At 52.0% G+C, this 105000-nt stretch overlaps 3 protein-coding genes across 5 annotated transcripts in view; 1 reads left to right on the top strand and 2 right to left on the bottom strand.

Moving 5' to 3' along the window:
- Positions 1-14002, bottom strand: part of cirop (ciliated left-right organizer metallopeptidase) — a 24925-nt gene extending 10923 nt beyond the window's left edge. For 2 of the 3 annotated variants that reach the window (XM_088915572.1, XM_088915574.1), the window contains exons 1-8: positions 13612-14002; positions 10478-11206; positions 9886-9979; positions 8927-8978; positions 8653-8802; positions 4831-4956; positions 3291-3381; positions 1375-1520 (exon numbers count right to left, since the gene is read on the bottom strand). In XM_088915572.1, the coding sequence (XP_088771698.1) occupies positions 1375-1520; positions 3291-3381; positions 4831-4956; positions 8653-8802; positions 8927-8978; positions 9886-9979; positions 10478-11030 (1212 nt within the window). In that variant the 5' untranslated portion in view covers positions 11031-11206; positions 13612-14002. The remainder of the gene's footprint in view (positions 1-1374; positions 1521-3290; positions 3382-4830; positions 4957-8652; positions 8803-8926; positions 8979-9885; positions 9980-10477; positions 11207-13611) is intronic. The other variant, XM_088915573.1, reaches the window with a different exon arrangement.
- Positions 14003-22034: 8032 nt separating this feature from the next.
- Positions 22035-40450, bottom strand: lrp10 (low density lipoprotein receptor-related protein 10). Its single transcript, XM_088915571.1, has 10 exons — positions 40326-40450; positions 38910-39126; positions 34421-34459; positions 33343-33472; positions 32659-32849; positions 29566-30047; positions 27680-28113; positions 26466-26660; positions 25387-25516; positions 22035-24200 (listed from the first exon to the last, which is right to left on the bottom strand). The coding sequence occupies exons 2-10, from the start codon at positions 38959-38961 to the stop codon at positions 23526-23528; spliced, it is 2328 nt and encodes a 775-aa protein (XP_088771697.1). The 5' UTR covers positions 38962-39126; positions 40326-40450; the 3' UTR covers positions 22035-23525.
- Positions 40451-46078: 5628 nt separating this feature from the next.
- On the top strand, positions 46079-80195 carry mmp14a (matrix metallopeptidase 14a (membrane-inserted)). Its single transcript, XM_088915570.1, has 10 exons — positions 46079-46688; positions 60411-60559; positions 61544-61666; positions 62275-62582; positions 63505-63666; positions 64419-64600; positions 65220-65358; positions 65686-65836; positions 73838-73953; positions 77440-80195. The coding sequence occupies exons 1-10, from the start codon at positions 46575-46577 to the stop codon at positions 77781-77783; spliced, it is 1788 nt and encodes a 595-aa protein (XP_088771696.1). The 5' UTR covers positions 46079-46574; the 3' UTR covers positions 77784-80195.
- The last annotated feature ends 24805 nt before the right edge of the window (positions 80196-105000 follow it).

Here is a 105000-nt window from a genome sequence, read left to right as displayed (position 1 = left end):
AGTATCTGGTTCTCCTGAGGCGCCCCTAGCTCAGGGCTGTCGGAGTGCAGGTGAGACTGCAGGGCAGCGATCACAGTGTGTGTGCAGTGTGTGTTCAGGGTGTGTTCAGTGCTCAGGGTGTGTTCAGGGCTCAGTACCTGGTTCTCCAGAGGCGCTCCCAGCTCAGGGCTGTCGGAGTGCAGGTGAGACTGCAGGGCAGCGATCACAGTGTGTCTGCAGTGTGTGTTCAGGGTGTGTTCAGTGCTCAGGGTGTGTTCAGGGCTCAGTACCTGGTTCTCCAGAGGCGCTCCCAGCTCAGGGCTGTCGGAGTGCAGGTGAGCCTGCAGGGCAGCGATCACAGTGTGTGTGCAGTGTGTGTTCAGGGTGTGTTCAGTGCTCAGGGTGTGTTCAGGGCTCAGTACCTGGTTCTCCAGAGGCGCTCCCAGCTCAGGGCTGTCGGAGTGCAGGTGAGCCTGCAGGGCAGCGATCACAGTGTGTGTGCAGTGTGTGTTTAGGGTGTGTTCAGGGCTCAGTACCTGGTTCTCCAGAGGCGCTCCCAGCTCAGGGCTGTCGGAGTGCAGGTGAGCCTGCAGGGCAGCTATCACAGTGTGTGTTCAGAGTGTGTTCAGGGCTCAGTACCTGGTTCTCCAGAGGCGCTCCCAGCTCAGGGCTGTCGGAGTGCAGGTGAGACTGCAGGGCAGCGATCACAGTGTGTGTGCAGTGTGTGTTCAGGGTGTGTTCAGTGCTCAGGGTGTGTTCAGGGCTCAGTACCTGGTTCTCCAGAGGCGCTCCCAGCTCAGGGCTGTCGGAGTGCAGGTGAGACTGCAGGGCAGCGATCACAGTGTGTGTGCAGTGTGTGTTCAGGGTGTGTTCAGTGCTCAGGGTGTGTTCAGGGCTCAGTACCTGGTTCTCCAGAGGCGCTCCCAGCTCAGGGCTGTCGGAGTGCAGGTGAGACTGCAGGGCAGCGATCACAGTGTGTCTGCAGTGTGTGTTCAGGGTGTGTTCAGTGCTCAGGGTGTGTTCAGGGCTCAGTACCTGGTTCTCCAGAGGCGCTCCCAGCTCAGGGCTGTCGGAGTGCAGGTGAGCCTGCAGGGCAGCGATCACAGTGTGTGTGCAGTGTGTGTTTAGGGTGTGTTCAGGGCTCAGTACCTGGTTCTCCAGAGGCGCTCCCAGCTCAGGGCTGTCGGAGTGCAGGTGAGACTGCAGGGCAGCGATCACAGTGTGTGTGCAGTGTGTGTTCAGGGTGTGTTCAGTGCTCAGGGTGTGTTCAGGGCTCAGTACCTGGTTCTCCAGAGGCGCTCCCAGCTCAGGGCTGTCGGAGTGCAGGTGAGCCTGCAGGGCAGCGATCACAGTGTGTCTGCAGTGTGTGTTTAGGGTGTGTTCAGGGCTCAGTACCTGGTTCTCCAGAGGCGCTCCCAGCTCAGGGCTGTCGGAGTGCAGGTGAGCCTGCAGGGCGGCGATCACAGTTGGGGTGTAGATCCTCACCTGTCCTGTCTCATCAGTGTTCGTCACCTGACCCCGCACAGAGCACCCACCACCCACTACACAACACAACACAGCACAGCACATCAATAACCAGCTACACAATTCTACACTCACTGCAGAGTATCACACCACACCTCAACACACAATCCCTACACAGCATGGCACAATCTGCACACAACAGTCTATGACTGTGGACTCACTGTGTGAGGAGTGGGAGTGGGAGCAGTCTGTGACTGTGAACTCACTGTGTGAGGAGTGGGAGCAGTCTGTGACTGTGGACTCACTCTGTGAGGAGTGGGAGTGGGAGCAGTCTGTGACTGTGGACTCTCTGTGTGAGGAGTGGGAGTGGGAGCAGTCTGTGACTGTGGACTCTCTGTGTGAGGAGTGGGAGTGGGAGCAGTCTGTGACTGTGGACTCTCTGTGTGAGGAGTGGGAGTGGGAGCAGTCTGTGACTGTGGACTCTCTGTGTGAGGAGTGGGAGCAGTCTGTGACTGTGGACTCTCTGTGTGAGGAGTGGGAGTGGGAGCAGTCTGTGACTGTGGACTCACTGTGTGAGGAGTGGGAGCAGTCTGTGACTGTGGACTCACTCTGTGAGGAGTGGGAGTGGGAGCAGTCTGTGACTGTGGACTCTCTGTGTGAGGAGTGGGAGTGGGAGCAGTCTGTGACTGTGGACTCACTGTGTGAGGAGTGGGAGTGGGAGCAGTCTGTGACTGTGGACTCACTGTGTGAGGAGTGGGAGCAGTCTGTGACTGTGAACTCACTGTGTGAGGAGTGGGAGCAGTCTGTGACTGTGGACTCACTCTGTGAGGAGTGGGAGTGGGAGCAGTCTGTGACTGTGGACTCTCTGTGTGAGGAGTGGGAGTGGGAGCAGTCTGTGACTGTGGACTCTCTGTGTGAGGAGTGGGAGTGGGAGCAGTCTGTGACTGTGGACTCTCTGTGTGAGGAGTGGGAGCAGTCTGTGACTGTGGACTCTCTGTGTGAGGAGTGGGAGTGGGAGCAGTCTGTGACTGTGGACTCTCTGTGTGAGGAGTGGGAGCAGTCTGTGACTGTGGACTCACTCTGTGAGGAGTGGGAGTGGGAGCAGTCTGTGACTGTGGACTCTCTGTGTGAGGAGTGGGAGCAGTCTGTGACTGTGGACTCTCTGTGTGAGGAGTGGGAGTGGGAGCAGTCTGTGACTGTGGACTCTCTGTGTGAGGAGTGGGAGCAGTCTGTGACTGTGGACTCTCTGTGTGAGGAGTGGGAGTGGGAGCAGTCTGTGACTGTGGACTCTCTGTGTGAGGAGTGGGAGCAGTCTGTGACTGTGGACTCACTCTGTGAGGAGTGGGAGTGGGAGCAGTCTGTGACTGTGGACTCTCTGTGTGAGGAGTGGGAGCAGTCTGTGACTGTGGACTCTCTGTGTGAGGAGTGGGAGTGGGAGCAGTCTGTGACTGTGGACTCTCTGTGTGAGGAGTGGGAGCAGTCTGTGACTGTGGACTCTCTGTGTGAGGAGTGGGAGTGGGAGCAGTCTGTGACTGTGGACTCTCTGTGTGAGGAGTGGGAGCAGTCTGTGACTGTGGACTCACTCTGTGAGGAGTGGGAGTGGGAGCAGTCTGTGACTGTGGACTCACTCTGTGAGGAGTGGGAGTGGGAGCAGTCTGTGACTGTGGACTCTCTGTGTGAGGAGTGGGAGTGGGAGCAGTCTGTGACTGTGGACTCTCTGTGTGAGGAGTGGGAGTGGGAGCAGTCTGTGACTGTGGACTCACTGTGTGAGGAGTGGGAGTGGGAGCAGTCTGTGACTGTGGACTCTCTGTGTGAGGAGTGGGAGCAGTCTGTGACTGTGGACTCACTGTGTGAGGAGTGGGAGTGGGAGCAGTCTCTCCAGGTGTGGAACAGCTCCTTGGAGAAGCCCAGGGTGTGGAGCAGCTCATGAATCACAGTCTGCAAGAGATCAACACCTCGCTCAGGACACTGACGTCTCCCTCCCACAGGACATGGAACCCTCCATCAGGACACTGACCCCTCCCTCCCTCAGGACACTGACCCCTCCCTCCCCCTCTCCCTCAGGACACTGACGTCTCCCTCCCACAGGACATGGAACCCTCCATCAGGACACTGACCCCTCCCTCCCTCAGGACACTGACCCCTCCCTCCCCCTCTCCCTCAGGACACTGACGTCTCCCTCCACAGGACATGGAACCCTCCATCAGGACACTGACCCCTCCCTCCCTCAGGACACTGACCCCTCCCTCCCTCAGGACACTGACCCCTTCCTCCCCCTCTCCCTCCGGACACTGACGTCTCCCTCCCTCAGGACACTGACCCATCACACAGGAAACTAACCCCTCCCTCCCTCAGGACACTGGCTCCTCCCTCCCTCAGGACACTGACCCCTCCCTCCCCCTCTCCCTCAGGACACTGACGTCTCCCTCCCTCAGGACACTGACCCCTCCCTCAGGACACTGACGTCTCCCTCCCACAGGACATGGAACCCTCCATCAGGACACTGACCCCTCTCTCCCTCAGGACACTGACCCCTCCCTCCCTCTCTCCCTCAGGACACTGACGTCTCCCTCCCTCAGGACACTGACCCATCACACAGGAAACTAACCCCTCCCTCCCTCAGGACACTGACCCCTCCCTCCCTCTCTCCCTCAGGATACTGAACCCTCCCTCCCTCAGGACACTGACCCCTCCCACAGGACACTGGCCCCTCCCTCCCTCAGGACACTGACGTCTCCCTCCCTCAGGACACTGACCCATCACACAGGAAACTAACCCCTCCCTCCCTCAGGACACTGACCCCTCCCTCCCTCTCTCCCTCAGGATACTGAACCCTCCCTCCCTCAGGACACTGACCCCTCCCTCCCTCTCTCCCTCAGGATACTGAACCCTCCCTCCCTCAGGACACTGACCCCTCCCTCCCTCTCTCCCTCAGGACACTGAACCCTCCCTCCCTCAGGACACTGACCCCTCCCACAGGACACTGGCCCCTCTCTCCCTCAGGACACTGACGTCTCCCTCCCTCAGGACACTGACCCATCACACAAGAAACTAACCCCTCCCTCCCTCAGGACACTGACCCCTCCCACAGGACACTGACCCCTCCCTCCCCCTCTCCCTCAGGACACTGACCCCTCCCTCCCCCTGTCCCTCAGGATACTGAACCCTCCCTCCCTCAGGACACTGACCCCTACCTCCCTCTCTCCCTCAGGATACTGAACCCTCCCTCCCTCAGGACACTGGCCCCTCCCACAGGACACTGGCCCCTCCCTCCCTCAGGACATGGAACCCTCCATCAGGACACTGACCCCTCCCACAGGACACTGGCCCCCTCCCACAGGACACTGACCCCTCCCTCCTTCAGGACACTGACCCCTGTCTCTATACCTGTACAGTCCTGCGGTGACTGAAATCAGGTGCCGTCAGTCGATCCCGACAGATCACCACCACACCTGCCACAGGCCTGCCCCAGGAATCAGTCTGGCAATGAACCGCATAGGCCAGCACACTGGACTGAGAGAGAGGGGTTAATACACTCCAGTCCATTAACATTGCACTGAGAGAGAGGGGTTAATACACTCCACACTCTATTAATTTCTCTTTCCTTCTCTAAATTTAATTTACCTATGATTCACAGTGTTTGTCTGTCGGTGTTTGTCTTAATTATAGTGCATTTTGTGTGTATTCAAAGATGAGGTAGTGTCTGTGTTTCTTTCCGGGCTCACAGTGATGATGTCAGTTTGTCAGTAAGTTTGCTTTAAGTTAATCCATTAAAAACATTCATATAGGTTTTATGAAACAATCACAGAGAATCCCTCAGTAATAAACACACACAACAGGACAGGAGACACAGTGAGAGAGAGGAGATCACAGAGAAGCCCTCCATAATAAACACACACAACAGGATAGGAGACACAGTGAGAGAGAGGAGATCAAAGAGAATCCCTCAGTAATAAACACACACAACAGGACAGGAGACACAGTGAGAGAGAGGAGATCACAGAGCAGCCCTCAGTAATAAACACACACAACAGGACAGGAGACACAGTGAGAGAGAGGAGATCACAGAGAAGCCTTCAGTAATAAACACACACACAACAGGACAGGAGACACAGTGAGAGAGAGGAGATCACAGAGAAGCCCTCAGTAATACACACACACAACAGGACAGGAGACAGTGAGAGAGAGGAGATCACAGAGAAGCCCTCAGTAATAAACACACACAACAGGACAGGAGACACAGTGAGAGAGAGAGAGGAGATCACAGAGAAGCCTTCAGTAATAAACACAACAGGACAGGAATCACAGTGAGAGAGAGGAGATCACAGAGAAGCCCTCAGTAATAAACACACACAACAGGACAGGAGACACAGTGAGAGAGAGGAGATCACAGAGAAGCCCTCAGTAATAAACAAACAACAGGACAGGAGACACAGTGAGAGAGAGGAGATCACAGAGAAGCCCTCAGTAATATACACACACAACAGGACAGGAGACACAGTGAGAGAGAGAGAGGAGATCACAGAGAAGCCCTCAGTAATAAACACACACAACAGGACAGGAGACACAGTGAGAGAGAGAGAGGAGATCACAGAGAATCCCTCAGTAATAAACACACACAACAGGACAGGAGACACAGTGAGAGAGAGAGAGGAGATCACAGAGAATCCCTCAGTAATAAACACACACAACAGGACAGGAGACACAGTGAGAGAGAGGAGAGATAATGGGAACAGAGCAGATGATTACATAACTATTATCTTCTTTCATTTGGTAATGTCTATTTCTGTTTTTCTGCTTTAATTTCTAATTTGAAACATAAACTTCCCGTTTTGTTTCCAGTGCGTCATGCACATTTCTGGGTTGAAATTATACAGAATATAATAAAGAACAACTTCATACAAAGAGAGAGAGGGGTTAATACTGACACACTGACTGACTGGACACTCCAGTACATTAACACTGCACTGAGAGAGAGGGGTTAATACTGACACACTGACTGACTGGACACTCCAGTACATTGACACTGCACTGAGAGAGAGGGGTTCATACAGACACACTGACTGACTGGACACTCCAGTACATTAACACTGCACTGAGAGAGAGGGGTTAATACAGACACACTGACTGGACACTCCAGTACATTAACACTGCACTGAGAGAGAGGGGTTCATACAGACACTCTGACTGACTGGACACTCCAGTACATTAACACTGCACTGAGAGAGAGAGGTTCATACAGACACACTGACTGACTGGACACTCCAGTACATTAACACTGCACTGAGAGAGAGGGGTTCATACAGACACTCTGACTGGACACTCCAGTACGTTAACACTGCACTGAGAGAGAGGGGTTCATACAGACACACTGACTGACTGGACACTCCAGTACATTAACACTGCACTGAGAGAGAGGGGTTCATACAGACACACTGACTGACTGGACACTCCAGTACATTAACACTGCACTGAGAGAGAGGGGTTCATACAGACACACTGACTGGACACTCCAGTACATTAACACTGCACTGAGAGAGAGGGGTTCATACAGACACACTGACTGACTGGACACTCCAGTACATTAACACTGCACTGAGAGAGAGGGGTTCATACAGACACACTGACTGGACACTCCAGTACATTAACACTGCACTGAGAGAGAGGGGTTCATACAGACACACTGACTGGACACTCCAGTACATTAACACTGCACTGAGAGAGAGGGGTTCATACAGACACACTGACTGACTGGACACTCCAGTACATTAACACTGCACTGAGAGAGAGGGGTTCATACAGACACACTGACTGACTGGACACTCCAGTACATTAACACTGCACTGAGAGAGAGGGGTTCATACAGACACACTGACTGACTGGACACTCCAGTACATTAACACTACACTGAGAGAGAGGGGTTCATACAGACACACTGACTGGACACTCCAGTACATTAACACTGCACTGAGAGAGAGGGGCTAATACAGACACACTGACTGGACACTCCAGTACATTAACACTGCACTGAGAGAGAGGGGTTAATACAGACACACTGACTGACTGGACACTCCAGTACATTAACACTGCACTGAGAGAGAGGGGTTCATACAGACACACTGACTGACTGGACACTCCAGTACATTAACACTGCACTGAGAGAGAGGGGTTCATACAGACACACTGACTGACTGGACACTCCAGTACATTAACACTGCACTGAGAGAGAGGGGTTCATACAGACACACTGACTGGACACTCCAGTACATTAACACTGCACTGAGAGAGAGGGGTTCATACAGACACACTGACTGACTGGACACTCCAGTACATTAACACTGCACTGAGAGAGAGGGGTTCATACAGACACACTGACTGACTGGACACTCCAGTACATTAACACTGCACTGAGAGAGAGGGGTTCATACAGACACACTGACTGGACACTCCAGTACATTAACACTGCACTGAGAGAGAGGGGTTCATACAGACACACTGACTGACTGGACACTCCAGTACATTAACACTGCACTGAGAGAGAGGGGTTCATACAGACACACTGACTGGACACTCCAGTACATTAACACTGCACTGAGAGAGAAGGGTTCATACAGACACACTGACTGACTGGACACTCCAGTACATTAACACTGCACTGAGAGAGAGGGGTTAATACAGACACACTGACTGGACACTCCAGTACATTAACACTGCACTCAGAGAGAGGGGTTCATACAGACACACTGACTGACTGGACACTCCAGTACATTAACACTGCACTGAGAGAGAGGGGTTCATACAGACACACTGACTGGACACTCCAGTACATTAACACTGCACTGAGAGAGAGGGGTTCATACAGACACACTGACTGACTGGACACTCCAGTACATTAACACTGCACTGAGAGAGAGGGGTTCATACAGACACACTGACTGGACACTCCAGTACATTAACACTGCACTGAGAGAGAGGGGTTCATACAGACACACTGACTGACTGGACACTCCAGTACATTAACACTGCACTGAGAGAGAGGGGTTCATACAGACACACTGACTGGACACTCCAGTACATTAACACTGCACTGAGAGAGAGGGGTTCATACAGACACACTGACTGTTTTCCTACTCACAAACTCAGTAAAAAGGGTCACAGATCTTATACCAAACAAGGGAGACAGACAGTGATGACAGGACTGGCTCTGACCTCAGCCCTGCACTTGTCTGTGTTGTGAGTGTGCAGGTACAGCAGGAAGTCTGTGTCAGGAAGTCCCGCCCCTTCCGGCCGCAGCTGTATGTGAGCTGGGGAGTCTGGGTCGGGGTAGACCACACAGCCCGCCAGGTGAGCGTCAGGGATCTGCCAATCATCAGCGATCAATACTTCATCACCGCTTGGAGCAGCAGGGAGAGGAGGAGAACTCAACACACGTCAGGCAGGTGAGCAAGAGAGATCTGACAGAGTAACTGTAAATAAAACTCACAGTGATGTCGAGACAGGTCTCCAAACTGTAGTTCTCATTTTCTTTACCACACCTAAAACAAACAGAGACAGAGGGGTTAATACAGACACACTGACTGGACACTCCAGTACATTAACACTGCACTGAGAGAGAGGGGTTCATACAGACACACTGACTGGACACTCCAGTACATTAACACTGCACTGAGAGAGAGGGGTTCATACAGACACACTGACTGACTGGACACTCCAGTACATTAACACTGCACTGAGAGAGAGGGGTTCATACAGACACACTGACTGACTGGACACTCCAGTACATTAACACTGCACTGAGAGAGAGGGGTTCATACAGACACACTGACTGGACACTCCAGTACATTAACACTGCACTGAGAGAGAGGGGTTCATACAGACACACTGACTGACTGGACACTCCAGTACATTAACACTGCACTGAGAGAGAGGGGTTCATACAGACACACTGACTGACTGGACACTCCAGTACATTAACACTGCACTGAGAGAGAGGGGTTAATAAAGACACACTGACTGACTGGACACTCCAGTACATTAACACTGCACTGAGAGAGAGGGGTTAATACAGACACACTGACTGACTGGACACTCCAGTACATTAACACTGCACTGAGAGAGAGGGGTTAATAAAGACACACTGACTGACTGGACACTCCAGTACATTAACACTGCACTGAGAGAGAGGGGTTCATACAGACACACTGACTGTCTGGACACTCCAGTACATTAACACTGCACTGAGAGAGAGGGGTTCATACAGACACACTGACTGACTGGACACTCCAGTACATTAACACTGCACTGAGAGAGAGGGGTTCATACAGACACACTGACTGACTGGACACTCCAGTACATTAACACTGCACTGAGAGAGAGGGGTTCATACAGACACACTGACTGACTGGACAGGAGTATTCTTCATTGTATGTCAGACAGCCTGACCTGTTGTAGTTGGCAGTGCTGGAGTTCCTCCAGATGAACTTGCAGTACTTGTTGACGTCTCTAACAAGAAGCAGTCGGTCTGGAACTCTGTTCACTGAAGACAGACAGACAGGTCATCAGACACAGAGTGACTGACCAACACCTCCGTTGGACACACCGATGGACAGAGACCCACTGACTGACCGACACCTCCCTCAGACACACCGATGGACAGAGACACTGACTGACAAACACCTCCCTTGGACACACCGATGGATAGAGACACTGACTGACCAACACCTCCCTCGGACACACTGATGGACAGAGACCCACTGACTGACCAACACCTCCTTCACCTGACAGATGAACATAAAGTTAATGTACATGACAGGAGGACAGGAGGACAGGCAGGAGGACAGGTGGACAGGCAGGAGGACAGGTGGACAGGCAGACAGACAGGCAGGAGGACTGGAATGAGGACAGGAGGACTGGCATGAGGACAGACAGACAGGCAGTCAGACAATTTGACAGGCAGGTGGGCAGACAAGCGGACAGGGAGGCAGATAGACAGGCAGGCAGGAGGACAGGCAGGCGGGCTCCAGCACTCTCTCACCCGATAGCGCCCCAGAGACGGTCCTGATGGCCTCAGCCACAGCCGGCTCCAGCCTCTGTCCCTCCAGCGCGGACAGGGCAGGGCTCTCCCGGGGGGTCCAGGTCCGGATCCTGATGGGCAGGACAGGGGGCGCGTCCGAGTGCCCCAGGGGTGAGGCCTGAGGGGGCGGGGCCCGAGGCTGGAGGGGGAGGACTGAGCGCCTGGAGCTCCTCCTGTGGGGCGGGGCTGGGTCGGAAGTGGGAGGGGCCTCCCGCAGGTGGCTTTGGGCAGGCCATGCCTTGGCATGGATGGGCGGGGACTGGCCACAACAGGGCGTGTCTACGACGCCGAGGGGCGTGGTCTGTGCTGTCCGGTTCCCTCCAGCTGTACCCGGGTGGCCCTGGGAAGGCGGAGCTTCGCGGGTGAGGGGCGGAGCCACCACCCTGACCGTCGCCTGGACTTCGTCAAAGAGGCACCTGGCCCGGCTGGCGGGGACCCATAGGAACAGCGGCCATAGCAACAGCCACGGCAACCGTAAGGAGGCTGGCGTGCCGAGGGCGGGACCAGAGGTCATCTCCCTGGCGACAGCATGCCCAAGGTCAGGGGTCTCCAGCCCTGCTCCTGGACCGCCGCAGTCCAGCAGGTTTCCCAGCGAAGCACAGAACCCTGGATTCCCAGAGACCTGGATCGCCTGTGGGCTGGGGCTCCCTGAACTCAAGTACTGACCTGCCCAGCTGATCGATTCCTCATCTGTAAAAAACACAAATACAGGTGACGCAGGGGGACGAGCAGCACTACAGTTGTATGCTGCATAAGTTTAGTCACCCCTGGAACCCCTGTACCTCTGGGGTACTGCAAGTTTGACTGAATTGCTCAGTGAAAAGGGATGAACACAGCCTCTGCAGGGTACAAGCTTAAACACGGCTGCACATTTGAATGCACGATTACTATTTATTTGCTTAATTGAAGAGTGTGAAAAACTGAAACAGTGAGTGTGGCATGTGCAGAGGGACCCTGTCAGTCAGTACTCCAGCAGCTGTATCACTCTGCAGCTCCCAGCTGGCAGCCCCACTGCAGCTCAGCAGGCGTGAGCCTGGTCTGTACCTGGAGGGGAGACTCCTGGGAAAGCTGAGGCTGCTGCTGGAAGAGGTGTGAGTGGGGCCAGCAGGGGGCGCTCACCCTGCGGGCTGTGTGGGTCCTAATGCCCCAGGACAGTGACGGGGACACTAGACTGTAAACAGACACTGTCCAAAACCACTATATAAGTGTAAATAATTATTATTATTATTATAATTACTCGGCCAGATCAGAGTCTTTCTGTTCTTGCTTGAGGCGTCCTTGCAGAGCTCTTCCAGCTCAGAAATATTCTGAGGTCCTCGCGCGTGCACAGATTTTCCAGAAGACTCAAGTCTGGGGACTGTGGAAGAAATGCCAAAACCTAGGCCTGGTGCACAGAGACCTTCCCTCTCTGTGGGGTGGTACTGGAGCGCTGGCTCTGGGGCTCAGGAGCTGTGCCTGTGGCTGGGAGGTTGCCGGTTCGAATCCCGCGGCCGGCAGAGGAATCCTACTCCGCTGGGCCCCTGAGCGAGGCCCTCAACCCCAGCTGCTCCAGGGGTGCTGTATTAAATGTCTGACCCTGCGCTCTGACCCCCAGCTTCTCTCCCTGTCTGTGTGTCTCCTGGAGAGCAAGCTGGGGTCTGAGAAAAGACACAGTCCTCATGCAGGAGACTGTACAGGGACAGAAAAGAGATCTGATCTTGATTGTGTGGGGACAGGAAAGAGATCTGATCTTGATCGTACAGGCCCAGTAAAGAGATCTGATCTTGATTGTACAGGGACAGGAAAGAGATCTGATCTTGATTGTACAGGGACAGGAAAGAGATCTGATCTTGATTGTACAGGGACAGTAAAGATATCTGATCTTGATCGTACTGGGCCAGTAAAGAGATCTGATCTTGATCGTACAGGCCCAGTAAAGAGATCTGATCTTGATTGTACAGGGCCAGTAAAGAGATCTGATCTTGATCGTACAGGGGCAGTAGAGAGATCTGATCTTGATCGTACTGGGCCAGTAGAGAGATCTGATCTTGATCGTACAGGCCCAGTAAAGAGATCTGATCTTGATTGTACAGGGACAGGAAAGAGATCTGATCTTGATCGTACAGGGCCAGTAAAGAGATCTGATCTTGATCGTACGGGGACAGGAAAGAGATCTGATCTTAATTGTGTGGGGACAGTAAAGAGATCTGATCTTGATTGTCTGGGGACAGGAAAGAGATCTGATCTTGATCGTACTGGGCCAGTAAAGAGATCTGATCTTGATCGTACAGGGACAGGAAAGAGATCTGATCTTGATTGTACAGGGACAGGAAAGAGATCTGATCTTGATCGTACAGGGACAGTAAAGAGATCTGATCTTGATTGTACAGGGCCAGTAAAGAGATCTGATCTTGATTGTACAGGGACAGTAAAGAGATCTGATCTTGATTGTACAGGCCCAGTAAAGAGATCTGATCTTGATTGTACAGGGACAGGAAAGAGATCTGATCTTGATTGTACAGGGACAGGAAAGAGATCTGATCTTGATTGTACAGGGACAGTAAAGAGATCTGATCTTGATTGTACAGGGACAGTAAAGAGATCTGATCTTGATCGTACAGGGACAGCAAAGAGATCTGATCTTGATCGTACTGGGCCAGTAAAGAGATCTGATCTCCTGATTCACCTGCAGTGAGAGCACCCTCAGAGCTGCTCGGGGGGCAGCAATATTAACAATAGTGTCGGCCCCCCATCGTGCACAAGAACCCGCCGTGTGAGGTCAGGGGTCAGGGGTCAGGCCATAGACCACAGCAACACCAGAGGACCCTGGGGTGACCAGTCCAGCCAGCACTGAGCTCAGGCTGGGACCTCCAGCTCACCACAGCTGACCCACGGGGAGCCCACAGCCATGTGTGGAGCTGGGCATCACCCCAGTCTCCTTACCGGTGCCGAGAGACACGGGCCACGCGTGTGCGTGGGGGTAGGGGGGGCGCTGCTCACCCCACAAGCAGCAGTCCAGTCCCGCGGCTGTCTGACCGTGACCGGACACTGCGCGAACCTCAGACGGTGCGTGTGCGTGTGGAGGGGAACGGGAGCTGTGGGCGAGCCGGACTCACCTTTCGGTTTCCAGTTTGTCCTTTTTTTCGGTTCGGGTTCGGTTACGGAAAGAACCGTCCTCTCACTCCCAGGCGCCGGCTCGGACCGCCGCCCGTCTGGCCGCTGCTCCTCGCTCGGGCCGCCGGCAGGAAGCGGAAGACGCGGCTCGCGGGGATCCACAGCTCCGCGGCGGCCAGCGCGTTCCGTCACGCCCGCGACAGGGGGGCGTGTCTGCGGGCGAGTGTCCAACCCTCACCTGGTGCCGGAACTACTGTATCTGCACCCGTCTCTCTCTGGGGTATTTAACTGTCAGACTCCCTCAGTGTGTCTCTCTCTCTCTCTGGGGTATTTAACTCTCAGACTCCCTCAGTGTGTCTCTCTCTGGGGTATTTAACTCTCAGACTCCCTCAGTGTGTCTCTCTCTCTGGGGTATTTAACTCTCAGACTCCCTCAGTGTGTCTCTCTCTGGGGTATTTAACTGTCAGACTCCCTCAGTGTGTCTCTCTCTCTGGGGTATTTAACTGTCAGACTCCCTCAGTGTGTCTCTCTCTCTGGGGTATTTAACTGTCAGACTCCCTCAGTGTGTCTCTCTCTCTGGGGTATTTAACTGTCAGACTCCCTCAGTGTGTCTCTCTCTCTCTGGGGTATTTAACTGTCAGACTCCCTCAGTGTGTCTCTCTCTCTCTGGGGTATTTAACTGTCAGACTCCCTCAGTGTGTCTCTCTCTCTGGGGTATTTAACTGTCAGACTCCCTCAGTGTGTCTCTCTCTCTCTGGGGTATTTAACTGTCAGACTCCCTCAGTGTGTCTCTCTCTCTCTGGGGTATTTAACTGTCAGACTCCCTCAGTGTGTCTCTCTCTCTCTGGGGTATTTAACTGTCAGACTCCCTCAGTGTGTCTCTCTCTCTGGGGTATTTAACTCTCAGACTCCCTCAGTGTGTCTCTCTCTCTGGGGTATTTAACTGTCAGACTCCCTCAGTGTGTCTCTCTCTCTCTGGGGTATTTAACTGTCAGACTCCCTCAGTGTGTCTCTCTCTCTCTCTGGGGTATTTAACTGTCAGACTCCCTCAGTGTGTCTCTCTCTCTGGGGTATTTAACTGTCAGACTCCCTCAGTGTGTCTCTCTCTCTCTGGGGTATTTAACTGTCAGACTCCCTCAGTGTGTCTCTCTCTCTCTGGGGTATTTAACTGTCAGACTCCCTCAGTGTGTCTCTCTCTCTGGGGTATTTAACTGTCAGACTCCCTCAGTGTGTCTCTCTCTCTGGGGTATTTAACTGTCAGACTCCCTCAGTGTGTCTCTCTCTCTGGGGTATTTAACTGTCAGACTCCCTCAGTGTGTCTCTCTCTCTCTGGGGTATTTAACTGTCAGACTCCCTCAGTGTGTCTCTCTCTCTCTGGGGTATTTAACTGTCAGACTCCCTCAGTGTGTCTCTCTCTCTCTCTGGGGTATTTAACTGTCAGACTCCCTCAGTGTGTCTCTCTCTCTCTCTCTGGGGTATTTAACTGTCAGACTCCCTCAGTGTGTCTCTCTCTCTGGGGTATTTAACTGTCAGACTCCCTCAGTGTGTCTCTCTCTGGGGTATTTAACTGTCAGACTCCCTCAGTGTGTCTCTCTCTCTCTGGGGTATTTAACTGTCAGACTCCCTCAGTGTGTCTCTCTCTGGGGTATTTAACTGTCAGACTCCCTCAGTGTGTCTCTCTCTGGGGTATTTAACTCTCAGACTCCCTCAGTGTGTCTCTCTCTCTGGGGTATTTAACTCTCAGACTCCCTCAGTGTGTCTCTCTCTCTCTCTGGGGTATTTAACTCTCAGACTCCCTCAGTGTGTCTCTCTCTGGGGTATTTAACTGTCAGACTCCCTCAGTGTCTCTCTCTCTGGGGTATTTAACTCTCAGACTCCCTCAGTGTGTGTCTCTCTCTCTGGGGTATTTAACTGTCAGACTCCCTCAGTGTGTCTCTCTCTCTCTGGGGTATTTAACTGTCAGACTCCCTCAGTGTGTCTCTCTCTGGGGTATTTAACTGTCAGCCTCCCTCAGTGTGTCTCTCTCTCTGGGGTATTTAACTCTCAGACTCCCTCAGTGTGTCTCTCTCTCTCTCTGGGGTATTTAACTGTCAGACTCCCTCAGTGTGTCTCTCTCTCTGGGGTATTTAACTCTCAGACTCCCTCAGTGTGTCTCTCTCTCTCTGGGGTATTTAACTCTCAGACTCCCTCAGTGTGTCTCTCTCTGGGGTATTTAACTGTCAGACTCCCTCAGTGTGTCTCTCTCTGGGGTATTTAACTCTCAGACTCCCTCAGTGTGTCTCTCTCTGGGGTATTTAACTGTCAGACTCCCTCAGTGTGTCTCTCTCTGGGGTATTTAACTGTCAGACTCCCTCAGTGTGTCTCTCTCTCTCTGGGGTATTTAACTGTCAGACTCCCTCAGTGTGTCTCTCTCTGGAGTATTTAACTCTCAGACTCCCTCAGTGTGTCTCTCTCTGGGGTATTTAACTGTCAGACTCCCTCAGTGTGTCTCTCTCTCTCTGGGGTATTTAACTCTCAGACTCCCTCAGTGTGTCTCTCTCTCTCTCTGGGGTATTTAACTGTCAGACTCCCTCAGTGTGTCTCTCTCTCTCTCTGGGGTATTTAACTGTCAGACTCCCTCAGTGTGTCTCTCTCTCTGGGGTATTTAACTGTCAGACTCCCTCAGTGTGTCTCTCTCTCTCTCTGGGGTATTTAACTGTCAGACTCCCTCAGTGTGTCTCTCTCTCTGGGGTATTTAACTGTCAGACTCCCTCAGTGTGTCTCTCTCTCTGGGGTATTTAACTCTCAGACTCCCTCAGTGTGTCTCTCTCTCTCTCTGGGGTATTTAACTCTCAGACTCCCTCAGTGTGTCTCTCTCTGGGGTATTTAACTGTCAGACTCCCTCAGTGTGTCTCTCTCTCTCTGGGGTATTTAACTCTCAGACTCCCTCAGTGTGTCTCTCTCTCTCTGGGGTATTTAACTGTCAGACTCCCTCAGTGTGTCTCTCTCTGGGGTATTTAACTGTCAGACTCCCTCAGTGTGTCTCTCTCTGGGGTATTTAACTGTCAGACTCCCTCAGTGTGTCTCTCTCTCTCTGGGGTATTTAACTGTCAGACTCCCTCAGTGTGTCTCTCTCTCTGGGGTATTTAACTGTCAGACTCCCTCAGTGTGTCTCTCTCTCTGGGGTATTTAACTGTCAGACTCCCTCAGTGTGTCTCTCTCTCTGGGGTATTTAACACTCAGACTCCCTCAGTGTGTCTCTCTCTGGGGTATTTAACTGTCAGACTCCCTCAGTGTGTCTCTCTCTGGGGTATTTAACTGTCAGACTCCCTCAGTGTGTCTCTCTCTCTCTGGGGTATTTAACTGTCAGACTCCCTCAGTGTGTGTCTCTCTCTCTGGGGTATTTAACTCTCAGACTCCCTCAGTGTGTCTCTCTCTCTGGGGTATTTAACTGTCAGACTCCCTCAGTGTGTGTCTCTCTCTGGGGTATTTAACTGTCAGACTCCCTCAGTGTGTGTCTCTCTCTCTGGGGTATTTAACTGTCAGACTCCCTCAGTGTGTGTCTCTCTCTCTGGGGTATTTAACTGTCAGACTCCCTCAGTGTGTCTCTCTCTCTGGGGTATTTAACTGTCAGACTCCCTCAGTGTGTCTCTCTCTCTGGGGTATTTAACTGTCAGACTCCCTCAGTGTGTCTCTCTCTCTCTGGGGTATTTAACTGTCAGACTCCCTCAGTGTGTCTCTCTCTCTCTGGGGTATTTAACTCTCAGACTCCCTCAGTGTGTCTCTCTCTCTGGGGTATTTAACTGTCAGACTCCCTCAGTGTGTCTCTCTCTCTCTCTGGGGTATTTAACTGTCAGACTCCCTCAGTGTGTCTCTCTCTCTCTGGGGTATTTAACTGTCAGACTCCCTCAGTGTGTCTCTCTCTCTCTCTGGGGTATTTAACTGTCAGACTCCCTCAGTGTGTCTCTCTCTCTCTGGGGTATTTAACTCTCAGACTCCCTCAGTGTCTCTCTCTCTGGGGAGAGATCAGATCAGATCTCTATATTGGAGTAGGATTCCTCTGCCGGCCGCCTGGATTTGAACCGGCAACCTCCCAGCCACAGGCACAGATCCTGAGCCCCAGAGCCACCACTCCGCCCTGTAAAACACAAATAATTAATAATAATAATAATAATAATAATAATAATAATAACTGCTTACACTTATATAGTGCTTTTCTGGACACTCCACTCAAAGTCCTTTACAGGTAATGGGGATCCCCTCCACCCCCACCCCCCCAGTGTGCAGCCCCACCTGGATGATGTGACGGCAGCCATAGTGCGCCAGAACGCTCCCCACACACCAGCTCTCAGTGGGGAGGAGAGCAGAGTGATGAGGCCAGTTCAGAGAGGGGGGGTATCAGGAGGCCATGACTGGTAAGGGCCAATAGGAAATGTGGCCAGGACGCCGGGGTCACACCCCTACTCTTTTCGAGAAACACCCTGGGGTTTTTAATGACCACAGAGAGTCAGGACCTCGGTTTTACGTCTCATCCGAAGGACGGCACCTGTTTACAGTCTAGTGTCCCCGTCTCTATACTGGGGCATTAGGCCCCACATGGACCGCAGGGTGAGCGCCCCCTGCTGGCCAAACCAACACCTCTTCCAGCAGCAGCCTTAGTTTTCCCCAGGAGTCTCCCCTCCAGGTACTGGCCAGTGTGTCACGCCTGCTGAGCTCCAGTGGGGCTGCCAGCTGGGAGAGTGTCAGGGTGATGTGGCTGCTGCCCAAGTAGACGTCAGCTCCCCGCCCGTTCCATCATATCCAGCAGGTGGATTTCCCGGTGGACGCACGGACGCACAGCAGCCCGCGGCTGGCCTGGCGGTAAACCCGCGCCCCGCCTGTCTGGCTCGCTCGGTGAGAGGGCTGGGGCTGCGGGACAGACGCCCCGCGCTGGGCGTCTGGCTCGGCATTCGGCTGACCCCCGCATCCGGTCTGCAGTGCCAGCGGCGTGGGAAACCCAGCTTCGCAAGGACACGCTGTCCCGGGGGGGGGGGAGAAGGCATCGAAAATCTCGCCGCTGTGCCCGAAAAGATCCGGACGCTCCGAGGGCACGCGCAGCCGGAAGATTCGTGGAGACCTTGGGTGAGAAACTCCGTCCTAAAGCGCTGCCGCAGGGGAGGCTCACGAGGCTCAAACGTGCGAGGGCTCTTCGCACGGGTTTGCACGAGGATGTTCAGTCCCAGCTGAGCCGGACGCCTGCAGCCGCAGGAGCTCTGGGACGGAGGGCTTTCAGACGGGCTGTAGCGTGCCCGGCCGGTACGGCTGGCCCACGGTCCCAGGTCCTGTAGCGAGGCTTCTGCTTGACTGTGGACGTGAACGATGGTGACTGCCTTACCGTGAAGAGCGCGACACGCACGGGGCTCCGGGCTCCCACGCACGGGGGCCCCACGGCTTCTCTCCTCCCGCTTGGGCTCGGGTGTGGGGTTGTGGGTACGAGACACCGAGGCAGCTGCTCGGGGGTCCCTCCTTGTGAGAGAGCCCAGCGCACGCCGCTCCTCCACGGTGTGAAGGGTGCCGAGGCAGTGAGAGCAGTCTGCGTGAGCTTCCCTGTCACGCCACCTGCCACGGCGGTCACGCAGCATGCCAAGCCACGATATCTGCTCAACATTCATGTCATGTTATTTATATTATATATATATGATGTTATAGGGGGTGGTACGGTGGCTCTGGGGCTCAGGAGCTGTGCCTGTGGCTGGGAGGTTGCCGGTTCGAATCCCGCGGCCGGCAGAGGAATCCTACTCCGCTGGGCCCCTGAGCGAGGCCCTCAACCCCAGCTGCTCCAGGGGTGCTGTATAAATGGCCGACCCTGCGCTCTGACCCCCAGCTTCTCTCCCTGTCTGTGTGTCTCCTGGAGAGCAAGCTGGGGTCTGTGAAGAGACACAGTCCTCATGCAGGAGACTGTACAGGGACAGTGAAGTGATCGTACACGAGTTCAGGCGGGGAGCTGCGGAGGAACGGGTACAGGCTTCTTCCCTGCTGAAAAGACGAGAGAGAGAGAAAACACAACGTCTGTCCCCTGCTCCCTGCTCCCGCCCCTCTCCTCTCCCAGCTCGTGCTCTCCCGCTACAGTACCTCTGCTGGCTGCCCTGTCTTCCTCGCACCCAAAGAAGGCTCCACGGTCTGAAACGTTGTGTTTTCTCTCTTGCCGTTTCAGCAGGGAATACTCCCGTCACTTGCTCCTGTATTATGTCAGATATTCATGACTCGTTTGCGTTGACAACAGTCCCTTGACGGCCCCCTCCGGTACAGGTGGGAGACCGCAGGTCTAGCTGTCGGGCAGTGTTCATTCACACCTCTCTCTCACCAGGACCCAAGCTGCTGTAGTGGTGTGTTGAGCGAAACCGATGTCCCCAGGAAGGCTGGCAGGGGGGTGCAGGGGGGGCCCTGGGCTCGAGTCCGGCCCAGGGGTGCTGTCTGTGTGGAGTCTGCATGTTCTCCCCATGTTTGTGTGTGGGTTTCTGCAGGGGGGCTCCCACAGTCCAAAGACATGCTGGGAGATTCATTGGCTTCTGGCAATGTGTGTGTGTGTGTCTCTGTCAGAGCAGGTACTGACCAGTGGACCAGTACTGACCCTGTCCACTCCTGACCAGGCGACCAGTACCGAGCAGGTCCAGCACTCAACAGGCTCAGTACTGACCCCGTCCACTACTGACTAGACTCAGTACTGACCCCGTCCTCTACTGATCAGTGGACCAGTACTGTCCCCGTCCACTACTGACCAGTATTTAGTACTGACCAGGTCCAGCACTTCTGAGTCTGAGAAGTCAGACAAGATCCGATACCGTTCCTCTCCCTCGCCTGGGGAAGCACAGTCGAGTCTCCCCAAAGCGTCCCATCGCCCTGGAGACCGTCACACCTCTCTGCTTCCTGGGAATGATCTCCGATCCACCAACGGCACGGGACCAGTGACGCTCTCCTCCTCCCTTCTCGTCTCCCAGGGAGCTGCAGTTATCCTCCCCCTTACTGATCCGCACGGTCAGTTTTCCCAGAGTCCAGAGGGAGTCAGAAAATACCAGCAGATCAACGCCCAGTGAAGCGCAGATCTACACACTGACGTGAGCTGATCTACAGTGAAGCGCTGATCTACACACTGACGTGAGCAGATCTACAGTTATTGCGCAGATCTACAGTGATGTGCAGATCTACATGCAGTGATGCTCAGATCTACAGTTATTGCACAGATCTACACGCAGTGATGCACAGATCTACACGCAGTGATGAGATCTACAGTGATGTGCAGATCTACACGCAGTGATGAGATCTGCAGTGATGAGCAGATCTACACGCAGTGATGTGCAGATCTACACACAGTGATGCTCAGATCTACAGTGATGTGCAGATCTACACACAGTAATGCTTAGATCTACAGTGATGTGCAGATCTACACGCAGTGATGCTCAGATCTAGTGATGTGCAGATCTACACAGTGATGTGCAGATCTACACGCAGTGATGAGATCTACAGTGATGCTTAGATCTACACGCAGTGATGCTTAGATCTACACAGTGATGCTTAGATCTACAGTGATGCTCAGATCTAGTGATGTGCAGATCTGCACAGTGATGTGCAGATCTGCACAGTGATGCTTAGATCTACAGTGATGTGCAGATCTACACACAGTGATGTGCATATCTACACGCAGTGATGCGCAGATCTACAGTGATGTGCAGAGCTACATGCAGTGATGCACAGATCTACAGTGATGTGCAGATCTACACACAGTGATGTGCATATCTACACGCAGTGATGCGCAGATCTACAGTGATGTGCAGATCTACACGTTGTGATGTGCAGAGCTACATGCAGTGATGCGCAGATCTACAGTGATGTGCAGATCTACATGCAGTGATGCGCAGATCTACACGCAGTGATGCGCAGATCTACATGCAGTGATGTGCAGATCTACAGTGATGTGCAGATCTACACACAGTGATGTGCAGATCTACACACAGTGATGTGCATATCTACACGCAGTGATGCGCAGATCTACAGTGATGTGCAGATCTACACGTTGTGATGTGCAGAGCTACATGCGGTGATGCGCAGAGCTACACGCAGTGATGTGCAGATCTACACGCAGTGATGCACAGATCTACAGTGATGTGCAGATCTACACGTGCTGATGTGCAGATCTACATGCAGTGATGTGCAGATCTAGTGACATGCAGATCCACACACAGTGATGCGCAGATCTACACGTGCTGATGCGCAGATCTACATGCAGTGATGCGCAGATCTACGCAGACATGCGCACATTCACACAGACATGATGCACAGATCTACACAGAGTGATGCACAGATCTACACACATCCTGGGTTGGAACAGAAACCAGGAGAGTCCAAGTCCTCCCAGAACTGGGTCGGAGACACCCCCCGGGACAGAGAGAGACTGCAGCCCACACCGTGGTGCTGAAAGTGCAAATTCTTTAATCAGTTAATGCCTTACACACACCTTACAACTTTAATATATACAGTAGCAATGAGACGATTCAGTTCAGTTCATCGATTGAAAAATCTTTAAAAAATATCTGATCTAAAGGCTACGGGATCCGCCCCCCGCTGGTTCCTACGATACATTCAGTACGAGAAGAAAGACAGGTTGTCTGAGACATCAGAAGCACAGAGGCACGCCTGCCTGGAAGAGGAGGAGGAGGAAGAAGAGGCTCAGGCTTCAGGACACCGTTCTCCTCCCACCCCCACCCACCCCCGCTGAAGAGGAGTTGGTACCGGCCCCGGGCCCAGAAGGAAACTGGACTGGTCCACTGAACGGATTCCGTGGGGGGGTTGTGGTCCGGTGAACCAGCAGACAGCCAACCCAGCAGTGCCGCTGGCAGTCAGGTTTCCAAGGTAACGTGGTGGACCGCCACTATTCTCGTTATTTTTTCATTTGAAAATTCTTGCTGATTTCGCAAGGCAGAGCTCGAACCCGCGACCCTCCGGTTCACAGCCCAGAGCCCCCGACCTCCACCCCACAACTGCGTCACCCCCACACATGCACAAACAGGCACACGCATACCCATATACACGTGTGCAGAAACCCACACATAAACAAACTCATATATGCACACATGCTCACATACATAGTGTGCAAGCTCTCATGCACAAACACACATTCACACACACAGTCAAACACATGCACACACACACGCACACACTCACAAACACATGCACACACACGCAAACACACTCAGAGTCAAACACATGCACACACGCACACACACTCACAAACACATGCACATGCACACACACATGCACACTCACAGTCAAACACATGCACACACACAGTCAAACACATGCACACACACGCACAAATATGCACACACACGCACAAACACATGCACATACACACGCACAAACACTCACAGTCAAACACACGCACACACATGCACACACACTCAGTCAAACACACGCACAAACACACACACTCAGTCAAACACACTCACAAACACATGCACACACAGTCAAACACACGCACACACAAACACACGCACACACAAACACACGCACACAGTCAAACACACGCACACAGTCAAACACACGCACACACACACAGTCAAACACACGCACGCACACACACACACAGTCAAACACATGCACACACACGTAGTCAAACACACGCAGTCAAACACACGCACACACACTCACAGTCAAACACATGCACAAATACGCACACACACTCCCAGTCAAACACATGCACAAATACGCACACACACTCCCAGTCAAACACATGCACACACTCACAGTCAAACACACTCACACACACACTCGCACCTGTACACACTCACGGAAACACACACGCGCCCCGAGAAAGGAAATGAGACCCCGCTGTCCGAAGCGAGCTACAGAAGACGCTGGAGCCCCAGGAACCCCGCTGTGCTCTGTGGGGGGGGAAGCCGGATCAAGTCAGCAGAGGGACGTCGTCCCGGAGGGACTCGGGCTCCGCCTGCGGGCCGCTGGGCACCGACCGCGATCTCACGGGCTCGTCGGAGAGGGGCAGCAGCAGCACCTCATCCTCGGGGCTGGGGGCGGGCGTGGGGCTGGGGAGGGGGTGGTGCGGGGAGGAGGAATGAGGGAGGGGCCGGAACAGGGAGACGGAGAGCCCCAGGGAGCGCAGCAGGGCGGACAGGCTGCTGCCGGCGCGCGGCGGGTCGGGGTCCGGGCCGGCGGAGGAGGCCAGGGGAGGGGCGGGAGGGGGCGGGGCGGGGGGCGGGGCCACCACCTGCGACCGCAGCCCCAGCTTCAGGGGCAGGGCGTCGGACGAGGACAGACTTCCACCTTCACCGGCCAACAGGGAGTCGGGGCTGACCGACAGCCCGCCTCCGTCGCCGAGGTGACCGGCGCCCGACTGGCTGGGCTCTGTGGCGACGGGGGAGGACTCGGCCGGTTGCTGGGAGGCGCCGGAGTTCTGCCCCGCCCTGGGGGCGGGTCTGGGGAGCAGACCCCACCTCCTGAGGCGTCGAATGCTCCTCCTGATAAATCGAGGGCGGCGATGTCGCCGGTGACGTCCTGAAGGGCCAGAACCAGGGTCTTGTCTGAGAAGCTGCAGGAGCCCCCGGAGCGTGAGAGCAGAGGACTGGGAAAGAGAGAGAGAGGTTCATACAGACACACTGACTGACTGGACACTCCAGTACATTAACACTGCACTGAGAGAGAGGGGTTCATACAGACACACTGACTGACTGGACACTCCAGTACATTAACACTGCACTGAGAGAGAGGGGTTCATACAGACACACTGACTGGACACTCCAGTACATTAACACTGCACTGAGAGAGAGGGGTTCATACAGACACACTGACTGACTGGACACTCCAGTACATTAACACTGCACTGAGAGAGAGGGGTTCATACAGACACACTGACTGGACACTCCAGTACATTAACACTGCACTGAGAGAGAGGGGTTCATACAGACACACTGACTGACTGGACACTCCAGTACATTAACACTGCACTGAGAGAGAGGGGTTCATACAGACACACTGACTGACTGGACACTCCAGTACATTAACACTGCACTGAGAGAGAGGGGTTCATACAGACACACTGACTGACTGGACACTCCAGTACATTAACACTGCACTGAGAGAGAGGGGTTCATACAGACACACTGACTGACTGGACACTCCAGTACATTAACACTGCACTGAGAGAGAGGGGTTCATACAGACACACTGACTGACTGGACACTCCAGGACATTAACACTGCACTGAGAGAGAGGGGTTCATACAGACACACTGACTGACTGGACACTCCAGTACATTAACACTGCACTGAGAGAGAGGGGTTCATACAGACACACTGACTGACTGGACACTCCAGTACATTAACACTGCACTGAGAGAGAGGGGTTCATACAGACACACTGACTGGACACTCCAGTACATTAACACTGCACTGAGAGAGAGGGGTTCATACAGACACACTGACTGACTGGACACTCCAGTACATTAACACTGCACTGAGAGAGAGGGGTTCATACAGACACACTGACTGACTGGACACTCCAGTACATTAACACTGCACTGAGAGAGAGGGGTTCATACAGACACACTGACTGGACACTCCAGTACATTAACAGTGCACTGAGAGAGAGGGGTTCATACAGACACACTGACTGACTGGACACTCCAGTACATTAACACTGCACTGAGAGAGAGGGGTTCATACAGACACACTGACTGGACACTCCAGTACATTAACACTGCACATAGATGAGAAGGATGTTATTAGGGTAACTAAGTTAGCTGGACTCACCTCGTTAGGGTTCTCTGTGGGGAAGTCCTCCACAGGTGGGATGACTCCCTGTGCAATCAGCTGACCATATGAGGGCGGAGCCTGCTGCTGGATGAGTTCCGCCTCCTGCCGTGTAATTGGTGCAAACAGACTGGAGGAGGGGCCAACAGATACAAAATAAGTACTCTGTATTCCCTGAGAACCGGGAACAAGAGGCTCATCTTTACACAGACAGTGGTGGGGGTGTAGAACAAGCTGCCCAGCCCTGTTGGCAAAACCGATGCCCTGGATTATCCCAAAACACAGCTTGATGAGATGTTTGGATCAATTAGCTACTAAGAGCTGGATGTGTCAGGTGCAGGTGTATTGTCTATAGGGGGTCAGTGTATTGAGACCGGTGTGGGTGTATTGTCTACAGGGGGTCAGCGTATTGAGACTGGTGCAGGTGTATTGTCTACAGAGGGTCAGGGTATTGAGACTGGTGTGGGTGTATTGTCTACAGGGGGTCAGCGTATTGAGACTGGTGTGGGTGTATTGTCTACAGGGGGTCAGTGTATTGAGACTGGTGTGGGTGTATTGTCTATAGGGGGTCAGTGTATTGAGGCCGGTTGTGGGTGTATTGTCTACAGGGGGTCAGTGTATTGAGACTGGTGTTGGTGTATTGTCTACAGAGGGTCAGGGTATTGAGGCCGGTTGTGGGTGAATTGTCTACAGAGGGTCAGTGTATTGAGGCCGAGTGTGGGTGTATTGTCTACAGAGGGTCAGTGTATTGAGGCCGAGTGTGGGTGTATTGTCTATAGGGGGTCAGTGTATTGAGACTGGTGTGGGTGTAATGTCTACAGGGGGTCAGGGTATTGAGGCCAGTGTAGGTGTATTGTCTACGGGGGATCACGGTATTGAGACCGGTGTGGGTGTATCATCTACAGGGGGTCAGGATATTGAGACCGGTGTGGGTGCATTGTCTACAGGGGGTCAGCGTATTGAGACTGGTGTGGGTGTATTGTCTACAGGGGGTCAGTGTATTGAGACTGCTGTGGGTGTATTGTCTATAGGGGGTCAGTGCATTCCCTTGAAGCGGTGAAGAGCCAGCAGGGGCGCACCTGTACTCCCGGGAGCGCAGCGAGTACAGCTTGCAGGTGCAGCCCATGGCGATGACCAGCAGGAGGCCGCAGACCAGGCTGCCCACGGCGGCCGCAGTGATGACCTTGCGGGGGGGGTTGAACGTGCAGTTCATCTCGTCTGTCCCGTCCTTGCAGTCCACCTGCCCGTCACACAGCCAGGTCTCGAACACACACCTGAGCACAGATCACACACGGTGAGAACAGGAATACTGGCCATAGGGGGTCAGTGTATTGAGACTGGTGGGGGTGTATTGTCTACAGGGGGTCAGGATATTGAGACCGGTGTGGGTGCATTGTCTACAGGGGGTCAGCGTATTGAGACTGGTGTGGGTGCATTGTCTCCAGGGGGTCAGCGTATTGAGACTGGTGGGGGTGTATTGTCTCCAGGGGGTCAGCGTATTGAGACTGGTGGGGGTGTATTGTCTCCAGGGGGTCAGCGTATTGAGACTGGTGTGGGTGCACTGTCTCCAGGGGGTCAGCGTATTGAGACTGGTGGGGGTGTATTGTCTCCAGGGGGTCAGCGTATTGAGACTGGTGGGGGTGTATTGTCTACAGGGGGTCAGTGTATTGAGACTGGTGTGGGTGCACTGTCTCCAGGGGGTCAGCGTATTGAGACTGGTGGGGGTGTATTGTCTCCAGGGGGTCAGCGTATTGAGAGTGGTGTGGGTGCACTGTCTCCAGGGGGTCAGCGTATTGAGACTGGTGTGGGTGCACTGTCTCCAGGGGGTCAGCGTATTGAGACTGGTGGGGGTGTATTGTCTCCAGGGGGTCAGCGTATTGAGAGTGGTGTGGGTGCACTGTCTCCAGGGGGTCAGCGTATTGAGAGTGGTGTGGGTGCACTGTCTCCAGGGGGTCAGCGTATTGAGACTGGTGGGGGTGCACTGTCTCCAGGGGGTCAGCGTATTGAGACTGGTGGGGGTGTATTGTCTCCAGGGGGTCAGCGTATTGAGAGTGGTGTGGGTGCACTGTCTCCAGGGGGTCAGCGTATTGAGACTGGTGGGGGTGTATTGTCTCCAGGGGGTCAGCGTATTGAGAGTGGTGTGGGTGCACTGTCTCCAGGGGGTCAGCGTATTGAGAGTGGTGTGGGTGCACTGTCTCCAGGGGGTCAGCGTATTGAGACTGGTGTGGGTGCACTGTCTCCAGGGGGTCAGCGTATTGAGACTGGTGGGGGTGCACTGTCTCCAGGGGGTCACCTGTCGGAGTCGCAGTGGAAGGTGCCCGGCTGGCACGCCGCGCAGTCCCTCTCGTCCGCGCCGTCAGGGCAGTACAGCTGGTAGTTGCACCTCTCCGCCGCCGAGAAACACACCCTGTGCAGCGTCCGGGACACTGGGCCACCCCCTCCCCCCCCCGTCCCGCAGGCGAACTGCCCCGGGGGGCAGCCCCAGCAGCCCTCCTCGTCGCGGCCGGTGTCGGGGCAGTCCCACCGCCCGTCGCAGCGCTGCTCGGGGGTGAAGCAGCCGCCCCTTGCGCCCCCACACACCCCCTCCCACGGCAGGCAGTAGCCGGAGATGCGGTAGGTGGCGTTAAAGCCCGCCCCCTCCGAGTCCTGGGCCACCTGATAGGTCAGCGAGAGGAGGCCAGTCCGGGACTCCACGGAAACCAGCTTGTGATTGGCCTCTGAGCTGACCTGTCACAGAGAGAGGAGGAGAGGGGAGATGAACATCATGAACATGATCTCAGGGTCAGTGATGAACATGATCTCAGGGTCAGTGATGAAGACCATGATCATGATCTCAGGGTCAGTGATGAACATGATCTCAGGGTCAGTGATGAACATGATCTCAGGGTCAGTGATGAAGACCATGGACATGATCTCAGGGTCAGTGATGAACATGATCTCAGGGTCAGTGATGAAGACCATGATCATGATCTCAGGGTCAGTGATGAACATGATCTCAGGGTCAGTGATGAACATGATCTCAGGGTCAGTGATGATCATGATCTCAGGGTCAGTGATGAACATGATCTCAGGGTCAGTGATGAAGACCATGATCATGATCTCAGGGTCAGTGATGAACATGATCTCAGGGTCAGTGATGAAGACCATGATCATGATCTCAGGGTCAGTGATGAACATGATCTCAGGGTCAGTGATGAAGACCATGGACATGATCTCAGGGTCAGTGATGAAGACCATGGACATGATCTCAGGGTCAGTGATGAACATGATCTCAGGGTCAGTGATGAAGACCATGGACATGATCTCAGGGTCAGTAATGATCATGATCTCAGGGTCAGTGATGAAGACCATGGACATGATCTCAGGGTTAGTGATGAACATGATCTCAGGGTCAGTGATGAACATGATCTCAGGGTCAGTGATGAAGACCATGATCATGATCTCAGGGTCAGTGATGAACATGATCTCAGGGTCAGTGATGAAGACCATAATCATGATCTCAGGGTCAGTGATGAACATGATCTCAGGGTCAGTGATGAAGACCATGATCATGATCTCAGGGTCAGTGATGAACATGATCTTAAGGTCAGTGATGAACATGATCTCAGGGTCAGTGATGAACATGATCTCAGGGTCAGTGATGAAGACCATGATCATGATCTCAGGGTCAGTGATGAACATGATCTCAGGGTCAGTGATGAAGACCATGGACATGATCTCAGGGTCAGTGATGAAGACCATGGACATGATCTCAGGGTCAGTGATGAACATGATCTCAGGGTCAGTGATGAAGACCATGGACATGATCTCAGGGTCAGTAATGATCATGATCTCAGGGTCAGTGATGAAGACCATGGACATGATCTCAGGGTCAGTGATGAACATGATCTCAGGGTCAGTGATGAAGACCATGGACATGATCTCAGGGTCAGTAATGATCATGATCTCAGGGTCAGTGATGAAGACCATGGACATGATCTCAGGGTCAGTGATGAACATGATCTCAGGGTCAGTGATGAAGACCATGATCATGATCTCAGGGTCAGTGATGAACATGATCTTACGGTCAGTGATGAACATGATCTCAGGGTCAGTGATGAACATGATCTTACGGTCAGTGATGAAGACCACAAGCTTCTTCTCAATCAGACACCCAATCAATAACCTGCCCTGACTTACCGTCCTCAGCAGGCTGCCGTGTCCACCCGCCTGGTCCGTGATGACGATGGTGTCTCCGGGGCCCAGCTCCAGCAGTCTCAGCTCCACCAGGACGGGCCGGGGGTCCCCGGGGTCCACCGTCCAGATACAGACGCCGGAGGAGGGGGCGCGCTGCGGGGAGGAGAACCAGCCGTAGAAGCCCTGCAGGAGGCCCCCACAGGCACCCCAGCGCATCCCATACCCCCTGTCCCGGGCCGGAGCCCTGTTGTCCCCACGGCCCGACTGCCGCGCTCTGTCCGTCCAGCTGGCGAGGGTCTCCTGGTCCCCGTGGCCTCCTCCTCCTGCCCCATCCAGCTCCAGCTCGCTCCCGCTGTCGAGGCAGCCTGCCTCGTCCGAGGCGTCCCCCTTTCCCGGACACTCGCCCTGGCCGTTGCAGCGCCAGGTGGAGGGCAGGCAGCTCCCGTCGAGGCACTCAAACTCCCCCGGGGCGCAGGGGGGCGGACCTGAGACAGAGAGAGGGGACAGTTCACTTGGGGATCTCCCGTAAGCCAACACAGACGCAGCCGAAGCAGATCGCACGAGAGACCACAGATCGCACAAGAGACCACAGATCTCTCGCAAGCCGATGCAGACCGCACGAGAGACCACAGATCTCACAAGAGACCACAGACCTTCCGCGAGCCGACGCAGACCGCACAAGAGACCACAGATCTCACAAGAGACCACAGATCTCTCGCAAGCCGATGCAGACTGCACAAGAGACCACAGATCTCCAGTGAGATGACACAGACCGCACGAGAGACCACAGATCGCACGAGAGACCACAGATCTCTTGCAAGCAGATGCAGACCGCACGAGAGACCACAGATCGCACAAGAGACCACAGATCTCCCGCGAGCCGACGCAGACCACACGAGAGACCACAGATCTCCTGTGAGCTGACACAGATTGCACAAGAGACCACAGATCGCACGAGAGACCTGTGCCGACTAGTCTCTGTAGTCTCTTGTGCACTAGCCGACGCTGATTGCACAAGAGACTACAGATCTCCAGTGAGATGACACAGACCGCACGAGAGACCACAGATCGCACAAGAGACCACAGATCTCCCGCGAGCCGACGCAGACCACACGAGAGACCACAGATCTCCTGTGAGCTGACACAGATTGCACAAGAGACCACAGATCTCTCGCAAGCCGATGCAGACCGCACGAGAGACCACAGATCGCACAAGAGACCACAGATCTCCTGCAAGCCGATGCAGACCGCACAAGAGACCACAGATCTCACAAGAGAACACAGATCTCTCGCAAGCCGATGCAGACCGCACAAGAGACCACAGATCTCACAAGAGAACACAGATCTCTCGCAAGCCGATGCAGACCGCACAAGAGACCACAGATCTCCTGTGAGCTGACACAGATTGCACAAGAGACCACAGATCTCCCGCGAGCCGACGCAGACCGCACGAGAGACCACAGATCTCACAAGAGAACACAGATCTCTCGCAAGCCGATGCAGACCGCACAAGAGACCACAGATCACACAAGAGACCACAGATCTCCCGCGAGCCGACGCAGACCGCACAAGAGACCACAGATCTCCTGTGAGCTGACACAGATTGCACAAGAGACCACAGATCTCTCGCAAGCCGATGCAGACCGCACGAGAGACCACAGATCTCACAAGAGAACACAGATCTCTCGCAAGCCGATGCAGACCGCACAAGAGACCACAGATCTCACAAGAGACCACAGATCTCTCGCAAGCCGATGCAGACCGCACAAGAGACCACAGATCACACAAGAGACCACAGATCTCACAAGAGACCACAGATCTCCCGCGAGCCGACGCAGACCGCACAAGAGACCACAGATCTCCTGTGAGCTGACACAGATTGCACAAGAGACCACAGATCTCTCGCAAGCCGATGCAGACCGCACAAGAGACCACAGATCTCCTGTGAGCTGACACAGATTGCACAAGAGACCACAGATCTCTCGCAAGCCGATGCAGACCGCACGAGAGACCACAGATCTCACAAGAGAACACAGATCTCTCGCAAGCCGATGCAGACCGCACAAGAGACCACAGATCTCACAAGAGACCACAGATCTCTCGCAAGCCGATGCAGACTGCACAAGAGACCACAGATCTCCTGTGAGCTGACACAGATTGCACAAGAGACCACAGATCTCTCGCAAGCCGATGCAGACCGCACAAGAGACCACAGATCTCCTGTGAGCTGACACAGATTGCACAAGAGACCACAGATCTCCCGTGAGCCGACGCAGACCGCACGAGAGACCACAGACCATACGAGAGACGACAAAGATAATATACAAGCGGAGCTAAGGAGAACTGAACTGAGCTGAGCTGACGGGAGCTGAACTGGCGGGATCTGAGATGAGCTGATGGGAGCTGACTGGAGACCAGTTGAGGGGAGCTGAACTGGTGGGATCTGAGCTGAGCTGATGGGAGCTGACTGGAGACCAGTTGAGGGGAGCTGAACTGGTGGGATCTGAGCTGAGCTGATGGGAGCTGACTGGAGACCAGTTGAGGGGAGCTGAACTGGTGGGATCTGAGCTGAGCTGAAGAGAGCTGATGGGATGGGAGCTGACTGGAGACCAGTTGAGAGGAGCTGAGATGAGCGAAGCTGAGTTGACCTGACTCCATTTAAGCCCTTAATTACCTAATAGAACTCATTAATTGCTTAACTGGACAGCAGGAAGCCATTCCTTGTTCTTGAAAAGCTCGCGATTGAGAGAGACCTACAAAACCTGGCGGACACCACCCCCGGTGGACCGGAGCCGTGCTCCACCGACACAGGCAGAAACAACACAGCGTGGGCACAGAGACTGAGAGGCTCATGGGACACTGCATTCATAAGCAGGAATTAACGTTCCTCGGATTCAGGTGGCTGTACGAACAACAGGATTCAGAAAAGTGCGTGTAGCAGAATCGCAGATGTTCGGCTAAATGCAAGAAATGAAACACAGACACTCAGAAACACTGCAAGGAGCCCCAAGAACTTCATGATTAAGTTTTATGAATATTTCTCTGTTACCCATTCCATTTAAAAACAAACTAGTGAATTAGAAATGTATGCGGTACCTTTGATGTAGGAGAGGCGAAATCCGGAGGGTGGATTCCGATGGGGGACAAAGTGGTACGTCACATTAATATTTCCCCCATGCAGGTGAAGAGGCCGTGGCAATTTGTTTCCACATAGAAGCGGGGAAGACTCTGTCTCCGAGCTCACAGACACCCACTCCTTCTCACACTGCACCGAGAACTGAGAGAAACTGAGAGAGACAGAGGTCAATACATGAACATGAACACTGACTGGACACTCCAGTACATTAACACTGCACTGAGAGAGAGGGGTTCATACAGACACACTGACTGGACACTCCAGCACATTAACACTGCACTGAGAGAGAGGGGTTCATACAGACACACTGACTGACTGGACACTCCAGTACATTAACACTGCACTGAGAGAGAGGGGTTCATACAGACACACTGACTGGACACTCCAGTACATTAACACTGCACTGAGAGAGAGGGGTTCATACAGACACACTGACTGGACACTCCAGTACATTAACACTGCACTGAGAGAGAGGGGTTCATACAGACACACTGACTGACTGGACACTCCAGTACATTAACACTGCACTGAGAGAGAGGGGTTCATACAGACACACTGACTGACTGGACACTCCAGTACATGAACGCTGCACTGAGAGAGAGGGACACTGGACACTGCAGTATTGAGTGGGGCCGGTCACTCACCTGATAGTGACACGCTCTCCGGCAGACGCAGAGATGACCCAGCTGCAGTTGAGCTCCCAGGGCAGCCAGAGGGGGCTGGAGATCTGTCCCTGCCTGTCCGAGAGCACGCTGGAGTACCTGCTGCACAGACCTGCAGACAGACGGGCGCACCCAGACATCAACACACCTGGAGTCCCACTCCTAACACCTAGCCACCTAGAGAGACAGGCACCATGCAGAAAAGAGAGAGAGAGACAGGCAGCACGCAGAGAGACAGAGAGACAGGCAGCACACAGACAGAGAGAGAGAAACAGGCAGCACGCAGAGAGACAGAGAGACAGGCAGCACGCACAGAGAGACAGAGAGACAGGCAGCACGCAGACAGAGAGAGAGACAGAGAGACAGGCAGCACGCACAGAGAGACAGGCAGCACACAGAGAGACAGAGAGACAGGCAGCACGCAGACAGAGAGAGAGACAGAGAGACAGGCAGCACGCACAGAGAGACAAGCAGCACACAGAGAGACAGAGAGACAGGCAGCACGCAGACAGAGAGAGAGAGAGAGACAGGCAGCACGCAGACAGAGAGAGAGAGACACCCAGAGTTCCCACACCTGCCAGAGTCACAACGGGTCCCAATCCTACTGGGAGAGGGAGGAGGGAACTCAGTGGATCTGGCAGCCCAGTATGTGATCTCCTGTCACAGCCTGAGGAACAGTGAGTCTGTCTCCCAATAATGCTCCAGCCGCCTACAGTATATGTCAATATTTTATATGTCTTTGTTGTAAATGTCTGTAACATGTCTGTAGATTTTATTTTACTTCTATTTTTTTGTTTTGTTCCATGTTAATTTTATTATTTTTATTTGCTTTGGCAACACTGATTGTACCCATCGGTCATGCGAATAAAGCACCTTGAATTGAACTGAATTGAATTGAGAGACAGGCAGCACGCAGACAGAGAGAGAGAGAGAGACAGGCAGCACGCAGACAGAGAGAGAGAGAGACAGGCAGCACGCAGAGAGGTGCATGGTAAGACGGAAGGAGACAGCCATGCAGACACAGACAAGCAGACAGGAGGCGCTCTGCTCCTCCTCTTACCGAAGTCCGAGGTCAGCTCTGAGCCCCCCCAGCTGTGAGCTGCAAGAGAGAGAGGGCAGAGGGAGTGAGGCTGGAGTCAGCTGCCCTTCTCTACAGAGTCCCCTTCCTCCTTCCTGCTGCTCTGCTGGGGACTTCTCAACACGGGCAGGACTACAGAAGCTGATTAGCACCACACAGAGAAAACCTACTGTTTACGTTTCAACGAGAAACGTTTTGAGATAACACTGCATGAAAATGCAATAATTCATTTGTGTACAATACTGCCTACTATAATATTATCTATCTATTAATATATATGCAATAATATTGACCCATACCAACTGGCTTTGACTGGTTTCGGTCTGTCCTGAGCTCAGCACACACAGGGACACAGCGCTGGGACAGTCCTGCGGGACAGACACGCTGCTGGGCTCTCCCAGCTCTTCTATCAGTACAGACACATGTGACCCAGGACAGTCCTGTGTGCTGTCAGTCTGTCCTGAGCTCAGCACACACAGGGACACAGCGCTGGGACTGTCCTGCGGGACAGACACGCTGCTGGGCTCTCCCAGCTCTTCTATCAGTACAGACACATGTGACCCAGGACAGTCCTGTGTGCTGTCAGTCTGTCCTGAGCTCAGCACACACAGGGACACAGCGCTGGGACAGTCCTGCAGGACAGACACGCTGCTGGGCTCTCCCAGCTCTTCTATCAGTACAGACACATGTGACCCAGGACAGTCCTGTGTGCTATCAGTCTGTCCTGAGCTCAGCACACACAGGGACAAAGCGCTGGGACTGTCCTGCAGAACAGACACGCTGCTGGGCTCTCCCAGCTCTTCTATCAGTACAGACACATGTGACCCAGGACAGTCCTGTGTGCTGTCAGTCTGTCCTGAGCTCAGCACACACAGGGACACAGCGCTGGGACTGTCCTGCAGGACAGACACGCTGCTGGGCTCTCCCAGCTCTTCTATCAGTACAGACACATGTGATCCAGAACAGTCCTGTGTGCTGTCAGTCTGTCCTGAGCTCAGCACACACAGGGACACAGTGCTGGGACTGTCCTGCAGGACAGACACGCTGCTGGGCTCTCCCAGCTCTTCTATCAGTACAGACACATGTGATCCAGGACAGTCCTGTGTGCTGTCAGTCTGTCCTGAGCTCAGCACACACAGGGACACAGCGCTGGGACTGTCCTGCAGGACAGACACGCTGCTGGGCTCTCCCAGCTCTTCTATCAGTACAGACACATGTGATCCAGAACAGTCCTGTGTGCTGTCAGTCTGTCCTGAGCTCAGCACACACAGGGACACAGCGCTGGGACTGTCCTGCAGGACAGACACGCTGCTGGGCTCTTCCAGCTCTTCTATCAGTACAGACACATGTGATCCAGGACAGTCCTGTGTGCTGTCAGTCTGTCCTGAGCTCAGCACACACAGGGACACAGCGCTGGGACTGTCCTGCAGGACAGACACGCTGCTGGGCTCTTCCAGCTCTTCTATCAGTACAGACACATGTGATCCAGGACAGTCCTGTGTGCTATCAGTCTGTCCTGAGCTCAGCACACACAGGGACACAGCGCTGGGACTGTCCTGCAGGACAGACACGCTGCTGGGCTCTCCCAGCTCTTCTATCAGTACAGACACATGTGACCCAGGACAGTCCTGTGTGCTGTCAGTCTGTCCTGAGCTCAGCACACACAGGGACACAGCGCTGGGACTGTCCTGCAGGACAGACACGCTGCTGGGCTCTCCCAGCTCTTCTATCAGTACAGACACATGTGACCCAGGACAGTCCTGTGTGCTGTCAGTCTGTCCTGAGCTCAGCACACACAGGGACACAGCGCTGGGACTGTCCTGCAGGACAGACACGCTGCTGGGCTCTCCCAGCTCTTCTATCAGTACAGACACATGTGACCCAGGACAGTCCTGTGTGCTGTCAGTCTGTCCTGAGCTCAGCACACACAGGGACACAGCGCTGGGACTGTCCTGCAGGACAGACACGCTGCTGGGCTCTCCCAGCTCTTCTATCAGTACAGACACATGTGACCCAGGACAGTCCTGTGTGCTGTCAGTCTGTCCTGAGCTCAGCACACACAGGGACACAGCGCTGGGACTGTCCTGCAGGACAGACACGCTGCTGGGCTCTCCCAGCTCTTCTATCAGTACAGACACATGTGACCCAGGACAGTCCTGTGTGCTGTCAGTCTGTCCTGAGCTCAGCACACACAGGGACACAGCGCTGGGACTGTCCTGCAGGACAGACACGCTGCTGGGCTCTCCCAGCTCTTCTATCAGTACAGACACATGTGACCCAGGACAGTCCTGTGTGCTGTCAGTCTGTCCTGAGCTCAGCACACACAGGGACACAGCGCTGGGACTGTCCTGCAGGACAGACACGCTGCTGGGCTCTTCCAGCTCTTCTATCAGTACAGACACATGTGATCCAGGACAGTCCTGTGTGCTGTCAGTCTGTCCTGAGCTCAGCACACACAGGGACACAGCGCTGGGACTGTCCTGCAGGACAGACACGCTGCTGGGCTCTCCCAGCTCTTCTATCAGTACAGACACATGTGATCCAGAACAGTCCTGTGTGCTGTCAGTCTGTCCTGAGCTCAGCACACACAGGGACACAGTGCTGGGACTGTCCTGCAGGACAGACACGCTGCTGGGCTCTTCCAGCTCTTCTATCAGTACAGACACATGTGACCCAGGACAGTCCTGTGTGCTGTCAGTCTGTCCTGAGCTCAGCACACACAGGGACACAGCGCTGGGACTGTCCTGCAGGACAGACACGCTGCTGGGCTCTTCCAGCTCTTCTATCAGTACAGACACATGTGATCCAGGACAGTCCTGTGTGCTGTCAGTCTGTCCTGAGCTCAGCACACACAGGGACACAGCGCTGGGACTGTCCTGCAGGACAGACACGCTGCTGGGCTCTCCCAGCTCTTCTATCAGTACAGACACATGTGACCCAGGACAGTCCTGTGTGCTGTCAGTCTGTCCTGAGCTCAGCACACACAGGGACACAGCGCTGGGACTGTCCTGCAGGACAGACACGCTGCTGGGCTCTCCCAGCTCTTCTATCAGTACAGACACATGTGACCCAGGACAGTCCTGTGTGCTGTCAGTCTGTCCTGAGCTCAGCACACACAGGGACACAGCGCTGGGACTGTCCTGCAGGACAGACACGCTGCTGGGCTCTCCCAGCTCTTCTATCAGTACAGACACATGTGACCCAGGACAGTCCTGTGTGCTGTCAGTCTGTCCTGAGCTCAGCACACACAGGGACACAGTGCTGGGACTGTCCTGCAGGACAGACACGCTGCTGGGCTCTCCCAGCTCTTCTATCAGTACAGACACATGTGACCCAGGACAGTCCTGTGTGCTGTCAGTCTGTCCTGAGCTCAGCACACACAGGGACACAGTGCTGGGACTGTCCTGCAGGACAGACACGCTGCTGGGCTCTCCCAGCTCTTCTATCAGTACAGACACATGTGACCCAGGACAGTCCTGTGTGCTGTCAGTCTGTCCTGAGCTCAGCACACACAGGGACACAGCGCTGGGACTGTCCTGCAGGACAGACACGCTGCTGGGCTCTTCCAGCTCTTCTATCAGTACAGACACATGTGACCCAGGACAGTCCTGTGTGCTGTCAGTCTGTCCTGAGCTCAGCACACACAGGGACACAGCGCTGGGACTGTCCTGCAGGACAGACACGCTGCTGGGCTCTCCCAGCTCTTCTATCAGTACAGACACATGTGACCCAGGACAGTCCTGTGTGCTGTCAGTCTGTCCTGAGCTCAGCACACACAGGGACACAGCGCTGGGACTGTCCTGCAGGACAGACACGCTGCTGGGCTCTCCCAGCTCTTCTATCAGTACAGACACATGTGACCCAGGACAGTCCTGTGTGCTGTCAGTCTGTCCTGAGCTCAGCACACACAGGGACACAGCGCTGGGACTGTCCTGCAGGACAGACACGCTGCTGGGCTCTCCCAGCTCTTCTATCAGTACAGACACATGTGACCCAGGACAGTCCTGTGTGCTGTCAGTCTGTCCTGAGCTCAGCACACACAGGGACACAGTGCTGGGACTGTCCTGCAGGACAGACACGCTGCTGGGCTCTCCCAGCTCTTCTATCAGTACAGACACATGTGACCCAGGACAGTCCTGTGTGCTGTCAGTCTGTCCTGAGCTCAGCACACACAGGGACACAGTGCTGGGACTGTCCTGCAGGACAGACACGCTGCTGGGCTCTCCCAGCTCTTCTATCAGTACAGACACATGTGATCCAGGACAGTCCTGTGTGCTGTCAGTCTGTCCTGAGCTCAGCACACACAGGGACACAGCGCTGGGACTGTCCTGCAGGACAGACACGCTGCTGGGCTCTCCCAGCTCTTCTATCAGTACAGACACATGTGACCCAGGACAGTCCTGTGTGCTGTCAGTCTGTCCTGAGCTCAGCACACAGAAACTCTACTCTATAATCAGCCGTCTGGACTTACCCCCCCAGCAGAGGGCGCTCAGCAGCACAATCGCCCGACACGCGGCCTTCATGGGGGGGGGAGGGCGGAAGGCGAAGGATAAAAACCAGCAAAAAAAAAGCTGATTTGAGAAGAAAAAACTCAGTTTAAAAACTCATTTAAAAATAAAAAAAGCAAAAATAAACAATGAATATCGGAGGCCTGATGCTGGTGTCTTCATTGTCTCCTCTCCACAGACCTGAAACAACAGAACAGCAGTGCGGATATTAATAATAATACTGCTACTCCACTGTTACACAACCCCTTCTCACTCCTACTCCACAGTTACTCCACTGTTACACAACCCCTTCTCACTACTCCACACCGCTACTCCACTGTTACACAACCCCTTCTCACTACTCCACAGTTACTCCACTGTTACACAACCCCTTCTCACTACTCCACACCGCTACTCCACTGTTACACAACCCCTTCTCACTACTCCACAGTTACTCCACTGTTACACAACCCCTTCTCACTACTCCACACCGCTACTCCACTGTTACACAACCCCTTCTCACTACTCCACACCGCCACTCCACTGTTACACAACCCCTTCTCACTACTCCACACCGCTACTCCACTGTTACACAACCCCTTCTCACTACTCCACAGTTACTCCACTGTTACACAACCCCTTCTCACTACTCCACAGTTACTCCACTGTTACACAACCCCTTCTCACTACTCCACACCGCCACTCCACTGTTACACAACCCCTTCTCACTACTCCACACTGTTACACAACCCCTTCACACTACTCCACTGGGCCATTTCTCGGTGCTCCTATGATGGTTGTTGTTGTTGTTGTTATGATTCTAGCTAGCCTGCCCACGGAGCTCCTCCAGACTCATTCCGACACCAGCTGCCTCGCGCCGCTTCCTGCCTCTGCGCCGAGCTCTGACGTCACAGCCGCCTCTCGAAACTTTTCTCGGAAACAAAACTTCGCGACGACAACAACAGCAACAGCGCAGAGCCAGTCGGGGAGCACGGCTGCGAGCTCCACATCCCCCCCCCTCAGAACACCAGTTCCCCACCCCGGGGGTCGTCCTCAACAGAAATAAAAGTCTATTCTTATTTTTTTTTTCCCCCCCAAGTACGATTCTGGACGCAGAGACGTTTGAATCGCACGGCGTACACAAACCGCGCCGCTGTGTGAAACAAGCCCAGACTTTTCCAGAACGATTTGCCTCCCAACTCTCTTCTTCGCTCCTGTTGCGTGTTTTTCCACCCCTCGTCAGAAAATAGATGAAACCAGCCTCCCCCCCCACCCTCTCTCTCTCTCTCAGACAACTTTCGTTTTCGACACTTCTCTCGTCCCCGGGCTAGAAACGCGCACGACGCGCCCCGACGCGGCCCAGAGACCCCCCGCAGGCGTGAGCCCCGCTTCCAACCGACCTCCAGCGACCCCGAGGCGCTTGTCCACCCGGCCGCGTCCCCGGCTCCGTCTCCTCGCCTCGTCCCGCTGGGCGGCCGTGTTGACGCAGGGCTGGGAGTTGGGACTTCCGTGTTCAGCTGTGAGCGCAGGAGTGACGGAGGAGGGAGAGAGAGAGAGACCTGCCCCACTTCTCCGGCACTCCCTCCCTCTCGGTGCGTATCTGTCCCTGGACAGGTCTAACTGTGTCCCGGCTGTGGTCACTGAGCCTGTCCCCTCTGGACAGCCAGGTCTGTCTGTGTCCAGTGTCTGTGTCCAGGCTGTGGTCACTGAGCCTGTCCTCTCTGGACAGTCAGGTCTGTCTGTGTCCAGGCTGTGGTCACTGAGCCTGTCCTCTCTGGACAGTCAGGTCTGTCTGCGTCCAGGCTGTGGTCACTGAGTCTGTCCTCTCTGGACAGTCAGCTCTGCCTGTGTCCAGTGTCTGTGTCCAGGCCATGGTCGCTGAGCCTGTCCTGTCTGGACAGCCAGGTCTGTCTCTGTCCTGTGTCTGTGTCCAGGCTGTGGTCACTGAGCCTGTCCTCTCTGGACAGCCAGGTCTGTCTGTGTCTAGTTTCTGTGTCCAGGCTGTGGTCACTGAGCCTGTCCTCTCTGGACAGTCAGGTCTGTCTGTGTCCAGGCTGTGGTCACTGAGCCTGTCCTCTCTGGACAGTCAGCTCTGCCTGTGTCCAGTGTCTTTGTCCAGGCCATGGTCCCTGAGCCTGTCCTCTCTGGGCAGCCAGGTCTGCCTGGACATAGAAACTGGGCGACACAGGCAGACCTGGCTGTCCAGAGAGGACAGGCTGTGCTCCCACTGCCAGCGGGGAGAAATAGAGACAGAGGTGCACTTCCTACTGCACTGTGACAGATACTCTGGGATTAGAGAAACATTCTTCCCTAAACTCAGAAATCTAGTCCCAGAGTTCCCACACCTGCCAGAATCACAACAGGTCCCAATCCTACTGGGAGAGGGAAGAGGGAACTCAGTGGAACTGGCAGCCCAGTATGTGATCTCCTGTCACAGCCTGAGGAACAGTGAGTCTGTCTCCCAATAATAATAATAATACAGTGTGTGATCTCCTATCACAGCCTGAGGAACAGTGAGCCTGTCTCTCAATAATAATAATACAGTGTGTGATCTCCTGTCACAGCCTGAGGAACAGTGAGTCTGTCTCCCAATAATAATAATAATACAGTGTGTGATCTCCTATCACAGCCTGAGGAACAGTGAGCCTGTCTCTCAATAATAATAATACAGTGTGTGATCTCCTATCACAGCCTGGGGAACAGTGAGCCTGTCTCTCAATAATAATAATACAGTGTGTGATCTCCTGTCACAGCCTGAGGAACAGACAGTGAGCCTGTCTCTAAATAATAATAATACAGTGTGTGATCTCCTGTCACAGCCTGAGGAACAGACAGTGAGCCTGTCTCTCAATAATAATAATACAGTGTGTGATCTCCTGTCACAGCCTGAGGAACAGACAGTGAGCCTGTCTCTCAATAATAATAATACAGTGTGTGATCTCCTGTCACAGCCTGAGGAACAGTGAGCCTGTCTCTCAATAATAATAATACAGTGTGTGATCTCCTGTCACAGCCTGAGGAACAGACAGTGAGCCTGTCTCTCAATAATAATAATAGTGTGTGATCTCCTGTCCCAGCCTGAGGAACAGACAGTGAGCTTGTCTCTCAATAATAATAATACAGTGTGTGATCTCCTGTCACAGCCAGAGGAACAGACAGTGAGCCTGTCTCTCAATAATAATAATACAGTGTGTGATCTCCTGTCACAGCCTGAGGAACAGACAGTGAGCCTGTCTCTCAATAATAATAATAGTGTGTGATCTCCTGTCACAGCCTGAGGAACAGACAGTGAGCCTGTCTCTCAATAATAATAATACAGTGTGTGATCTCCTGTCACAGCCTGAGGAACAGACAGTGAGCCTGTCTCTCAATAATAATAATACAGTGTGTGATCTCCTGTCACAGCCTGAGGAACAGTGAGCCTGTCTCTCAATAATGCTCCATCTGTCTACAATATATGTCAATATTTTATAATATGTCTTTGTTGTAAATGTCTGTAGATTTTATTTTATTTTGTGTTTTGTTCCATGTTAATTTTATTATTTTTATGTGCTTTGGCAACGCTGATTGTACCCATCGGTCATGCGAATAAAGCACCTTGAACTGAGCTGAACTGAATTGCGTCTTCCTGTCTGCTAATTCAGAGCCCACTCCCTGGCTCGAGACCGGACAGCTCTCAGCCGGCGACCCCACCTTTTCGACAGCCGGAGCAAAAGTTCACAAAAGGCGCCGCCAAAATCGAAAACGGAAAGACCTGCTGTACGGTCTGCTCTACTTACACACGGCTTCGCGTCTGGGGGGAGGCGTGCGCACCCCCAAAATAACTACTGTTGGGGGACGTTCCTCGCGGAGACGGGCGCCACCAGACTGAACCTCCGTGTGATACCCAGCGGTAACAGCAGGGGGCGCCCGCGCTCTATTCCGGAGGCCCCCGCTCGGCACCCGCGTCTCGGGGACTCCAGTGAAGTCGTAATGACACTCGGCTTTCACGGGGAAGGAGCCAGAAAAGATTCCTACAGAGGGGAGTACAGTACAGCACAGTACAGAGCATAGCAGAGTATACCACAGTGTAGTAGAGTGTTGTTAATGCACAGTAGTAGAGAGAGAAATTAGGGATCAGAGAAACATTCTTCCCTAAATTTACAAAGGTCCCAATCCTACTGGGAGAGGGAGGAGGGAACTCAGTGGAACTGGCAGCCCAGTATGTGATCTCCTGTCACAGCCTGAGGAACAGTGAGTCTGTCTCCCAATAATAATAATACAGTGTGTGATCTCCTGTCCCAGCCTGAGGAACAGACAGTGAGCCTGTCTCTCAATAATAATAATACAGTGTGTGATCTCCTGTCACAGCCTGAGGAACAGACAGTGAGCCTGTCTCTCAATAATAATAATACAGTGTGTGATCTCCTGTCCCAGCCTGAGGAACAGTGAGCCTCTCTCAATAATAATAATACAGTGTGTGATCTCCTGTCACAGCCTGAGGAACAGACAGTGAGCCTGTCTCTCAATAATAATAATACAGTGTGTGATCTCCTGTCACAGCCTGAGGAACAGACAGTGAGCCTGTCTCTCAATAATAATAATACAGTGTGTGATCTCCTGTCACAGCCTGAGGAACAAACAGCGAGCCTGTCTCTCAATAATCATAATACTGTGTGTGATCTCCTGTCCCAGCCTGAGGAACTTTCACAGCCTGAGGAACAGTGAGCCTCTCTCAATAATAATAATACAGTGTGTGATCTCCTGTCACAGCCTGTGGAACAGACAGTGAGCTTGTCTCTCAATAATAATAATACAGTATGTGATCTCCTGTCACAGCCTGAGGAACAGACAGTGAGCCTGTCTCTCAATAGTAATAATACAGTGTGTGATCTCCTGTCACAGCCTAAGGAACAGACAGTGAGCCTGTCTCTCAATAATAATAATACAGTGTGTGATCTCCTGTCACAGCCTGAGGAACAGATAGCGAGCCTGTCTCTCAATAATAATAATACAGTGTGTGATCTCCTGTCACAGCCTGAGGAACAGACAGTGAGCCTGTCTATCAATAATAATAATACAGTGTGTGATCTCCTGTCCCAGCCTGAGGAACAGACAGTGAGCTTGTCTCTCAATAATAATAATACAGTATGTGATCTCCTGTCACAGCCTGAGGAACAGACAGTGAGCCTGTCTCTCAATAATGCACTTATTGCACTGAGAGAGAGGGGTTAATACAGACACACTGACTGACTGGACACTCCAGTACATTAACACTGCACTGAGAGAGAGGGGTTCATACAGACACACTGACTGACTGGACACTCCAGTACATTAACACTGCACTGAGAGAGAGGGGTTCATACAGACACACTGACTGGACACTCCAGTACATTAACACTGCACTGAGAGAGAGGGGTTCATACAGACACACTGACTGACTGGACACTCCAGTACATTAACACTGCACTGAGAGAGAGGGGTTCATACAGACACACTGACTGACTGGACACTCCAGTACATTAACACTGCACTGAGAGAGAGGGGTTCATACAGACACACTGACTGACTGGACACTCCAGTACATTAACACTGCACTGAGAGAGAGGGGTTCATACAGACACACTGACTGGACACTCCAGTACATTAACACTGCACTGAGAGAGAGGGGTTCATACAGACACACTGACTGACTGGACACTCCAGTACATTAACACTGCACTGAGAGAGAGGGGTTCATACAGACACACTGACTGACTGGACACTCCAGTACATTAACACTGCACTGAGAGAGAGGGGTTCATACAGACACACTGACTGACTGGACACTCCAGTACATTAACACTGCACTGAGAGAGAGGGGTTCATACAGACACACTGACTGACTGGACACTCCAGTACATTAACACTGCACTGAGAGAGAGGGGTTCATACTGACACACTGACTGACTGGACACTCCAGTACATTAACACTGCACTGAGAGAGAGGGGTTCATACAGACACACTGACTGGACACTCCAGTACATTAACACTGCACTGAGAGAGAGGGGTTCATACAGACACACTGACTGACTGGACACTCCAGTACATTAACACTGCACTGAGAGAGAGGGGTTCATACAGACACACTGACTGACTGGACACTCCAGTACATTAACACTGCACTGAGAGAGAGGGGTTCATACAGACACACTGACTGACTGGACACTCCAGTACATTAACACTGCACTGAGAGAGAGGGGTTCATACAGACACACTGACTGACTGGACACTCCAGTACATTAACACTGCACTGAGAGAGAGGGGTTCATACAGACACACTGACTGGACACTCCAGTACATTAACACTGCACTGAGAGAGAGGGGTTCATACAGACACACTGACTGACTGGACACTCCAGTACATTAACACTGCACTGAGAGAGAGGGGTTCATACAGACACACTGACTGACTGGACACTCCAGTACATTAACACTGCACTGAGAGAGAGGGGTTCATACAGACACACTGACTGACTGGACACTCCAGTACATTAACACTGCACTGAGAGAGAGGGGTTCATACAGACACACTGACTGACTGGACACTCCAGTACATTAACACTGCACTGAGAGAGAGGGGTTCATACTGACACACTGACTGACTGGACACTCCAGTACATTAACACTGCACTGAGAGAGAGGGGTTCATACAGACACACTGACTGGACACTCCAGTACATTAACACTGCACTGAGAGAGAGGGGTTCATACAGACACACTGACTGACTGGACACTCCAGTACATTAACACTGCACTGAGAGAGAGGGGTTCATACAGACACACTGACTGGACACTCCAGTACATTAACACTGCACTGAGAGAGAGGGGTTCATACAGGTTTTGAACTCATAAACTCCTGCCTACGAAGGCGGAGCGGAGCGCTGACCGCCAGGTGGCGCCGCAGTGCGCCCATCTCTCCGCGTGTCTCCAAGCGACAGGCTGCTGGTGTTCGCTGGCAGGAGTGGAGCTGGAGCACGGGGGGGAGAGAGAGGGAGAGAGGGAGAGGAGGTGAGAGAGGGAGAGGGAGAGAGGGAGAGGGAGAGGGAGAGGGAGAGGGAGGGTGGCACATCTGGACTGGGGGCTGGGCGAAACCAAACGGAAGTTTTTTTTTTACTTTTCCTAGAGGCATCAAGACTCAGCGGGGACAGAAACACCACGTCTGCAGGAGAGGGAGAGAGAGGGAGACAGGACCCCAGGACGCCAGCGAGGACCGAGAAACAAAGGAAAGAGAGTCGGGCCACATCCCAGCGGCGGAGCAAACGGACTGCCTTCCCGGAGGAAAGAAAACACTCGCAAAAAAACTTGTAGAACAACTTCTTTTCAGAAACACAGAAAGAAAAGTAAAAAAAAAAAAGCCCTCTCTTTCAGGAGCTACAGAAAAGTGGACAACTTTTGCCTCTCTCTCTCTCGCGTCCGCAGGCGAGCCCACGAGTGTCTCCCGCTTGCGTGACCGTGGCAGCTGACGCAGCCGGGTTCGAGAAACCCCGCTAGGTCTCCACTTTTGGGAGAGAAACAGAGCCCGACCGAGCTCCAGCCTCGTCGCCGAGGGCAGAGGAAGGAGGGGAGAGAGCCGGGACTCGCGGCGGACGAGGACACGCGAGGCGGGGATCCTGCGCGAGCGAGGGGGATGCCGCGGCTCGAGGCGGCGCTGACCCGGCTGCTGTGGCTCGCGGTGGCCGGCGGGCTGTGCGCGCTCCCGGGGGCGCAGGGAGCGGCCGGCGGGCACGGGCTCAAAGCGGAGGTCAGTCGCGCTGCTTCCTGTCTGTCGCCGCTCGGCTCGGCTCGACCGCGGAGGCGGTCAGACACGGGGGGACCGGGGTCGCATCGCACGGCGGGCGGCGGATGGGTCGGAACCAGACAGCATGTGTACGGAGAGGACTGATAGAGAGGGCCAGACTGACAGAGACAGATAGAGAGGGACAGGGACAGAGGGCCAGACTGACAGAGACAGATAGAGAGGGACAGAGGGCCAGACTGACAGAGACAGATAGAGAGGGACAGAGACAGAGGGCCAGACTGACAGAGACAGATAGAGAGGGACAGGGACAGAGGGCCAGACTGACAGAGACAGATAGAGAGGGACAGGGACAGAGGGACAGACTGACAGAGACAGATAGAGAGGGACAGGGACAGAGGGCCAGACTGACAGAGACAGATAGAGAGGGACAGAGGGCCAGACTGACAGAGACAGATAGAGAGGGACAGAGACAGAGGGCCAGACTGACAGAGACAGATAGAGAGGGACAGGGACAGAGGGCCAGACTGACAGAGACAGATAGAGAGGGACAGGGACAGAGGGCCAGACTGACAGAGACAGATAGAGAGGGACAGAGGGCCAGACTGACAGAGACAGATAGAGAGGGACAGAGACAGAGGGCCAGACTGACAGAGACAGATAGAGAGGGACAGAGACAGAGGGCCAGACTGACAGAGACAGATAGAGAGGGACAGGGACAGAGGGACAGACTGACAGAGACAGAGAGGGACAGAGGGCCAGACTGACAGAGACAGATAGAGAGGGACAGAGACAGAGGGCCAGGCTGACAGAGACAGATAGAGAGGGACAGAGACAGAGGGCCAGGCTGACAGAGACAGATAGAGAGGGACAGGGACAGAGGGACAGACTGACAGAGACAGATAGAGAGGGACAGAGACAGAGGGCCAGACTGACAGAGACAGATAGAGAGGGACAGAGGGCCAGACTGACAGAGACAGATAGAGAGGGACAGAGACAGAGGGACAGACTGATAGAGACAGATAGAGAGGGACAGAGACAGAGGGCCAGGCTGACAGAGACAGAGAGGGACAGAGGGCCAGACTGACAGAGACAGATAGAGAGGGACAGACTGACAGAGACAGATAGAGAGGGACAGAGACAGAGGGCCAGGCTGACAGAGACAGAGAGGGACAGAGGGACAGACTGACAGAGACAGATAGAGAGGGACAGAGACAGAGGGACAGGCTGATAGAGACAGATAGAGAGGGACAGAGACAGAGGGACAGACTGATAGAGACAGATAGAGAGGGACAGAGACAGAGGGCCAGGCTGACAGAGACAGAGAGGGACAGAGGGACAGACTGACAGAGACAGATAGAGAGGGACAGAGACAGAGGGCCAGGCTGACAGAGACAGATAGAGAGGGACAGAGACAGAGGGACAGACTGACAGAGGCAGATAGAGAGGGACAGAGACAGAGGGCCAGGCTGACAGAGACAGATAGAGAGGGACAGAGACAGAGGGACAGGCTGACAGAGACTGATAGAGAGGGACAGAGACAGAGGGACAGACTGACATAGACAGATAGAGAAGGACAGACTGACAGAGACAGATAGAGAGGGACAGAGACAGAGGGAGAGAGAGAGACAGAGTGACAGAGAGGGACAGACTTACAGAGACAGACTGACAGAGAGAGAGACCGAAACAGGGAGAGAGAGACAGAGGGACAGACAGTGAGGGGACAAAGTCAGACAGAGATACAGTGAGGGACAGGTTTTTCGCTGGAGGCTGTGTTGCTGTGAGCAGAGGCAGGAGCAGGAATGGTTGAAGCTGTGGAGAGAGGAGAAGGAGAAGAGACAGGAATGTGAGGACTGTGTTGTTGTGGTCAGGAGAGGGAGGGGTAGAGGGGCTGAGAGAGAGAGGGGGATCTCTGCACTGGTTCTGTTAGTGTCTCTCCAGCAGGAGACACACACACACACAGAGAGAGAGGGGGATCTCTGCACTGGTTCTGTTAGTGTCTCTCCAGCAGGAGACACACACACAAACACACACACACACATACACACACACAGAGAGAGAGAGGGGGATCTCTGCACTGGTTCTGTTAGTGTCTCTCCAGCAGGAGACACACACACACACACATACACACACACACACAGAGAGAGAGGGGGATCTCTGCACTGGTTCTGTTAGTGTCTCTCCAGCAGGAGACACACACACACACACACACAGAGAGAGAGAGGGGGGGATCTCTGCACTGGTTCTGTTAGTGTCTCTCCAGCAGGAGACACACACACACACACACACAGAGAGGGGGATCTCTCCACTGGTTCTGTTAGTGTCTCTCCAGCAGGAGACATAGAGTGAGGAAGAAGAGAGAGAGAAGGAGGGAGAGGGAGGGATAGAGAGGGAAGCAGGAAGACAAGGAGAGAGACGGAAAGCAGGTCATCACAAAGGCAGGAGATGCTCAATGGAGTTAAAGTGGACCTGGAAACACTTGTGTGGGGGGTGAGAAATGTGCTGATGTGCTTTTTTACAACAAATCTTGGTACAGTCATCTCCCTAGACACGCTGTCTGAGAGTCCAGTCCTCTCTGTACACACGCTGTCTGAGAGTCCAGTCCTCTCCGTACACACGCTGTCTGAGAGTCCAGTCCTCTCCGTACACAAGCTGTCTGAGAGTCCAGTCATCTCCGTTCACACGCTGTCTGAGAGTCCAGTCCTCTCCGTTCACACGCTGTCTGAGAGTCCAGTCGTCTCCGTACACACGCAGTGTGAGAGTCCAGTCCTCTCCGTACACACGCTGTCTGAGAGTCCAGTCATCTCCGTACACACGCTGTCTGAGAGTCCAGTCCTCTCCGTTCACACGCTGTCTGAGAGTCCAGTCGTCTCCGTAGACACGCAGTGTGAGAGTCCAGTCCTCTCCGTACACACGCTGTCTGAGAGTCCAGTCATCTCCGTACACACGCTGTCTGAGACTCCAGTCCTCTCCGTTCACACGCTGTCTGAGAGTCCAGTCGTCTCCGTAGACACGCTGTCTGAGAGTCCAGTCCTCTCCGTACACACGCTGTCTGAGAGTCCAGTCCTCTCCGTACACACGCTGTCTGAGAGTCCAGTCCTCAGTACACACGCTGTCTGAGAGTCCAGTCCTCTCCGTACACACGCTGTCTGAGAGTCCAGTCCTCTCCGTACACACGCTGTCTGAGAGTCCAGTCATCTCCGTACACACACTGTCTGAGAGTCCAGTCCTCTCCGTAGAAACACAGTCTGAGAGTCCAGTCATCTCCGTACACACGCTGTCTGAGAGTCCAGTCGTCTCCGTACACACGCTATCTGAGAGTCCAGTCCTCTCCGTAGACACGCAGTGAGAGAATCCAGTCCTCTCCGCAGACACGCGGTCTGAGAGTCTAGTCCTCTCCGTACACACACTTTTTGAGAGTCCAGTCCTCTCCGTTCACACGCGGTCTGAGAGTCCAGTCCTCTCCGTAGACACGCTGTCTGAGAGTCCAGTCATCTCCGTACACACGCTGTCTGAGAGTCCAGTCCTCTCCGTTCACACGCGGTCTGAGAGTCCAGTCCTCTCCGTAGACACGCTGTCTGAGAGTCCAGTCATCTCTGTACACACGCTATCTGAGAGTCCAGTCCTCTCCGTACACACGCTGTCTGAGAGTCCCGTCATCTCCGTAGACACGCTGTCTGAAAGTCCCGTTATCTCCGTACACACGCTATCTGAGAGTCCAGTCCTCTCCGTACACACGCTTTTTGAGAGTCCAGTCCTCTCCGTAGACACGCTGTCTGAGAGTCCAGTCCTCTCCGTAGACACGCTGTCTGAGAGTCCAGTCCTCTCCGTACACACGCTGTCTGAGAGTCCAGTCCACAGTACACACGCTGTCTGAGAGTCCAGTCATCTCCATACACACGCTGTCTGAGAGTCCAGTCATCTCTGTACACACGCTATCTGAGAGTCCAGTCCTCTCCGTACACACGCTGTCTGAGAGTCCAGTCCTCTCCGTACACACGCAGTGTGAGAGTCCAGTCCACTCCGTAAACACGCTTTTTGAGAGTCCAGTCCTCTCCGTTCACACGCGGTCTGAGAGTCCAGTCCTCTCCGTTCACACGTGGTCTGAGAGTCCAGTCCTCAGTACACACGCTGTCTGAGAGTCCAGTCATCTCCGTACACACGCTGTCTGAGAGTCCAGTCCTCTCCGTACATACCCGGTCTGAGAGTCCAGTCCTCTCCGTTCACACCCACTGTCAGAGTCCAGTCCAGTCCTCTCCGGACACCCACTGTCTGAGAGTCCAGTCCTCTCCATAGACACGCAGTGTGAGAGTCCAGTCCTCTCCGTAGACACGCTGTCTTGAGAGTCCCGTCCTCTCCGTAGACACGCTGTCTGAGAGTCCAGTCCTCTCCGTACACACGCAGTGAGAGTCCAGTCCTCTCCGTACACACGCTGTCTGAGAGTCCAGTCCTCTTCGTACACACGCTGTCTGAGAGTCCAGTCCTCTCCGTACACACGCTGTCTGAGAGTCCAGTCATCTCCGTACACACGCTGTCTGATAGTCCAGTCGTCTCCGTAAACACGCTGTCTGAGAGTCCAGTCCTCTTCGTACACACGCTGTCTGAGAGTCCAGTCCTCTCCGTACACACGCTGTCTGAGAGTCCAGTCATCTCCGTACACACGCTGTCTGATAGTCCAGTCGTCTCCGTAAACACGCTTTTTGAGAGCCCAGTCCTCTCCGTTCACACGCGGTCTGAGAGTCCAGTCCTCTCCGTACACACGCTGTCTGAGAGTCCAGTCCTCAGTACACACGCTGTCTGAGAGTCCAGTCATCTCCGTACACACGCTGTCTGAGAGTCCAGTCATCTCCGTACACACGCTGTCTGAGAGTCCAGTCCTCTCCGTACACACGCAGTGTGAGAGTCCAGTCCTCTCCGCAGACACGCTGTCTGAGAGTCCAGTCCTCTCCGCAGACACGCTGTCTGAGAGTCCAGTCCTCTCCGCAGACACGCTGTCTGAGAGTCCAGTCCTCTCCGTAGACACGCTGTCTGAGAGTCCAGTCCTCTCCGTACACACGCTGTCTGAGAGTCCAGTCCTCTCCGTTCACACGCTGTCTGAAAGTCCCGTCCTCTCCGTACACACGCTCTGTGAGAGTCCCGTCCTCTCCGTACACACGCTCTGTGAGAGTCCAGTCCTCTCCGTAGACACGCGGTCTGAGAGTCCAGTCCTCTCCATTCACACGCGGTCTGAGAGTCCAGTGCTCTCCGTACACAGTGAGAGAGAGGAGAGATCACAGAGAAGACCTCAGTAATAAACACACACAACAGGACAGGAGACACAGTGAGAGAGAAGAGATCGCAGAGAATCCCTCAGTAATAAACACACACAACAGGACAGGAGACACAGTGAGAGAGAAGAGATCGCAGAGAATCCCTCAGTAATAAACACACACAACAGGACAGGAGACACAGTGAGAGAGAGGAGATCACAGAGAAGCCCTCAGTAATACACACACACAACAGGACAGGAGACACAGTGAGAGAGAGGAGATCACAGAGAATCCCTCAGTAATACACACACACAACAGGACAGGAGACACAGTGATCTCTGTGTGCTCGAGGGGGAGACTGTGTTCCAGGAGGGAGTCATTTCAAGAGCTTGTTCAGACACGGATCCAGGAATGCCAGAGCGGTCCAGGTGGGGGGTCCGGTGGTGGCGGGACACGGGTCGGCTCTGGCCCGGGACACAGGACGGGCCGCGACACACAGGCTGGAGCGCAGCGGTTGTTGACCATGACGGGGTGTTTTTTCCGTTGGCACAGCGAGAGGAAGAACTTACTCAGTCTCTCTCTCTCTCTCCCCCTACCCCCCCCTCTCTCTCTCCATCCCCCTCTCCCTGATCTTCAATCCCTCTCTCTCTCTCTTCCCATTCCCCCTCTCTCTCCCTCCCTGATCTTCAGTCCCTCTCTCTCCGTCTCTCTCTTTCTTTCTCTATCCCCCTCTCTCTCCCTCCCTGATCTTTGATCCTTCTCTCTCTCTGATCTTCAATCCTTCTCTCTCTCCCCCTCCCTGATCTTCAATCCGTCTCTTCCTGATCTTCAATCCCTCTCTTCCTGATTTTCAATCCCTCTCTCTCCCTCTCTCTTCCTGTATATTTCTCTCTCTCTCTTCCTGACTTGTTGTGGTCTTACAGAAGGAATGTGAGAGAGAGGGAGAGGTTTATGACAAAGAAACAGAGACACAGAGACAACTGATCTGATCCCATTTCTAATCCAGGAACTGCTGCAGTACTGTGATTTTACCTTTACCAAGGATATCAGGGTGAAATCACAGTACAGTGCAGTAAAGCCATGTGAGATTGTGGTAAAATCACAGAAATCACAGTCAGTAGAGCAGCACAGTGTTGTACCTAGATTGTGATCCCAGTCCAGTCCAGACAAGTACAATGTCCTGGAGTGTCCAGTCAGTCAGTGTGTCTGTATGAACCCCTCTCTCTCAGTGCAGTGTTAATGTACTGGAGTGTCCAGTCAGTCAGTCAGTCAGTGTGTCTGTATGAACCCCTCTCTCTCTCAGTGCAGTGTTAATGTACTGGAGTGTCCAGTCAGTGTGTCTGTATGAACCCCTCTCTCTCAGTGCAGTGTTAATGTACTGGAGTGTCCAGTCAGTCAGTGTGTCTGTATGAACCCCTCTCTCTCAGTGCAGTGTTAATGTACTGGAGTGTCCAGTCAGTCAGTGTGTCTGTATGAACCCCTCTCTCTCAGTGCAGTGTTAATGTACTGGAGTGTCCAGTCAGTCAGTGTGTCTGTATGAACCCCTCTCTCTCAGTGCAGTGTTAATGTACTGGAGTGTCCAGTCAGTCAGTGTGTCTGTATGAACCCCTCTCTCTCAGTGCAGTGTTAACGTACTGGAGTGTCCAGTCAGTGTGTCTGTATGAACCCCTCTCTCTCAGTGCAGTGTTAATGTACTGGAGTGTCCAGTCAGTGTGTCTGTATGAACCCCTCTCTCTCAGTGCAGTGTTAATGTACTGGAGTGTCCAGTCAGTCAGTGTGTCTGTATGAACCCCTCTCTCTCAGTGCAGTGTTAATGTACTGGAGTGTCCAGTCAGTCAGTGTGTCTGTATGAACCCCTCTCTCTCAGTGCAGTGTTAATGTACTGGAGTGTCCAGTCAGTCAGTGTGTCTGTATGAACCCCTCTCTCTCAGTGCAGTGTTAATGTACTGGAGTGTCCAGTCAGTGTGTCTGTATGAACCCCTCTCTCTCAGTGCAGTGTTAATGTACTGGAGTGTCCAGTCAGTGTGTCTGTATGAACCCCTCTCTCTCAGTGCAGTGTTAATGTACTGGAGTGTCCAGTCAGTCAGTGTGTCTGTATGAACCCCTCTCTCTCAGTGCAGTGTTAATGTACTGGGGTGTCCAGTCAGTCAGTGTGTCTGTATTAACCCCTCTCTCTCTTTGTATGAAGTTGTTCTTTATTATATTCTGTATAATTTCAACCCAGAATAGACTCAGTGTGCATGACGCACTGGAAACAAAACGGGAAGTTTATGTTTCAAATTAGAAATTAAAGCAGAAAAACAGAAATAGACATTACCAAATGAAAGAAGATAATAGTTATGTAATCATCTGCTCTGTTCCCATTATCTCTCCTCTCTCTCACTGTGTCTCCTGTCCTGTTGTCTGTGTTTATTACTGAGGGATTCTCTGTGATCTCCTCTCTCTCTCTCACTGTGTCTCCTGTCCTGTTGTGTGTGTTTATTACTGAGGGCTTCTCTGTGATCTCCTCTCTCTCACTGTGTCTCCTGTCCTGTTGTGTGTGTTTATTACTGAGTGCTTCTCTGTGATCTCCTCTCTCTCTCTCACTGTGTCTCCTGTCCTGTTGTGTGTGTATATTACTGAGGGCTTCTCTGTGATCTCCTCTCTCTCACTGTGTCTCCTGTCCTGTTGTGTGTTTATTACTGAGGGCTTCTCTGTGATCTCCTCTCTCTCACTGTGTCTCCTGTCCTGTTGTGTGTGTTTATTACTGAGGGCTTCTCTGTGATTGTTTCATAAAACCTATATGAATGTTTTTAATGGATTAACTTAAAGCAAACTTACTGACAAACTGACATCATCACTGTGAGCCCGGAAAGAAACACAGACACTACCTCATCTTTGAATACCCACAAAATGCACTATAATTAAGACAAACACCGACAGACAAACACTGTGAATCATAGGTAAATTAAATTTAGAGAAGGAAAGAGAAATTAATAGACCCTCTGACTGACTGAACACTCCAGTACATTAACACTGCACTGAGAGAGAGGGGTTCATACAGACACACTGACTGACTGGACACTCCAGTACATTAACACTGCACTGAGAGAGAGGGGTTCATACAGACACACTGACTGGACACTCCAGTACATTAACACTGCACTGAGAGAGAGGGGTTCATACAGACACACTGACTGGACACTCCAGTACATTAACACTGCACTGAGAGAGAGGGGTTCATACAGACACACTGACTGACTGGACACTCCAGTACATTAACACTGCACTGAGAGAGAGGGGTTCATACAGACACACTGACTGACTGGACACTCCAGTACATTAACACTGCACTGAGAGAGAGGGGTTCATACAGACACACTGACTGGACACTCCAGTACATTAACACTGCACTGAGAGAGAGGGGTTCATACAGACACACTGACTGACTGGACACTCCAGTACATTAACACTGCACTGAGAGAGAGGGGTTCATACAGACACACTGACTGGACACTCCAGTACATGAACACTGCACTGAGAGAGAGGACAGACAGAAGGATAGAGAGCCTGTAGCAGGATGGGATTGTGAGCAGTGAGCAGTGAGAGGAGACAGTATATGAGTTTGAGGTTTGGACTGAATTATAAAGACATTCCCTGTAATTTCACAGCAAGTCTCTGTGGTTAAAGTTTGTCTGCCTTTTGAAGAGTCTCATCCCACACACACCCACTGTCTGTACACCTGGAGACCCCCACACACACCCACTGTCTGTACACCTGGAGACCCCCACACACACACACTGTCTGTACACCTGGAGACCCACACACACACACCCACTGTCTGTACACCTGGAGACCCCCACACACACCCACTGTCTGTACACCTGGAGACCCACACACACCCACTGTCTGTACACCTGGAGACCCCCACACACCCACTGTCTGTACACCTGGAGACCCACACACACCCACTGTCTGTACACCTGGAGACCCACACACACCCACTGTCTGTACACCTGGAGACCCCCACACACCCACTGTCTGTACACCTGGAGACCCACACACACCCACTGTCTGTACACCTGGAGACCCCCACACACACCCACTGTCTGTACACCTGGAGACCCCCACACACACCCACTGTCTGTACACCTGGAGACCCCCCAAACACACTGTCTGTACACCTGGAGACCCCCACACACACCCACTGTCTGTACACCTGGAGACCCCCCAAACACACTGTCTGTACACCTGGAGACCCCCACACACACCCACTGTCTGTACACCTGGAGACCCACACACACACCCACTGTCTGTACACCTGGAGACCCCCACACACACACTCTCTGTACACCTGGAGACCCCCACACACCCACTGTCTGTACACCTGGAGACCCACACACACACACACACTGTCTGTACACCTGGAGACCCCCCAAACACACTGTCTGTTCACCTGGAGACCCCCACACACACACTCTCTGTAAACCTGGAGACCCACACACACACCCACTCTCTGTACACCTGGAGACCCACACACACACTCTCTGTACACCTGGAGACCCCCACACACACCCACTGTCTGTACACCTGGAGACCCACACACACACACACACCCACTGTCTGTACACCTGGAGACCCCCACACCCACTGTCTGTACACCTGGAGACCCCCACACACACCCACTGTCTGTACACCTGGAGACCCCCCAAACACACTGTCTGTACACCTGGAGACCCCCACACACACCCACTGTCTGTACACCTGGAGACCCCCCAAACACACTGTCTGTACACCTGGAGACCCCCACACACACCCACTGTCTGTACACCTGGAGACCCACACACACACCCACTGTCTGTACACCTGGAGACCCCCAAACCCACACTGTCTGTACAGGTCAAAGGTCAAAGTGGACAGGTCAAAGGTCGCCCGTTCCACTGGCCTCTTCAGCAGGTCAGTAGTCAGGATGGGGTGTCAGTCCCACCCAGACCAGTGTCAAGAGGTTTATCTTTTTCATTTTCTGAACACATTTAGAAATCGTCGGCTTGCGAGTGGGCACTCCCACACCCCGCTCCCTGTGGGCGGGGCGCAGCCCGGAGAGAACGCGGGGTTTTAATTGGGATGTCTGGCGGTTTTCTCTCGGGGCTCGTCTGCCGCCCGCCCCGCCCCGCCCCGCCACGCGTCTCTGTTTCGCCAGGGTGGCGCGCGTGGTGAACTGAACGCTGCTGCTGCTGCAGATCACGCTGATCACCGATTCAACACCCTGCAGACGCTGCTTGACCCACTGTTGACCTCTAGCGACCAGCTTGACCTATTCGCCGGGCGCTATAAGCTCAGGGGCAGAGAAGGACATCTTGGGTACAGGACCCAGAGGGCAGAACTGGAGCTATTGGGGGAAATGCACTGAGGACAGGAGGCTTTACACAGAGGGTGTGTGTGTGTGAGTCTGTACAGGGGTGTGTGTGTGTGTGTGTGTGTATACAGTGTGTCCAGTAAGAGTCTGTACAGGTGTGTGTGTGTGTGTGTGTATACTGTGTGTCCAGTAAGAGTCTGTACAGGTGTGTGTGTGTATACAGTGTGTCCAGTGAGAGTCTGTACAGGTGTGTGTGTATATATATGTACAGTGTGTCCAGTAAGAGTCTGTACAGGGGTGTGTGTGTGTATACAGTGTGTCCAGTAAGAGTCTGTACAGGGGTGTGTGTGTGTGTATACTGTGTGTCCAGTAAGAGTCTGTACAGGTGTGTGTGTGTATACAGTCTGTCCAGTACGAGTCTGTACAGGTGTGTGTGTGTGTATACAGTGTGTCCAGTAAGAGTCTGTACAGGTGTGTGTGTGTGTATATACTGTGTGTCCAGTAAGAGTCTGTACAGGTGTGTGTGTGTATACAGTGTGTCCAGTAAGAGTCTGTACAGGTGTGTGTGAGTGTGTGTATATACAGTGTGTCCAGTAAGAGTCTGTACAGGGGTGTGTGTGTGTGTGTGTGTGTATACAGTGTGTCCAGTAAGAGTCTGTACAGGTGTGTGTGTGTGTGTGTGTGTATACTGTGTGTCCAGTAAGAGTCTGTACAGGTGTGTGTGTGTATACAGTGTGTCCAGTAAGAGTCTGTACAGGTGTGTGTGTATATATATGTACAGTGTGTCCAGTAAGAGTCTGTACAGGGGTGTGTGTGTGTATACAGTGTGTCCAGTAAGAGTCTGTACAGGGGTGTGTGTGTGTGTATACTGTGTGTCCAGTAAGAGTCTGTACAGGTGTGTGTGTGTATACAGTCTGTCCAGTACGAGTCTGTACAGGTGTGTGTGTGTGTATACAGTGTGTCCAGTAAGAGTCTGTACAGGTGTGTGTGTGTGTGTGTATGTATACTTTGTGTCCAGTAAGAGTCTGTACAGGTGTGTGTGTGTATACAGTGTGTCCAGTAAGAGTCTGTACAGGTGTGTGTGAGTGTGTGTGTGTATACAGTGTGTCCAGTAAGAGTCTGTACAGGTGTGTGTGTGTGTGTGTGTGTGTGTGTGTGTGTACTGTGTGTCCAGTAAGAGTCTGTACAGGTGTGTGTGTGTATACAGTGTGTCCAGTAAGAGTCTGTACAGGTGTGTGTGTATATATATGTACAGTGTGTCCAGTAAGAGTCTGTACAGGTGTGTGTGTGTGTATACAGTGTGTCCAGTAAGAGTCTGTACAGGTGTGTGTGTGTGTGTGTGTGTGTGTGTGTATATATGTACTGTGTGTCCAGTAAGAGTCTGTACAGGTGTGTGTGTGTGTGTATACTGTGTGTCCAGTAAGAGTAACACAAGTGACACATCAGTCCTGTATCTGTTCTTTTATTGTAAATATGAATATGTTGCACTGTTTCGCAGGTAGAGGCACTGTTATTATTCTAGGAATGAAACTCTTCTGAATAGTAAATGCTGGTTTTGGTCCAAAGTCACTTACCCAGTCTGTGTAAACAGACGCCCACACACACTGCTTGCACGGCTGTTAATGTTTCACTCACTGATTGGGTAGAGCCCTGTTTCTCTGGGAAACCTCTCCAGTCAAGGGTGACATGTTGTGTATGTCTGCTCATACTGTTTGTGTTAACCCCTCTCTCTCAGTGCAGTGTTAATGTACTGGAGTGTCCAGTCAGTGTGTCTGTATGAACCCCTCTCTCTCAGTGCAGTGTTAATGTACTGGAGTGTCCAGTCAGTGTGTCTGTATGAACCCCTCTCTCTCAGTGCAGTGTTAATGTACTGGAGTGTCCAGTCAGTGTGTCTGTATGAACCCCTCTCTCTCAGTGCAGTGTTAATGTACTGGAGTGTCCAGTCAGTGTGTCTGTATGAACCCCTCTCTCTCAGTGCAGTGTTAATGTACTGGAGTGTCCAGTCAGTGTGTCTGTATGAACCCCTCTCTCTCAGTGCAGTGTTAATGTACTGGAGTGTTCAGTCAGTCAGTGTGTCTGCATGAACCCCTCTCTCTCAGTGCAGTGTTAATGTACTGGAGTGTCCAGTCAGTGTGTCTGTATGAACCCCTCTCTCTCAGTGCAGTGTTAATGTACTGGAGTGTCCAGTCAGTCAGTGTGTCTGTATGAACCCCTCTCTCTCAGTGCAGTGTTAATGTACTGGAGTGTCCAGTCAGTGTGTCTGTATGAACCCCTCTCTCTCAGTGCAGTGTTAATGTACTGGAGTGTCCAGTCAGTGTGTCTGTATGAACCCCTCTCTCTCAGTGCAGTGTTAATGTACTGGAGTGTCCAGTCAGTCAGTGTGTCTGTATGAACCCCTCTCTCTCAGTGCAGTGTTAATGTACTGGAGTGTCCAGTCAGTGTGTCTGTATGAACCCCTCTCTCTCAGTGCAGTGTTAATGTACTGGGGTGTCCAGTCAGTGTGTCTGTATGAACCCCTCTCTCTCAGTGCAGTGTTAATGTACTGGAGTGTCCAGTCAGTCAGTGTGTCTGTATGAACCCCTCTCTCTCAGTGCTGTGTTAATGTACTGGAGTGTCCAGTCAGTCAGTGTGTCTGTATGAACCCCTCTCTCTCAGTGCAGTGTTAATGTACTGGAGTGTCCAGTCAGTCAGTGTGTCTGTATGAACCCCTCTCTCTCGGTGCAGTGTTCATGTACTGGAGTGTCCAGTCAGTGTGTCTGTATGAACCCCTCTCTCTCAGTGCAGTGTTCATGTACTGGAGTGTCCAGTCAGTCAGTGTGTCTGTATGAACCCCTCTCTCTCAGTGCAGTGTTAATGTACTGGAGTGTCCAGTCAGTGTGTCTGTATGAACCCCTCTCTCTCAGTGCAGTGTTAATGTACTGGAGTGTCCAGTCAGTCAGTGTGTCTGTATGAACCCCTCTCTCTCAGTGCAGTGTTAATGTACTGGAGTGTCCAGTCAGTGTGTCTGTATGAACCCCTCTCTCTCAGTGCAGTGTTCATGTACTGGAGTGTCCAGTCAGTCAGTGTGTCTGTATGAACCCCTCTCTCTCAGTGCAGTGTGTTTCTCTGTCAGTTGGTGAGGACCTGTCTCTCTCTCTGTGCCAGGCCTGGCTTCAGCAGTATGGGTATCTGCCCCCTGGTGACCTGCGCACGCACATGGTTCGCTCCCCCAAGTCCATGTCCGCCGCCATCTCCGCCATGCAGAGGTTCTACGGGCTGCCTGTCACCGGGGTCCTGGACGAGGCGACACTGAGGTCAGCACTCCAGTAATCCTGCCGCCTCCCTGGCCTGAGCCCCTGGGTGATCATCTGTGTGTCTGTCTGGACCGGAGGGGTGTGGCAGTGTGTCTGTGGGTGTGTGTCACTGTGTGTGTCTGCCAGTGTGTCAGTGTGTCTGTCAGTGTGTGTCACTGTGTGTGTCTGTCAGCTTGTCAGTGTGTCTGTCAGTGTGTGTCACGGTGTGTGTCACTGTGTGTGTCTGTCAGCTTGTCAGTGTGTCTGTCAGTGTGTGTCACTGTGTGTGTCTGCCAGTGTGCCAGTGTGTCTGTCAGTGTGTGTCACTGTGTGTGTCTGTCAGTGTGTCAGTGTGTCTGTCAGTGTGTGTCACTGTGTGTCTGTCAGCTTGTCAGTGTGTCTGTCAGTGTGTGTCACTGTGTGTGTCTGTCAGTGTGTCTGTCGGTGTGTGTCACTGTGTGTGTCTGTCAGTGTGTGTCACTGTGTGTGTCTGTCAGCTTGTCAGTGTGTCTGTCAGTGTGTGTCACTGTGTGTGTCTGTCAGTCTGTCAGTGTGTCAGTGTGTCAGTGTGTCTGTCAGTGTGTGTCACTGTGTGTGTCTGTCAGCTTGTCAGTGTGTCTGTCAGTGTGTGTCTGTCAGTGTGTCAGTGTGTCTGTCAGTGTGTGTCACTGTGTGTGTCTGTCAGTGTGCCAGTGTGTCTGTCAGTGTGTGTCACTGTGTGTCTGTCAGTGTGCCAGTGTGTCTGTCAGTGTGTGTCACTGTGTGTGTCTGTCAGTGTGCCAGTGTGTCTGTCAGTGTGTGTCACTGTGTGTGTCTGCCAGTGTGTCAGTGAGTCAGAGGGTGTGTTGCAGTGTCAGCGTGTGTGTCAGCTTGTCAGTGTGTCTAAGTGTACCCATGTCAGTGTGTGTATCAGCATATCAGTGTGTGTAAGTGTCGGTGTGTGTGTCAGCGCATCAGCGTGTGTGTCAGTGTCAGCGTCATTAAGGGGGTGTCTGTGGTTGCCAGGGCGATGGAGCGACCCCGCTGTGGCGTTCCTGACAAATTCGGCTCCGAGCTGAAAAGCAACCTGAGGAGGAAACGTTTTGCCATTCAGGGGCTGAAGTGGGAGAAGAACGAGATCACCTACTGGTGAGTATCCCTGGAGTAGCAGAGGAGTAACCGAGGAGTAACAATTGAGTTGTACAATAGTAACTGTGAAGTATTTAAGGAGTATCTGGAGAGTAGTAGAAGAGTAGTTACTGCTGAGTAGTTCAGGAGTAACTGTGCAGTACTAGAGGAGTAGCTGCTGTGGAGTAGTAGAGGAGTAACGGTGCAGTAGCAGAGTGGTAGTTGCTGCAGAGCAGTAGAAGAGTAACGGTGCAGTAGTTGCTGCGGAGTAGTAGAGGAGTAACGATGCAGTAGTAGAGCAGTAGTTGCTGTGGCGTAGTAGAGGAGTAACTGTGCAGCAGCAGAGCGGTAGTTGCGGTGGAGTAGCAGAGGAGTAACTGTGCAGCAGCAGAGCGGTAGTTGCGGTGGAGTAGCAGAGGAGTAACGGCGCAGCAGCAGAGCGGTAGTTGCGGTGGAGTAGCAGAGGAGTAACGCTGCAGCAGCAGAGCGGTAGTTGCGGTGGAGTAGCAGAGGAGTAACGCTGCAGCAGCAGAGCGGTAGTACCCGTCTGGAGCCTGCAGATGAGCCGGAGAGTCTCTGCCGGACGAGGCGCCGGCCAGCAGCCCCTGAGTGACGCCGCTGTCCCCCAGTATCCAGAACTACACCCCGAAGGTGGGCGAGTACGAGACGCAGGAGGCCATCCGCCAGGCCTTCAAGGTGTGGGAGAGCGTGACGCCCCTGCGCTTCCGGGAGATCCCCTACCACCTGGTCCGCGACAAGGTGGAGAAGTTCGCCGACATCATGCTCTTCTTCGCCGACGGCTTCCACGGCGACAGCACGCCCTTCGACGGCGAGGGCGGCTTCCTGGCCCACGCGTACTTCCCCGGGCCGGGCATAGGGGGCGACACCCACTTCGACTCCGCTGAGCCCTGGACCATCGGGAACAGAGACCTGCATGGTCAGACCCTGCACCTGTCTGTCTGTACTCCCCTGTCTGTCTGTCGGTACTCCCCTGTCTGTCTGTCTGTACTCCCCTGTCTGTCTGTGCTGACCTGTCTGTCTGTACTCCCCTGTCTGTCTGTGCTCACCTGTCTGTATCTGCTCACTTGTCTATCTGTACTCACCTGTCGGTCTGTACTCACCTGTCGATCTGTCGGTACTCCCCTGTCTGTCTGTGCTCACCTGTCTGTATCTGCCCCCCTGTCTGTCTGTATCTGGTCACTTGTCTATCTGTACTCACTTGTCTATCTGTACTCACCTGTCTGTCTGTACTCACCTGTCGGTCTGTATCTGCTCACCCGTCGGTCTGTCTGTACTCCCCTGTCTGTCGGTACTCCCCTGTCTGTCTGTGCTGACCTGTCTGTATCTGCTCACTTGTCTATCTGTACTCACTTGTCTATCTGTACTCACCTGTCGGTCTGTATCTGCTCACCCGTCGGTCTGTCTGTACTCCCCTGTCTGTCGGTACTCCCCTGTCTGTCTGTGCTGACCTGTCTGTATCTGCTCACTTGTCTATCTGTACTCACCTGTCAGTCTGTCTGTACTCACCTGTCGGTCTCTATCTGCTCACCTGTCGGTCTGTCTGTACTCACCTGTCGGTCTGTCTGTACTCACCTGTCGGTCTGTCTCTGCTCACCTGTCGGTCTGTCGGTACTCACCTGTCGGTCTGTATCTGCTCACCTGTCGGTCTGTCTGTACTCACCTGTCGGTCTGTCTCTGCTCACCTGTCGGTCTGTCGGTACTCACCTGTCGGTCTGTATCTGCTCACCTGTCGGTCTGTCTGTACTCACCTGTCGGTCTGTCTCTGCTCACCTGTCGGTCTGTCTGTACTCACCTGTCTGTTTTTCCTGACCTGTCTGTACGGACCTGACTGTCTCCAGGTAATGACGTGTTCCTGGTGGCCGTGCACGAGCTGGGTCATGCCCTGGGTCTGGAACACTCCAATGACCCGTCTGCCATCATGGCACCATTCTACCAGTGGATGGACACTGAGAACTTCGTCCTGCCAGATGACGATCGTGAAGGAATCCAGCAACTGTACGGTAAGAGAGTATGAACCCCTCTCTCTGTACTGGAGTGTCCAGTCAGTGTGTCTGTATGAACCCCTCTCTCTCAGTGCAGTGTTAATGTACTGGAGTGTCCAGTCAGTGTGTCTGTATGAACCCCTCTCTCTCAGTGCAGTGTTAATGTACTGGAGTGTCCAGTCAGTCAGTGTGTCTGTATGAACCCCTCTCTCTCAGTGCAGTGTTAATGTACTGGAGTGTCCAGTCAGTCAGTGTGTCTGTATGAACCCCTCTCTCTCAGTGCAGTGTTAATGTACTGGAGTGTCCAGTCAGTGTGTCTGTATGAACCCCTCTCTCTCAGTGCAGTGTTAATGTACTGGAGTGTCCAGTCAGTGTGTCTGTATGAACCCCTCTCTCTCAGTGCAGTGTTAATGTACTGGAGTGTCCAGTCAGTGTGTCTGTATTAACCCCTCTCTCTCATTAATGTACTAGAGTGTCCAGTCAGTGTGTCTGTATTAACCCCTCTCTCTCAGTGCAGTGTTAATGTACTGGAGTGTCCAGTCAGTGTGTCTGTATGAACCCCTCTCTCTCAGTGCAGTGTTAATGTACTGGAGTGTCCAGTCAGTCAGTGTGTCTGTATGAACCCCTCTCTCTCAGTGCAGTGTTAATGTACTGGAGTGTCCAGTCAGTCAGTGTGTCTGTATGAACCCCTCTCTCTCAGTGCAGTGTTAATGTACTGGAGTGTCCAGTCAGTCAGTGTGTCTGTATTAACCCCTCTCTCTCTGGTTCAGGCAGTTCCCATGGTCCACCCAGAATTCCAGTGACCCCCCCACCCCCCAGGGTCACGCCACGCCCCCCTAAGACCCCAGGAAGTCCTGGAAAGCCCCCAGCAGGTCCGCCATACGGCCCCAACATCTGTGAAGGTCACTTCGACACCATCGCCATCCTGCGAGGGGAGATGTTCGTCTTCAAGGTACAGCCTGACCCAGCCCCAGCAACGGACACACTGCAGTCCGAATAGGATCAGCACTGTCCTGAGCACGGCTCACACACAATCCCTTACAAGATTTCTTTCAACTCACAAGACCGTGAAGCTCAATTAATTTGTGGCATAAGTAAAGTTCAGTAAAATTACGATAATGTGGACGAAAGCACAGTGAGATCATGGTAAAAGTCACCCTGCCCCAAGGACAAGGCACAGTGTCTGTATGAACCCCTCTCTCTCAGTGCAGTGTTAATGTACTGGAGTGTCCAGTCAGTCAGTGTGTCTGTATGAACCCCTCTCTCTCAGTGCAGTGTTAATGTACTGGAGTGTCCAGTCAGTGTGTCTGTATGAACCCCTCTCTCTCAGTGCAGTGTTAATGTACTGGAGCGTCCAGTCAGTCAGTGTGTCTGTATGAACCCCTCTCTCTCAGTGCAGTGTTAATGTACTGGAGTGTCCAGTCAGTCAGTGTGTCTGTATGAACCCCTCTCTCTCAGTGCAGTGTTAATGTACTGGAGCGTCCAGTCAGTCAGTGTGTCTGTATGAACCCCTCTCTCTCAGTGCAGTGTTAATGTACTGTGTGTCTGTATGAACCCCTCTCTCTCTGCAGGAGAAGTGGTTCTGGCGTGTCCGTGATAACCGGGTGATGGAGGGATACCCCTTGCCAATTGGACACTTCTGGAGGGGGCTCCCTAGTTCCATTAACTCTGCCTATGAAAGAAAAGATGGGAAATTTGTCTTCTTCAAGGGTGAGTCCCTCCCTATTCTTTTTGTGTCTTCATAGTATTACATAGTATACATAGTATTCTTTTAGACTCTATAATTTCAATGTATTCAATGTAACTTCAATGTATATCTTTTTCAGCATTAACCCCTCTCTCTCAGTGCAGTGTTAATGTACTGGAGTGTCCAGTCAGTGTGTCTGTATGAACCCCTCTCTCTCAGTGCAGTGTTAATGTACTGGAGTGTCCAGTCAGTGTGTCTGTATGAACCCCTCTCTCTCAGTGCAGTGTTAATGTACTGGAGTGTCCAGTCAGTCAGTGTGTCTGTATGAACCCCTCTGTCCTTCTGTGCAGGAGACAGGCACTGGGTGTTTGGGGAGGCCAGTCTTCAGCCTGGGTATCCCAAGCCTCTAAAGGAGCTGGGCTCAGGCTTGCCCAAGGACCGCATCGATGCTGCTCTCTTCTGGATGCCCAATGGAAAGACATACTTCTTCAGGGGCAGCAAGTAAGTGTTATCTGTCTGTGTGATTGTCCAGCCCAGAGCCTGGGTCTGTCTGTCTCTCTGTGTGATTGCCCAGCCCAGAGCCTGGGTCTGTCTGTCTGTGTGATTGTCCAGCCCAGAGCCTGGGTCTGTCTGTCTGTGTGATTGTCCAGCCCAGAGCCTGGGTCTGTCTGTCTCTCTGTGTGATTGCCCAGCCCAGAGCCTGGGTCTGTCTGTCTGTGTGATTGTCCAGCCCAGAGCCTGGGTCTGTCTGTCTGTGTGATTGTCCAGCCCAGAGCCTGGGTCTGTCTGTCTCTCGGTGTGATTGCCCAGCCCAGAGCCTGGGTCTGTCTGTCTGTCTGTGTGATTGTCCAGCCCATAGCCTGGGTCTGTCTATCTCTCTGTGTGATTGTCCAGCCCAGAGCCTGGGTCTGTCTGTCTGTGTGATTGTCCAGCCCAGAGCCTGGGTCTGTCTGTCTCTCTGTGTGATTGCCCAGCCCAGAGCCTGGGTCTGTCTGTCTGTGTGATTGTCCAGCCCAGAGCCTGGGTCTGTCTGTCTCTCTGTATGATTGTCCAGCCCAGAGCCTGGGTCTGTCTGTCTCTCTGTATGATTGTCCAGCCCAGAGCCTGGGTCTGTCTATCTCTCTGTGTGATTGTCCAGCCCATAGCCTGGGTCTGTCTATCTCTCTGTGTGATTGTCCAGCCCAGAGCCTGGGTCTGTCTCTCTGTGTGATTGTCCAGCCCAGAGCCTGGGTCTGTCTGTCTCTCGGTGTGATTGTCCAGCCCAGAGCCTGGGTCTGTCTGTCTGTCTGTGTGATTGTCCAGCCCAGAGCCTGGGTCTGTCTCTCTGTGTGATTGTCCAGCCCAGAGCCTGGGTCTGTCTGTCTCTCGGTGTGATTGCCCAGCCCAGAGCCTGGGTCTGTCTGTCTGTATGATTGTCCAGCCCAGAGCCTTGGTCTGTCTGTCTCTCTGTATGATTGTCCAGCCCAGAGCCTGGGTCTGTCTATCTCTCTGTATGATTGTCCAGCCCAGAGCCTGGGTCTGTCTGTCTCTCGGTGTGATTGCCCAGCCCAGAGCCTGGGTCTGTCTGTCTGTATGATTGTCCAGCCCAGAGCCTTGGTCTGTCTGTCTCTCTGTATGATTGTCCAGCCCAGAGCCTGGGTCTGTCTGTCTCTCTGTATGATTGTCCAGCCCAGAGCCTGGGTCTGTCTGTCTGTGTGATTGTCCAGCCCAGAGCCTGGGTCTGTCTGTCTGTCTGTGTGATTGTCCAGCCCAGAGCCTGAGTCTGTCTGTCTCTCTGTATGATTGTCCAGCTCAGAGCCTGGGTCTGTCTGTCTCTCTGTATGATTGTCCAGCCCAGAGCCTGGGTCTGTCTATCTCTCTGTGTGATTGTCCAGCCCAGAGCCTGGGTCTGTCTCTCTGTGTGATTGTCCAGCCCAGAGCCTGGGTCTGTCTGTCTCTCGGTGTGATTGCCCAGCCCAGAGCCTGGGTCTGTCTGTCTGTGTGATTGTCCAGCCCAGAGCCTGGGTCTGTCTGTCTCTCTGTATGATTGTCCAGCCCAGAGCCTGGGTCTGTCTCTCTGTGTGATTGTCCAGCCCAGAGCCTGGGTCTGTCTGTCTCTCGGTGTGATTGCCCAGCCCAGAGCCTGGGTCTGTCTGTCTGTGTGATTGCCCAGCCCAGAGCCTGGGTCTGTCTGTCTGTCTGTGTGATTGTCCAGCCCAGAGCCTGGGTCTGTCTGTCTGTCTGTGTGATTGCCCAGCCCAGAGCCTGGGTCTGTCTGTCTCTCTGTATGATTGTCCAGCCCAGAGCCTGGGTCTGTCTGTCTCTCGGTGTGATTGCCCAGCCCAGAGCCTGGGTCTGTCTGTCTCTCTGTGTGATTGTCCAGCCCAGAGCCTGGGTCTGTCTGTCTCTCTGTGTGATTGTCCAGCCCAGAGCCTGGGTCTGTCTGTCTCTCGGTGTGATTGTCCAGCCCAGAGCCTGGGTCTGTCTGTCTCTCGGTGTGATTGCCCAGCCCAGAGCCTGGGTCTGTCTGTCTCTCGGTGTGATTGCCCAGCCCAGAGCCTGGGTCTGTCTGTCTCTCTGTGTGATTGCCCAGCCCAGAGCCTGGGTCTGTCTGTCTGTGTGATTGTCCAGCCCAGAGCCTGGGTCTGTCTGTCTCTCGGTGTGATTGCCCAGCCCAGAGCCTGGGTCTGTCTGTCTCTCGGTGTGATTGCCCAGCCCAGAGCCTGGGTCTGTCTGTCTGTGTGATTGCCCAGCCCAGAGCCTGGGTCTGTCTGTCTCTCTGTGTGATTGCCCAGCCCAGAGCCTGGGTCTGTCTGTCTGTGTGATTATCCAGCCCAGAGCCTGGGTCTGTCTGTCTGTGTGATTGCCCAGCCCAGAGCCTGGGTCTGTCTGTCTCTCTGTGTGATTGCCCAGCCCAGAGCCTGGGTCTGTCTGTCTGTGTGATTGCCCAGCCCAGAGCCTGGGTCTGTCTGTCTCTCTGTGTGATTGCCCAGCCCAGAGCCTGGGTCTGTCTGTCTGTGTGATTGCCCAGCCCAGAGCCTGGGTCTGTCTGTCTCTCTGTGTGATTGCCCAGCCCAGAGCCTGGGTCTGTCTCTCTGTGTGATTGCTCAGCCCAGAGCCTGGGTCTGTCTGTCTCTCTGTGTGATTGCCCAGCCCAGAGCCTGGGTCTGTCTCTCTGTGTGATTGCTCAGCCCAGAGCCTGGGTCTGTCTGTCTCTCTGTGTGATTACCCACAGCCCCAGAGTCTCTGTCAGGCTCTCCTCCTCTCTCCTTTCCTTCGACCTGCAAGGGCTGTAATTATAGTGGCACTGACGCCTCTCTGTCTGCGAGAGAGGGAGACAGGGAGGGAGACAATAACAGAGTATAATCATCACCTGGGGCTGTTTAGACGAGTCTCGAGTCCCCCACAGACTCAGGGACAGAGAAAGGGGCAGGGACAGTCTGCAGTAGAGGCTGGGGTGAGAGAGGAGCGACACTAAGACACAGTACAGTACTGAACCATATCCCAGCAAACAGGCACAGCAGTCAGTGTGTCTCTCCTGCTGTGTCTCTCAGTGTGTCTCTCCTGCTGTGTCTCAGTCAGTGAGTCTCTCAGTGAGTCTCTCAGTGTGTCTCTCCTGCGGTGTCTCAGTCAGTGAGTCTCTCAGTGAGTCTCTCAGTGAGTCTCTCAGTGTGTCTCTCCTGCTGTGTCCCAGTCAGTGAGTCTCTCAGTGAGTCTCTCAGTGAGTCTCTCAGTGTGTCTCTCCTGCTGTGTCTCAGTCAGTGAGTCTCTCAGTGTGTCTCTCCTGCTGTGTCTCAGTCAGTGAGTCTCTCAGTGAGTCTCTCGTGCTGTGTCTCAGTCAGTGAGTATCTCAGCGTGTCTCTCCTGCTGTGTCCCAGTCAGCGTGTCTCTCCTGCTGTGTCCCAGTCAGTGAGTCTCTCAGTGAGTCTCTCAGTGAGTCTCTCAATGTCTCTCCTGCTGTGTCTCAGTCAGTGAGTCTCTCAGTGAGTCTCTCCTGCTGTGTCTCAGTCAGTGAGTCTCTCAGTGAATCTCTCCTGCGGTGTCTCAGTCAGTGAGTCTCTCAGTGAGTCTTTCCTGCTGTGTCTCAGTCAGTGAGTCTCTCAGTGTGTCTCTCCTGCTGTGTCTCAGTCAGTGAGTCTCTCAGTGTGTCTCTCCTGCTGTGTCCCAGTCAGTGTGTCTCTCCTGTTGTGTCTCAGTCAGTGAGTCTCTCAGTGTGTCTCTCCTGCTGTGTCTCAGTCAGTGAGTCTCTCAGTGAATCTCTCCTGCTGTGTCTCAGTCAGTGAGTCTCTCAGTATGTCTCTCCTGCTGTGTCTCAGTCAGTGAGTCTCTCAGTGTGTCTCTCCTGCTGTGTCTCAGTCAGTGAGTCTCTCCTGCTGTGTCTCAGTCAGTGAGTCTCTCAGTGTGTCTCTCCTGCTGTGTCTTAGTCAGTGAGTCTCTCAGTGAGTCTCTCCTGCGGTGTCTCTCAGTGAGTCTCTCCTGCGGTGTATCAGTCAGTGAGTCTCTCAGTGAGTCTCTCCTGCGGTGTCTCTCAGTGAGTCTCTCCTGCTGTGTCCCAGTCAGTGAGTCTCTCAGTGAGTCTCTCAATGTTTCTCCTGCTGTGTCTCAGTCAGTGAGTCTCTCAGTGAGTCTCTCCTGCTGTGTCTCAGTCAGTGAGTCTCTCAGTGAATCTCTCCTGCGGTGTCTCAGTCAGTGAGTCTCTCAGTGAGTCTTTCCTGCTGTGTCTCAGTCAGTGAGTCTCTCAGTGTGTCTCTCCTGCTGTGTCCCAGTCAGTGTGTCTCTCCTGTTGTGTCTCAGTCAGTGAGTCTCTCAGTGTGTCTCTCCTGCTGTGTCTCAGTCAGTGAGTCTCTCAGTGAGTCTGTCCTGCTGTGTCCCAGTCAGTGAGTCTCTCGTGCTGTGTCTCAGTCAGTGAGTATCTCAGTGTGTCTCTCCTGCTGTGTCTCTCAGTGTGTCTCTCCTGCTGTGTCTCAGTCAGTGAGTCTCTCAGTGTGTCTCTCCTGCGGTGTCTCAGTCAGTGAGTCTCTCAGTGAGTCTCTCAGTGAGTCTCTCCTGCTGTGTCCCAGTCAGTGAGTCTCTCAGTGAGTCTCTCAGTGTGTCTCTCCTGCTGTGTCTCAGTCAGTGAGTCTCTCAGTGTGTCTCTCCTGCTGTGTCTCAGTCAGTGAGTCTCTCAGTGAGTCTCTCGTGCTGTGTCTCAGTCAGTGAGTATCTCAGCGTGTCTCTCCTGCTGTGTCCCAGTCAGCGTGTCTCTCCTGCTGTGTCCCAGTCAGTGAGTCTCTCAGTGAGTCTCTCAGTGAGTCTCTCAATGTCTCTCCTGCTGTGTCTCAGTCAGTGAGTCTCTCAGTGAATCTCTCCTGCTGTGTCTCAGTCAGTGAGTCTCTCAGTGTGTCTCTCCTGCTGTGTCTCAGTCAGTGAGTCTCTCAGTGTGTCTCTCCTGCTGTGTCCCAGTCAGTGTGTCTCTCCTGCTGTGTCTCAGTCAGTGAGTCTCTCAGTGTGTCTCTCCTGCTGTGTCTCAGTCAGTGAGTCTCTCAGTGAATCTCTCCTGCTGTGTCTCAGTCAGTGAGTCTCTCAGTATGTCTCTCCTGCTGTGTCTCAGTCAGTGAGTCTCTCAGTGTGTCTCTCCTGCTGTGTCTCAGTCAGTGAGTCTCTCCTGCTGTGTCTCAGTCAGTGAGTCTCTCAGTGTGTCTCTCCTGCTGTGTCTTAGTCAGTGAGTCTCTCAGTGAGTCTCTCCTGCGGTGTCTCTCAGTGAGTCTCTCCTGCGGTGTCTCTCAGTGAGTCTCTCCTGCGGTGTATCAGTCAGTGAGTCTCTCAGTGAGTCTCTCCTGCGGTGTCTCTCAGTGAGTCTCTCCTGCTGTGTCCCAGTCAGTGAGTCTCTCAGTGAGTCTCTCAATGTTTCTCCTGCTGTGTCTCAGTCAGTGAGTCTCTCAGTGAGTCTCTCCTGCTGTGTCTCAGTCAGTGAGTCTCTCAGTGAATCTCTCCTGCGGTGTCTCAGTCAGTGAGTCTCTCAGTGAGTCTTTCCTGCTGTGTCTCAGTCAGTGAGTCTCTCAGTGTGTCTCTCCTGCTGTGTCCCAGTCAGTGTGTCTCTCCTGTTGTGTCTCAGTCAGTGAGTCTCTCAGTGTGTCTCTCCTGCTGTGTCTCAGTCAGTGAGTCTCTCAGTGAGTCTGTCCTGCTGTGTCCCAGTCAGTGAGTCTCTCGTGCTGTGTCTCAGTCAGTGAGTATCTCAGTGTGTCTCTCCTGCTGTGTCTCTCAGTGTGTCTCTCCTGCTGTGTCTCAGTCAGTGAGTCTCTCAGTGTGTCTCTCCTGCGGTGTCTCAGTCAGTGAGTCTCTCAGTGAGTCTCTCAGTGAGTCTCTCCTGCTGTGTCCCAGTCAGTGAGTCTCTCAGTGAGTCTCTCAGTGTGTCTCTCCTGCTGTGTCTCAGTCAGTGAGTCTCTCAGTGTGTCTCTCCTGCTGTGTCTCAGTCAGTGAGTCTCTCAGTGAGTCTCTCGTGCTGTGTCTCAGTCAGTGAGTATCTCAGCGTGTCTCTCCTGCTGTGTCCCAGTCAGCGTGTCTCTCCTGCTGTGTCCCAGTCAGTGAGTCTCTCAGTGAGTCTCTCAGTGAGTCTCTCAATGTCTCTCCTGCTGTGTCTCAGTCAGTGAGTCTCTCAGTGAATCTCTCCTGCTGTGTCTCAGTCAGTGAGTCTCTCAGTGTGTCTCTCCTGCTGTGTCTCAGTCAGTGAGTCTCTCAGTGTGTCTCTCCTGCTGTGTCCCAGTCAGTGTGTCTCTCCTGCTGTGTCTCAGTCAGTGAGTCTCTCAGTGTGTCTCTCCTGCTGTGTCTCAGTCAGTGAGTCTCTCAGTATGTCTCTCCTGCTGTGTCTCAGTCAGTGAGTCTCTCAGTGTGTCTCTCCTGCTGTGTCTCAGTCAGTGAGTCTCTCCTGCTGTGTCTCAGTCAGTGAGTCTCTCAGTGTGTCTCTCCTGCTGTGTCTTAGTCAGTGAGTCTCTCAGTGAGTCTCTCCTGCGGTGTCTCTCAGTGAGTCTCTCCTGCGGTGTCTCTCAGTGAGTCTCTCCTGCGGTGTATCAGTCAGTGAGTCTCTCAGTGAGTCTCTCCTGCGGTGTCTCTCAGTGAGTCTCTCCTGCTGTGTCCCAGTCAGTGAGTCTCTCAGTGAGTCTCTCAATGTTTCTCCTGCTGTGTCTCAGTCAGTGAGTCTCTCAGTGAGTCTCTCCTGCTGTGTCTCAGTCAGTGAGTCTCTCAGTGAATCTCTCCTGCGGTGTCTCAGCCAGTGAGTCTCTCAGTGAGTCTTTCCTGCTGTGTCTCAGTCAGTGAGTCTCTCAGTGTGTCTCTCCTGCTGTGTCCCAGTCAGTGTGTCTCTCCTGTTGTGTCTCAGTCAGTGAGTCTCTCAGTGTGTCTCTCCTGCTGTGTCTCAGTCAGTGAGTCTCTCAGTGAGTCTGTCCTGCTGTGTCCCAGTCAGTGAGTCTCTCGTGCTGTGTCTCAGTCAGTGAGTATCTCAGTGTGTCTCTCCTGCTGTGTCCCAGTCAGCGTGTCTCTCCTGCTGTGTCCCAGTCAGTGAGTCTCTCAGTGAGTCTCTCAATGTCTCTCCTGCTGTGTCTCAGTCAGTGAGTCTCTCAGTGTGTCTCTCCTGCTGTGTCTCAGTCAGTGAGTCTCTCAGTGTGTCTCTCCTGCTGTGTCTCAGTCAGTGTGTCTCTCAGTGTGTCTCTCCTGCTGTGTCCCAGTCAGTGTGTCTCTCCTGCTGTGTCTCAGTCAGTGTGTCTCTCAGTGTGTCTCTCCTGCTGTGTCTCAGTCAGTGAGTCCCTCAGTGTGTCTCTCCTGCTGTGTCCCAGTCAGTGAGTCTCTCCTGCTGTGTCTCAGTCAGTGAGTCTCAGTCAGTGAGTCTCTCAGTGAGTCACTCCTGCTGTGTCTCAGTCAGTGAGTCTCTCAGTGAGTCTCTCCTGCTGTGTCTCAGTCAGTGTCTCTCCTGCGGTGTCTCAGTCAGTGAGTCTCTCAGTGAGTCTCTCCTGCTGTGTCTCAGTCAGTGAGTCTCTCAGTGAATCTCCTGCGGTGTCTCAGCCAGTGAGTCTCAGTCAGTGAGTCTCTCAGTGTGTCTCTCCTGCTGTGTCCCAGTCAGTGAGTCTCTCAGTGAGTCTCTCCTGCTGTGTCTCAGTCAGTGAGTCTCTCAGTGAGTCACTCCTGCTGTGTCTCAGTCAGTGAGTCTCTCAGTGAGTCTCTCCTGCTGTGTCTCAGTCAGTGAGTCTCAGTCAGTGAGTCTCTCAGTGAGTCTCTCCTGCTGTGTCTCAGTCAGTGAGTCTCTCAGTGAGTCTCTCCTGCTGTGTCTCAGTCAGTGAGTCTCTCAGTGTGTCTCTCCTGCTGTGTCTCAGTCAGTGAGTCTCTCAGTGTGTCTCTCCTGCTGTGTCCCAGTCAGTGTGTCTCTCCTGCTGTGTCTCAGTCAGTGAGTCTCTTCTGGTCTCCGAGACAGCGCAGTGCAGATGAGACACGCCCTGCGCAGGCAGGCACACTCAGACAGGCAGTAACAGTGTGTGCCCTGTCCTTGTCTTCCAGATATTACCGCTTCAATGAGGAGATGAGGACGGTCGATGCCGACTACCCCAAACCCATCAGCGTGTGGGAGGGGGTCCCCGATGCTCCTCGCGCTGCCTTCATGGGCAAGGATGGAGGTACAGTGGAGCCTGACAGCCTACCTGTCTGTCTCACTACCTGTCTTCATCTCAGGTTCACACGCAGCCTGTCTGTCTCACTACCTGTCTTCCTCTCAGATTCACACTCTGCCTGTCTGTCTCACTACCTGTCTTCCTCTCAGTCTCACACACTACCTGTCTGTCTCACTACCTGTCTTCATCTCAGGTTTACACGCTGCCTGTCTGTCTCACTACCTGTCTTCCTCTCAGATTCACACTCTGCCTGTCTGTCTCACTACCTGTCTTCCTCTCAGTCTCACACACTGCCTTTCTGTCTCACTACCTGTGTTCCTCTCAGTGCTGTGTTAATGTACTGGAGTGTCCAGTCAGTGTGTCTGTATGAACCCCTCTCTCTCAGTGCAGTGTTAATGTACTGGAGTGTCCAGTCAGTGTGTCTGTATGAACCCCTCTCTCTCAGTGCAGTGTTAATGTACTGGAGTGTCCAGTCAGTGTGTCTGTATGAACCCCTCTCTCTCAGTGCAGTGTTAATGTACTGGAGTGTCCAGTCAGTCAGTGTGTCTGTATGAACCCCTCTCTCAGTGCAGTGTTAATGTACTGGAGTGTCCAGTCAGTGTGTCTGTATGAACCCCTCTCTCTCAGTGCAGTGTTAATGTATTGGAGTGTCCAGTCAGTGTGTCTGTATGAACCCCTCTCTCTCAGTGCAGTGTTAATGTACTGGAGTGTCCAGTCAGTCAGTGTGTCTGTATGAACCCCTCTCTCTCAGTGCAGTGTTAATGTACTGGAGTGTCCAGTCAGTCAGTGTGTCTGTATGAACCCCTCTCTCTCAGTGCAGTGTTAATGTACTGGAGTGTCCAGTCAGTCAGTGTGTCTGTATGAACCCCTCTCTCTCAGTGCAGTGTTAATGTACTGGAGTGTCCAGTCAGTGTGTCTGTATGAACCCCTCTCTCTCAGTGCAGTGTTAATGTACTGGAGTGTCCAGTCAGTCAGTGTGTCTGTATGAACCCCTCTCTCTCAGTGCAGTGTTAATGTACTGGAGTGTCCAGTCAGTCAGTGTGTCTGTATGAACCCCTCTCTCTCAGTGCAGTGTTAATGTACTGGAGTGTCCAGTCAGTGTGTCTGTATGAACCCCTCTCTCTCAGTGCAGTGTTAATGTACTGGAGTGTCCAGTCAGTGTGTCTGTATGAACCCCTCTCTCTCAGTGCAGTGTTAATGTACTGGAGTGTCCAGTCAGTCAGTGTGTCTGTATGAACCCCTCTCTCTCAGTGCAGTGTTAATGTACTGGAGTGTCCAGTCAGTGTGTCTGTATGAACCCCTCTCTCTCAGTGCAGTGTTAATGTACTGGAGTGTCCAGTCAGTGTGTCTGTATGAACCCCTCTCTCTCAGTGCAGTGTTAATGTACTGGAGTGTCCAGTCAGTCAGTGTGTCTGTATGAACCCCTCTCTCTCAGTGCAGTGTTAATGTACTGGAGTGTCCAGTCAGTCAGTGTGTCTGTATGAACCCCTCTCTCTCAGTGCAGTGTTAATGTACTGGAGTGTCCAGTCAGTCAGTGTGTCTGTATGAACCCCTCTCTCTCAGTGCAGTGTTAATGTACTGGAGTGTCCAGTCAGTCAGTGTGTCTGTATGAACCCCTCTCTCTCAGTGCAGTGTTAATGTACTGGAGTGTCCAGTCAGTCAGTGTGTCTGTATGAACCCCTCTCTCTCAGTGCAGTGTTAATGTACTGGAGTGTCCAGTCAGTGTGTCTGTATGAACCCCTCTCTCTCAGTGCAGTGTTAATGTACTGGAGTGTCCAGTCAGTGTGTCTGTATGAACCCCTCTCTCTCAGTGCAGTGTTAATGTACTGGAGTGTCCAGTCAGTCAGTGTGTCTGTATGAACCCCTCTCTCTCAGTGCAGTGTTAATGTACTGGAGTGTCCAGTCAGTCAGTGTGTCTGTATGAACCCCTCTCTCTCAGTGCAGTGTTAATGTACTGGAGTGTCCAGTCAGTCAGTGTGTCTGTATGAACCCCTCTCTCTCAGTGCAGTGTTAATGTACTGGAGTGTCCAGTCAGTCAGTGTGTCTGTATGAACCCCTCTCTCTCAGTGCAGTGTTAATGTACTGGAGTGTCCAGTCAGTCAGTGTGTCTGTATGAACCCCTCTCTCTCAGTGCAGTGTTAATGTACTGGAGTGTCCAGTCAGTGTGTCTGTATGAACCCCTCTCTCTCAGTGCAGTGTTAATGTACTGGAGTGTCCAGTCAGTGTGTCTGTATGAACCCCTCTCTCTCAGTGCAGTGTTAATGTACTGGAGTGTCCAGTCAGTCAGTGTGTCTGTATGAACCCCTCTCTCTCAGTGCAGTGTTAATGTACTGGAGTGTCCAGTCAGTCAGTGTGTCTGTATGAACCCCTCTCTCTCAGTGCAGTGTTAATGTACTGGAGTGTCCAGTCAGTCAGTGTGTCTGTATGAACCCCTCTCTCTCAGTGCAGTGTTAATGTACTGGAGTGTCCAGTCAGTCAGTGTGTCTGTATGAACCCCTCTCTCTCAGTGCAGTGTTAATGTACTGCAGTGTCCAGTCAGTCAGTGTGTCTGTATGAACCCCTCTCTCTCAGTGCAGTGTTAATGTACTGGAGTGTCCAGTCAGTGTGTCTGTATGAACCCCTCTCTCTCAGTGCAGTGTTAATGTACTGGAGTGTCCAGTCAGTGTGTCTGTATGAACCCCTCTCTCTCAGTGCAGTGTTAATGTACTGGAGTGTCCAGTCAGTCAGTGTGTCTGTATGAACCCCTCTTTCTCAGTGCAGTGTTAATGTACTGGAGTGTCCAGTCAGTCAGTGTGTCTGTATGAACCCCTCTCTCTCAGTGCAGTGTTAATGTACTGGAGTGTCCAGTCAGTCAGTGTGTCTGTATTAACCCCTCTCTCTCAGTGCAGTGTTAATGTACTGGAGTGTCCAGTCAGTCAGTGTGTCTGTATGAACCCCTCTCTCTCAGTGCAGTGTTAATGTACTGGAGTGTCCAGTCAGTCAGTGTGTCTGTATGAACCCCTCTCTCTCAGTGCAGTGTTAATGTACTGGAGTGTCCAGTCAGTCAGTGTGTCTGTATGAACCCCTCTCTCTCAGTGCAGTGTTAATGTACTGGAGTGTCCAGTCAGTCAGTGTGTCTGTATGAACCCCTCTCTCTCAGTGCAGTGTTAATGTACTGGAGTGTCCAGTCAGTGTGTCTGTATGAACCCCTCTCTCTCAGTGCAGTGTTAATGTACTGGAGTGTCCAGTCAGTCAGTGTGTCTGTATGAACCCCTCTCTCTCAGTGCAGTGTTAATGTACTGGAGTGTCCAGTCAGTGTGTCTGTATGAACCCCTCTCTCTCAGTGCAGTGTTAATGTACTGGAGTGTCCAGTCAGTCAGTGTGTCTGTATGAACCCCTCTCTCTCAGTGCAGTGTTAATGTACTGGAGTGTCCAGTCAGTCAGTGTGTCTGTATGAACCCTCTCTCTCTCTCTCTCTCTCTCTCTCTCTCTCTCTCTCTCTCTCTCTGTCAGCCTTCACCTATTTCTACAAGGGGAACCGTTACTGGAAGTTTAACAACCAGCAGCTGAAGGTGGAGCCGGGGTACCCCAAGTCGGTGCTGCAGGACTGGATGGGCTGCGAGGGCGTGGGGGAGCCCGAGGAGCCTCCGCGCCGGGGGACGGACGACACCGAGGTCGTCATCATCGAAGTGGACGAGGGCGGCGCGGGGGGCGGGCTGAGCGCGGCGGCCGTGGTGGTGCCGGTGGTGCTGCTGCTGTGCGTCATCGCGGCGCTGGGGGCCGTGCTGTTCTTCCGGCGCTACGGCACACCGCGCCGGCTGCTGTACTGCCAGAGGTCGCTGCTGGACAAGGTGTAGAGGGCGGGGGGTGTGGCGCCGGCTGTACGCCTGGGGAGGAGGAGGGGGCGGCGGCGGAGCAGGATGGGAGTGTGCTGGCGGCCGGTGGGCGGGGCACTGCTGGGTGGGCGGGGCATGAGCCGGAGGGGCGGGGCACACAATGGGTGGGCGTGGGATGTGCTGGAGGGGTGGGGCTTATGTTATGTGGGTGGTGCTTGCGCTGGGTGGGTGTGGTCTATTCTGGGTGGGCGGGGCTCACGTCTCAGTCACTCTCGCACGGAGACACACCCCCTCATAGCAAGCCAACCCCTGTCTCCCTCCCTCACGCCCTCCTCTCTCCCCCTGCCGCCCCTGCGGACACGACGCCCAGCTGGATTGCTGTTTGTTTATCGGTCTCTCCTTGTATCATACAGTGTCCTTGGTCTGTGTGTTATTTCTCTATAGTTATTTTTGAATTTTGATTCATTCCAAATTCAATTCCAAGATTCAGGCTTCAAAGAAGTCGCCAGCCCTTACGTTTGCTTCCGAAGGGAACTCCGTAGCCCTGTCCCGGGGCTTAGTACAGACACGGAAGAGTCGATCGCATCGCCACACAGTCCTGGACAGACACAGTGCGGTGCACTACAGTAGTGCACAGGTACAGGACAATACAGTACTGTAGCACTGTACAAAGCAGTGCACTACAGTAGTGCACAGGTACAGGACAATACAGTACAGTAACACTGTACAAAGCAGTGCACTACAGTAGTGCACAGGTACAGGACAATACAGTACTGTAGCACTGTACAAAGCAGTGCACTACAGTAGTGCACAGGCACACGTAGTTCATCAGTGTTCCGGTGTAGTGCAATACATGTACAGTACAATACAGATCGAATGTAGTGCACTACAATAGTGTGCAGATACAGTAGAAATGCAGTGCAGTGCTCTGTAGTAATGTATGGGCACAGTGCACTGCAGTGTCACATAGGTACAGTGCAGTGCGAACAGTAGTGTTCAGGTACAGTGCACTGTGGTACAGTAGGGTACACATACAGTGCAGTGCGCTACAGTAGTGTACAGATACTGTGGAGTGTTGCAGAGCTTCAGTGCAGTAACGTACAGTGCAGTACAGACATGGAGTGGTGTATTTCAGTACTGCAGAGCTGCAGTATTGTCTGCTGTAGTAGTGCAGTGTAGTACACTACAATACAGATAAATTGAGTTACAGTGCATTACAACACATTGTGCAGTTATACAGTGGTCAGATACAGCAATAGAGTGCAGTACAGTACTATAGTGCAATGTGGTCCGATTTAGTAATACAGTACTATAGTGCAGTGTATTCAGATATAGTCATACAGTGCAGTACTATAGTGCAGTGTGTTCAGATATAGTCATACAGTGCAGTAGAGTAGAGAGGTCCAGTACAGAGTAATTCAGCGCAGTAGAGTAGAGAGGTCCAGTACAGTGTGGAAATCCAGAGTAACAGCGCAGTAGAGTAGAGAGGTCCAGAGTAACAGATCAGTAGAGTAGAGAGGTCCAGAGTAACAGCGCAGTACAGTAGAGAGCTCCAGAGTAACAGCGCAGTAGAGTAGAGAGGTCCAGAGTACTTCAGCGCACGTGTGTTGTTCTGTACTGAGCCAGAGAAGGTGGGGTGACAGTATCACTGGGGGCAGACTACAGGCCACTGCACTCTGCGGCACTTGTGCAAGGCCCTACTCCTACTGCTCCACACAGCACAGCGGAGGTCAGAGGTCACAGCAACACACAGCAGGGTGCTGGTCGACACCAGAGCGCCCTCTCTGGTGCAGCCCAGACACTGCACCCCCCCCCCACCGTCCGCGCTGTCGACGACAGCCCAGCAAGCAGCTCCGGCGCCACCATCAGCGCACCCCGCCTCACCCCGAAATCCCCATCTCCCCCCCCCGTGCGCAGGACAGACCCGCGCCGCCCATCAGCGAGAGCCAAGCTTCGTCCTCCGTGTCTCGAACTTGAACTCCTCCTCCTCTCCTCAGATCCCGGTTCTTGATGATATTATTATTGTTGTCGTTACTCCTGGCGTGTTGTCTTGTGTGAAGTTGTCACGGCGTGACCTGCTGGTCAGGTAGAGAGTGTGACACGAAGTCCAAACTCTTCGCTGGTTTTTAGTTGTCCAACATTCCAGTTTTTTTACTTGGGGGGGGGGGGGTCTTTTCTTGGGGGTGGGATTTGGGGGGGAGGAGGGGGGGGGAGGGGGCTGTATGTAGTATTGCTTGTTTTGTTTTTTTAAAATTTTCCAGATATATTAAAAATTTCACAAATATATTAAAAACGAATAAATGTTTTTTTTAAAAAAAACATCCGCTGGTTTGCTGTTCTTGCTATGATCTTGTCTTGTCTTCGTCGGCAAATGAATCCAATGGAATGATATTATTGATAATAACGATGAAAATAAAAACATTCAGAACGAGACTGCGAGTACGGGCCTGTGTGTGTGTTTATTCCTCTTGAGAGTTTCACTATCTCATCCGGGAACAGCAGCAGGGTGGAGAGCCTGTACCCGACCAGCAGGCTGCAGAGTCTGTACCCGACCATCCAGCTGCAGAGCCTGTACCCGACCAGCAGGCTGCAGAGCCTGTACCCGACCAGCAGGCTGCAGAGTCTGTACCCAACCAGCAGGCTGCAGAGCCTGTACCCGACCATCCAGCTGCACAGTCTGTACCTGACCAGCAGGCTGCAGAGTCTATACCCGACCAGCAGGCTGCAGAGCCTGTACCCGACCATCCAGCTGCAGAGCCTGTACCCGACCATCCAGCTGCACAGTCTGTACCTGACCATCCAGCTGCACAGTCTGTACCTGACCAGCAGGCTGCAGAGTCTATACCCGACCAGCAGGCTGCAGAGCCTGTACCCGACCAGCAGGCTGCAGAGTCTGTACCCGACCATCCAGCTGCAGAGCCTGTACCCGACCATCCAGCTGCACAGTCTGTACCTGACCAGCAGGCTGCAGAGTCTATACCCGACCAGCAGGCTGCAGAGCCTGTACCCGACCATCCAGCTGCAGAGCCTGTACCCGACCATCCAGCTGCACAGTCTGTACCTGACCAGCAGGCTGCAGAGTCTGTACCCGACCAGCAGGCTGCAGAGCCTGTACCCGACCATCCAGCTGCAGAGTCTGTACCCGACCAGCAGGCTGCAGAGCCTGTACCCGACCAGCAGGCTGCAGAGTCTGTACCCAACCAGCAGGCTGCAGAGCCTGTACCCGACCATCCAGCTGCAGAGTCTGTACCCGACCAGCAGGCTGCAGAGTCTGTACCCGACCAGCAGGCTGCAGAGCCTGTACCCGACCATCCAGCTGCAGAGTCTGTACCTGACCAGCAGGCTGCAGAGTCTGTACCCGACCAGCAGGCTGCAGAGCCTGTACCCGACCATCCAGCTGCAGAGTCTGTACCTGACCAGCAGGCTGCAGAGCCTGTACCCGACCAGCAGGCTGCAGAGTCTGTACCCGACCATCCAGATGCAGAGCCTGTACCCGACCAGCAGGCTGCAGAGTCTGTACCCGACCATCCAGCTGCAGAGTCTGTACCCGACCATCCAGCTGCAGAGCCTGTACCCGACCAGCAGGCTGCAGAGCCTGTACCTGACCAGCAGGCTGCAGAGTCTGTACCCGACCATCCAGATGCAGAGCCTGTACCCGACCAGCAGGCTGCAGAGTCTGTACCCGACCATCCAGCTGCAGAGCCTGTACCCGACCAGCAGGCTGCAGAGCCTGTACCTGACCAGCAGGCTGCAGAGTCTGTACCCGACCATCCAGATGCAGAGCCTGTACCCGACCAGCAGGCTGCAGAGTCTGTACCCGACCATCCAGATGCAGAGCCTGTACCCGACCAGCAGGCTGCAGAGCCTGTACCTGACCAGCAGGCTGCAGAGTCTGTACCCGACCAGCAGGCTGCAGAGTCTGTTCCCGACCATCCAGATGCAGAGCCTGTACCCGACCAGCAGGCTGCAGAGTCTGTACCCGACCATCCAGCTGCAGAGTCTGTACCCGACCAGCAGGCTGCAGAGTCTGTTCCCGACCATCCAGCTGCAGAGTCTGTACCCGACCAGCAGGCTGCAGAGCCTGTACCCGACCATCCAGCTGCAGAGTCTGTACCCGACCAGCAGGCTGCAGAGTCTGTACCCGACCAGCAAGGTGCAGAGCCTGTACCCGACCAGCAGGGTGGAGAGCCTGTACCCGACCAACAGGGTGCAGAGACAGTACCCGACCAGCAGGCTGCAGAGTCTGTACCCGACCAGCAAGGTGCAGAGTCTGTACCCGACCAGCAAGGTGCAGAGCCTGTACCCGACCAACAGGGTGCAGAGACAGTACCCGACCAGCAGGCTGCAGAGTCTGTACCCGACCAGCAGGGTGCAGAGCCTGTACCCGACCATCCAGCTGCAGAGTCTGTACCCGACCAGCAGGCTGCAGAGCCTGTACCCGACCAGCAGGGTGGAGAGCCTGTACCCGACCAGCAGGGTGCAGAGACAGTACCCGACCAGCAGGCTGCAGAGTCTGTACCCGACCAGCAAGGTGCAGAGTCTGTACCCGACCATCCAGCTGCAGAGCCTGTACCCGACCAGCAAGGTGCAGAGTCTGTACCCGATCAGCAGGGTGCAGGGGTGCTGTACAGCCTGCAGGGGGCGCTGTACCCGCAGAGTGGTCCAGGTCTCTTTGAGCCACCAGCCCCTGGGCCAGGTCCAGCGGTGTTCAGTCAGCGAGCGGACGGGGGTCTGACCCCAGCTGGAATGACAAGCTGTAGACACAGCGCCCCCTCCACTGCAGTAGTCATTGACACTAATTTAAATAGCAACAGACCTCACAGGCAGGCGTCTCATTTCTCACTCTCACACCGTGTCTCCTGTCCTGTGATCTCCTGTCTCTGTCTCCTGGAGTGAGTGAGACCTGATTGGATGTGCAGGGTGTCTCACTGACAGAGTGAGCGCTGATTGGAGAAGCAGTGTGTCTCACTTCACTAACAGAGTGAGCCCTGATTGGAGGAGCAGTGTGTCTCACTGACAGAGTGAGCCCTGATTGGAGGAGCAGTGTGTCTCACTGACAGAGTGAGCCCTGATTGGAGGAGCAGTGTGTCTCTCACTGACAGAGTGAGCCCTGATTGGAGGAGCAGTGTGTCTCTCATTGACAGAGTGAGCCCTGATTGGAGGAGCAGTGTGTCTCTCACTGACAGAGTGAGCCCTGATTGGAGGAGCAGTGTGTCTCTCATTGACAGAGTGAGCCCTGATTGGAGGAGCAGTGTGTCTCACTGACAGAGTGAGCCCTGATTGGAGGAGCAGGGTGTCTCTCACTGACAGAGTGAGCCCTGATTGGAGGAGCAGGGTGTCTCACTGCCAGAGTGAGCCCTGATTGGAGGAGCAGTGTGTCTCACTGACAGAGTGAGCCCTGATTGGAGGAGCAGTGTCTCTCACTGACAGAGTGAGTCCTGATTGGAGGAGCAGTGTGTCTCACTGACAGAGTGAGCCCTGATTGGAGGAGCAGTGTGTCACAGTGACAGATATTTTTTTGTCCTTTGTGGAGCTGCAGGCGAAGACGTGTCCAGGTCTACGGTCCTGCCTGATTCCCTGCAGTTTTTCGGCAGGGAAAGGGTGCACGTCTCAGGCTGGGCTCGTGGAGAACATCACGAGACAGGGAGAGGAGGGGTGACGTCACCTCTGGAAGTCTGCACACTCGGCAGAACTCTGTCAACAACATCTGGAATTATTGCAACATCTGCACGTCCAGTATCACAGCATGGGGTCAGAGACTGTGCGCGTGTGTGTGTATCTGCTGTGAGATTGTCAGCCTCGTGTGTGTAGTTGTGTGTCTTCAGTGTTTGTCAGTGTTGTGCTTGTATTGTAGTTGTTTCTACAGTGTCAGTGTTGTGTGTGTACTTGTGTATCTACATGAAGCTGTCTGTGTTGTGTGTAGCTGTCTATCTACAGTGTCTGTGTGTGTACAGTTTGTCAGTGTTGTGTGTAGCTGTGTATTTACAGTGAGTCTGTCAGTGTTGTGTGTAGTGTCTATAGTGTGTCATGTTGTTTGTAAAGTTTAGTGTCTACAGAGAATATGAAGGTGTTGTGTGTGTCCTGTAGTGTCGATGTTGTGTATCTGTGCACGGTGTTGTGTGTGTCCTGTAGTGTCGATACTGTGTCAGTGTTGTGTATCTATGCACGGTGTTGTGTGTGTCCTGGAGTGTCGATGTTGTGTATCTGTGCACAGTGTTGTGTGTGTCCTGGAGTGTCGGTGTTGTGTATCTGTGCACATTGTTGTGTATTGAAAACAAGTCACTCAGCTCAATTCCCGCCTCACCCTCTCAGTCAGCTGACTCTGCTTTCTGAAAACATCATCAGCATTTTCCTCTCTCCCCTCTCTCTCCCCTCTCCTCTCTCTCCCCTCCCCTCTCCTCTCTCTCCCCTCCCCTCTCTCCTCTCTCTCCTCTCTCCTCTCTTTCTCCTCTCCTCTCTCTCCTGTCTCTCAGATTCAAACCCATGAGCTGTATTGGCATGAGTGATGGATTTCAGTTCTGCCAAAGCTGACACAATTAACAACATTTACAGACATGTACTGTACAAACATGTTATTGGACATGGTCACACCTCACATCAAACATAAACCTCCCTCTCTCCTCTCTCTCCTCTCTCCCTCCTCTCTCTCTCCTCTCCCTCCTCTCTCTCCCCTCTCCTCCTCTCCCTCCTCTCTCTCTCTCCTCTCCCCTCCTCTCCCTCCTCCTCTCTCTCCTCTCTCTCCCTCCCCTCCTCTCTCTCCTCTCTCTCCCTCCCCTCTCTCTCCTCTCCCCTCCTCTCCCTCCTCCTCTCTCTCCTCTCTCTCCCTCCTCTCTCTCTCTCTCTCCCCCCTCTCCCTCCTCTCTCTCCTGTGTTTGCAGTGCGGTCTCTCCTCCAGGATGACTCGTTCTCTGCAGGACTCTTCCTGCTGCTGCTCGTGAAGAAGGAGTAATTGCCCCTGGCTTGTTAACAGAGGAAGCCCCCCTGTTGTGGGATTGTGGTCTAGCCAGCCTGGCTCAGCACAGTTGTAGGAACTAGTGCTGATAGCGCAGTTTATACTGACACACAGACACACTGAACTCCTGACACACTGTCTGCCACACTGACACAGTGTCTGAATGACACACTGATACACTGACCTCCTGACACACTGCCTGACTGAAACAGTGTCTGAATGACACACTGACACACTGACCTCCTGACACACTGCCTGACTGACACAGCATCTGAATGACACACTGACCTCCTGACACAGTGTCTTAATGACACACTGACGCTCTATCCTCCTGACACTGATCAACACATTGATCTCCTGACACACTGTCACTCTGACTGACACATTGTCTGTCTGACATGCTGACTCTCTGACTGACACGCTGACTCTCTGACTGACACGTTGTCTGTCTGACACACCGTCACTCTGACTGACACACACCCTGCCTGTCTGACACGCTGACTCTCTGACTGACACGCTGACTCTCTGACTGACACACTGTCACTCTGACTGACACACTGACACACACTCTGCTCTGTCTGTGTGCTGTGACGTTAGACAGGGTTAACGGCAGGAGCTCCTGCTCCTGTGTGAGCAGACACGCAGGCTGACCGCAGCTGGAGTCACTCTCTCGCTCGGGCAGCTGACTCAGGCTTCGCGAAAGCAAGACATGGCAGAGAACTGTGCCGAGCGCAGGAGTCTGGTGAGGCCCCAGACACAGAGCCAGACACACACACTGACGCACAACAATACACACACACACACGCAGAACAACAAAACACACTGAAACACAACACACACACTGACGCACAACAACACACACTGAAACACAACACATACACTGACGCACAACAATACACACACACACACACAGACGCAGAACAACAAAACACACTGAAACACAACACACACACACTGACGCACAACAACACACACTGAAACACAACACATACACTGACGCACAACAACACACACTGATACACAACCACACACAGATGCACAACATACACACGCACTGACGCACAACAACATTCACACTGATACACAACCACACACACTGTCGCACAACCAAACACACAGTGATGTTCAACAACACTTACACACTAACACAGAACCCACACTGGCAAGCACACATTGATATGAAACAAAACACACTGAGACACACTAAAGCACGAACCCACAATGAAATGAACTAACACACACTGACACACAACACCACATACTGATACACACTAACACACAATGACACAAAATACATACTGATACACTGACAAGATGCTAAAACACACATGTAACTGTAAACAGCAACCTGTAACTGTAACTAATACTAACAATGCAAACTCAAAAACACAATAGCATCCGTACCAACTTATACACCACACACTCACAACACCGAGATCAACAGGCTGGGGGACAGTTTCTCTCTGCTCCCTCTGATCTGCTGTGCAGGTTGGGGTACAGTTTCTCTCTCCTCCCCTGATCTGCTGTGCAGGTTGGGGTACAGTTTGGGGTACAGGATCTCTCTCCTCCCCTGATCTGCTGTGCAGGTTGGGGTACAGTTTCTCTCTCCTCCCCTGATCTGCTGTGCAGGTTGGGGTACAGTTTGGGGTACAGGATCTCTCTCCTCCCCTGATCTGCTGTGCAGGTTGGGGTACAGTGTGGGTAGAAGCTGGATCTTCTCCTGTAAGTGCGTGCTTTGGGAGACTTTGGGATCAAATGGCTACATGCAGTAGAGGCATTTAAGTACTGAAGCACTTTCTTTCTGAACACACAGTTCAAACACAGAGCTCTGCACACATACACACAGACCAACAGCCTGAGTGCTATAACTGGCACTGGAGCTGAGGGCAGACTGCAGACTCCCGACACGCAGAGAGAGAGAGAGAAGCCCTCATTCCTGAGATCGGCAGTCCTCTTCCAATCGACAGAGCATCTGGACATCCACTGCAAAATGACACTGCAAAAACTGGCTGGAAAATTTCTCTCTCAGTGCAGTGTTAATGTACTGGAGTGTCCAGTCAGTCAGTGTGTCTGTATGAACCCCTCTCTCTCAGTGCAGTGTTAATGTACTGGAGTGTCCAGTCAGTCAGTGTGTCTGTATGAACCCCTCTCTCTCAGTGCAGTGTTAATGTACTGGAGTGTCCAGTCAGTCAGTGTGTCTGTATGAACCCCTCTCTCTCAGTGCAGTGTTAATGTACTGGAGTGTCCAGTCAGTCAGTGTGTCTGTATGAACCCCTCTCTCTCAGTGCAGTGTTAATGTACTGGAGTGTCCAGTCAGTCAGTGTGTCTGTATGAAACCCTCTCTCTCAGTGCAGTGTTAATGTACTGGAGTGTCCAGTCAGTGTGTCTGTATGAACCCCTCTCTCTCAGTGCAGTGTTAATGTACTGGAGTGTCCAGTCAGTGTGTCTGTATGAACCCCTCTCTCTCAGTGCAGTGTTAATGTACTGGAGTGTCCAGTCAGTCAGTGTGTCTGTATTAACCCCTCTCTCTCAGTGCAGTGTTAATGTACTGGAGTGTCCAGTCAGTCAGTGTGTCTGTATGAACCCCTCTCTCTCAGTGCAGTGTTAATGTACTGGAGTGTCCAGTCAGTGTGTCTGTATGAACCCCTCTCTCTCAGTGCAGTGTTAATGTACTGGAGTGTCCAGTCAGTCAGTGAGTCTGTATGAACCCCTCTCTCTCAGTGCAGTGTTAATGTACTGGAGTGTCCAGTCAGTCAGTGTGTCTGTATTAACCCCTCTCTCTCAGTGCAGTGTTAATGTACTGGAGTGTCCAGTCAGTGTGTCTGTATGAACCCCTCTCTCTCAGTGCAGTGTTAATGTACTGGAGTGTCCAGTCAGTGTGTCTGTATGAACCCCTCTCTCTCAGTGCAGTGTTAATGTACTGGAGTATCCAGTCAGTCAGTGTGTCTGTATGAACCCCTCTCTCTCAGTGCAGTGTTAATGTACTGGAGTGTCCAGTCAGTGTGTCTGTATGAACCCCTCTCTCTCAGTGCAGTGTTAATGTACTGGAGTGTCCAGTCAGTCAGTGTGTCTGTATGAACCCCTCTCTCTCAGTGCAGTGTTAATGTACTGGAGTGTCCAGTCAGTCAGTGTGTCTGTATGAACCCCTCTCTCTCAGTGCAGTGTTAATGTACTGGAGTGTCCAGTCAGTCAGTGTGTCTGTATTAACCCCTCTCTCTCAGTGCAGTGTTAATGTACTGGAGTGTCCAGTCAGTGTGTCTGTATTAACCCCTCTCTCTCAGTGCAGTGTTAATGTACTGGAGTGTCCAGTCAGTGTGTCTGTATGAACCCCTCTCTCTCAGTGCAGTGTTAATGTACTGGAGTGTCCAGTCAGTGATGGTATAAAAGTTACTGTGTAATCGTATACTTCTGGCCCTGTATGGTTCTTATACAGTGTTCTGTCTGATGCAGATGAGCTAAATCACATGTAGAGGAAATGAAATCATACATTCTCAAACAGATCTTCCACTTTTCCACACCTTCCTGCGCTACAGAATGAAGAGAGGAAGTGGCTTTGAAACAGGAGATGACTCAGCTCTAATTTTCCGGACCTCCACTCCTGGTTTCCCAGACACCTTGAATTCCCACCCCCAGACACCCTCAGCTCAACCCAATAACTTCCTCCAGGAAATCCCCAGGCTTCAACTCGGGCCTCTGAATAAACAACGTTTCATTTAAAGGATCTAAATATATTTCTACCACTCTGCAGTGCCCACGCAATTCAGTGTGTCTGTATGAACCCCTCTCTCTCAGTGCAGTGTTAATGTACTGGAGTGTCCAGTCAGTCAGTGTGTCTGTATGAACCCCTCTCTCTCAGTGCAGTGTTAATGTACTGGAGTGTCCAGTCAGTCAGTGTGTCTGTATGAACCCCTCTCTCTCAGTGCAGTGTTAATGTACTGGAGTGTCCAGTCAGTCAGTGTGTCTGTATGAACCCCTCTCTCTCAGTGCAGTGTTAATGTACTGGAGTGTCCAGTCAGTCAGTGTGTCTGTATGAACCCCTCTCTCTCAGTGCAGTGTTAATGTACTGGAGTGTCCAGTCAGTGTGTCTGTATGAACCCCTCTCTCTCAGTGCAGTGTTAATGTACTGGAGTGTCCAGTCAGTCAGTGTGTCTGTATTAACCCCTCTCTCTCAGTGCAGTGTTAATGTACTGGAGTGTCCAGTCAGTCAGTGTGTCTGTATGAACCCCTCTCTCTCAGTGCAGTGTTAATGTACTGGAGTGTCCAGTCAGTGTGTCTGTATGAACCCCTCTCTCTCAGTGCAGTGTTAATGTACTGGAGTGTCCAGTCAGTGTGTCTGTATGAACCCCTCTCTCTCAGTGCAGTGTTAATGTACTGGAGTGTCCAGTCAGTCAGTGTGTCTGTATGAACCCCTCTCTCTCAGTGCAGTGTTAATGTACTGGAGTGTCCAGTCAGTGTGTCTGTATGAACCCCTCTCTCTCAGTGCAGTGTTAATGTACTGGAGTGTCCAGTCAGTCAGTGTGTCTGTATGAACCCCTCTCTCTCAGTGCAGTGTTAATGTACTGGAGTGTCCAGTCAGTGTGTCTGTATGAACCCCTCTCTCTCAGTGCAGTGTTAATGTACTGGAGTGTCCAGTCAGTGTGTCTGTATGAACCCCTCTCTCTCAGTGCAGTGTTAATGTACTGGAGTGTCCAGTCAGTCAGTGTGTCTGTATGAACCCCTCTCTCTCAGTGCAGTGTTAATGGACTGGAGTGTCCAGTCAGTCAGAGTGTCTCTATTGACCCCTCTCTCTCGGTATGTAGAGGAAGCAACATCTGTTTCTCATGCTGTAAAGATGAAAGCCCAGTGAGGGAGAGATGTAAGGAGCCCACATCAGAAGCTCGAGCCTGTCATCTCAGCATCACCCTCACTGTGGCCACAGGAGAATGCTTTTCTGCGGCTTTCCTCTTCAAGGATTTGCTTACTAATAGGCATAACCATTAACACTGCAGTCCAAACTCTCCCTGCTCGTCAGCCACTTCCAGAGATGAGGTTAAACTGCAAAGGAATAGTAGAAGCATGAACACAAAAATCTGCTGTATGAGACTAGATTGTGTTTTGCTGAACATAAATGAAAATGACCCTGGACGAAGTGGGCTTTGATATTCAGTAGTTCAGGTGGGGAGCTGTGTCAGCAGGCGCAGGCTGCAAAGGGGCAAGTAATGGGTTTATTCCATGCTGAAAAGAGAAGAAAGAAAACACAACGTTTCGGCCGTGGAGCCTTCTTCAGGTGTGAGGAAGACAGGGCAGTAAGCAAAGGTAATGTAGCAGGAGAACAAAAGCTGGGAGAGAGGAGGAGGGAGAGGTGGGAGCAGGGGACAGAAAGAGAGGCCAGTCAGGAGGTGTGAAGTCAGGATAGTGAAGAAAGGTGTGAAATGAAACCTTCATAGAGACCTGAATAGAGAGAATTTAGAAGCCTGAGGAACAGTGAGCCTGTCTCTGTCACAGCCTGAGGAACAGTGAGCCTGTCTCTCAAGAATAATAATACAGTGTGTGATCTCCTGTCACAGCCTGAGGAACACTGAGCCTGTCTCTCAATAATAATAATACAGTGTGTGATCTCCCGTCACAGCCTGAGGAACAGACAGTGAGCCTGTCTCTCAATAATAATAATACAGTGTGTGATCTCTTGTCACAGCCTGAGGAACAGACAGTGAGCTCGTCTCTCAAGAATAATAATACAGTGTGTGATCTCCTGTCCCAGCCTGAGGAACAGTGAGCCTGTCTATCAATAATAATAATAATACAGTGTGTGATCTCCTGTCACAACCTGAGGAACAGACAGTGAGTCTGTCTCTCAATAATAATTATACAGTGTGTGATTTCCTGTCACAGCCTGAGGAACAATGAGCCTGTCTCTCAATAATAATAATACAGTGTGTGATCTCCTGTCACAGCCTGAGGAACAGACAGTGAGCCTGTCTCTAAATAATAATAATACAGTGTGTGATCTCCTGTCACAGCCTGAGGAACAGACAGTGAGCCTGTCTCTCAATAATAATAATACAGTGTGTGATCTCCTGTCACAGCCTGAGGAACAGACAGTGAGCCTGTCTCTCAATAATAATAATACAGTGTGTGATCTCCTGTCACAGCCTGAGGAACAGACAGTGAGCCTGTCTCTCAATAATAATAATACAGTGTGTGATCTCCTGTCACAGCCTGAGGAACAGTGAGCCTGTCTCTCAATAATAATAATACAGTGTGTGATCTCCTGTCACAGCCTGAGGAACAGACAGTGAGCCTGTCTCTCAATAATAATAATAGTGTGTGATCTCCTGTCCCAGCCTGAGGAACAGACAGTGAGCTTGTCTCTCAATAATAATAATACAGTGTGTGATCTCCTGTCACAGCCAGAGGAACAGACAGTGAGCCTGTCTCTCAATAATAATAATACAGTGTGTGATCTCCTGTCACAGCCTGAGGAACAGACAGTGAGCCTGTCTCTCAATAATAATAATAGTGTGTGATCTCCTGTCACAGCCTGAGGAACAGACAGTGAGCCTCTCTCAATAATAATAATACAGTGTGTGATCTCCTGTCACAGCCTGAGGAACAGTGAGCCTGTCTCTCAATAATAATAATACAGTGTGTGATCTCCTGTCACAGCCTGAGGAACAGACAGTGAGCCTGTCTCTCAATAATAATAATACAGTGTGTGATCTCCTGTCACAGCCTGAGGAACAGTGAGCCTGTCTCCCAAAGCATCTCTTCAAGTACAGGCTTGCCCAAGCCCTGGCAGAAACAGAGACACGGGCCTGATCAGGAACAACAGCAGGAGGACGCTGCCTCCCCCCGGGAGCTGGGAGAGAAAAAGTGTCTCCTCGGGGCCCCTTCAGTGTCTGTCTGATATAAAATGGCTGCCCCGGGGAGGCGGAGGCGCCGCCGCGAAGGAAGGCCAACACCGCCACCTGGTGGCCGCCGAGGGTACAGCAACCACGGGACAGGAAAAGGGCCGAAACGGGAATCACGGCCGAAGACGCGGCACGATCATTCCTCCAGCGCGCAATGCGGACAGCCGGAGAGCCGGTACCGCCCGGTACCGTTCCTGCCCGGCTCTGGTGCGAGATCAGATAAGTAGTTCAGGCGGGGAGCTGCGTCAGCAGGCGCAGGCTGCGGAGGAACGGGTACAGGCTTCTTCCCTGCTGAAAAGACGAGACAGAGAGAGAAAGCAGAACGTTTCGGCTGTGGAGCCTTCTTCGGGCGTGAGCACTCCTGAAGAAGGCTCCACAGCCGAAACAGTGTGTTTTCTCTTTTCCAGGAGAAGATCTGATAACTTTATTATCCCTATACAGTCTCCTGCATGAGGACTGTGTCTTTCCTCAGACCCCAGCTTGCTCTCCAGGAGACACACAGACAGGGAGAGAAGCTGGGGGTCAGAGCGCAGGGTCAGCCATTTAAACAGCACCCCTGGAGCAGCTGGGGTGAAGGGCCTCGCTCAGGGGCCCAGCGGAGTAGGATTCCTCTGCCGGCCGTGGGATTCGAACCGGCAACCTCCCAGCCACAGGCGCAGATCCAGATTGAAACAGGACTGCTCTCCTGTACTGGGACTGTAGCTCCTATTGTAACAGACTGTTCTCCTGTACTGGACTGTAGCTCCTATTGTAACTGGACTGTTCTACTGTACTGGGACTGCAGCTCCTATTGGAACAGGACTGGTCTACTGTAATGGAGTGTAGCTCCTATTGTAACTGGACTGGTCTACTGTACTGGACTGTAGCTCCGATTGTAACTGGACTGTTCTACTTTACTGGACTGTAGCTCCTGTTGTAACAGACTGTTCTACTGTACTGGACTGTAGCTCCTATTGTAACTGGACTGGTCTACTGTACTGGACTGTAGCTCCTATTGGAACAGACTGTTCTACTGTACTGGGACTGTAGCTCCTATTGTAACTGGACTGTTCTACTGTACTGGACTGTAGCTCCTATTGTAACAGGACAGTTCTACTGTACTGGACTGTAACTCCTATTGTAACAGACTGTTCTACTGTACTGGACTGTAGCTCCTATTGTAACTGGACTGGTCTACTGTACTGGACTGTAGCTCCTATTGTAACAGACTGTTCTACTGTACTGGGACTGTAGCTCCTATTGTAACTGGACTGTTCTACTGTACTGGACTGTAGCTCCTATTGTAACTGGACTGGTCTACTGTACTGGACTGTAGCTCCTATTGTAACTGGACTGTTCTACTGTACTGGGACTGCAGCTCCTATTGGAACAGGACTGTTCTACTGTACTGGACTGTAGCTCCTATTGTAACAGACTGTTCTACTGTACTGGACTGTAGCTCCTATTGGAACAGACTGTTCTACTGTACTGGGACTGTAGCTCCTATTGTAACTGGACTGTTCTACTGTACTGGACTGTAGCTCCTATTGTAACAGGACAGTTCTACTGTACTGGACTGTAACTCCTATTGTAACAGACTGTTCTACTGTACTGGGACTGTAGCTCCTATTGTAACTGGACTGGTCTACTGTACTGGACTTTAGCTCATATTGTAACAGGACTGTTCTACTGTACTGGACTTTAGCTCATATTGTAACTGGACTGTTCTACTGTACTGGACTGTAGCTCCTATTGTAACTGGACTGTTCTACTGTACTGGGACTCTAGCTCCTATTGTAACTGGACTGTTCTCCTGTACTGGGACTGCAGCTCATATTGGAACAGGACTGGTCTACTGTACTGGACTGTAGCTCCTATTGTAACTGGACTGGTCTACTGTACTGGGACTGTAGCTCCTATTGTAACAGGACTGGTCTACTGTACTGGACTGTAGCTCCTATTGTAACTGGACTGTTCTACTGTACTGGACTGTAGCTCCTATTGTAACTGGACAGGTCTACTGCACTGGACTGTAGCTCCTATTGTAACTGGACTGTTCTACTGTACTGGACTGTAGCTCCTATTCTAACTGGACTGGTCTACTGTACTGGACTTTAGCTCCTATTGTAACAGGACTGGTCTACTGTACTGGACAGTAGCTCCTATTGTAACAAGACTGTTCTCCTGTACTGGACTGTAGCTCCTATTGTAACTGGACTAGTCTACTGTACTGGAGTGTAGCTCCTATTGTAACTGGACTGGTCTACTGTACTGGGGCTGTAGCTCCTATTGTAACTGGACTGGTCTACTGTACTGGACTGTAGCTCCTATTGTAACTGGACTGTTCTCCTGTACTGGACTGTAGCTCCTATTGTAACTGGACTGGTCTACTGTACTGGGGCTGTAGCTCCTATTGTAACTGGACTGTTCTACTGTACTGGACTGTAGCTCCTATTGTAACTGGACTGTTCTCCTGTACTGGGACTGTAGCTCCTATTGTAACAGGACTATTGTCCTGTACTGGGACTGTAGCTCCTATTGTAACAGGACTATTGTCCTGTACTGGGACTGTAGCTCCTATTGTAACAGGACTGGTCTACTGTACTGGACTGTAGCTCCTATTGTAACTGGACTGTTCTACTGTACTGGACTGTAGCTCCTATTGTAACAGGACTGTTCTACTGTACTGGACTGTAGCTCCTATTGTAACTGGACTGTTCTACTGTACTGGGACTGTAGCTCCTATTGTAACTGGACTGTTCTACTGTACTGGACTGTAGCTCCTATTGTAACAGGACTGGTCTACTGTACTGGACTGTAGCTCCTGTTGTAACAGACTGTTCTACTGTACTGGACTGTAGCTCCTATTGTAACTGGACTGGTCTACTGTACTGGACTGTAGCTCCTATTGTAACTGGACTGTTCTCCTGTACTGGACTGTAGCTCCTATTGTAACTGGACTGTTCTACTGTACTGGGACTGTAGCTCCTATTGTAACAGGACTGGTCTACTGTACTGGACTGTAGCTCCTGTTGTAATAGACTGTTCTACTGTACTGGACTGTAGCTCCTATTGTAACTGGACTGGTCTACTGCACTGGACTGTAGCTCCTATTGTAACTGGACTGGTCTACTGTACTGGACTTTAGCTCATATTGTAACAGGACTGTTCTACTGTACTGGACTTTAGCTCACATTGTAACTGGACTGTTCTACTGTACTGGACTGTAGCTCCTATTGTAACTGGACTGTTCTACTGTACTGGACTGTAGCTCCTATTGTAACAGGACTGTTCTACTGCACGACTGTAGCTCCTATTGTAACAGGACTGGTCTACTGTACTGGACTGTAGCTCCTATTGTAACTGGACTGTCTAACTGTACTGGACTGTAGCTCCTATTGTAACAGACTGTTCTACTGTACTGGGACGGTAGCTCCTATTGGAACAGGACTGTTCTACTGTACTGGACTGTAGCTCCTATTGTAACAGACTGTTCTACTGTACTGGGACTGTAGCTCCTATTGTAACAGGATTAGTCTACTGTACTGGACTGTAGCTCCTATTGTAACAGACTGTTCTACTGTACTGGGACTGTAGCTCCTATTGTAACTGGGCTGGTCTACTGTACTGGACTGTAGCTCCTATTGTAACTGGACTGTTCTACTGTACTGGGACTGCAGCTCCTATTGGAACAGGACTGTTCTACTGTACTGGACTGTAGCTCCTATTGTAACAGACTGTTCTACTGTACTGGGACTGTAGCTCTTATTGTAACAGGATTAGTCTACTGTACTGGACTGTAGCTCCTATTGTAACAGACTGTTCTACTGTACTGGACTGTAGCTCCTATTGTAACTGGACTGTTCTACTGTACTGGGACTGCAGCTCCTATTGGAACAGGACTGTTCTACTGTACTGGACTGTAGCTCCTATTGTAACAGAGTGTTCTACTGTACTGGGACTGTAGCTCCTATTGTAACAGGATTAGTCTACTGTACTGGACTGTAGCTCCTATTGTAACAGACTGTTCTACTGTACTGGACTGTAGCTCCTATTGTAACTGGACTGTTCTACTGTACTGGGACTGCAGCTCCTATTGGAACAGGACTGTTCTACTGTACTGGACTGTAGCTCCTATTGTAACAGGATTAGTCTACTGTACTGGACTGTAGCGCCTATTGTAACAGACTGTTCTACTGTACTGGACTGTAGCTCCTATTGTAACTGGACTGTTCTACTGTACTGGGACTGCAGCTCCTATTGGAACAGGACTGTTCTACTGTACTGGACTGTAGCTCCTATTGTAACAGACTGTTCTACTGTACTGGGACTGTAGCTCCTATTGTAACAGGATTAGTCTACTGTACTGGACTGTAGCTCCTATTGTAACAGACTGTTCTACTGTACTGGACTGTAGCCCCTATTGTAACTGGACTGGTCTACTGTACTGGACTGTAGCTCCTATTGTAACTGGACTGTTCTACTGTACTGGACTGTAGCTCCTGTTGTAACAGACTGTTCTACTGTACTGGACTGTAGCCCCTATTGTAACTGGACTGGTCTACTGTAGTGGACTGTAGCTCCTGTTGTAACAGACTGTTCTACTGGACTGTAGCTCCTATTGTAACTGGACTGTTCTACTGTACTGGGACTGTAGCTCCTATTGTAACAGGACTGGTCTACTGTACTGGACTGTAGCTCCTGTTGTAACAGACTGTTCTACTGTACTGGACTGTAGCTCCTATTGGAACAGGACTGTTCTACTGTACTGGACTGTAGCTCCTATTGTAACAGACTGTTCTACTGTACTGGACTGTAGCTCCTGTTGTAACAGGACTGGTCTACTGTACTGGACTGTAGCTCCTATTGTAACTGGACTGTTCTACTGTACTGGACTGTAGCTCCTATTGTAACTGGACTGTTCTCCTGTACTGGACTGTAGCTCCTATTGTAACTGGACTGTTCTCCTGTACTGGGACTGTAGCTCCTATTGTAACAGGACTATTGTCCTGTACTGGGACTGTAGCTCCTATTGTAACAGGACTGGTCTACTGTACTGGACTGTAGCTCCTATTGTAACAGGACTGTTCTACTGTACTGGACTGTAGCTCCTATTGTAACTGGACTGTTCTACTGTACTGGACTGTAGCTCCTATTGTAACAGGACTGTTCTACTGTACTGGACTGTAGCTCCTATTGTAACTGGACTGTTCTACTGTACTGGGACTGTAGCTCCTATTGTAACTGGACTGTTCTACTGTACTGGACTGTAGCTCCTATTGTAACAGGACTGGTCTACTGTACTGGACTGTAGCTCCTGTTGTAACAGACTGTTCTACTGTACTGGACTGTAGCTCCTATTGTAACTGGACTGGTCTACTGTACTGGACTGTAGCTCCTATTGTAACTGGACTGTTCTCCTGTACTGGACTGTAGCTCCTATTGTAACTGGACTGTTCTACTGTACTGGGACTGTAGCTCCTATTGTAACAGGACTGGTCTACTGTACTGGACTGTAGCTCCTGTTGTAACAGACTGTTCTACTGTACTGGACTGTAGCTCCTATTGTAACTGGACTGGTCTACTGCACTGGACTGTAGCTCCTATTGTAACTGGACTGGTCTACTGTACTGGACTTTAGCTCATATTGTAACAGGACTGTTCTACTGTACTGGACTGTAGCTCCTATTGTAACTGGACTGGTCTACTGCACTGGACTGTAGCTCCTATTGTAACTGGACTGGTCTACTGTACTGGACTTTAGCTCATATTGTAACAGGACTGTTCTACTGTACTGGACTTTAGCTCACATTGTAACTGGACTGTTCTACTGTACTGGACTGTAGCTCCTATTGTAACTGGACTGTTCTACTGTACTGGACTGTAGCTCCTATTGTAACAGGACTGTTCTACTGCACGACTGTAGCTCCTATTGTAACAGGACTGGTCTACTGTACTGGACTGTAGCTCCTATTGTAACTGGACTGTCTAACTGTACTGGACTGTAGCTCCTATTGTAACAGACTGTTCTACTGTACTGGGACTGTAGCTCCTATTGGAACAGGACTGTTCTACTGTACTGGACTGTAGCTCCTATTGTAACAGACTGTTCTACTGTACTGGGACTGTAGCTCCTATTGTAACAGGATTAGTCTACTGTACTGGACTGTAGCTCCTATTGTAACAGACTGTTCTACTGTACTGGGACTGTAGCTCCTATTGTAACTGGGCTGGTCTACTGTACTGGACTGTAGCTCCTATTGTAACTGGACTGTTCTACTGTACTGGGACTGCAGCTCCTATTGGAACAGGACTGTTCTACTGTACTGGACTGTAGCTCCTATTGTAACAGACTGTTCTACTGTACTGGGACTGTAGCTCTTATTGTAACAGGATTAGTCTACTGTACTGGACTGTAGCTCCTATTGTAACAGACTGTTCTACTGTACTGGACTGTAGCTCCTATTTAACTGGACTGTTCTACTGTACTGGGACTGCAGCTCCTATTGGAACAGGACTGTTCTACTGTACTGGACTGTAGCTCCTATTGTAACAGAGTGTTCTACTGTACTGGGACTGTAGCTCCTATTGTAACAGGATTAGTCTACTGTACTGGACTGTAGCTCCTATTGTAACAGACTGTTCTACTGTACTGGACTGTAGCTCCTATTGTAACTGGACTGGTCTACTGTACTGGACTGTAGCTCCTATTGTAACTGGACTGTTCTACTGTACTGGGACTGCAGCTCCTATTGGAACAGGACTGTTCTACTGTACTGGACTGTAGCTCCTATTGTAACAGGATTAGTCTACTGTACTGGACTGTAGCTCCTATTGTAACAGACTGTTCTACTGTACTGGACTGTAGCTCCTATTGTAACTGGACTGTTCTACTGTACTGGGACTGCAGCTCCTATTGGAACAGGACTGTTCTACTGTACTGGACTGTAGCTCCTATTGTAACAGACTGTTCTACTGTACTGGGACTGTAGCTCCTATTGTAACAGGATTAGTCTACTGTACTGGACTGTAGCTCCTATTGTAACAGACTGTTCTACTGTACTGGACTGTAGCCCCTATTGTAACTGGACTGGTCTACTGTACTGGACTGTAGCTCCTATTGTAACTGGACTGTTCTACTGTACTGGACTGTAGCTCCTGTTGTAACAGACTGTTCTACTGTACTGGACTGTAGCCCCTATTGTAACTGGACTGGTCTACTGTAGTGGACTGTAGCTCCTGTTGTAACAGACTGTTCTACTGGACTGTAGCTCCTATTGTAACTGGACTGTTCTACTGTACTGGGACTGTAGCTCCTATTGTAACAGGACTGGTCTACTGTACTGGACTGTAGCTCCTGTTGTAACAGACTGTTCTACTGTACTGGACTGTAGCTCCTATTGTAACTGGGCTGGTCTACTGTACTGGACTGTAGCTCCTATTGTAACTGGACTGTTCTACTGTACTGGGACTGTAGCTCCTATTGTAACAGGACTGGTCTACTGTACTGGACTGTAGCTCCTGTTGTAACAGACTGTTCTACTGTACTGGACTGTAGCTCCTATTGTAACTGGACTGGTCTACTGCACTGGACTGTAGCTCCTATTGTAACTGGACTGGTCTACTGTACTGGACTTTAGCTCATATTGTAACAGGACTGTTCTACTGTACTGGACTTTAGCTCCTATTGTAACTGGACTGTTCTACTGTACTGGACTGTAGCTCCTATTGTAACAGGACTGTTCTACTGCACGACTGTAGCTCCTATTGTAACAGGACTGGTCTACTGTACTGGACTGTAGCTCCTATTGTAACTGGACTGTCTAACTGTACTGGACTGTAGCTCCTATTGTAACAGACTGTTCTACTGTACTGGGACTGTAGCTCCTATTGGAACAGGACTGTTCTACTGTACTGGACTGTAGCTCCTATTGTAACAGACTGTTCTACTGTACTGGGACTGTAGCTCCTATTGTAACAGGATTAGTCTACTGTACTGGACTGTAGCTCCTATTGTAACAGACTGTTCTACTGTACTGGACTGTAGCTCCTATTGTAACTGGACTGGTCTACTGTACTGGACTGTAGCCCCTATTGTAACTGGACTGGTCTACTGTACTGGACTGTAGCTCCTGTTGTAACAGACTGTTCTACTGTACTGGACTGTAGCTCCTATTGTAACAGACTGTTCTACTGTACTGGGACTGCAGCTCCTATTGTAACTGGACTGTTCTACTGTACTGGGACTGCAGCTCCTATTGGAACAGGACTGGTCTACTGTACTGGAGTGTAGCTCCTATTGTAACTGGACTGGTCTACTGTACTGGACTGTAGCTCCTCTTGTAACTGGACTGGTCTACTGTACTGGACTGTAGCTCCTATTGTAACAGACTGTTCTACTGTACTGGACTGTAGCTCCTATTGTAACTGGACTGGTCTACTGTACTGGACTGTAGCTCCTATTGTAACTGGACTGTTCTACTGTACTGGGACTGCAGCTCCTATTGGAACAGGACTGTTCTACTGTACTGGACTGTAGCTCCTATTGTAACTGGACTGTTCTACTGTACTGGGACTGCAGCTCCTATTGGAACAGGACTGTTCTACTGTACTGGGACTGTAGCTCCTATTGTAACAGGATTAGTCTACTGTACTGGACTGTAGCTCCTATTGTAACAGACTGTTCTACTGTACTGGGACTGTAGCTCCTATTGTAACAGGATTAGTCTACTGTACTGGACTGTAGCTCCTATTGTAACAGACTGTTCTACTGTACTGGACTGTAGCTCCTATTGTAACTGGACTGGTCTACTGTACTGGACTGCAGCTCCTATTGTAACTGGACTGTTCTACTGTACTGGGACTGCAGCTCCTATTGGAACAGGACTGTTCTACTGTACTGGACTGTAGCTCCTATTGTAACAGACTGTTCTACTGTACTGGACTGTAGCTCCTATTGTAACTGGACTGTCTAACTGTACTGGACTGTAGCTCCTATTGTAACAGACTGTTCTACTGTACTGGGACTGTAGCTCCTATTGGAACAGGACTGTTCTACTGTACTGGACTGTAGCTGCTATTGTAACAGACTGTTCTACTGTACTGGACTGTAGCTCCTATTGTAACAGAGTGTTCTACTGTACTGGGACTGTAGCTCCTATTGTAACAGGATTAGTCTACTGTACTGGACTGTAGCTCCTATTGTAACAGACTGTTCTACTGTACTGGACTGTAGCTCCTATTGTAACTGGACTGGTCTACTGTACTGGACTGTAGCTCCTATTGTAACTGGACTGTTCTACTGTACTGGGACTGCAGCTCCTATTGGAACAGGACTGTTCTACTGTACTGGACTGTAGCTCCTATTGTAACAGGATTAGTCTACTGTACTGGACTGTAGCTCCTATTGTAACAGACTGTTCTACTGTACTGGACTGTAGCTCCTATTGTAACTGGACTGTTCTACTGTACTGGGACTGCAGCTCCTATTGGAACAGGACTGTTCTACTGTACTGGACTGTAGCTCCTATTGTAACAGACTGTTCTACTGTACTGGGACTGTAGCTCCTATTGTAACAGGATTAGTCTACTGTACTGGACTGTAGCTCCTATTGTAACAGACTGTTCTACTGTACTGGACTGTAGCCCCTATTGTAACTGGACTGGTCTACTGTACTGGACTGTAGCTCCTATTGTAACTGGACTGTTCTACTGTACTGGACTGTAGCTCCTGTTGTAACAGACTGTTCTACTGTACTGGACTGTAGCCCCTATTGTAACTGGACTGGTCTACTGTAGTGGACTGTAGCTCCTGTTGTAACAGACTGTTCTACTGGACTGTAGCTCCTATTGTAACTGGACTGTTCTACTGTACTGGGACTGTAGCTCCTATTGTAACAGGACTGGTCTACTGTACTGGACTGTAGCTCCTGTTGTAACAGACTGTTCTACTGTACTGGACTGTAGCTCCTATTGTAACTGGACTGGTCTACTGTACTGGACTGTAGCTCCTATTGTAACTGGACTGTTCTACTGTACTGGGACTGTAGCTCCTATTGTAACAGGACTGGTCTACTGTACTGGACTGTAGCTCCTGTTGTAACAGACTGTTCTACTGTACTGGACTGTAGCTCCTATTGTAACTGGACTGGTCTACTGCACTGGACTGTAGCTCCTATTGTAACTGGACTGGTCTACTGTACTGGACTTTAGCTCATATTGTAACAGGACTGTTCTACTGTACTGGACTTTAGCTCCTATTGTAACTGGACTGTTCTACTGTACTGGACTGTAGCTCCTATTGTAACAGGACTGTTCTACTGCACGACTGTAGCTCCTATTGTAACAGGACTGGTCTACTGTACTGGACTGTAGCTCCTATTGTAACTGGACTGTCTAACTGTACTGGACTGTAGCTCCTATTGTAACAGACTGTTCTACTGTACTGGGACTGTAGCTCCTATTGGAACAGGACTGTTCTACTGTACTGGACTGTAGCTCCTATTGTAACAGACTGTTCTACTGTACTGGGACTGTAGCTCCTATTGTAACAGGATTAGTCTACTGTACTGGACTGTAGCTCCTATTGTAACAGACTGTTCTACTGTACTGGACTGTAGCTCCTATTGTAACTGGACTGGTCTACTGTACTGGACTGTAGCCCCTATTGTAACTGGACTGGTCTACTGTACTGGACTGTAGCTCCTGTTGTAACAGACTGTTCTACTGTACTGGACTGTAGCTCCTATTGTAACAGACTGTTCTACTGTACTGGGACTGCAGCTCCTATTGTAACTGGACTGTTCTACTGTACTGGGACTGCAGCTCCTATTGGAACAGGACTGGTCTACTGTACTGGAGTGTAGCTCCTATTGTAACTGGACTGGTCTACTGTACTGGACTGTAGCTCCTCTTGTAACAGACTGTTCTACTGTACTGGGACTGTAGCTCCTATTGTAACTGGACTGGTCTACTGTACTGGACTGTAGCTCCTATTGTAACAGACTGTTCTACTGTACTGGACTGTAGCTCCTATTGTAACTGGACTGGTCTACTGTACTGGACTGTAGCTCCTATTGTAACTGGACTGTTCTACTGTACTGGGACTGCAGCTCCTATTGGAACAGGACTGTTCTACTGTACTGGACTGTAGCTCCTATTGTAACAGGATTAGTCTACTGTACTGGACTGTAGCTCCTATTGTAACAGACTGTTCTACTGTACTGGACTGTAGCTCCTATTGTAACTGGACTGTTCTACTGTACTGGGACTGCAGCTCCTATTGGAACAGGACTGTTCTACTGTACTGGACTGTAGCTCCTATTGTAACAGACTGTTCTACTGTACTGGGACTGTAGCTCCTATTGTAACAGGATTAGTCTACTGTACTGGACTGTAGCTCCTATTGTAACAGACTGTTCTACTGTACTGGACTGTAGCCCCTATTGTAACTGGACTGGTCTACTGTACTGGACTGTAGCTCCTATTGTAACTGGACTGTTCTACTGTACTGGACTGTAGCTCCTGTTGTAACAGACTGTTCTACTGTACTGGACTGTAGCCCCTATTGTAACTGGACTGGTCTACTGTAGTGGACTGTAGCTCCTGTTGTAACAGACTGTTCTACTGGACTGTAGCTCCTATTGTAACTGGACTGTTCTACTGTACTGGGACTGTAGCTCCTATTGTAACAGGACTGGTCTACTGTACTGGACTGTAGCTCCTGTTGTAACAGACTGTTCTACTGTACTGGACTGTAGCTCCTATTGTAACTGGACTGGTCTACTGTACTGGACTGTAGCTCCTATTGTAACTGGACTGTTCTACTGTACTGGGACTGTAGCTCCTATTGTAACAGGACTGGTCTACTGTACTGGACTGTAGCTCCTGTTGTAACAGACTGTTCTACTGTACTGGACTGTAGCTCCTATTGTAACTGGACTGGTCTACTGCACTGGACTGTAGCTCCTATTGTAACTGGACTGGTCTACTGTACTGGACTTTAGCTCATATTGTAACAGGACTGTTCTACTGTACTGGACTTTAGCTCCTATTGTAACTGGACTGTTCTACTGTACTGGACTGTAGCTCCTATTGTAACAGGACTGTTCTACTGCACGACTGTAGCTCCTATTGTAACAGGACTGGTCTACTGTACTGGACTGTAGCTCCTATTGTAACTGGACTGTCTAACTGTACTGGACTGTAGCTCCTATTGTAACAGACTGTTCTACTGTACTGGGACTGTAGCTCCTATTGGAACAGGACTGTTCTACTGTACTGGACTGTAGCTCCTATTGTAACAGACTGTTCTACTGTACTGGGACTGTAGCTCCTATTGTAACAGGATTAGTCTACTGTACTGGACTGTAGCTCCTATTGTAACAGACTGTTCTACTGTACTGGACTGTAGCTCCTATTGTAACTGGACTGGTCTACTGTACTGGACTGTAGCCCCTATTGTAACTGGACTGGTCTACTGTACTGGACTGTAGCTCCTGTTGTAACAGACTGTTCTACTGTACTGGACTGTAGCTCCTATTGTAACAGACTGTTCTACTGTACTGGGACTGCAGCTCCTATTGTAACTGGACTGTTCTACTGTACTGGGACTGCAGCTCCTATTGGAACAGGACTGGTCTACTGTACTGGAGTGTAGCTCCTATTGTAACTGGACTGGTCTACTGTACTGGACTGTAGCTCCTCTTGTAACAGACTGTTCTACTGTACTGGGACTGTAGCTCCTATTGTAACTGGACTGGTCTACTGTACTGGACTGTAGCTCCTATTGTAACAGACTGTTCTACTGTACTGGACTGTAGCTCCTATTGTAACTGGACTGGTCTACTGTACTGGACTGTAGCTCCTATTGTAACTGGACTGTTCTACTGTACTGGGACTGCAGCTCCTATTGGAACAGGACTGTTCTACTGTACTGGACTGTAGCTCCTATTGTAACAGACTGTTCTACTGTACTGGGACTGTAGCTCCTATTGTAACAGGATTAGTCTACTGTACTGGACTGTAGCTCCTATTGTAACAGACTGTTCTACTGTACTGGGACTGTAGCTCCTATTGTAACAGGATTAGTCTACTGTACTGGACTGTAGCTCCTATTGTAACAGACTGTTCTACTGTACTGGACTGTAGCTCCTATTGTAACTGGACTGGTCTACTGTACTGGACTGCAGCTCCTATTGTAACTGGACTGTTCTACTGTACTGGGACTGCAGCTCCTATTGGAACAGGACTGTTCTACTGTACTGGACTGTAGCTCCTATTGTAACAGACTGTTCTACTGTACTGGGACTGTAGCTCCTATTGTAACAGGATTAGTCTACTGTACTGGACTGTAGCTCCTATTGTAACAGACTGTTCTACTGTACTGGACTGTAGCCCCTATTGTAACTGGACTGGT

Source organism: Atractosteus spatula, chromosome 5 (assembly GCF_055471065.1).
Source record: "Atractosteus spatula isolate fAtrSpa1 chromosome 5, fAtrSpa1.hap1, whole genome shotgun sequence".
In the NCBI taxonomy this organism is placed as follows: Eukaryota; Metazoa; Chordata; class Actinopteri; order Semionotiformes; family Lepisosteidae; genus Atractosteus; species Atractosteus spatula.
Note: the sequence above shows the minus strand (reverse complement) of the source record. Positions and strands in the feature narration are given on the sequence as shown.

What these genes read in the sequence shown, in the direction of transcription:
- mmp14a (XM_088915570.1), top strand. Translation starts at nt 46,575, where the DNA reads ATGCCGCGGCTCGAGGCGGCGCTGACCCGGCTGCTGTGGCTCGCGGTG. An exon ending in CTGGACGAGGCGACACTGAG is followed by an intron (nt 60,560 to 61,543) that starts GTCAGCACTCCA and finishes TGTGGTTGCCAG; the next exon opens with GGCGATGGAGCGACCCCGCT. An exon ending in CTTCATGGGCAAGGATGGAG is followed by an intron (nt 73,954 to 77,439) that starts GTACAGTGGAGC and finishes TCTCTCTGTCAG; the next exon opens with CCTTCACCTATTTCTACAAG.
- lrp10 (XM_088915571.1), bottom strand. Translation starts at nt 38,961, where the DNA reads ATGAAGGCCGCGTGTCGGGCGATTGTGCTGCTGAGCGCCCTCTGCTGG. An exon ending in AGAGCTGACCTCGGACTTCG is followed by an intron (nt 33,473 to 34,420) that starts GTAAGAGGAGGA and finishes GTCTGTCTGCAG; the next exon opens with GTCTGTGCAGCAGGTACTCC. An exon ending in GGAGAGCGTGTCACTATCAG is followed by an intron (nt 32,850 to 33,342) that starts GTGAGTGACCGG and finishes TGTCTCTCTCAG; the next exon opens with TTTCTCTCAGTTCTCGGTGC.